The sequence below is a fragment of the Homo sapiens genome, chromosome 5, assembly GCF_000001405.40.
Source record: "Homo sapiens chromosome 5, GRCh38.p14 Primary Assembly".
Taxonomy (NCBI): Eukaryota; Metazoa; Chordata; class Mammalia; order Primates; family Hominidae; genus Homo; species Homo sapiens.
The window spans coordinates 73,207,468-73,351,646 of NC_000005.10; the positions used below are offsets into that span (position 1 = coordinate 73,207,468).

Here is a 144,179-nt window from a genome sequence, read left to right on the forward strand (position 1 = left end):
GTGGAGCCCAGGAGCTTGGCAAAGCTGCTGTAGCCAGACTGCCTCTCTAGATTCCTCCTCTCTGGGCAGGGCATCTCTGAAAGAAAGACAGTAGACCCAGTCAGGGGCTTATAAATCAAACTCCCATCTCCCTGGGACAGAGCACCTGGGGTAAGGGGGCAGCTGTGGGTGCACCTTCAGCAGACTTAAACGTTCCTGCCTGCCAGCTCTGAAGAGAGCAGCAGATCTCCCAGCACAGTACTTGAGCTCTGCTAAGGGACAGACTGCCTCCTCAAGTGGGTCCCTGACCCCTGTGCCTCCTGACTGGGAGATACCTCCCAGCAGGGGTCGACAGACATTTCATAAAGGAGAGCTCCAACTGGCATCTGGCAGGTGCCCCTCTGGGATGAAGCTTCCAGAGGAAGGAACAGGCAGCAGTCTTTGCTGTTCTGCAGCCTCCATGGGTGATACCCAGGCAAACAGAGTCTGGAGTGGACCTCCAGCAAACTCTAGCAGACCTGCAGCAGAGAGGCCTGACTATTAGAAGGAAAACTAACAAACAGAAAGGAATAGCATCAACATCAACAAAAAGGTTGTCCACACAAAAACCCCATCCGAAGCTTACCAACATCAAAGACCAAAGGTAGATAAATCCACGAAGATAAGGAAAAACCACCACAAAAAAAGCTGAAAATTGCAAAACCCAGAATGCCTCTTCTCCTCCAAAGGATCACAACTCCTTGCCAGCAAGGGAACAAAACTGGATGGAGAATGAGTTTGACAAATTGACAGAAGTAGACTTCAGAAGGTGGGTAATAACAAACTCCTATGAGCTAGAGGAGCATGTTCTAACCCAATGCAAGGAAGCTAAGAAACTTGAAAAAGGTTAGAGGAATTGTTAACTAGAATAACCAGTTTAGAGAAGAACATAGATGAACTGATGGAGCTGAAAAACACAGCATGAGAACTTCCTGAAGCATACACAAGTATGAATAGCCAAATCGATCAAGCAGAAGAAAGGATATCAGAGATTGAAGATCAACTTAATGAAATAAAGCATGAAGACAAGATTAGAGAAAAAAGAATGAAAAGGAATGAACAAAGCCTCCAAGAAATATGGGACTATGTGGAAAGACCAAACCTATGTTTGATTAGTGTACCTGAAAGTGATGGGGAGAATGGAACCAACTAGGAAAGCACTCTTCAGGATATCATCCAGGAGAACTTCCCCAGCCTAGCAAGACAGGCCAATATTCAAATTCAGGAAATAAAGAGAACACCACAAAGATACTCCTCGAGAAGAGTAATCCCAAGACACATAATTGTCAGATTCACCAAGGTTGAAATGAAGGAAAAAGAGCAGCCAGAGAGAAAGGTTGGGTTACTCACAAAGGGAAGCCCATCAGACTAACAGCAGATCTCTTGGCAGAAACCCTACAAGCCAGAAGAAAGTGGGGGGCCAATATTCAACATTCCTAAAGAAAGTAATTTTCAACCCAGAATTTCATATCCAGCCAAACTAAGCTTCAAAAACAAAGGAGAAATAAAATCCTTCACAGACAAGCAAATGCTGAGAGATTTTGTCACCACCAGGCCTGCCTTACAAGATCTCCTGAAGGAAGCACTAAATATGGAAAGGAAAAACCTGCACCAGCCACTACAAAAAGATGCCAAATTGTAAAGACCATCTACACCATGAAGAAATTGCATCAACCAATGGGCAAAATAACCAGCTAGCATCATAATGATGGATCAAATTCACACATAAAAATATTAACCTGAAATGTAAATGGGCTAAATGCCCCAATTAAAAGACACTGGTTGGCAAATTGGATAAAGAGTCAAGACCCATTGGTGTGCTGTATTCAAGAGACCCATCTCATGTGCAAAGACACACATAGGTTCAAAATAAAGGGATGGAAGAATATTTACCAAGCAAATGGAAAGCAAAAAAAGCAGAGGTTGCAATCCTAGTCTCTGATAAAACAGACTTTAAACCAACAAAGATAAAAAAAATACAAAGAAAGACATTACATAATGGTCAGGGATCAATGCAACAAGAAGAGCTAACTATCCTAAATATATATGCACCCAATACAGGAGCACCCAGATTCATAAAGCAAGTTCTTAGAGACCTCCAAAGAGACTTAGACTCCCACACAATAATAGTGGGAGATTTTAACACCCCACTGTCAATATTAGACAAATCAACAAGACAGAAAATTAACAAGGATATTCAGGACTAGAACTCAGCTCTGGACCAAGTGGACCTAATAGACATCTATAGAACTCTCCACCTCAAATCAACAGAATATACATTCTTCTTGGCACCACATCACACTTATTATAAAACTGACCACATAATTGGAAGTAAAACACTCCTCAGCAAAAGAACAGAAATCATAACAAACAGTCTATCAGACCACCGTGCAATCAAATTAGAACTCAGGATTAAGAAACCCACTCAAAACTGCACAACTACATGGAAACTGAACAACCTGCTCCTGAATGACTACTGGGTAAATAACGAAAGAAGGCAGAAATAAATAAGTTCTTTGAAACCAATGAGAACAAAGACACAACGTGTGAGAATCTCTGGGACACAGCTAAAGCAGTGTTTAGAGGAAAATTTATAGCACTAAATGCCCACAGGAGAAAGCAGGAAAGATCTAAAATCGACACCCTAACATCCCAATGAAAAGAACTAGAGAAGCAAGAGCAAACTAATTCAAAAGCTAGCAGAAGACAAGAAATAACTAAGATCAGAGCAGAAGTGAAGGAGACAGAGACACGAAAAACCCTTCAAAAATTCAATGAATCCAGGAGCTGTTTTTTTGAAAAGATTAACAAAATAGATAGACTGCCAGCCAGACTGATAAAGAAGAAAACAGAGAAAAATCAAGTAGACACAATAAAAAATGATAAAGGGGATATCACCACTGATCCCACAGATATACAAACTATAATCAGAGACTACTATAAACATCTCTATGCAAATAAACTAGAAAATCTAGAAGAAATGGATAAATTCCTGGACACACACACCCTCCCAAGACTAAACCAGGAAGAAGTCAAATCCCTGAATAGACCAATAACAAGTTCTGAAATTGAGGCAGTAATTAATAGCCTACCAACCAAAAAAAGCTCAGGACCAGATGGATTCATGGCCGAATTCTACCACAGGTACAAAGACAAGCTGGTACCATTCCTTCTGAAACTATTCCAAACAATAGAAAAAGAGGGACTCCTCCCTAACTCATTTTATGAGGCCAGCATCATCCTGATACCAAAACCTGGCAGAGACACAACAAAAAAAGAAAAATTCAGGCCAATATCCCTCATGAACATCGATGCAAAAATCCTCAATAAAATACTGGCAAACTGAATCCAGCAACATATCTAAAAGCATATCCACCACCATCAAGTCAGCTTCATCCCTGGGATGCAAAGCTGGTTCAACATATATAAATCAATACACATAATCCATCACATAAACAGAACCAATGACAAAAACCACATGATTATCTCAATACATGCAGAAAAGGCCTTCAACAAAATTAAACACCCCTCCAAGCTAAAAACTCTCAATAAACTAGGTATTGATGGAACATATCTCTAAATAATAAGAGCTACTTATGACAAACCCACGGCCAATATCATACTGAATGGGCAAAAGCTGGAAGCATTCCCTTTGAAAACCAGCACAAGACAAGAATGCCCTCTCTCACTACTCCTATTCAACATAGCATTGGAAGTTCTGGCCAGGGCAATCAGGCAAGAGAGAGAAATAAAGGGTATTGAGATACGAAGAGAGGAAGTCAAATTGTCTCTGTTTGCAGATGACATGATTGTATATTTAGAAAACCCCATCGTCTCAGCCCAAAATCTCCCAAAGCTGATAAGCAACTTCTGCAAATTCTCAGGATACAAAATCAATGTGCAAAAATCACAAGCATTCCTATATTCCAGTAATAGACAGAGAGCCAAATCATGAGTGAACTCCCATTCACAATTGCTACAAAGAGAATAAAATACCTAGGAATACAACTTATAATGGATGTGAAGGATCTCTTCAAGGAGAACTACAAAACACTGCTCAAAAAAATAAGACAGGACAGAAACAAATGGAAAAACATTCCATGCTCATGGATAGGAAGAATCAATATTGTAAAAATGGCCATACTGCCCAAAGTAATTTATAGATTAAATGTTATCCCCATCAAGCTACCATTGACTTTCTTCACAGAATTAGAAAAAACTACTTTAAATTTCATACGGAACCAAAAGAGCCCATATAGCCAAGACAATCCTAAGCAAAAAGAACAAAGCTGGAGGTATCACGTTACCTGACTTCAAACTGTACTACAAGGCTACAGTAACCAAAACAGCATGGTACTGGTACCAAAATAGATATATAGACCAATGGAACAGAAGAGAGGCCTCAGACATAATGCCACACATTTACAACCATCTGATCTTTGACAAACCTGACAAAAACAAGCAGTGGGGAAAAGATTCCCTATTTAATAAATGGTATTGGGAAAACTGGCTAACCATATGCAGAAAACTGAAATTGGACCCCTTCCTTATACCTTATGCAAAAATTAACTCAAGATGGATTAAAGACTTAAATGTAAAACCCAAAACCATAAAAACCCTAGAAGAAAACCTAGGTAATACCATTCAGGACATAGGCATGGGCAAAGACTTCATGACTAAAACTCTGAAAGCAATTGCAACAAAAGACAAAATTGACAAATGGGATCTAATTAAACTAAAGAGCTTCTGCACAGCAAAAGAAACTACCATCAGAGTGAACAGGCAATCTACAGAATGGGAGAAAATTTTTACAATCTATCCATCTGACAAAGGGCTAGTATCCAGAATCTACAGGGAACTTAAGCAAATTTACAAGAAAAAAATAAACAACCCCATCAAAAAGTGGGTGAAGGATATAAACAGACACTTCTCAAGACATTTATGTGGCCAACAAACATATGAAAAAAAAAAAAGCTCATCATCACTGGTCATTAGAGAAATGCAAATCAAAACCACAGTGAGATACCATCTCACCCCAGTTAGAATGGCGATCATTAAAAAGTCAGGAAACAACAGATGCTGGAGAGAATGTGGAGAAATAGGAATGCTTTTACACTGTTGGTGGGAGCATAAATTAGTTCAACCATTGTGGAAGACAGTGTGGTGATTCCTCAAGGATCTAGAACCAGAAATACCATTTGACTCAGCAATCCCATTACTGGCTGTATACCCAAGGGATCATAAGTCATTCTAATACAAAGACACATACACAGGTATGTTTATTGCAGCACTGTCTACAATAGCAAAGACTTGGAACCAACCCAAATGCACATCAATGATAGACTGGATAAAGAAAATGTGGCACATATACACCATGGAATACTATGCAGCCATAAAAAAGGATGAGTTCATGTCCTGTGCAGGGACATGGATGAAGCTGGAAACCATTATTCTCAGCAAACTAACACAGGAACAGAAAACCAAACACCGCATGTTCCCACTCATAAGCGGGAGCTGAACAATGAGAACACATGGACACAGGGAGGGGAACATCACACACCGGGGCCTGCTGAGGGGTGTGGGCTAGGGGAGGGATAACATTAGGAGAAATATTTAATGTAGATGACGAGTTGATGGGTGCAGCAAACCACCATGCCACTTGTATACCTATGTAACAAACCTGCACGTTCTCCACGTTTCCCGGAACTTAAAGTATAATAATAATAATAATAATAATAATAATAATAAAGAAGAAGAAGAAGAAGAAGGAAGAAGAAGGAGAAGAAGAACAAGAACAAGAAGAAGAAAGAAAGAAAGAAGGAGGAGGAGGAGGAGGAGGAGATTATTGAACAAATTGGCATCGCCAGAACATTCAGAAACTGCCAGTCTGCCAATCGGGGAAGTCAGTAATTTCCTTTGTGCTTGTAATTGTGTGTGAACCTGTTTGCTTGTGGTTGTGATTTTACAGTAGATGACATAACAGGGTCATAGTTTTTGCTTGTAAAATTGTTCCTAGCACATTTGAGGGGACTAATTGGTTACACGGTGCCCTGTAGAGATGACTGTGACTTTGCAGGTACTTGATCTCTGACTAGTCTGAGGATCACCCCTGGGGGCTGCCAGGCTTGAAACTTTACAAGATTCCCCTTCGCCTGAGAGGGGGACCATTGGCCACCTGAGCAGAGAAGAAAAGACTTGAATATGCAGCAAGCTCAGCGTATGTGACTTTTGAATGTTCTTGAAATGAGTCAAGAACTCAAATCTGGAGTTTGAACAGGAAACTGGAACACAGTGGGAGGTCTGCGAGGGTGGAGGATGGGCGTGCTTCCAGGATTTCAAAACACAAAACAGGTGGTTTTCAGTGGTGTTGGCTGGCTGGGGGAAAGATGGAGAGGGGAGGGGTGAATAGAAAGTAGGCAGGCTTCTGGGTGGATGGGGCCCAGCACCCACAGCCTAGGCTGGCTGCCTGAGAGTAGCGAGTGACAGGTAAGGGCTCTGAACCTTCCTGCGTGCTACCCAAGGAGTGCCTAGGGCTACCAGGAGGCCCAGGGAGGAACCTTGAGACCTGAGAAAGGCTTTTCTTCCCCGAGAGGACCACTGCTCAGGCTCAGAGGCCATGGGGTGAAGTGCACAAAAAAGTGGGCGTCCAGCCATGCTCTAAGTCCCCCGAAGATGAAGACCAGGGAGCAGCTTCCTCCAATGAAGCAGCAGCAATCAGAGGACCAGGAGGCTGAAGCCCTGAGCCCAGCCAGAGGCAGGATCAGCCAAGTCTGGGACAGGCTTCAATTATTTTAGGGTAAGAAATCTGTGCTTTGTAAATAGCCAGATGTCTTTGCTTTGGTATATTTTAATTTTTTGTTTGTTTTACTTTTTGTTGTTGTTGGTGTTGTTGGTTTAGAAAAACTCGAAGTAAGAAAAGGGTAATGGGATCCTTGTTCATGTCTGGGAAGTCCCAGTGAGAGAGTCAAGGAATCCTCCAGCTACTGAGGCCCCTGGTGAAGTGAATCATGGAAATGTGACAAATCACAACCCCAGAAGAGGCTGCTCTGGAGCCCCCTGGGGAGTCTTTAATGAACTCTTTAACATATTGCATGAACGAAGAAAACGGTGATTTTAGTGACATTTTAGGTATTAGGGACAGAAAGGGAAGCATCTTCCCGGCAGACATAAAAATGGACAATTTAGACATGCCCCATCCTGTTCATACAGGAGGATGGACAAAAATACTTTCTAAGCAGCTGGGACATAATGCGAAATGCCTCTTGGCTCACCCAAGGGTCTTGGCTGCCCAATTTCCCTTTACCCTCTCTAGCCCTTATGCAAAGAACAAAATAAATAGAAGTCTATAGTCTTCAGTCTTTGCAAACAGACCTGCCTGACATCAATTAGCACTAACCTCTGGCAAGTGGCAATCCTCAAAAAAAGCTCCAGGATGTTTTCAACATGAGGATTTTAATGTGTTCTCTAAATGAGGATTCTAATGACCATTTCCCTGACGAAGCAACCAGGCTTGAGATAGTATATGGTGACACTCGTTAAGTGATTCCCTGTGAGTGAGGGATAAACCTGTGAATGGAATAAGGTCCACGGGCCCCCATTCCCTGCCTATTCCATTAGCCATTGGAAATCTCCAGTCAGCCACGGCTGCAAATGGGTGTCCTGGGGCTGGCAATTGACTGATAAGTCCCAGAGCCCTCATTCCAACCTATTGTTCAGAAAACATCCCCACTGTTCATATTTCAGGAGGGCGGGGGAGTGGCAGCAGAGAGAAGCGGCAGGTAATTTATTCAGGAGCTGGAAGCTGAGAAACGGATTTGGTAAGCAAATACTTCAAAGCTCACTAGAGAACTCCCATAAAACATAGACCTTCTGCAGCAACCAGGGAGTGATTTAAATCCAGTTGGAATTTCTAGGGATAAGGAGTAAGACTTATCAACTCAGTTCAGAGCCTCATGAATAATTTCACCTGACACGGGACACTGAACCAGCAGAAATCTGGGATGTCCAAAGAAAAATAGATTTCAAACTAATCTTTGTTCCTCAAGTTTTATTCCTAAGTGGGGAACCGGGGTGGGAGAGGGGAGCCCAGACAGGAAGCTCGCCATTTTTAGACACGTTATATTTTGTCCTTGTGTGAGAAATGTTGGATGGGAAACACATTTTCTGGCAGCTGAAACCTCGCTGGCTGGGCTGGCTAAGGGAAAGGCCACGAACCCACGTACTACCAGGATGTGGAAGTCATTTGTAACTCCCTCTAGGCTAGTACAGGCAGTGAAAGGGGGAACTTAAAATGAAATAAACACCTAAGCCCGGAGCTGCAAAGCTGGGACTACGTTACTCGTGGTGCCTTAAACCCCAAGCTTTATCCGCCCCATCTCCCACCACCTCACTGCAGACACCCTGCCCTCCGTCCGTGCATAACCACGTTCTCGTTCACGAAGCGGCCAGCCTCGCGGCGCTGGGGAGAAGGCTTCCTCCTTGTCCGCACTTCTGGGTCAACAGCCTTAGATGGGGCGGGGGGGGGGGGTGCGGAGCTGCCGAAACCTTCTCGAAGATCCCAGGGAGTCTCTGTCCCGCAGAATCAGCACCATCCTCCTCGGAGCGCAGCTTTTCCTCCCTGCCCAAGTGCGGTGCACCCGCGCACCACCCAAGCGCCCAGCATCGAGGGCGCGGCGGCGGCGGCCAGGGCGGCCAGGGCCCTTGAGCACCCGCGCGGTTTTCCCCCTATGGCCGCATGGGGGCAGGAGAGAGGAGCTGTGGCGCAGAGCACGCGGAGAGGGACCTGGAGCGCGGGAGCCAGGACGGCGCAGGCAGCTGGGGAGGCCGCGGGGCTGCCCAGCGAGTGGAGTGCCCAAGAATTGGCCGGGGTGGAAAGGTCCGCGGGAGACGATCCCCGACCTCCGGGAACAGGCCTGCGGTCGGCCGCCTTGGCACCCAGGCTCTGCCGCCCCCGGAGACTCGGATCGAGCGCTGGAAGTGGCCGCAAGGGACGCGAGGGAGAGCAGAGCTGTGAATCAGCCGGAAAGTCACTCCAACTCCAGGGAATTCCGCTCCGGGAAGAAAGGTGGCGAGCTTCTCCCTGCGTTCCCCTCCACCCCCAGCCTCCGAACGCACCTTCCCTGCGCTGGCGACCAGCTGTCACCCCCATTTTGCAGCTACTGAGACTTGAGATGTTGGGAGCCTAAAGGACATCATTTAGAACATAAAGTAATTATGGTGATTCTGAGCTCTGTGGCCAGAAAGTTTAACTTCAGGAGATATATATATATATAAAATTGAATGGCCACCTTTTCTTTTTCTATTTTCTCCATGTCAGATCTTTCATCTCTTAGTAGAGACTTCTACACCTTTCTGTTATTCCACCCGAAGAAGTTATGGTCACCTGGTTCTCTTTCCTTCACCAAATCGTCTCCATTTTTCTTCTCCCTGCTTCCAAATTTAATTCTCTCTCTCTCTCTCTCTCTCTCTCTCTCTCTCTCTCTCTCTCTCTCTGTCTCTCTTCCCACCACCCCCGCCCAGCCCAGAGATAGGTTCTCACTTTGTCACCCAGGCTGGCGATCTCAGCTCACCCCAGCCTCGACCTCCTTGGTTTAAGTGATCCTCCTGCCTCAGCCTCCAGAATAGCTGGGACTACAAGCGTGCACCACCACACCCAGCTAATTTTTGTATTTTTAGTAGAGACGGGTTTTCGCCATGTTGTCCAGGCTAGTCTCAAACTCCTAGGCTCAAGCCATCTGCCTGCCTAGGCCTCCCAAAGTGCTGGGACTACAGGCGTGAGGTACTATGCCTGGCCCAAATTTAATTCTTAACTCATTTGAACCAAAACTAGCCAAAAGTTCCAGAGGGCTCCAACCCAAATGAAAATGGCCCAGGAAAAGGAGGAGGGGAAAGAAATACACCTACCAAAGATCAAATAATATCTTGTGGGTCCTTACCAAGAGTAGACATGAAATTGTCTCATCAGATAGTCTCCAGTCTTTTGAAAAATCTTTGCTCCAAAATGACTTGCATTGATTTTTTCACTGATGATATTTATTTGGAAACTTCACATAACTTACAAATCATGTAAAATTTTTGCATTCATTAAATCTAGACCTGGGTTCAAAAGGATTGTGAAACTGCAGTGCTGACGTTAATAAACCATCAAGTTAGAAAAAATGAAAAGCATTAAGAGGGAGCAACACTAAAGCAAAGGCTTGTGGGATTTATAGAGTCATCCCCAAAACAAAGTCTTTGTCTTCCTCTTTCTTTCCTCATCCTATTAGTCAACTGAGGACAGCACTTGGACCATCCCTGGCCTGGTCCTTATCTGGTGCTTTGAGATGGGAGAGGAGGCTCCAGGTTATAGTTCTGTTGCACCACCTTCCAAGAATGAAGCTGGTCAAACTGGACAGAACACGATGGTGTAAGTGTGACAGTACAGAAAGTTGGGACAGTGCTGCGCCTTCTGGAAATGGTAGCCCAGCTGCTCAGGTGTGGGCATGTGCTTTGCTCCTTTATGATAGGAAGCCTGCCTTCCAGTTCCTCAGCATCTGCTTTTCTAGCTGGGTAGTGGCCCAGGCCCCTGAGTTTCCACTTTCTTTTTTTGCTGGCTTTTTTTGTTGTCATTGGAAGTCTGGCAATTCATTAACATCTCCACCAGAGGATGGGCAGGAGAAAGGAAAACTGGGAACTCCAGTCTACCTTGCATTTCTTAGTAGTTAGTACCTCTAGTACTAGCTGGGTTTGGTGGGAAAGAGCTGTACTGCTGGCTAAAATGAGATTTTGTGATTATCTGTGGATTTAATCTGGTCTCCTCACATCTACCATTTCCACAAATAATTAGAGATTATTAGACACATTCAGAAGTTGCATTAGCCTCAAAGAATTTAGAGAAAATCTAAATAGGCTTAAATACCATCTTGGAATCCAGAATGTTAAGCTCTATGCTCCAGATAATTAACATTTTTAGGGCCCCTTTTCTCCCCATGGGGCTAAAATCACTCCTGGGTAACAATTAACTGAACACATTCTAAGTCTAATATATTTTGCAGAAAGGGATGAGCTGAGCAGAAAAACAGATGATGCACTACTGTTGCATTAAAAGAGAACAGGCCATGCAGCATTGGAGGTTTGGCACTTCTCTGTTCTCTTAAGATGTATTCTGATTCTCGAGGTATTGAGAAGAGCCTTTGCTCTTTTCCCACCAAACCCAGCTAGTACTAGAAGTACTAACTACTAAGAAATGCGAGGTGGACTGGAGTTCCCAGCTTTCCTTTCTCCTGCTCACCCTCTGGTGGAGATGTTAATGAATTGCCAAACTTTCAACAACAGAAAACAGCCTTTATATTTTCAAAATAAATCTCATCAGTTGGCACGTGTGGGAGCCTCTCAGGTAGTGGGTGATTCATTGAGAGAGCAATGCCTGCTCCATGAGCACAAGTGTGCTGACCCCTTTTCCTGGAGAACATTCTGGACATAAAGTGTCCATCAGGAGCAGGGGATGAAGTGTAGAGAGGGGCCGCAGCCCTTCCTCAATGCCCAGAGGGCTCCTTCCAGAGAACTTGAGTGGAGTACCACCATGGGGTTCTTTTGATTACTTTCCTCCCAGTGGGAGCCCTACATTAGCACTGACATGCAGTGGCACCCCATTATTGCAGGATGGTTGAGAATATGATGATGAGAGTATCTTGTGCTCCTGCAATATTTAACAGTTTTCAAGGCAATTTTATATATGTTATCTTTTTCGTTTTTTGAGATGGAGTCTCACTCTGTCGCCTAACTGGAGTGCAGTGGCACCATCTTGGCTCACTGCAACCTCTGCCTCTTGGGTTAAAGCGATTCTCCTGCCTCAGCCTCTTGAGTAGCTGGGACTACAGGAAGGCACCACACGCACACCACAGAGCGCACCACCACACCCAGCTGATTTTTGTATTTTTAGTAGGGATGAGGTTTCACCATGTTGGCCAGGCTGGTCTTGAACTCCTGACCTCAAGTGATCCGCCTCCCAAAGTGCTGGGATTACAGGTGTGAACCACCACATCCTGCCTTTCTATATGCTATTTTATTTGATGTTCATAATAGCTGTGAGGTAAGCAGTACAGATATTATCTCCATTGCTTCCTGGTGAAGGACTTAGCCACAGTCAGATAACTAGTAAGAGCAGAGTAGAGTTAGAATTGGAGCCTTCTGGTCCCCCTCCTCTGCATGCCTTTCAGGTTCTGTAATAAAACATCATAGTCTCTTATTTGACTACATTGTCATGTCTGTTATATGTTCTTTAAATGGCCACTGCACTCATGCATGCTAATTTTACAATGTTTTAATTATGAAAGTCTGTTAAAAAATTCAAAGTATCATTTCTAACACTATATTTCCTTTGGAATTACATTATTGCAGTTCTATGTATTTAGTTGCATTTCCCCTCTTTAATAATCAGCAAGGTTTTAATCTAACTGTGTTGGACAATTTCCCAAAGCCACTTAGAAAATATCACCTAGCATTCGCTTTATCCCCCAGATCTTCTTTTTCATTACTAGGCAGGTGGTTACTAGGATATGCCCCAAAGAAATAAGATCACAACTTAAAGCCCAAGCACATAAAATGTTTAGTAGATACAATAACTGTAAATTATTATAACCATAGATATTTTTATAAAGATTGATTAAAAAATACTCTGACATACCCCACATGCTGATAGTTCAATTCATGCGTGAAAAACACATTTTAGCCTTTTCCATCAGCACCATTCACATTTTAGAAGACCGACTTTATAGGGGGCTCCCCAAAGTATCTCCTTAAACCACTGCCAACCCGGGGGGTGGTGGATAGTGGCAATATTACATCAGTATCTGTATTGGGTTCTTGGATAGAGCTGCACAATGGCCATGTATGGTGAAAGGTAGATTTTCCCCTGAGACTTTATTCTTGGAATATGTTAAAATGCACATGTCTCTATTTCTGCTCCCAAGAAGCTGGTGTACAGATGTTAAGTATTCGGGTGGTAGGAGCGCTGCTGTCTACAGTTTACATGATGTCTAATAGGCCTCTAGAATGTGTTTAAAAGGCAGTGTTCAAAATTAGGCCCCTAACCTTCTTTGATGCAATTGTCTTTCTTTGGAGTTACATCTTGAAGGAAAGGATGAAGATTTGGAAAGGGAATTAATTTTCCTGACCTGACTTATTATTTTCCCCCTGTATTTTATAGTAATCCTTTAAACTCAAAAAATTCAGCTAATTATGGATTTCTACCTGAATAATGCTGCCATTTGAGTGGCTGCATGTCACTGTTTCTGGTTTCTGACCCCCTGTCAGGCCAATTCTGCCTGATTTCACTCATGTGCTGCTGCTTTTTATAATCTGAACATTATTTCCACTCAAATGTTTCCAGCTTTGCCCAAAACCTAAGAATCTGAAAAGGGGGAAACTTCCTTCGTAACTAGTATTTGAGTAATTATCACTTTGCATTATTCTGATCTTTTGCAAAACGTATACTCCAAGAAGAACATTTGAAAAAAGTTAGAAGTCTTAGTTGATTTTCTAATTTACATTTAAAAATAGAACGTAGGCAGTCTCTCTTGTCATTAAAATATGATTTTTCCTCTATTTTCTATGCTCCATAAACTCTATTACAATATATTTTGAAATGTAGGACATTGAATTGAGGACATTAAACAAAGAAATTCAATGGCTTTGAGGGGAATTTTAAAGATCCAGTTTCCTAATATGTAGACTGGAAACTGGAAAGACTTCATGATGTCTAATATGTTTTTTCCCTGTCTCCTAGACGCAATAATCTCTAACTGCCACTTGATCATTAGAGATTTATATTCACTATAATTTATGTCAACTTATATCTGGGACTTTTTTTTTTTTAACAACATTTGGCAGCCAATTGCTGGTAGAAATGTAGAATGTTTCACATTAGTCAGCAGCCCTCTTAAATTATTTCTATGAAATAATTTATTGTGGATTACAAATTCTTATATGGCATTTAAATTTAATGATTAGGCAGAGAGATATATCAAAAATATGATTAGTCACATATGTATCTGACTTGCATGGTTCTAGCTCTATGTGTGTTTTATAAGAATTGCTTTTTAAAAAGATATTTTGAGACTTACATGTTTTTACAATGAAAAACAACACATATTTAAAGGAAAGGAGAAATGGATGCACACACTCTTATAAACTCTCTTCTCTAATTAAATGTCCATAAAATTATTTTCTATTTCATGATAGACATTTTTGGCATAGGTACTGGTGTGTGGTCTGAAACTATAAGAACTGACAGTGGTAAAGATCTGTTGCCTCATAATTTGAGGTAAAGATGTAGAAATCCTAACAAAATATGAGATTGTCAGTGAAAAATGTAATGTCCCTTTTTCACAGAAAGGAATTAGTAGTGAAGTGATATACTTCTAGCAGAACAAGAAATGAAATGAAACTGAATTCCTTATTGAAATCTCAGAGTGAGCTACCTCCTAACTAATTTTCATTTCTCTACATAGTTATGGTTAAGACTTTTAGACATTTATCATTCCATTTCACTCATCACTCAGGAAAGAAAGACATAGAAAAACAGCCATGAAAGTTTAATTAAAATTTTATTTGCATGAAAGGGACTCCTAGAGCATCTCTTTTGTATCTTAGACAGATTATGTCTTTTTTATTCCTTTTCTCTCTCTTCCTATTTAACAGTGATTTTCTTAACTCGACTATTTATGATTCATTTCATGAAAGGCTAGGTTTTCTCAGAGGTTACTAAAAAGTCTTAAAGTGGTTTTAGAGACTAGCAGCAACAAGGAACTATTTTCTTTCATGTTGTAAAATAAAGTCATTGTCAATAGCCTACAATCTGCAATAAACTATTAAAAAAGGAATTTATGATGGCTGTTTATTATCCTCCTGAAATAATGTTGTTACAAGTCTGCCGTTGTCAGTCATCCACAGGAATCACATGCTGAACTGCAAACAAAGGGAGGGTCTGGATCCACACAGAGATTCATGGCAGATTACCCAGGGATGGCGGGCCTGATAGTCCCTTGTGCCATTCATCACCTTTTTCAAAGAAACAGAATAATAGCCACACGTGCAGATTGCACTAAAAGGCACCTGTTTGCAAGGTGGAGTTTGAATTGTGAATTAGAAAAATACTTGCATGGCTAGTAACAGCAAATTATGTGGGAGTACCCTGGATGGGTTGGGAAAGTAGCAAGCAGGATGCTTTAGAAAGACAACTAGAAGCATCCTACACACACCTAAAGCCGCATGTCAACTCTTTTCCTTGTTTTTAATGTTATTATAAGTCTTAAGAAGTCCTCCCTCTTTCTCTTCTTGCCCTGTAAGCATGTTCCTTTGCTAAAGCCGGGTCTGTCTGGAAAGCTTCTTGGGGAATTTTCTTTGGGTTCAGCAGAGAAAAGAGGGAGGGAATGCATCCTACCCTTCTGCTGCTTGTGGTGGGTCAGGGAGGAGGAGGGGGAGCCACTGGAGGAAGGCACAGAGTTTTTCACCAGTGGCTGAGGAACCAGAAAGGGTCTGCTGATGCTGGAAGATTACTGAAGTTACAGGATCTGCCTAGAATAGAGAGCTACAGAGAATGGCTTTCAGGGAAGAATAATGAAATTGTGTATGGTTGGGGAAGGATGTAAGATCCACAAAGAGGAAGATGAGAAGAAGGATTAAAAATGAGACAAAGGCCAAAAATGGCTTGATTAGATTCGAAGAGTTGAAGGTATAAAATTTCATGTTCCAAACCTTTACAATATAAATAATCACTTCCTGAAGAAACTAACATAATTTTTCTGCTAGAAAATGGTGTTCTTTATTTTTAAAAAATTATGTTACACCTCCAAATGTAAGAAAAAAGAAAGCTCTCCAAGATATGGGAGATTTGAATGATTATTGCATGGTATTAAATGCTAAAGCGAAGAAAACTGGCTTTAAAATGAGAATAAAAATTAAGAACCTTTACTTCTTGGATATTAATTTAAATAAGCATGCTCTAACATACTGTGCCATTCATTACTAGTTTCAGAAAGTTATCAGAAGCATATGTTGAGCATGTTTAGAAAGCCAGCTTGCTTAGTTCAGTGAAGCAATGTCTGGCGTTAGTGCCTATAGAAAACAGAAGAGCATACACACTACTTTAATTCCATTGTTTTAAAAACTTGGGAAGACTTTTTTTTTTTTTTTTTTTTTTTTGAGACCAAGTCTCTCACTGTTGCCTGGGCTGGAGTGCAATGGCACAATCTCGGCTCACTGCATCCTCTGCCTCCCGGTTCAAGCGATTCTCCTGCCTCAGCCTCCCGAGTAGTTGCGATTACAGGCTCCCCCCACTAATTTTTTGTATTTTTAGTAGAGATGCGGTTTCACTGTGTTGGCCAGACTGGTCTCAAACTCCTGGCCTCGTGATCTGCCTGCCTCGGCCTCCCAAAATGCTGGGATTACAGGCATGAGCCACCACACCTGGCCAAAACTTGAAAAGACTTTAATATCATCTGAAATTATTGATTAACTTATTTTGTGTACTTAGACAAGCACTAAGAGGAGAAAAATGATGTTGATTTAAAATTTGAAACTCAAAATCTAGAATTAAAACAGTCATTTAATACAAAGCTCTGATTTGTAATTGTTTTCTCAAAACAGTTAACATAGCTTTTTCATTCCCTCAGGATTATTTCTACAGTTGAACAAGGGATTTCTAAAGCTCATTTCTAACAGGAAATCTAAAATCTACTAAAATATTGTTACAACAATTTGAAAAATTAAAGGCAATAGAAATAGATGTAACAAAACATTAAGTACTATCTGCTAAAATAATGCTAATTTACATTAACAACATGTCTCACTTTTTTACGCAAAATTTCAGAGCAGCCGCAATCCACTAACAGTTATGGAATGATGGCCTGTGTTAATGTCTGCCCCTCACTAAATCACCCAGTATGTCCAAAGCTGGAATGTCTTCAGCAACATTTTTCAGTGGTCATTTTTAAGTGATTGAAACTGTCAATGATAGTCTTTGAGTAGACGATCCACTTTTGGTCAAAACATACTAGAAAAGTCATCCCTCTTTGAAGTGCCATGTATTGTATCTGCAATCATGTTGTCAAAATAAAATGCATTTAAGATATGTAAGGAAGAGAATTTCTTACTTAAATGCAAAAAAAAAAAAAAAAAAAACCCACACAAGACAAATGTTCATTCTTGTAACACAGTCCTAGTCCATGATTACCTATAAATACCGAGCACTGGAGACTCAAATCAGCTTTCTGGTCAACAATGGAAACTGATATGTTTAGCTATTGAAAACTTAAGAGAATTTGTCACTGTACTAGAAAAATACAATCTGATAGAAAAGATAGCATTCTAAAATATTTTTCTAATGATCACCTTGGCTTTCTGTGGTTCTGCAAATACAAATAAATAGAGAGCTAAGTCTTTCATTTCTTCCCAACTTCAAATTTAGCTACAAACACTCTTAAATGAAAACACAGTTTTCTGGAGTTCTGAGATGTCAGGAGTGGTAACGAACAGAGATGCAAGAACTTCCAGGAAGGTCTGTGGAGAGCTGCAGAAGATTTAGGGAGCCGTTTGGGGTGTGCTGGAGAATGCTCCTTAGTCTTAGATGGTTTCCTCCTCCCCATGACCTTCTCACCACTCTTTGCTAAAAGACTATTTTAGAGAAGTGGAGCTACTAACATTGGGTTCATTATTAAAAGAAAACACCAAACCAGCTATTACCAATTCTGCTGTTACTCCTTGGTTTCAAGTGAATGCTGAAGTAAGCAGTTGTTGGATCACAAAATGTTAACACTGCAAGGGACGCTTAAAAGTTGCCTCTCTGGGTAAAATTTTTAGCTGACTATGGGCTACCCTGGGACTAGGATAACTCTTGACTCTCAGTCCACAACTGTTTAATATGTAAATATCAGAAATTGGTTTAGCCAAGGGATTATAGATTAGAACATATTTTGTTAGATTTATACCTAAATATTTCATGTTTTTAAATAACATACATTTGAGTCCAGCTCCTTAGAATCCCAAATTAAATCTGGATCAGTGTTGTCCCATCTGAGTCACAGAGACAGACCAGTGCTGTCCAGTAGAAATATAATGGGAGCCACACATGTAATCAAAATGTTCCAGTAGCCATATCTTAAAAAGTGTAAAGAAACTGGTGAAATTAATTTTTGTAATAGTGAATTTATTATTTATTGTGCATAACAAATTGTCCCAAAATTGTAGCTTAAAACACACATTTAATATTTTACCATTGTGTTGGGTCAGCAATGCACGATGGCTTTGAGATAGAAAGAGAGATAGAGGTGGCGCAAGCTAATGAGTGAGAGAGGGAGCACCCAAGATAGAAGCCGCAGTCTTTTTGTAATCTCAGCTTGGAAGCTGCAGCCCATCACTTCTGTCATAGTCATTTGTTAGTATTGAAATACTAAGCCTAGCCTAGAGCCTAGGGGAGGGAATTACATATGGGCATGACTACTGGGAGGCTGAGCTCAGCAGGGGCCATCTTAGAGGCTACCTACCACAAATATGTGTGTACATACATTAATGTCTATTTATATACATTTAACAAAATTTTAGACAGAGGTGATACATGTGCAAGCTTGTTACATGGGTATATTGCATAATGCTGAAGTGTTTTGGCTTCTAGTGAACCATCACCAAAATAGTAAACTACCCAATAGGTAGTTCTTCAGCCTTCATCCCCCCACACCTTTAGAGTCCCCAGTGTCTATTACTTCCATTTTTAGATCCATGCATACTCATTGCTTAACTTCCACTTATGAATGAGAACATGTGGTATTTGATTTTCTGATTCTGAGTTGTTTCACTTAGGATAATTGTCTCCAACTCCCTCCATGTTGCTGTGAAGAACATGATTTCATTGTTTTTTATGGCTGCATGGTATTCTGTGGTGTTTAAGTACCACATTTTCTTTATCCGGTCAACTGTTGGTAGACACTTAGGTTGATTCCATGACTTTGCTCTCGTGAATAATGCTGCAATAACATACAAGTGCAGGTGTCACTTTCGTATAACAATTTCTTTTCCTTTGGGTAGATACACAGTAATAAGATTGCTGGGTTGAATGGTAGCTCTACTTTTAGTTCTTTGAGAAGTCTCCACACTATTTTCCATAGAGGTTTTATTGATTTACATGCCCACCAACAGTGTATAAGTGTTCACTTTTCTCTGCAGCCTTGCCAGCCAACATCTGTTAGTTTTTGATTTTTTAATAATAGTCATTCTGACTGATATGAGGTGGTATTTCACTGTGGTTTTAATTTGTATTTCTCTGATGATTAATGATGTTGAGTATTTTTTCATATGTTTGCTGGCTGCTTGTATGTCTTCTTTTGAAAAGTGTCTTTTCATGTCCTTTGCTTATTTTGTAATAGGGTTATTTTTTTCTTGTTGATTCATTTTAGTTCCTTATAGATTCTAGATATTCATCCTTTGTTAGATGCATAATTTGGAAATACATTCTCCCATTCTATAGGTTGTCTGTTGATTGATTCTTTTGCTGTGCAGAAGCTGTTTAGTTTAATTTAGTCCCATTTGTCTATTTTTGTTTCTGTTGCATTTGCTTTTGAGGTCTTACCAATAAAATATTTGCCTAAGCCAATGTCCAGAAGAGTTTTTCCAGGTTTTTAATAGGATTTTTATAGTTTGATGTCTTACATTTAAGTCTCTAATTTATCTTCAGTTAATTTTTGTATATGGTGAGAGATAGGGGTCCAGTTTCATTCTTCAGCATACTCCCAGCCATTATTTATTGAATAGTGTGTCCTTTCCCCCATTGTTTATTTTTTGTTGGCTTCCACAAACATATTTTATCTAACCCAATATACCCAAAGTATCATTCAATATATAACTAATATAAAATTATTAATGAGACTTTTGCATTCCGATTTTATAATCTCCTTGCTGTGGACTGAATGCTTGCACTGCCCCCAAAATTACTATGTTGAAGCCCTAATCCCCAATGTCATGATATTAGAAAGTGAAACCTTTGGATGGTAACTAGGTTTAGATGAAGTCAGAAGGATGGAGTTCCCATAATAGGATTAATGCCCTTACAAGAAAAGGAAGAGACATGATATATCTCTCCCTCCTTGAGCCCACCCCCACACCACCCCTCTTGCAAGCACCAGGGAAAGGCCATGTGGGGATGTAAACAGGAAGAGGGTCCTCAACAAGAACCCAACCATTCTGGCACCCTAATCTTGAACTTTCAGCTTCCAGAACTGTGAGAAATCAATGTTGCTGAAGCAACCCAGTCTGTGGTAATTTGTTATAGCAGCCTAGACTTACTAAGACAACCTACAAAGTCCAGAATGTATTTTACACTTACGGCCTGCATCAATTTGGACTAGATACATTTCAAGCATCAATTGCCACCTGTGGCTAGAGGCCACTGTAGTACAGAACACATCTAGATGGTCTGAAGCCATCTGAAGATCCAAAGACCCTAACTAAGTGGTCTTCTTCACCAGCAACCTAAATGATTGATGTGATTTATCAGACATATCAAGTGCTTACCATGTACCAGACATAGTGCTGAATGTAAGGAACCTCAAGCTAATAAATAATAGTGCCTGCCCTAAAGGAACTCAGACAAGTAAGAGGTTAACTTCGGATTCTAGACCAGCCATGCAGGGCCTACCTCAGAGAGCTCTACACTGTGATGGGTTCTTGCGTAAGGCAAAGCTCAGTCCCTCCATGGTCCGTGGGAAGGTGGGTGACCCAAGTCTGCCTGGCCCAGCCAGAGTCTCTGACAATGACCATACACATCATTTACTCCCAGGCCTAACCTGAGGCCTGGGCCTCGGGCCCTGAACTGGAGCCCATATGTTGGCCTGAAATCTGATTTACCTTGGACGTGGAACAAGTTAAATATTTGTCTAACTCAGTACGTTGTATTTTCCGCTATTCTTCACAAGCATGTCCTGTAAAAGAAGGGAGATGTGGGGGCTACCTTAATATTTCAGGCTCCTTGGGTGCTTTAGAGGGGTTTCTGCAGAAGTATCGGTACATGCCACAGTTGCACAAAGCTTCAAACATATGTGACTAAATTTATGTGGAAAAAAATGTCCTTAATTATCTTACCAGCTATGAATGAATTTAGCACCAAGGAGATATGTTTTTAGTCCATTCTCTGTCCTAACTCTGATCATGCAAATGCCTTTGCTTTTTGTCTCACAACGTATGTCCTGAATTGTATTTGTGGTAAGTTATAAGCATCTTGAGAGTATAACTCTATGTATCGAGTACATCTAGGGTGTAGCAGAGGAGCCCTTCCACCTCTCCCAAAATGTACTTAAACACTATTAATAGTGATACACCTGGCAGTCCAGTTAAATAATTCTAAGTTTCATTTGGGGGAAATATAGTATACTTTTCATTAACAGTAGAGGAAAACAGCTTTCGGAGTGGTCTCTCTACCAGTGTAAATAGCAGTCATTTATTTTAAAGTTAGAGGAAAATCTATGCCTGTCCTAATGGAAAGAAGTTAGCTTCATTCATGTGGTGTCTGGAAAAATGATCTTGAATGGCTTCTTGATTAATTTTTGTCTTCATAAAAATATTATTTAGAAAAAATAAACAACTGTGAAGACAGTTGCAAGTAAAGGACTACAAATAAAACAATATTTCTTTCTGACATGTAAAACCCATCTCCAAATTGCTATTTCATCACATAGACATGCATTGTCTCATTAATGTCCCAGTAGCTGCATCTTTAAAATGCCTTTGTTTCACAATGTGGACACAATAAAAAATATGAGGACATAGATCTCATTTCTGTGCCTAATAATGTGGTGATTCTGGTTGAGCTGCTGTAGGCTGGAACTCAACCACACAACCTGGAAAAACATTCAGGGAGTCTGGAACATAGAAAAGTCCCCAATCCTGTTTGGCTGGAATTTGAAGGGTGAAATGAAAGCTTCTGTTCTGTGTAAATCTGTCCAGATTTAGTGTTTTACAGCATCAGGCAATGCTATTGGTGCCAAGAACTGGCTCTGCCTAGAGGCCCCACCAAGAAGCGAAATCCCTTTGCTCAGAAGTCAGGTTACATTACAGAAAGAAATGAATTTTAAACATTCCATTGTAAATACCATTTATGCATGTCATCTTTCACATGTAGAGTGGTTTCATTTTAAAAGTAAAGCTTGCTCCTGTTTTGGAGGTTCTAAATAAAAATGAAAAGAAAATAGCATTTTAGTTGGCCTTTAAAAGATCATGTGTGACCAAGCTTGGCATTTGTGGTTGTGACATAAAACTGTATTTTTGCAGTTTTAGAATGCAAATTTAAACCTACAGTATACACTCAAGCAAACCAACAAATATCTATCTATAAACATATAAATAGATACACATGCATAGAGACATGTATATGCATACACACATTGTGCACAGCAACACTGGTATAAAGATCTTTACTTCTTTTTTATTATAGCTTTCATTGTCACTTATTGTAACATTTTCCACAAAACACATGTTTCATTGCTGTAGTAGTTCAGGCAGTTGTGAAAGATGGAAGGGGAGGTGAGGGGGATGTGCATATCTTTGGACAAAGAGGGAGACCCGAGGGTGGGCAACATCTTTTAGCTTTTTCCATCTGAACTTTAATTTGCTCCCTAAAAGGAGAAGCTGAGTCCATCAAGCTAAACAGTGAAGCCTGAGATTTGCTTTAAAACTCGAACTCATTCTCTTTGGTTTGGACAGGCTACTGCTAGCCCTCGCCCCAGACTGTCCGGTTCTCAGGAGGGTTTGCGCGGCCTGTTTGCCAAGCCTGGGTAGGCGGGACAGGGGGATTCCCAAGGCCGATCAGATTCTATTTACTGCCCTCTTCCCCAACCCCGGGGCCACCTCTGAGGCATGAACCCAGAGACGCGCGCCCTGGTCTGGGAAAGCAGGACCGCTGCGCCCAGCGCCTCAGGGGTAGAGGCGGGAACAGGCCCGCGGTCGCTTTGCTGGCGGGGAAGGGCGATCTGACGATCAGGGAGTTGCGCCCCTCTCTCTGGGCCTCGTGAAGGAACAGAGCAATTACAGCGCTGGGCCGGCCACGTAGTCCTGGGGCTAGGTGGGCCCAATGCTCCGGGCCGCGGGGCTGGAGCGCGGAGGCTGGAGAGGGAGGAGGACCCTCCGCGGCTCCAGGCCTCCCAGCTGGAGGGGCTCACGCCCGGGACTCCCCATCAGACCTTTGAGGGGGAGCTTCTCAAAAAGCCCTAAACTCCTCGAGGATATTCTCCGAGTGCTTCTCCTTACCCAAGCGCTGCTTCCAGACTCCACGCCTCTAGAACTAGCTGGCGTCCACGGTCGGCCAGAGCAGTTAGGGGGCTGCGCTAGCAGGGACATGTGGGGCAAAAGAGACGTATTTTAAAACCCCCAAACAAATGTGCCCTGAAACTCACGGAGCCTGAGTTTCTGGGTTCCTCGCTTGCACTGCCCCTTCCGAAGCCCTGCGAGGGGCGCTAGTAATCCTGGATTCCGAATTGTGGGTTCTCAGTTTTAAAGGGTTGCCCCCGCCCCAGCCCCCTTCTCAATTGTCTAATCTCAGGCCTGCAACTTCGGCGTCCGCCAAACGCCGGCCTTGCCGCAGGTGCAGGACTCCTGCAATGTACTCTGGGGTTACCAGTCTGTTTGGGGTGCGGCCTGCAGGCGTAACCATGGAGTAACTTCGGGAGCCAAACTGACTTTTGCGGGGCACGGAATCAGACTTCTTGCGTCATTTTCACACCTCCTTTTTTGGTTTGTCTCGCCTATTTTGAGCCCATCAAGGAAACAGGCCCACACAGCAGCTTAAGCAAAAATGTCATAATGCTGGTGAGGTATGGATTCGATGGAAGTTCTCACTTTCCTAAGTATCATTTTTTTCTTGGTATAATAATTTCATCTCTTAGCCAAGGCTCTGAAACGAATGTCAAATTTCATGGCTTTTACGTGTTGTTGAACTCCATGTAGCGTGCTGAAATATATGCAGTACTAAATCTCAAAAACAAAACAAAACCAAAACCCCAAACCAAAGCCCTCTCTTTAGGGCAGGCTGATTAAGCAGCTGGAGAGAGAAGAGGGAGGATTGCAGAATCATGGGAAAGGAGCAGGAAGGTCTCTCTTGCTGTCATCAGAATATTCTCCTTCCCACCTCCTGTCTTCTAGGACAAATAAATAAAGCATTGATTACCTCTAAACCTCAGACCTAATTTGAGAAGTGTGATGCAGGACACATATTCAGATACCATCACCCATTTCTGCACAAAGAAACAGTTCACTACTTCAAAAATCCACATTTTATGATTTCTTGAATTTTATACTCAAAGGAGGGAGGTGGAATAGGTCATCCTTATACAGCAGAGAAACACAATACCTTTCCTCATTTAGAATATTCCCAACTATTCTCTGGTGAAGAAAACTAGTAGGAGTTTACAATTTAAAAAACAAAACAAACCCCAAACAAACAAAAAATCCACCTACAATTATACACTCTATTTTGTATGTTAATCTTTGACAGGCTGAGAGTATTTTAACAACACTGGTCATCAGAAGTCAAATGAAAATAAATAGATGTTCACTAAATAGCATTCTTTCTCTATTTGGTGGCAATGTTGCTGTCATCGGTTTTCCCCAAAATCATGGGGGTGGCAGGAAGGAGAGAAAAACATGGGCATGTTTGAGTTTTGCCTAAGTCTGAAACTTTCGATCTCAAATCTTCCTCTCCATCACAGTCACGTCTGGTGAACTCAAGCTGGCTTTACTTTACTTACTAACCTGGATTCCTGCTGTATAGACTCAGAAACCCGGGAGAGTTTAGGAGACCGCCGAGGCGAGCACTTTCTCTAACAATCGCGTGCTGCAGTCAGGAGAGCCCAGGTGGCTGCGGCCGCCCTTAGGAGACCAGTGATCATCCCAGCCACCTCCCTGCCCAGCCCCGGGCCGAACTGGAAAACTCTTAACTTTGGGCTTTATTTAAAACACTCGGGTTTCGAAAGCCGGGTCCCCTCCGCAGGCCAGGAGGCCTCAGTGAGCATCCTGTGCTGCGTGGGGAGGGCCTGGCAGCTGGCGGATCCGTCTGGGCTGCAGCTGCAGGGTCGGGAGCTCTTCTTGGACTCGGCTCCTTTCAGAAAACTCTTTTCTTGTCGGATGTGGTTTCCCTTTAATTAATCACTCATGCCCGCGTGTCCACCGCGCCGCTTCCCCACTCTTCCTCCAGCCCCGCATGTGATCTCTATTTGGAGGCAGGAGAGCTGGTGGAGCATCTGGGGTTGCCGCGGAGGTGGTTCTGCCTGCCGCTGGGCTTCGGGCCGCCGCCCAGAGACAGAGCGATATCCTCCCAGATAGGCCTTCTGGAAGATTCACTGCCCTTTCCGAACTGTCTGGCCTGTTGGCCATGCTGGCCTCGAGGCTCAGCAGTTCCAGGCCTCAGCCTGGGTGGTCCAGGTGTTCAGGGTGGTCTCGAAGTGCATATTTCCTTCAGGTTTCCTCCCTTCTCTGCCCTCCTCCCCATCCCCGCTTAGGCGCTGGCATCCCGCTGACACCAGCCAACTTTTGCACCCCTATCAAGGATCTCTCAAAGAATATCTTGGCCACCTCAGGCACTGTGACTTCCTGGAGTTCGCATGACACAGGGCAAATAGCCAAGCTCCCAGGCAGTTGGGCCCCCGGAGGTTGGAGGCCTTGGCCTGTGCAGGCTCCTTTCCGGAAAGCCCTGGCCCCAAACCCCAACATCAAGCCACTCTCAGGATTGCGGGGCAGTGGGCAAGACCTGATCCAGAGGGTGTGCATTAAGCCGTTGCCCTCGTTGCGTTTAATTCTCCCGTCACTCCCCAGTCACTAAGGGAGGCCTCCTACTCGCGCCTCAGCTTCAAGGGCGGATGTGGCTGGGACCACCCTGGGACTCGGGTGTCTCCAAATGTGGCTCAGGCCGCCCCACGCCGAACGAGGTGGGATCAGATATTCCCGCTTGTGAGTGTTGGTGGGGCTGAAGAGATCACACGCGGCGGGGTGTGGAACTTCGAGGGGTGTCACGGCCAGGGCTTTGCGGCCCCAGACGTCCCAGCGGCTCGCAGGGGGCGCCAGGTCCGCGCTTCCCCTTGGGTCTTCGAGAGGCGTGTGCGCAGGACGCTGCCCTCTGTTGCCCAAAGCCCGCACCAGGCTCCTGGGCTTCCGCGGGCTTCCGCAGGCCTCAGGCGAGGGGCGGGGACGCCACCCGCACGCTCCCGAGCGCAGGGAGGGCTGTCGCCGAAGCGGTGACCCACGCGTGGACCCCGCCCGCGCTGGGCCGGGCCGGTCCCCTGCCCACCCGCAGCCCTGCTCGGCCGCGTTCCCAGCAGCCGGGAAAGCTTCCTCCCTCGGTCACCGATCCAGGCCGCTGGTCCAGCTGTCAAAACAGGGGGTGTCTCTTTCATTCTGGCTCACAAAGTCCCAAAGGGGAACAGGGGGCCTTAATGCTTGTGTTTGGACACAAGCAATTATCCCTAATTATTCTTTTTCTTTTGAGCCTGCCCGTCCCGCCGGCGAGCCCGCCGCGGAACAGGCCCCGTAATCCTCCCTGGTCGGCGGATCTCAGTGGGCTCTGTGCGGCCCGAGGCTCGGGCGCTTTCATGTCACTGCGGGTTTAGAGCTGATTCAAACTCATTGCGATGGGGGAATTAACCCCGGGGCCCGGGCTTTCAGGGGCCTCTGATAAGAGATTATACGTGTTGATGGCAAGCTTTTCTTGGCAAAATGTTTTCAAAGGGCTTGGAGTTGTTAAATCAAAGCGCCATTGAATTGCTCGGGACCACCCCCTCCCCCGCCTCTTGCCCTTCCCCCACCTCCATCTTTTTCCCTTCATCCCTCCTCCCCCATCACCGCCCAGGACTGCCCAAGGCGAGCGGCCCAGCCTCCGGGAGTGGCGAGTCACCTTCCTTGGTACGATTTTCCCCCGGTGCCTCGCCCGGGAAGGATTGTTTTTGTAGGTGCTCCTGCTGCTGGGCACTTTGGTACCCCTTCCCTTCCCCGCCCCTCCCCGCCCCTTCACACACACTTGCTCTGGTAAAGAAAACATGTCCCAGATGAAAGACGTTTTTTTCAAACGTACATGTGTTTTGCAGAAAACGGAGGTGACAGGGTGGGATAACGAGGAGAAAGGAAGGGTGGCTTTCCTGCCTCCCCCACCCCCGAAAGGTCATCGGAGTCAGAGGGGTAACCATCGGGTTAAAAAGTATTGTGGGCAGAGTTCAGATGTCCGGTGAATCGCACGGTTCTGCCCTGGGGGAGATCTGCCTTCCACCCCCACCCCCGCGGAATGACAGAAAGAGTTGGGAGGACCGTGGGGATGTAGATTCTGCACTGTGGAAAGTCTTTATTCAGGGAACTGGGTTCAATTATAAACTGCAAAGGATTATTGGGTACTGTGCTGGGCCCTGCTTGGGTGCAGTGGGAAATGCAAAATTTGGACAAGGGTTTACAAAGCCTTACAGGGGCTAGGTAAACACCTCCCCTTGAAATAAAACAAGATATTTTAAGTGCCAGATATGTGAAACTGGTAACAATGTTGTGCTTGTCATCTTCCCCACCCCCCACCCCACCCCTCGCCCAATATATATCACATATACCACACTAAACTGGTCAATTTCCACAGCTAGACTTCCTGGCTATCCAGACCTTGATCCCCTCTTCACCTCTCCCCATCCCTGGGATTGGAACCCTGCCCTCTACCCCCATTTGGCTGGTCTGACACCCTGCTTGATTCCTGCCAATCCCTGGAAGTGGCACAGAGGTGGAACAGTATCCTGTTCTTTTTTTTTTTTTTTTTCTTTTTTTTTTTGAGATGGAGTCTCACTCTCACTCTGTTGCCAGGCTGGAGTGCAGTGGCACGATCTTGGCTCACTGCAACCTCTGCCTCCCGGGTTCAAGTGATTCTCCTGCCTCAGCCTCCCGAGTAGCTGGGATTACAGGCTTGGGCCACCACGTCTGGCTAATTTTTCTATTTTTGGTAGAGATGGGGTTTCACCATGTTGGCCAGGATGGTCTCAATCTCTTGACCTCGTGATCTGCCCACCTCGGCCTCCCAAAGTGCTGGGATTACAGGCATGAGCCACTGCACCTGGCCTATCCTGTTCTTTTTACCTTGGCCAGTGGTTGGGTCCCTGCTAGGAATAGATTGGTTATTAGGAGAGCTGACTGCCTAACTCAATACCCACACCCTGTACAGGATTGGACCCCAGGGCACACAACCTGCTGCCCAGGGTCACTAGAATCCTGCACTGCACCAAGCTTCTAGGCTAGGAGCTTCTCACCCCACTTTCTGTTTACCTTTTCCTTCCCACTCCTGCCACTCTAAGGCCCAGCATGCTTGCCCTGTGAACCTGCTCAAGTTATAACAAAATTTGATGCCAAGTTGGTACCCTATTTTGTTTCCTGGCTTCCTGAAGGATAAAGTGGTTCCTTGATTTATTTTCTGCTTCTTTCATAGTTAATGAGATATGATGGGCCCTGTGGGAAGCAAAGTTCAATTATGACTTTTTGTTTTACATATCCATGGAATCCTTGGCCCGGTGTCTCCCAGTAACTGTCTAATATGTAGCTTTGTCTTTGTAAGCTTGTATTATCTCTCCAAGATACAGATGGTTTTTGTGATCTTAATCTATTTCGTTGGTAATATCTTATTTAAATTTTTGAGTCTCATAGCCAATGAAAGAAAAAATAGACAAATGGGACTGCAACAAACTAGAAAACTTCTGCACAGCAAGGGAAACAACAGAATGAAGAGACAACTCACAGATTGGGAGAAAATATTTGCAAATCATACATCAGATAAGGGGCTAATATCCAAAATATATAAGGAAATCAAACTACCCAGAAGAAGAAAACAAATCACCCTATCAAAAAATGGGCAGAGGACCTAAATAGACATTTTTCAAAAGAAGACATACAAATGGCCAACATATATATTTTTAAAATGCTCAACGTCTCTAATGATCAGAAAAATGCAAACGAAAACCACAATGAGATATCACCTCACAACTGTTAGATTGCTATTATCAAAAAGATCAACGATAACAAGTCTTAGTGAGGGTGTGGAGAAATATGGAACCTGTACAGCATTGGTGGTATTGTAAACTAGTACAGCCACTTTGGAAAACAGTATGGAGGTTCATCAAAAAATAAAAAACAGGATTACTATACCATCCAGCAATCCCCACTCTGAGTATATAATACAAAGGAATTAAACTCAGTATGTTGAAGACATGTCTGCACATGTTCATTGCAACATTATTCACAATAGTCAAGATACAGGAACAGCTGGGCATAGTGGCTCATGCCTGTAATCCCAGCACTTAGGGAGGCAGAGGCAGGCAGGTTGCTTGGGCAACATGATGAAACCCTGTCTCTACAAAAAAACCCCACAAAAATTAGCCGGGCATGATGGCGCATACCTGTAGTCCCAGCTACTCGGGAGGCTGAGGTGAGAGGAACCCTTGAGGCCAGGAGGCAGAGGTGGCAGTGAGCCGAGATCACACCACTGCACTGCAGCCTGGGCAAGAGAACCAGACCCTTCTCAAGCAAACAAACAAAAATATGGAAACAACTGAAGTGCTCGTCAATGGACAAATGGGTTTAAAAAAGTGGTATATATACACAATGGAATACTATTCAACTTCTTAAAAACAGGAAATTCTGTAATTTTCAACAACATGGATAAACCTAGAGGACATTATGCTAAGTGCAATAAGCCAGACACAGAGAGACAAATAATATAATCTCACTTATAAGTGGAATCTAAAACATCGAATTCATAGAAGTACAGAGTAGAATGATAGTTCCCAGAGGCTGGGAGCAGGGGAGAGGGGAAGATGGGGAAAGGAGAAACATCGGTTAAAGGTACAAAGTTGCAGTGAGACAGGAGGCATAAGTTCTGGAAATCTACTGCCTAGTATGGCAAATATAGCTAATAGTTATATATACTTCAAAATTTCAAAAAGAGAGGATTTTAAGTGTTCTCACATAAATAAATGATAAATATCTGTGGTAATGGGTATGTTAATTAGCCTGATTTGATTATTCCACAATGTATACATGTATAGAAACATCACATTGTACCATATATATATATATATATATATAATTTGTGAATAAAAACATAACTTAAATAATACAAATATATTTTTGAGGCTGATAAACAGAACTCACTTATACTTCCTTTTCTCATGCTGTTGTCTGGTTTTGGTATCAGTTATGCTAAACTCATTCCATTTCAATCCACAATTTTTTTTTTTTTTTGGAGACCAGGTCTTGCTCTGTCACCCAGGCTGGCAGTAGTGGCGAGGCCTCAAAATCCTGGGCTCAAGGGATCCACCCAGCTCAGCCATCTGAGTAACTGGGCTTATCAATCTACAAATATTTATTGACTGCTTCCAGTGTTCTAGGCACTTTCAAGAGTGAACAAAACAGATTTAAAAAAGCAAAAATTTCTGCCTTCCTTGAATTTACATTGCAGTAGAGAGAGACACAATATTTTAAAAGGTAGGAAATAAAAACATATTATAGCATGTTGGAAAGTAATAAGTGCTATTGTAAATTAAAGCAGGCATCAAAAAGATCAATAACAAGTGTTGGCAGGGATATGAAGGGATTGGAACCTTCATATACTGCAGGTGGAAATGCAAAATGGTATAGCCACTTTGGAAAACAGTCTGGTAGTTCCTAAAAAGGTTAAACATAGAGTTAACCATATGACCTAGTAATTCTACTCCTAGCTATATATGCAAGAAAAATAAAAACATCTGTCCACAAAAAAGCTTGTACACAAATATTTATAGTAGTATTATTCATGATAGTCAGAAAGTGGAAACAACCCAAATGTTTCCATTTCAATTCACCCATTTAAATTATATAATCCAATGGTTTTTAGCCAAATTTCTATTGGTGAATGGAGAAAAAAATGTGGCAAATCCATACAATGAAATGTCATTCAGTCATAAAAAGAAATAAAGTAGTGATTCCTGCTTGTATTCTGCATGTATTCATACTGCTGATACATGTAGATACATGCTACGTTGATAAACTTTGAAAACATAATGTTAAGTGAAAGAAACCAGTCACAAAGGGCCACGTAGTATACGACTTCATTTAGATCAAATGTACAGAACAGGCAAATCCATAGACATGAAAAATAGATTGGTGTTTGCCTAGGGCCCGAGAGGAGGAATTTGGGGAAATGGGGATTGATAACAATGTGGTTTCTTTTAGGGATGACAAAAATGTCCTAAAATTGATTGTGGTGATGGTTGCACAACTCTGTGAATATACTAAATACCCTTGGATTGTATACTTTAAATGGGTGAATTGCATAGTGTGTGAATAAATGGAAGGTTGGGTTTGGTGATTAGGAGTATGGCAGTGGTGGTGCTGGGGTTACTTGAGATTTTTTTCACAGAGAAGGCCTATTTGAGAACATGACATTTAGGTAACAATCTGGATTGAGGGCATTACCCAGGCAGTTGTCTGGAGCAGAGAACTTCAAGCAGAGGAGGCAGCCACAGCAAAGACTCTGGCTATCTAAGACACAGTGGGTAGGCTGGCAAGGCTGGAGCGAAGTGATGGAGGAGGTAACAGATGAGGTCAGAGATGAAATGGAGGGGGTGCTTCGGAGAGGGAATGTGGGTGGTATACACCTTCTGCCTCATGGGCCTGTGAAGGTTTCAGTAGAGGAAAAGCATGACACAACCAGCTTTTTGAAGGACTTCTGATTGCAGAAGGGTAAGAATGGAGACCAGCCAGGAAGGCTACTGCAGAACTGCAGGGAAGAGATAGAAGCCTAGTCCCGGGCGCTAGCGGCAGAAGTGAAGTGGGATGCTTTTTCCCTGAGGCTGTCCTGGAGAGGTGATCCTCTATTCCTGGTTTACAAGACCAGAGAAATAAATTATACTACAAAGCCATCTTCATTTAAGTAGTTTGTTTTCAATTAGGCTGATAAGTGGCATAACTGTGAGGATAAGTGGTCAGATTTTAGACATACCTTGAAGATGAAGCCAACAGAATTTCCTGATGGATTGGATGAGGAGTATAGGAGAAAGAAAGCTTTAGATTATAAGGCTTTGGAGTTGAGCTACTAGAAATACACTGTGATCATTTGGGCTGGGGAGAACTAGGTTGGCATATGTGGGGAAAGATTAGTACTTCAGTTTTGGACAGGTTAAGTTTCAGGTTGCAACTGACTATCCAAGTGGAGATTTCTATCAGGCAGTTGGATACATGAGTATGGGGCACAGCAAAGAGGTACGGGCTGGAAACAGAAATTTGGCAATTGGGCCAGGCACGGTGGTTCATACCTGTAATCCCAGCACTTTGGGAGAATGAGGTGGGCAGATCGCTTGAGCTCAGGAGTTCGAGACCAGCCTGGGCAACATGGTGAAACCCTATCTCTACAAAAAATACAAAAATTAGCTGGACATGGTGGCATGCACCTGTGATTCCAGCTACCCGGGAGACTGAGGTGGGACGATCACTTGAGCCCAGGAGGTTGATGCTGCAGTGAGCCGAGATTGCTGCTCTGCACTCTAGCTTGATGACAGAATGAGATCCTGTCTAAAAAAAAAAGAAAAAGAAAAAGAAAATAATAAAAGAAAGAAATTTGGCAATTGTTGCATATTGGTAAGAGGTAAAGCCATGTGACTAAGTGATAACAACAAAAGAAAGAGTATGGATAGAGAAGAGGATGAAGAGCTGAGTGCTGGTGGCTCCCCAACATTGAGAAGTCAGGGAGGAGATGACGAACTAGCTAAGGAGACTGAGGACTGCATAGTGAGGTAAGAGGAAACCAGGAGAGTGCAGTGTCCTGGCAGCCAAGTGAAGAAAGGGTATCAAGGATAAGGGAATAGTTGACTATGTTTAAATGCTGCTAAGAGAGCAGGTACAAGTTCATGAAATTAGCAATGTGGAAAACTTGAAGAAGAGGGGATTTCAGTGGGGTGTTGTAGAATGAACACCTGATGGGAATCTTTATTTCACAGAGAGTGGGAGGAAAGGATTGAAGTGAGTGCAGACCACACTTTGAAGGATTTTTCACACAAAGGTGAGCAGAGAAATTTGGTAGAGCTGGTGGGAGACATGGGGACAGGAGAAATTTTTTTTTAAGATAGCAGAAACAACCATATGTTTATGTGCTAATGGAAATTTGGAAATTTCCCATCCAGTAGAATGGGAAAGTTAATGATACCAGAGAGAGAGAGAGACAGAGGGACAGAGAGAGAAATTGCTGGAGAGCTGTCCTTTACTAGCCCTGAGATAGGTAAAAGGAAATAATATCTAGTTCCACATAAGTAATAGGAAATAATATCTAGTTCCACCAAAGTGGGGAGATTGAGTTCAGATGGGAGCATGAGTGGCTCATTCACTTGGAGTAGCTGCTAAGAAGACAACATGGAGGCCCATCGGCTAGGAGGAGGGCAGAGGTGGTGGTAGGAATTTATTAAATTCTCTTCTGATTGCTCCAGTTTCCTCAGTGTGATGGGAAGCAAGGTTTTCCATGAGTGAGAATGTGGGGAGCGGTATCAAAAATGTGAAAATAAATAAAAAGTAGGACAGTAGGAGATAAATGGATTAGGAAATACAGTACGTCTGCCAGGGAGCATTAGGGCTCACTTGAGGTTTGTGATCCTGAATTTAAAATGAGCCCGTTAGAGCATTAAGGGCTCACTTGAGGTTTGTGATTCTGAATTTAAGATGAGTCCATTAGATTGATGGCATGTTTTTCTTCTGTAGGCTCAGGTTAGATGGAAAGTTGAATTAAATAGGACCATAGTTTGGCCGAGTAAGTATAACTAAGGGAAAGAGGGGCAGGAGTACTGAGGACTTTCAGCTGGGATCACTGTCAAGATAGAACATCAGGGCATGATGGGTGCTGAAAAGGTGGTAGGAGGAAGGGAATGGAAGGGAATGGTAGGTCAAAGGGTTTATTAAATACAGAGTGCTGAAATAATGAGCTGGAAAGATAAGAGGAGGTGGTGGTCAGTGAGCGGATACATGAAATTGAAGTTGAGGAGGGTGCCAGTTATGGAAGTGAGTGGCTGAGATGGGGTGGAAGATAACATCATTGGAGGAGAGGAGCTTAAGGCACTGAAGGTTTAGGCTACTGGAAGGGTTGCTGAGTGTATGTTGGAATCACCGAGAATTAAGAGAGGAGTAATACTGGAAAGAGTGATAGTGAGGAGGGGGCTAAAATAGCCAAGAAGTGAGAGTGAGCTCAAGAGTCCATAGAGAAAATAACGGGACATTTTCTCTTATTTTTGGAACAGTTTGTGTAATAGTTGGGTTACCGGTTCCTTGAATGATTGGAAGTTTTTAAACCAATGATATTGTTTTTTAATAGTTAATAAGCTATTCAGGTATTTAGTTTCACCTATAGCTTGGAAAATTTATATTTTTCAGGGGTTAATGACCCTTTCCTTGTAGCTTTCAAATTTAGTGGCATAAACTTGTTAAAGATTATCATGCAATTTAAAAATATTTTCTTTACCTTTATGTATACCCCTTTTAATTCACAATTTTTCTGTATTTGTACATTTTCTTCTTCTTAGGTTAATCTTAAGTCTTAAAACTATTTTTTTTCTAAAAACCTATTCTTAGCTTTGATAATTCTTTTTAAGTTTGACTTTCTATTTCTTTCATCTATTTCTCCTCTTGTTTTATTTCCTCCTTTCTGCTTTCTTTGGATTTATTCAGTGAAGGTGAAATAATGATAAATTATCTCCAACTTTGAGAAGATATTTATTTCACCCTGACTTTTGACCTGATGGTTTAGCTGGTGGTAGGGCTCTGGTTGCCAGCACTTTGCATATATGATTCCATTGTCTTTTAGCTTCTATTTTGCTGCTGAGAAGTCTGCTAAACTAATCACCCTTAAAAATAGATTATCTGTCTTTCTTTCTGGTAGCTTTTAAGATCTTTTCTGTATCTCAAGGGTTTTTCTCTTTCACTATGATACACCTAGGGATGACTTCATTTTGATTTATATTGTAATTTCTGAAAAAATCAGTAATTTGCATTACCTCTGAAAAGTTTCTAGCTATTTTTAAAAATCTCTTTATTGAGATGTATTTTACATTCCATAAAATTCAACCATTGAAAGTATTCAACCATTTAAAGTTTTAGTATATTCACAGAGTTGTGCAACCTTCGCCACATTATCTTTAGAATATTGCTTTTCCTTCATCCATTTTATTTTCTCTTTCTGGAAATCCTTTTAAACATGTTAGACTATTGGAGTTTGAACGACTAATATGTAACACCCCTTTTCCTCCACTGAAAGTCAGAGTTAATTAAGAGATAGGCAAGGAAATTAGATAGATGGAAATAAAAAGAACAGCTTTATCAGTAATAAATACTGGATTTGAGGGTGTGGCTTAGATGAGTGACAACCATAGATCTTTCAACACCAAACCCTAGAGTTTGAATTACCCACACCCTCTTCCCAGGCAGCACTGAATCACCATGTGTCTCCACATGGAGGTTGCCCCTGTGAAATGTATGGTGAGAGTTATAGCTCAGAAAGCATGTTCTCTGTGGGCAGGCTGGTTCCCAGGAGGAGGCAAGGAGGCAGGGCCTGTTCTATCCCAAACTCACCAGTAAGATAGGTTACTTCGGCAGAAGGAAGCTGCAGCTGTCACGCTGACTGATGTCCCTCTACACACCTGCAAAGCTACACAGATTATTGTATAAAGCAAACACTATTCTGATACCAAACCCAATCAATATAAATAAACAAGAACTACAGGCATTTCAAAAATGCAAAAATCAGAGAAACAGAATTGAACATTATATATTGAATACAAAGAACAATTACATAAAATATATTGATCTAAAAATTCAGGGGTCTTAAAATTTAGAGAAATGTATTAAATACAGTAACGTAAATGTGTATTAATAAGAGTCACTAAGAGAGAATATGATCATTTTCATAGATGCTCAAATAAAAACATTATAGGATGACAGAAAACAAGGATACTTCCGGCTGGGCGCAGTGGCTCACGCCTGTAATCCCAGCACTTTGGGACACCGAGGCAGGCGGATCACCTGAGGTCAGGAGTTTGAGACCAGCCTGGCCAACATGGTGAAACCCCATTTCTACTAAAAATACAAAAATTAGCCAGGTGTGGTGACACCTGCCTGTAATCCCAGCTACTCAGGAGGCTGAGGCAGGAGAATGGCTTGAACCTGGGAGGCGGAGGTTGCAGGTGAGCCGAGATCATGCCACTGCACTCCAGCCTGGGTGACAGAGCAAGATTCCATCTCAAAACAAAAAAAAAAAAAGAAGGATACTTCCGTAAGCCAGTATCCAAAATTATACAAAGATACGTTTGTCGCATTCATTTGAAAAATCCAGAACAACGTTGGCCTCAATAACATTAATATTATTTTGGAAATTTTGGGTAGTACAAGATAAGAAATAAAAATGAAATGAATAAATATTTCAAATAATCAATCAAAACATCCTTTTTGGTAGATGACTGTATATAAAGAAAAGACAAAGAAGACAACTGGAAACTGTTTTGGCATGAAGGGTAAACAGAGTCAAATGTAAACTCTCCCCAAATTAATGTGTAGTTTTAACACAATCCCAATTGAAAAATTCAACACAATTTTCCCTGAAATGCTATAAAACTTTAATAACATTGATAAGAAATATAAGTGAGTATGAATATCAAATAAAATTTTGAATAAGAGAAATTACGGGGACTATCAGCTCTAAAAATGTTTTCTAAACAACAATAATTAAAATAGGATCCAAATACTGAAGTAACATAGATATCAATGAAACAGAATAGAAAGTCCAAAAATAAATTTATCATATATAACAATGCAAAATGTAATTTGTGATAAAGAAATTATAACCAAGGAATATATAATTGAATAAACCCTGTTAGGATAGCATATGGAGGAAGAGGATTTATGTGTGTGTTTCTACCCAACCCACAATTTTAAGAGTAGCTAAATAATTAAATTAAAAAGTTTAATTCTTTAGAAAGAAAAATCTCAATCACATCTATTAAGTTAATAAAAAAAGTTATAAGAAAAAGCATTGTCCAATATAATCCAGAAATTACTATGACGTTTTAAAATATGTATATGACATATAGAATCTGACATTTTTGGAGTGGAATGTATGACTACCTAGTGTAAAAATTTTCAGTGATGTTTGAAATTTTTCACTTGTCGTTCTCTTTTCTGTTTTTATTTTGAGATGGAGTCTTGCTCTGTTGTCCAGGCTGGAGTGCAATGGCGCGATCTCACCTCACTGCAACCTCCACCTCCCCGGTTCAAGCGATTCTCCTGCCTCAGCCTCCTGAGTAGCTGGGATTACAGTCGTGTGCCACCATGCCCAGCTAAATTTTGTATCTTTAGTAGAGATGGGGTTTCACCATGTTGGTCAGGCTGGTCTTGAACTCCTAACCTAGTGATCCGCCCGCCTCGGCCTCCCAAAGTGCCAACACTCATCACCACTCTTGCATCTCAGAAAAAGTACAAGAAAATATGAATGAATATTTGTTAGCTCTTTGGCGGAGTAAACACATTATATGCTTTGAAGCAACAGAAGAAATCACAGAGAACAATTAACAGACTTAACTCTATAAAAAACTTTACACTTCTGTACAAAAATAAAATAAGAAGACATAGGGAAATATATTTATAGTATGTGTGCACATATACACACACACCAACCAGAAATAGAGTGAATATATGTAATTACATAATGGATTCCCTCAGAGTGGAAAAATAATTTATGTTATATTCATACAGCGGAATTTATTTAGCCATTGAAATGAATAAAATGGATCTTAAAATCTGTCAAAATGAGTTTTTAAAAAGCAAGTTGCAGGATGCTAAGTTTAGCATATTATCAGTCACATAAAGTTTAAAAACTAATGAATGTGTGTGTATGTTTATGAGTGTGTGAGAAAAAGAGAGAGAGAAATATAGAGAGAGATGACCAAGGACTAAAACTATTAAAATGTGGAAGGGAAAGATGTAAAGCAACTGTAAGTGGTAAATTACCTCTGGAGGAGAGGGTAGGAAATGGTAACTGGGAAGGTTACAAAGGGAGCTTTAAATATATCTGTTACTTTTCCATATGTCTGAAATATTCTGCAATTAAAAAAACAGGACTTACAAGTTGCTAAGGAAGAACTCCTAAAATTCCAAAATATGTATGTAAAAACAACATGACTAAACAATTTATAGGAAAGGAAATATAGAAAAATGTATAGCCTCCTTAGTAATCAAAGAAGATTAAAATGAGACACAAATCATATCTATTAAATTAGTTTTAAAAGTTTTTTACAAGAAAAAACATTGTCTCATGTACTCCAGAAATTAGTATGATGTTTTAAATGTATATACAAGATATAGAATCTTATATTTTCAGAGTGGAATATATGACTATCTAGTGTAAAAATTTCAAGCAATGTTTGAGATTTTTCACTTTTTTCTTTCCTTTACAGTTAAGACCACACTCATCACCACCCTTGAATCTCAGGAACAAATATTTCTTTTAAAGAACTTCAAACTTTCTGGAAAGAAAGGAGACTCGTGAAAGTAGCTAAGGACAGAGTCTAGATGTTTACCAGATAACCAACTCAGTACTTAAATGCTCCTCAAATAAAACTTCTAATTCTCAAATATCCACCAAATCCTCAAACTTTTCCCAAAACATTCAAGAAAATTCATAATCCTGCAAATCAAATCCAGACTGTGCCGAGCCCCACCCCCAATTCACCCATTAGCGGGTATCAGCATGCACATGCGCGTGCGCGCGCGCGCACACACACACACACACACACACACACACATCCCAGAGTTTACTTGTGGTTTTGTTTTTAAGGACATGTCAGTCAAGACAAAGCTCGTCTTTTGTGAAACAGCAGGCCTCTTCCACAACAGGGCCTTACTCTAACCCCCCAGTGACTGTCATCAACACTTCACTTTTTCCGTTTGTTTTTCAAAAGAATGGTCGGGCATCAGTGGAATAGAGATGTCGAGGCAGCGGGAGGCATTTTTATTTTTGTTTTTGTGTTTTCACAAGGGAGCCCTAAATACATTAAATTTCTGGCTCTCCTCAGTTCCTGAAGCTGTTTCTTTGGGACTCCATTCTTCTGTGAAGTCCTTTGTCCTCCAGCTCCTCCCAGGTGGCTAAAGAGAGAGAGAGCAAAGAAAAAGTTGCACTTCCTTATAGAATCTAAATATTTGGGTTCCTGAGTAAACGGAGGCATGTTTGTGTGACAGTTCTCACCAGTTCATTCCTAGTGGTGATTTCAAGCTAAAATAAAAGAGAAGTTAGCGGTTTGCAGGTTCAAAGATGTCTAAAAGAGAATGGCCAGAATGTATATATGGATTTAATAGGAGGATTCAGGATACCAGAGGGTGAGTAAGGAAGATCTTAGGTGCGCTGAAGCTGAGCCAAGAACTCAATGCAGTGCTTCACTTGAGAAACCCTTGCAGCTCAAGTGAGGAACAATGGATGGGATAGTAAGAGCCAACTCTCCCAGAGGCTGTGCCATGGGCCAGACACTACACCAATAACTTTATGTGGATTCATTCATTTGGTCTTCCCAAAAACCTGTGATGAAGATAGCATGATCACTCCCATTTTACAGATAAAGGGACTGAGGTCCAGGGAAATTACACAACTAGCACAGGACTGCAGAGCTGGAAAGCAACAAGGCAGGGCTTTCACCAGGCACTAGGCATTTCAGCTAGAAGCCATGCTCTAAGTTCCTATGCTGGAATCTCCTGTATTTGACCAGAAACCAGACGGGAAGAGGAGAAAAGAGAGTTAAGCTGAATGTTCTTGGCGAATTACTCCCCAGTATCTTTTAGTTCAGAGCACGGGTTCAACACTATGGCATTTACTCTGTGCCCGCGTTGTAAGGAGCTTTGGGGATGCACGGGTGAGGAGAGCTTGCACTATGCTCTCCAGGGCCGTGCACCCCAGAGAGATGGACAGATTTATATATATATATATATATATATATATATATTTTTTTTTTTTTTTTTTTTTTTGAGACAGAGTCTCACACTGTCGCCTGGGCTGGAGTCCAATAGCGCGATCTCAGCTCACTGCAACCTCCGCCTCCCGGGTTCACGTGATTCTCCTGCCTCAGCCTCATGAGTAGCTGGGATTACAGGCGCACACCACCACACCCGGCTAATTTTTGGTATTTTTAGTAGAGATGGGGTTTCACTATGTTGGCCAGACTGTTCTCGAACTTCTGACCTCGTGATCCACCTGCCTCAGCCTCCCAAAGTGCTGGGATTACAGGAGTGAGCCACTGTGCCCGGCCATATTCAGAATATTTTTAACATACATTTAAAATTTTAGAACAGTTTTAGATTTACAGAAAAATGGCTGTAGTTCCCATATGCTTTGCATCCAGTTTCCCTTATGATTAATAACTCACATTAGTGTGATATATTTGCTACAATGAATGAACCCACGATACATTATTATTAACATTATTATTAACTAAAGTCCATAGTAAATTTTATTCAGTATACTTTATTTCCTAGTTTTTCCTAGTGCCCTTTTTCTGTTCCAGGACTCCATCCAGGGTAGCACATTACATTTAGTTGTCATTTCTCCTTCGGCTCCTCTTGGCTGTGACTGTTTCTCAGACTTAAATTGTTTTTGATGACCTTGACAGTTTCCAGGCATATTAGTTAGTATTTTGTAGAATTCCCCTCAATTGAGATTTGTATGTTTTTCTCATGGTTAGTGATATGTTTGGTTGTGTCCCCACCCAAATCTCAACTTGAATTATAATCCCCATTATCCCCACATGTTGTGGGAGGGATCCAATAGGAAGTGATTGGATCATGGGGACAGTTCCCCCATGCTCTTCTCACGATAGTGAGCTCTCACAAGATCTGATGGTCTTTTCTTTTCTTCTCTTTTCTTTTCTTTTTTTTGAGACGGAGTCTCACTCTGTCACCTAGGTTGGAGTGCAGTGGTGCGATCTTGGCTCACTATAACCTCTGCCTCCAGGGTTTAAGTGATTCTCCTGCCTCAGCCTCCTGAGTAGCTGGGATTGCAGGCACCTGCTACAGCTAAATTTTGTATTTTTAGTAGAGACGGAGTTTCACCAGGTTGGCCACGCTGGTCTTGAACTCCTGACATCAGGTGATCAATCCGCCTTGGCCTCCCAAAGTGTAGGGATTCCAGGCCTGAGCTGCTGCGCCCAGTGACTTGATGGTTTTATAAGGGGCTCTTCCTCCTTCACTCAGCACTTCTTTCTGCGCCTTATGAAGAAGGTGGCTTGCTTCTCCTTTGCCTTCTGCCATGATTGTGTTTCCTGAGGCTTCTGCAGCCATGCTGAACTGTGAATCAATTAAATTTCTTTCCTTTATAAATTACCCAGTCTCAGGCAGTTCCTTATAGCAGTGTGAAAACAGATTAATACAGTTAGACTAGGGTTATATGTTTCTGGGGAGGAAGACCTCAGAGGTAAAGTGCCATTGTCATCTCATCATGTTAGGATACACACTACCAACATGACTTACCACTGTTGGTGTTAATCTTGATCACCTGGCTGAGGTAGTATCTGTTAGGTTTCCTCACTGTAAATTTACTTTTTATTCCCTGTGTTTCCACACTGTACTCTTTGGAAGGAAGTCATTAAGTGACTTCTCACACTTAGGGAGAATAATCAGGAATTTTGTTAGCCAATTGTTAAATCTTTGGTAGCTTGAAGTCAGCCGTGGTGGGAATATTTACATCATGGCAATCAGCAAACTCTGCAGATCTGGGCTTGTTCTGGGGAGCTGGTTTCCTAGCCCACCACTGCATGTGTGGCTTGGGCTGTGTCTCAGAAGATGATAGGTGGGCAGGTAGAGAGGCATTTGGATCAAGTGGCTCACATGGTATAAATGAACTCTTGGAGGCAAGAGGGAAGGTGCTGTGCTTACAGGACATGGATTGGGATTAGAAGAGGTTTGGCACAGACATATAGCCACCTGGGAACCACACAGAAACCATAATCCAGAGGGTTTTAATGTAAATAGTGTTGGAACCTTAAAGGACCTACCTTTGTTTTTTTCTTTCATAGTAGTAATAACTACCATTTATTGAGTGCCTACTATGTACAGGTGCTTTTTAATATATAAAATTCCTTTCAATCACCACAAACCTACGGGGTGGATATTGTTATCCCATTTTACAAATAAGAAAACTAGAGTTAAGTAGCTTATTCGAGAATACAACCAGCAATCAGCAAAGCTGAGATTCAAACCTCCTGTGTAACTCCAGCCACGCTGTTCTCTCTGCTTAATTTACTTCCTTCTTCCAGGAGCATTGGGTTACTAGTAGGATCTGTTTCAAGATGGTAGAATGGCTATTGATGGTGAGATTCCAGGACTTGATTAGTGATGAGAGTGCCATTTGCTGTTCAGGACATTCCATCACCGTTCATGCTCATGGAAGTGCATGAGAACCGGGTTTCACTTTGGGTCAGGCAAACTATATTAACATTGTAACTTCTAGTCTTCCAGACAAACTATCCACCTCAGTAATGTTTTATTTTTCTTGTGGGTGTATCGTTAAGGGAGCAGAAATTATGATATCCCTAAACTTTGTATCTTAATTGAACTCTGTGGTATCTTTATGATTTAATTTAATAGGTGACTTCAGCCATTCTTTTCCAAGGCAATTTTTAAGAAGCAGACTTATAGAAACTCTGGACTACAATTCATCATTAGAGTTTTGGTTAACTCTACAAAACTGTATGATCTACATGCATACTGAACAAACGCATATAACATGCAATATATTTCACTTAAAAAGCTTAAACATAAGAATCACTTAGAATTCATGTCATATTTAAGGCACATGAAATGCTACTTGATCTGTTCCATTTGAGTCATTCAGGGAGTTTAAAGCTATTTTAGGATAAATAATCTTAAAGAAGCTCTAGAAGGTTTGAATGGGATTTGCTTAAATAACAGAGAATATTATATTGCTTTAGTAAACTTTAGTTACTATTTTTAACTAAGACTTCATTGGTCTTATTAAGGTCTGGGTAATATTAGAAACTGTTGTTAAATGATGGTAATGCTATTTTGACTCTCTCCCTCTCACATCATTGAGGCTCTTTAAACTGTACAACTAGCGGTGGGGTAGTGCAAAAGTTACATTCAAGGGAATTTTGTTTTATTTGGTCTACTTCCCTTAACTTCCCTGTCCCCAGTCCCAGCTGCCTCTTTTACTCAGAGATCTGGCCTGAGATGATTGGACCAAGAACAAACACCTGCCCCAGGGGGGAGCCCATTTATAGACCAGCTGAGCTAATCTTCCTCCCCAGAGCATTTATGTTTGGAGAAAGAGAGACTGAGTCAGCCGGCTGATGGATGGTGATGGACCAAATAAAGGTCATACAGAGTCAGGGTTGGAGTCAGTCCATAAGCAAGTTGAAGTCATGAGGGGTAGACCACGGGAAGCAGGAGAAACTGCTCTGTGCAGAGAAATGGGAGAACAGAGAAAGAGCCCCAGTTCAGGTCCCTGTAGCCAGATGTCACTGGCTTTCTGGCCCTGGATGCCTGTGAGATTGCTTGTTATCCATTGTATTCAGCTCTCTAGGTGGGTTTCTCTCACTTACAACCCAAGTGATTCCAGACTAAGACAACTCCATACACCAAATGGCAAATACAGGCTACCAAATAGTTCCCCACCTCTTCGGTATCACTACCAAGTCACCCAGACTTCAGAGGTCTATGGGGCAACATAGGGATACATGGAGGAATAGGCAGGATGGAGGAAATGAGTATACAGCACACTTTTCCTTATGTTTTATGGTTTATAAATGCCCAACTCGCAATTTGTCATTTTCTGTTAGCATTTTCCATGTGTCTCTTTCACCTGCAATCTTGTGGGCCAATCAGTACGTTCTGCCCAGATCAGGGTTCAACGTCCTCAACATGCCACTGCCAAGTCATGGGCCCAAGTCTTGAATGTCACACTCCAGCAGGGCAGTCTCCTCCTCTGCTTTAGACAAGTGATGCCTGAAATAGAGTTTTATTTATTCGATACATATTTACTGGCTGCCTGCTATGGCTAGATACTGTGCAAGGTGCCAGGGATACGGCAATGAGCTAATGGCATATCTCTTACTTGCATGGACTTATATTGGTGGGAAGGGAGTACACTCACAAATGGACACTATGAAAAGTATAAGCAGGACAGTTTGTGATGGTAGGGGTCAATGAGAATCCTACTTAGATGGGTTGGTCAAGAAAGGCCTCTCGAGGATGAGAAAGAGCCAATCATGAACAAATTTAAAAATAGAAGAAATGACATGCACAAAGACCCTTTCACAGGAAGGAGCTTGGAGACACCAAGAGATTGAGAGAAGTGAGAGAAGGCAGAGTGGTTGGCACATGTGGTCTCTCCGATACACACCCCTTTGGTGCCTGCGGTCCCATACAATTTTCCTCTTTGCCTGAGGTATTAGTCTTATCTGGATATTTGTCCCCATGTCTGTTGGTTGGACCTGCATGATCTCTCTCCTGTTCCACCTCTCCTCTCCTGTCCTGCGGCTGCTGGTCTGCTCAGGCTTCCTACTCACTCACCTGGTCTATTGCAACTGCCTTCTAACTATGTGGGCAGTGACTTTGTCCTGTTCGCTCTTGCAGCTCAGCATCAACTGTCTGTCATTAGTAGGTGCCTAAAAAGTATTTGCTGAATGAATGAATGAATGAAATGTCTGGTCCAGTCTTCACCCCTGTGTCCCGCATCTCCATTCTGCATCCCTGTCTTGCATGCTACTGTCAGGATTATTGCTCTAAGTTAGAGATCCAATTGTCTCACTTACCAACCTTCTGGTGGTTGGCCCCCATTGTCACATGACTAAAACCCTCCATATTGCCTTCATAGGTCTTCAGAATTTGATCCCAATCTGCCTTTAAGGCTCATTTCGCAAACACTAAACACAGCCACTCTGAAATACTGTCTGTTGGTGACACCATGAACTCCCTCTGCTTGCAGTTTGTTCCCCCTACAGGGTTTGTCCACCTGCCATTCTTCAAGCTTCAGCTCAAAAGTCACCTGCCTTTCATGTCCCTAGTTCCACTTTTTCCCACTGGAGACAACTCACCATCTCTACTAAGCTCAGAACAGTTTGTTCCTATTGCTCCTACAGCCTGGATTAGACATGAGTTTGCATTGGTCTTTCTCTCCCGAGAGATGGCAAACTCTCTCAGGGCCCAGGAGCTGCATCTTACTCATCTTCGTGACCCCAGTTCTTAACACAGAGGCATGTGTGAAATTAATAATGACAGCAAAAAATCTACCGAGTGCTCGCAACATGCCAGCCTATTTTACACAATTAGCTCTCTAATCCTCAAAATAATCTTAGGAGGCAGGTCATATTGTGGTTCCTATTTTAGAACTGAGGAAACTGAGGCTTAGAAAAGTTAGAGAAATTGCCTGGAGTTGCACAGGTAGCAAGCAATAGCAGAGCCGGATTTAAACACAGATAGTCTGACTGCAAAGCCCACAAGGGGAACATGACAAAGTGCTGTATGCCACAGTGGCCCCTGACTGCTTCTTAGAATCACCTGAGGAACTCTGAAAACTCATCCATGTCCCAGCTCCATCCCACAACAACAACAACTGAACTACTGGACTATGAAAGCACTAAACTGGGGCATAGACAAGTTTGAACCCTGACCATAAGTATGACCTGGAGCATTTGTTAAAGGTGTAGATCACCACACCTCTCTTCCAGATAATGCTGTTTCAGCGGATTATGGTTGAAGCTTGGCAACTTGTGGTTGACAAGGTACCCCAGGTAATTCATATCTTAAGGGAAGTTAGGGAAATAAAGCTAGAGAGTAGGTTGCAAAGTCATTTAAGTAGGTCTCTAAACATTCATCTGTCTATGATGGTAGAAAGACCCTGTGGAGGATGTTTGACTGTTTCATCATGGGGCTGAGCTGAAGAAGATGAGTAACACAGTAAATTGGCATGGCTCTTTGGGAACACTAAGCTGAAATAGCTAATAGCACTGCACAAGTATACATCTTCAAAACCGTCCACTGATAGTGCTGCAACCAAAAAACAGTATTTTGATGGTACTTCTTTGCCTTGAGCATTCTATATACTTTAGCCAAAAACTGAAAGAGAGGCCTCGTGATCCTTTAAGAAGTGTGGAGGGGGATAACACAGCCCCAGGGAAGTACAGGCTGAGGCCTTTTCCACCTACTTTCCTGGGGCCTCCTGAACTCCACCTGCCAACACACATACACGTGAACACATGTACATACCTACACCTACCCACACACACAGGTGGCAAAGCAGATCACTTCCTTGATTTCCTTAAGTATAGACTTAGTAAGCACCAGGTGGGATACAGCCACATTGCCTGTCCTTGCCTCCCATGGCTGACTCTGTTTTCCCTTTCTGATATTTTTTGGCTCTGTGTCCCCACCCAAATTTCATCTTAAATTGTACTCCTATAATTCCCACATATTGTGGGAGGTACCCAGTGGGAGATAATTTGAATCAAGGGGGCGGTTTCCCCCATACTGTTCTCATGGTAGTGAATAAGTCTCAGGAGATCTGATGGGTTTATCAGGGGTTTCCGCTTTTGCATCTTCCTCATTTTTTCTTGCTGCTGCCATGTAAGAAGTGCCTTTCACCTCCCGCCGTGATTCTGAGGCCTTCCCAGACATGTGGAACTGTAAGTCCAGTTAAACCTCTTTTTCTTCCCAGTCTCAGGTATGTCTTTATCAGCAGGGTGAAAATGTACTAATACACTTTCCATGGTCTCCTGCCTTATCACTGGCTGTCTGAAGTCCTGACCAGCTTGTTTCTAAGCTATTTCATGATCATCATTTTGATCCACTCCATTTTCTGCCTTCTGACTGTTGTGTTTACTGACCTTTACCAAGGTTGAAAAGAAAACGCCTGATCTTTTACATGCAATGCATAGAACTGGACTCCTGAATCCAAGAAAAATATCTTCCTTGCTGCTCTCTTCTCTTTCCTCCATTCTCACCCCAAGAGAAGCCCTGAATCTATTTATGAATAACATTCAGGTTCTACAACTTGCCCTGCCAGAATAATCTTCCTAATGGGAAATACAATGGGGCCTCCCACTGACAAAGAAGACCACCCCATCTGCAGCTAGGGACAAGAGACACTCCCAGCCCAGATGTAAAGAAATGCAGCAGATCGTGGCTTTGTGTCTATTCATTGCTTATTTAATATTTGAGCATCTTTTTCTAAAGATATTTCTATTGAACTCACTTGTGGTGTCACCATCTGGAAAATATCAAGCCTCACCCCACTGAGGCAAACCCCTATTGCGTATTTTTTCCCTTTTATGTGAGCCCAGTGGGCATGGAATGTGTATCTCTATGTTTAGCACAGTTCCTTGCCAAGGCAGCTCTCAAGCACATGACACTCTCTGAATAAATCAGTGTTGTGTAGACCCATTAGCAAGACCTTCCCAATTGATGCTAACAGAACGTTTCAATGAGGCTCTCAGGAGCCTCCATGACTTCTTGATGTGAGGTCCTTTTACATTTTAAAGTGACAGATTAGAGTTTTAAGAGAGAGTAAGCTGCTAAGAACTCAATGATTTCATTAAAACCAGTTTTTAAATTGGGCCAAATCTTATCCCAGGGTCTAAAATCAGACTTCTGTCTAAGCCCACAAATAAAGGGTTTAGTCAGCTCTCAAGGACGCAGGCCAACAGGGCAAGCAGTGTGCCACAGACAGTTCAACTAACGGAAATCTAAATCCAGCCATGTTAGGCAAGAGGGTTGATTAAGATGAAAATTTGTATTCAGGTGGAGAGAATGCTCAGATTTTGTTCAATGTGTTTATTATCCTTGTGTTTTGAAAGGTGTTAATAAAATTAATTTCCATTCTCTCGGTGTTCATAAATGGCTGGTGCAGAGAAGTATCTAGGATGTGGTCTAATTGGCAGAAGGAAGATGAGTCTTCATTGCAGATAAGGCAAAAGTGAATAATATTTAACCATCCAAAAAATTTTACAACTTTGTGCCAGGGCATATGGTTACTAGAGAGAATACAGCACCCCGACCTTCCTCACAGGAACATACTACCCAGCATGTTGAGTTAGCCTCAGGTAGAGATGATATAGGGCAACTTACTATGTCTTATAATAATGTGTTTCTGACTATTGTTTTAAAATTACCCATACATTTGGTGATAAAACTCATTTCCCCACTATGCTTAATAAGGACTACATAGAGGCACTGAAAAAAGTGATTCTAGGTAAAAACGACAAAAGTGAGATTGAGTTAGGAAGGAGGAAAGGAGATGAACCCGCTCCCCTTTTGACCTGAATTATCACAGAGAGGCGATTGTGAAGCTGTTATGGAGTGGCTTACTCTCACAAGAATGATCCTCCTGCAGGCATTCTCTTCCCTCTCTACCAGCACAGCCTTAAATTTCAAAGGCAAAGCCTCATGTGAGTATAATAGACAGGTTTGCCTACTCAGATCCCCCAGCAGGACAGGGGTCAGTGCACAAAGTTGTTAGTAGCGCCTTTACACGTCCATTCTCGTCGTCCCACACCTCCCCACAGACCTCACCGTGGTGCATTTCCAGCTCCCTTTGAGAGCCCCTTCTGTGTTATCACATCCTCATTATTCCTGCCATTTGCAGTGGCATGTTGCTCTTTTTCAGGCCATTTGGCAGTTCATCTGGTATGGAACCTGGCAACAATTTACCATACAGCAGGAGATGATATCAAAAACCATTCTGTTGACATAGGACTGAGACAATGTTAAAATCCAGATATGATATTAAGTCATCTGTTCATCATATATAAATTGAGGGGATGAATTCTGCTGGTTTGCTTGCTGTCCCTAAGATAATTAGATATGTCAATTTTAAAAAGTATTGTCCAGCCTGGGCAACACGGTGAAACCCCATCTCTACAAAAAATACAAAAATTAGCCAAGTGTGGTGGTGGCACCTGTAGTTCCAGCTACTGGGGAGTGGGAAGGGTAGGAGCTGAGGTGGGAAGATTGCTTGAGCCCGGGTGGTTGAGGCTGCAGTGAACCAGGATCATGCCACTGCACTCCAGCCTGGGTGACAAAGCAAGACCCTGTCTCAGAAAGTAAAATAAAATAAAATAAAATAAAATAAAATAAAATAAAATAAAATAAAATAAAATAAAATAAAATAAAATAAAAAGTATTGTCCTAGCACAGATTTTGGACATTCCAGAATATTGAAGTAAAATAACATTTCTCAAAAGGGAAGTGACCCAAGTGAGGATATCATATGCATTTCCTCTTTTCTTTAGCAAAAAGAGCTTTTGTGGGGAAAACAGCAGGTGAAATGAGATTTTTCGCCAGGAGACCTTTAGGAGTAACACACTCTGTTCATAAGCACACACTAAACAAGTACTTCAGGGTTTGTATGTGCTAAGGAAGGTGTTGGGTGCCTGAACAGAGAGAGGTCTGAGCCATGCTTGCTCCTTCTCAAGGATCTGGAAGAACAGTGTAGGTGACTGACAAGCCAGCAAGTCATGACCTCACAGTGTAGACAGTGCTGGAACAGAGGTGTGTGCAAGTACACTGGAGGGCCTGAGGAGGAGTGACTAAGGCTGCCTCACAGGAAGCAGGGAATAATGAAAGATGAGGCATTTAACCTTGTGTCCTGCAACGCTGTTATACTGGCTTATTCCAGAAGTTTTATATTGATTCTATGGAATTTTCTATGTACATAATCATGTCATATGGAAAGACAGTTTTATTTTTTCTTTTCCAATCTGTATACTTATAATTTCTTTTTCTTGTCTTACTGCATTAGCTAGGACTTCTAGTAAAATGTTGAAAAGAGTAATGAGCGGGAACATCCTTGCCTTGTTCCTGATCTTAGGGGGAAAGTTTCTAGTTCCTAACCATTATACATGATGTTAGCCATAGGCTTTTTTTGTAAATGTTCTTTTTCAAGTTGAGGGAGTTACCCTCTATTCCTAGTTTGCTGAGTTTTTATCATGAATAGGCATTGGATTTTGTCAGATGCTTTTTATGCATCTATTAATACAATGTGATATTTTCTCTTTAGCCTCTTGACGTGGTTGTATACATCAATTGATTTTTGTATATCGAATAAGCCTTGTTTACTTAGATTAAATCTCACTTGATCATGATGTATAATCCTTTTCATATATTGTTGGATTTGGATTGCTAATCTTTTGTTGAGAAATTTTACGTCTATGGTCATAAAGATATTCATCTGTTGTTTTCCTTTCTTGTAGTGTCTTTGTCTGATTTTGGTATTAAGATAAGGTGGGCCTCATAGAATTAGTTAGAATGTATTCCCTCTGCTTCTGTCTTCTGGAAGAGATTGTGGAGAACTGATATCATTTCTTTCTTAACTATTTGGTAGGATTCACTGGTGAAACCATCTGGGGCTGGTGCTTTTTTTTGGAATATTATTAATTATTGATTCAATGTCTCTAATAAATTTGGGCCTATTCAGATTATCTATTTCTCCCTATGTGGGCTTTGGTAGTTTGCATCTTTCAAGAATTGATCGATTTCATTTAAGTTACCAAATGTATGGGCCTGGAGTTGTTGCAGTATTCCTTGGTTATCCTCTAAATGCCCACAAGATCAGCATGAGATTAGTAGTAATCACTCCTTTTTTTTTTTTTTTTGGGGGGATGGAGTCTCACTCTGTCGCCCAGGCTAGAGTGCAGTGGCGGATCTTGGTTCGCTGCATCTCCTGGATTCAAGAGATTTTCCTGCCTCAGCCTCCCGAGTATTTGGGACTACAGGCACATGCCACCATCCCAGGCTAATTTTTTGTATTTTTAGTAGAGACGGGGTTTCACCTTGTTAGCCAGGATGGTCTCGATCTCCTGATCTTGTGATCCACCCACCTTGGCCTCCCAAAGTGCTGGAATTACAGGCGTGAACCACCATGCCTGGTCTAATCACTCCTTTTTTATTTCTGATTTCAGTAATTTGTGTCCTCTCTCTTTTTTCCTTGGCTAACCTGCTTTTCTGTTTTAGATTTCACTGATACTACTCTAAGTTTTATTATTTATTTTCTTCTTGCCTTTGGCCTAAATTGCTTTTGTTTCTCTAGTTTCCTAAAGGATGACACTTCAAGACACTTAAGCTCAGTATCTTAGTCTGATACCTTTGAGAAGCTGACACCAATGTGGAATTAAACATCTTTATTAGGGAAATTACGTGTGAGAGAAACCTCAGACCTTCAGACCACTTTGCAAGTCTGCTCCTGAGTAAAGAAGAGAGGAAAGGAAGGTTGGCCTTAGTAGAAGGAAGGTTTAGCAAGGGTTTCAAGGAGTATTCAAGCCAGAGTTGACTGTTAGAAAGTTCTGTGTCTCCTAGGGAAAGTCCTGCCTTCATATTCTGCCAGGCTCTGTTAATAGCTGAGAGCATCCCTTGGGAAGCATGGCCTTAGCCCAGATACAGCAATGGATTTCAGAGCATACCAGTTGGGGCTCTTGGTCAGTTATATACCCTCAGCAGGAGGGTACCTCTGAGACGTACATTTTCACGGCTAACATGCCAGGTCTTGAAAAAGGGAAAGAAGGAGTCAGAGGCCCCTAGAGCCATGAGAGAATTCAGCATGTTTGAAATAAGTAAATCTGTGGGTGGGAGATTGGACTGTGATAGGAGGGACAAGGGATTAGTGTGATGTGGGCCTTTGAGGAGAGCCAGGGCTGGGACCTGGTGAAGGGCCTTGTAGGCCATGGTGAAAATTTTGGATTTTAACATGAAGGAAATGAAGAGCTATTGAAGGCTGTTTCAGCAAGGACGTGACAGCACTGGATTGGATCATGTGTAGGGAGAGGATTCTGACAGCGGTGTGGAAGACTGAGTAGGGGACAGAGGGTGGAGGTGGGGAAGACTGGAGAGGAGAGATGCTGAGGGCCTGAACCAAATAAGTGGCAATGCAGGGGGACCAGACCTGGGAGTTCTTTAGGAGGCAGGAGTGACATGACTCAGGTGTGGGATAGAAAGGTGTAAAATGAATCCCAGACATTTGACTTAGGAGACCTAGGAGAAGGAGAGATTCACTGAGGAAGAGAATTACAAGAGGGGCAGCAGGTATGGAGGAGCAATCAAGAGTTTGGTCAGTTTGGGACACGTGGTTTCTGAGGTTCCTCTGTGCAGCAGGCATTTGTATACATGGTCTGGGACTCAGGTCATTGCCTGGACTAAGCATAGAGGCCTGAGAACCATAGGTATTTAGGTACACTTTAAAGCCATGAGTTTGACTGAGACTACTCAATTACAGGATGTAGCTTTAGAAGAAAAGGTGGCCAAATACTGAACTCCAAGGAACCCAAGAGTGCAGATGGGTGGAAGAAGAGGAGTCGGTTGAGGAGACTGAGGAATGGTTAAGTCAGTGGGAGAACTGAAAGGGTGGTGTTCTAAAAGCCAAGGGAGAAAAGAACTCTGAGGGGATGTCATCAATAGTGTCAAATCCCACTATAGGGAAGCCAGTAAGCTGAGGGTGGGGAAGGGTCTGCCAACTCTCCACTGTAGTATATTATAGGTTTAATTGTGGCCCCCCACCCCCCGCAAATATATATTGTCTTCTTTTTTTTGAGGCAAGGTCTTGCTCTGTCACCCGTATGGAAGTATAGCGGCACAATCACAGCTCATTGCAGCCTTGACCTCTTGGGCTCAAGTGATTCTCCTGCTTCATTTTTTGATTTTTTTTTGTAGAGATGAGGTCTCACTATGTTGCCTAGGCTGGTCTTGAACTCCCAGGTTCAAGCGATCCTCCTGCCATGACCTCCCAAAGTGCTGGGATTACAGGCCCAAAAAGATACATTGTAGTCCTAATCCCTGGAACCTCAGAGAGTGTCCTTACTTGAAAATAGGGTCATTGCAGATGTAATTAAATTAAGATGTACATTAAGACAAGGTCATTCTGGAGTAGGGTGGGGCCTTAATCCAATGCAACTGTTGTCCTTACAAGAAGAGAAGAGTTGGATACAGAGGAAGAATCTCATGTGCAGATGAAGGCAGATATTGAGGTTATGCAGATGCAAGCCAAGGAGAACAAACGATCACTGGCAAACACTGAGGCTAAGAGGAAGGCATGGAACAGATTCTTTTCTAGATTCCTCAGAGACAGCATGACCCTGCTGTTGCCTTAATTTCAGACTAGCCTTCCAAACTGTGAGAGAATCAACATCTGTTAGTTGAAGCCACCCCAGGTTGTGGTGCTTTGTTACAGCAGCCCTAGGAAACTAACACGCAGTAAAGGTGAGGAACCGTCATTTTGTTGCAAAGACAGACAGGTGAGTCCTTTAAGACTGAAGGGAAAGTAAATGTAGGTGTAGGGCTAATAAGTTTGCAGATGGGGAGTGATGGAGTGGGAGCTGGATAGTTCCAGCCTGTTGGCATCTTTTCTCTATGAAGTTGAGGGGTGTGGATCATCTACACCCACAACTTCATAGAGTGAAGGGGTGGAAGGTAATCACACTATAATTGCCACCTGTATTATCTATTACTGTATGACAAATTACCCCAAAACTTAGCTTAAAACAACAAACATTTATTGTCTCACGCAGTCTCTTTCTAAGAGTCAGGGATCTGGGAGTGGCTACAGTGGGTGGTTCTGGCTCAGAATCTCTCATGAGGTTGCAGTCACGATATCAGCCAAGGCTCCAAACATCTGAAGCTTTGATGGGACTAAAGGATTGGCTTCCACTATGGCTCATCCACATGGAACTCTCCAGGAGGTTGCTTGGGTATCCGCACCACATGGCAGCCAGTTTCCTCATAGCAAGCAATCCGAGATAGAGACCAAGGCATACACCACAACATCTTTTATTACCTAACCTTGGCAGTCATATACATCACTTCAGTATTCTATTGATCATACAGACCAACTTTGATTCAATGTAGTGGGGACTACATGAGGGCATGAATACCAGGAGGCAGGGATCCTTAGGAGCCATCTTGGTGGCTGCCCATCATAGGCTATGGACCCGCCTATATGCTGAGGCCCCCCAAACCTTGGTTGCAGTCCTGACATCTCTCTCTGAGCATCAGACACTTAGAGTTAAGGTCTCTTCCGGTCGTTCCCTCTTGGATATCCCAAGAGCACCTCAAAGGCAACATGTTTAAAACTGAATTCTTTATTCTATTCCCAAGCCAGATTCTTTCTTTAATGTTGTCTTAGTAAGAAGCCCAGCAATGGCTCAAACACTCAAACTAGATCTTGGGATTATCTATGACCACTCTCCTTCACCAACTCTCCCATCCAAACCACCACAAGTTCTGTCAATTTTACTTTCTAAATATTTCTGGAATCTGTTGCCTCTTGTCTATACTTACTTTCACAGCCCTAGTTAAGAAATGTACGATCTGTCATTTGAATCATTGCAACAGCCTCTAGACTATTGGACCAATATACAGCTGTCAAGAACTACCAAGACTCTGAGATTTTACCTGACTTGCAAGCCTGGATGCTATCAGCTTTGCAGATGCTGACAGAGGACATAAAACTCCTGGGTCAGAGATAAAGGACTTTGTAATTCCCAGCATAGTATGAGGCACGAATTTCATGTTTATCTCAGTTTCCCTTGATCCCTAAATCCCACAGGGGCAACCATAGCCTCATCGAGTGACCCAGGTGGATGCTACAAGCACCATGAAGTTCTATCTCAGTTGGGAAATGCCCAGGTCAGAGAATGTGAGTCCTTTTTCTTGCGCTGCAAGCAAACTTCCTCCTCTTTGCTCCAAAGGGAGTCACTCTCTTTAACTTCCAAGGACGTTTGCTATACAAACATCTTTGAAAACAATCTAGAACAAAATGACAGCACCTCACTCACAACACGTGCAGAAATGTGAAACACCCAGAGAGAATTGTTTCCCAGCAACAGCCAAAATCTAAATCAGGGCATTTAGTGGCTCCTCACACTTACTGAATAAAGACCCTCACACTAATACCACTGCCTCTATCAGCCTCATTGCTCCTCTCCCTGCTTCACAATGTGAATTTGAAATAACCTGCAGCCCCTCAGTCTGTGTTCATTCTTGCCCACAGGTCTTTGTTTGAGTCATCTTCTTTGACTAAATTTCCTTCTTCCTTCCATAGAAGTCATTCATTTCATGCCTGGGAAGTTACCTTTTGAGGCTCCCATGCATTCTGAGGGTTGCTGGGTTTAGTGCGTATCTACGAGGATGTGGGACTGGCAATTATCACTCGTTATTGGACTAACATTTACCATCTGCAACTGTTTTCTTCTTTCTCTAAATGGAACCACCCTCTATTTGGTGAAGGCACAGCACGTTCTAGTGAAATGAGTCTCCATGATTTTCTTAGCAATTTCTACGGCAGGGTTGGGTAAATACCTGCTTTCTATTCTCACTCTTGGTTTTAGTTTGCCCCCTGTTGCACTGTCTCCCCAGCAGGCATGGAGCAGCTCCATTTGGGGCAGGCCTTGCTCTGAGCCTGGTTGTTTTCACTGTACCAAAGTCAAAGTCAAAGGTGTATTTTCACTTACAAAATAGCCATGCATACCATAGCTTTCTAAATCTCCAACTGGAGGCCTATTGCATGCCTGAAAGGAGTAGAATACAGTTTAGAAGAGTGGCCCAGGGCCTACTTATGCAATACCACAATTTCCACTTCTCTTCCCAAATAGACCTCATTAGAATGTGTCACAAGAATAGTATTGCCTTGGATACAACAGCTTTCAGAAAGGCTGTGAGAAAACCATTGATTCATTCCAGAAATGAACTCTGGTGGCCATTTGACCATATTTTGAGAGGCATCAGTTTTGAAAGGACTCTAAGGAATGGTGCCCAAGCAACATTGACTTCATCCAACTCCTTCTCTTGTATTGTCCTTCTTTTTGTTTTTGTTTCTCTGTGAAATGAAAGTAATAGCATGAGCCACCCTCCTGGCTCTAAGTAATGAGAACAAATTAAGAGCCATAACATTAGGCCTGCAATACACTGGTGGAACTGAGTGGAAAATGCTGTTTGAGACCATGCCAGAATTTTCCCACTTTCCATTTTCTTTTTGTTTGTGTGTCATCTTTTGGGATATTAGCCCAGCTGATGATGACACTTCTTACTGAGGCCTCTGATGAGAACTATGAGGCTGGGCTCCTGGTAACCATGGGTTTATGAAACAGAATTCTGGCCCTTACCTCCCACCCCATAGGGATCTTCTTCATTCCTTTGTGTATCCCAAGCATGTAACAGTGCCTGGAATATACTAGGTGTGCAAGAAATACTTATTAAATTGATGATATCAAGGATTGAGACTAACAGTTTTCTCCTGTGCTTGAGGCTGGAACTCTCACATGTGGACTCTGGAGGTGTGGGCAGCTTCATCCCATCATGGAGCCTGGGGAGCAGGGGAAGCCAGTCTTTGGACACCAAGGAGTCTTGGAGGGAGGGATCTGCAGAGGGAGAGCTTGGGCTGGCTCCCACTGATTCTCTACTTTCTGCTTCCAGGATTTTTCCCAGGCCAAGCTGCAAACTTCTTTATCTTTGAATAAGTTCCTTTCTCTGTGCTTAAACTAGCTTCAGGGGCTTAGTCCAAGGCAACACAGAAAATTTGGGAGTTGACATGGTAGAAGTCTAGGTGTGACTAATAGGAAGGGCCACATACTGCCAGTGGAGCTAAGACAGGTTGTGACCTATGAGAAATCCTCAGTGAACTGGCTACGACCCACCCCTTTCTCTCCCACTCATCTGAACTCACAGGTGTGTTCTGACAGTGATATATGGTCACTGGCTTAACACAGAGGGGGGCATGAGATCTTTAAACCATAAAACTGCAGTTCCACAGAAATGTTTGATAATGTTACACAGGAAATATCATGGAGCCCATGGTAGAGCACTAAAACCATGGTCTGAAATGGGAATTTTTTTTCTCCCATCACAAAATAGCGGCAAGTAAACACCCTTTCTCACCGCCATAGCCTTATGGAGACATGTAAGACAGATTACCACATGTTTGGAGCAGAAAATCAGACAAGAAGCTGCAATACCACACACACAGATTGCGGTCCTGCTAATCAGTCATTGGTGGCAGGTCCCTCTGCAAGGTATACTGGAAGTGGGGCAGGGGGACATTCTAGGTTCAATGTTATTAAGAATTAACTTCCAGAGATACAGCTGATGAGTTAAGTTTTTACATTTCAACTCTGAGCATTTTCAAGACTACTCATAATTTTCTGCAGTTAATATTAAATATGCCATTAAAAGGAAGCACATTCTGATGTGTGGAACAGAAAGAATTCATATGACAAAAGAAAATTCCAGACTGAACCAGGACGAAGACATTTCCCGTAGCGACGCCCAGCCTAGTATTTCACCAGTACTAATGAGAAGCTGTAACAGCCAGCTGGTTTTGCTAAGTTAGGCTGCAGTATCAGACAACCCTACAGTCTCAGGAACTTACAGCAGCAAAGGTTTATTTCTCACCCCAGACTGCTGTAGCTCAACTCCCAACTGCCCCAAGTCTCCCCACTTGGATCAAGACTAAAGGAGCAGTTCCTATCTGGAACGCACTGTTCTCATGGCAGAGGGAGGAGAGAGGGCAGAACCACAGCATGGCCCTTAAAGCTTCTGATCACAGCAGCAGCCCCACTTCCCACTCACATTTCATCGGACAAAACAAGTCACTGGGCTGACCCACCTTCAATGGGCAGGAAGTTCAATCTCCTAGGACAGACTACTAGGGTTGGGGCCAAGCCAGGAGGGGCAGGAATATTTGGACATAATATAATACAGCAGGGATTAGGCTGTATTTCCAGAACCACATCATCTATTAACAGCAGTCTGATGTATATAATTATGCTTACATTAATTGTATAGTGAACAGTTTAGAGTCAAAACGTGAGGTCAGTCATTTCTAATTATTCTTTTTGTGGCTCTCAAAAATTTGGGTATTGGAGATGCCCTCAGGTATTAATATAAACCACAGGATGGACTGGATGAACCCTATCTGGCAGTGGCAGGCAGGATTCTGAAAGTAGGTAAATGATTTCAATGGTATCCCTGGGCAAGGGTGGGGGGGGAGCGTGTTTCTCAAGTTGTAGTCCACATTCTGTCTGTAGCAGAATGACCTGAAAGTCAGATTTAATGTGCAGATTTCTAGGATCCACTCTAGTTATACCGAATCTGAGTTTCTAGGGGGTGGGGACTGGGAATCTGCATCTTTTTTAGCTTTCCAGGCAATTCTGATGTAGATTAACTATTGAGAAGTGCCATCTCAGAAAATCCACCCTTACCAGGGTACACTCCTGTCACAAGGTGTGATGCCAGATGCTTATGCCATCTGTCACTGTCTGCAGCTCTGGCTCCCAGGACTGGCCTTAAGCAGGGACCAGAGTGCACTCATATCCGGGTGCTGCGGGTCCAGCCGGGATTTGGAATTTCCTGGGAAGTCAGGGAGAAGGCATTGCTTTCTTTTTATGGAATGGTTTATAATGAGGGCCTCTATCCCTCCTTCAAATACATTTCAGTTTATATAGTTCACTATTTTTCTTGTAAATCAACATCTGTGAATCATTTTGTTATTTGTCTATTTTTAGAAATAAAATGTGACTACATTGAACAATGTACTCATAAAAAGTCCTCTTAGAATAGTAACAATTGTTTTAAAACTTATATTTTAACTGCTTTGCCTCAACAATGTACATTTGGAAACAAATCTAGGATGAAAATTTAACTGTAAGTTTCCAAACCTGATTTCTGTGAGATTTGCATTTCATTAAATATTTCAATTATTGATTCCTAAAATGAAAAATGAAATTAAAAAGTCTGTGTTCTGACTGGGCTCTGCCTCTGATTTTCCAGGGCTGCTTTTAAAGAAAAAGAGAGCGGTGTTCCAATGGGAGGATTTCATTTTAGAGTTCTGTTGCAGTGACCTCTGCTGCTGCTGCCTGGGTCATTAAATTCAATACACTTATGCTTCCAGCTAAAAGTTTCCTGGGCTGGTTGTGCCTTAACAGGGCCTGGTCTAGCACCCTGGTGATATAAGCTGCCCAGAAGCTGCCAGCTCATTTCAGGACAGTTCCAGCCTCTTTCGGCGCATGCCCTGAGGAGGACCATGTAACGAGAGGAAGGAATGCTTTCCATGGGGTGATACTGACCTTGCCTTCGTAGCCATTTAAACACCCTCAGCTTGCACATTTTTGTTAGGCTGGTGTATTCTGCTTCTGCATGGGTACTAATGCCATCACTGTATTCTAGGGGCTGGAACAATTAGTACAGACTCTTTCAAGGTCTATTCTGTTGTCTAATCCACACCTCATATATGAATTACCTTCTAAATTGGGTTGTGTTCATGATATTAAGCTCTTAAATGTTATTTTCAAGTTCTTTCTGCCTTTTCGAAGTCATGACTACAGCGGAAGTGAGGAGGAGACAATTCACTACAAAGTTCAGTTGCAAGCAAGGCAGGGAGAGAGGAAGAGAAAGAAGGAAGGAAAGAAAAGGACGAAGGAAGGAAAGAAAAGGACAAAGGAAGGAAGGGAGGGAGGGAGGGAGGGAGGGAGAGAGAGAAATAAAACTCTTTTGCTTTGTCTGCTTTGCCTCTGCTTTGTTTCGTTTTGCTGAGCTGACCCGGCCTAGTCGTGCCTCTCAGCTGAATCCAAACATTCACATTGCTGTCCCTCCAGTACTGGGCTTTCTTTCCTGTGGCTCCTAAATTCTGCAAGTTTAGCGCAGCCAGATACATGTCACAAGATGCAAACCATCATGCTCAGGGAACTTCTGGATCTTCAGGAGGCTGGCATAGAAAGGACAGAGGGCAGCGTGAAGTCTAAACTCAGCCATTATTGTCATGAAATTGTCTTGAGGCTCCCTCACTGAAAGGATGTGTTCCCTTTCATACTGACTGCAAGCAACAGCTCGTTAACGTGGCATCACGGCTAACCATGCGAGTAGCAGAGACCCCGTGCCAACACGGCGTGCTGGTTTATATACCGCTAATGCAGACTTCATTTAGTTTCTTGGGATTAGAATGTTTCAATATTGCCTTATAAAAATATTCCATTCTGGTTCTTGGTCAGAGCGTTAGTTCAGAAAAGCTGCAAGGCTTTAGCTGCCAGTTTCTCTTGCATTCCTGTTATTGTCTGTAATTTCTAAAGACTAGTAAGCAGACATGGCACTTTACAAATACACAAAGACAAGGGCCTGGCCTTCGGTCAGAAAAACACAACCGAAATGAAAATAATCCAAGCAGAAGCAGTAACAGAGTTTTTGGGGAGGGCATCAGCTATGGAAAGCGAAGTTTAAAGTATTTCCGTTTTTGTTTTGAAATGGGAGTGATTGGAAGAGAGAGGAGGTGACCGCGTCCTGAGGTTTGCTCTGCGTTTAATCTTACCAGGCTTGTGGGCTCAGAAGGTCACTCAATTCAAAAGCAAAGTTGTTCAGACTGACCCCTTCTCCCCCACCAAAGAAAGTGCTTTCTATGGCAGACAGCTCCTTCTTTCCAACGGCTCTGTGGCTGACCTCAGCTCCCCAGACAAGTGTAGGCTTAAATAAGATAATTGCTTTCTAAGGCATTATGCCTCCTTGTAGGAAAACTTCTTGGACAGAGAGCACAACACCTCTATTGGAAGGAGACCACACCTGAAGTCACATCCCTAATTGGTTGCTTCATTTGCCTTCATCAGAAAGCTCTACTGACGGCATCAAGCAAATGTCAGGCATTTTACTTCTTAGAAACAAGCCAGCTACCCGGCACTGTGGCATAGTCAGTTAATCCAAGACACATTTTTATAAAAACCTCAAGTTATAACCCACATATGGTGGCAGATCATTATCCTAAGACTCTAAATTGAATCAGTTATACAGTTGGAGGCGGATCTATCATAATCTGGAAAACTTTTCTTTTTACTAGTCTATTTTAACAAGTGTAGGGAGGAAATAAAACTCAAAAAGCATAAACTGTTTTACATTTTGAATTGAACTTTGACAAAAATGGAAAAACTCCAAAATAAAGGCATACTGGCAAAGGAGGAAGGAAAGATGCAGACAGAAATAAAGGAGGAAAATGTGGAAATAAAAAGGTTCTGATACTGCTTTTACATTTCCTGGTTTAAGTGAAAAAGGCAGGATATACAATTGCACAGAGATATGATCCCTAATGAGAGACAGCGAGAGAGACAGGGATAGAAAGACAGACAGAGGTAAAGGACTAAAATGAAATGGATCCAAATAGGTCATTTCTGGGAATTGGGCTTGCACATCACAGTTATTTTCTTTTGGGGCCTTTTTGTATTCTCCAAATTCCCTACAATGAGGATGTTTTTCTTTGACAATAAAAATCAATAAAATATTTTAAAAATGATTTCTCATTCAAAATGCAACTATCTTTACCTCTGAGTCTGAGCACATAAGCTGATAGAGTTCAGGGTGGTTAAAGGTAGAGTTTCTATGTGTATTACTGAACTTCCAGGCCCAAGGGAACAGGAAGTACACACATACAGTCTCACACATTTTGCATAAGCTCATAGATAGGTATAAAGACTTTAGTCTAAACATGTTTTAACAGTTCCAGTGCCCCAGGCTATAGTAACAGATGATAAAATAAAGTGTTCTGACCTATTGCAAATTGTTACCATCACCATCGGTAGACACCATCTGCAAGATCCATTCCAGTTGTGGATGATGCATTGCTTTACACCTTGTGTGTTACACCACGTGAGTTAACACAGTGGAGGCTAGTGTGCTATGGAGGAGGCCAGGCTGACCCTGGCTGTGAGCTTTAACTGTATTGGTTGTTCCAGGAGCCACAATCTCTAGATGATGGGCCATTCCAGGTCCTGGAGCAGCTGGAGCTGGGAGAGCATGCAGAACTTTGCTCTCAGATCTCGTTCTATCTAGATAATGAAGCTGGCTGCAAAGTGCCTTCCCTGCACCTGAAGGTCTGCAGACCTTCCTGTTTTATTTGCATTTGTCTTTTAGATCACTGTGTGGATAAAAGGTACCCCCAAAGGAAGACTCCAGATAGTTATCCTGGCCACTGCCCAGAACTATTCACTCCATCTGTTCCTCTGTTGAAACTCTTGAATTAGAGGTTTATTTAGGTTAACATGATTGTTTCCACAGAAATACAAATGCCTCAATAGGGTTATGAGACATTGGTCTAACTTCCCTTCTGACACCCAGGCAGCCAGGTTGAAATATGGAAATGTTGATGATACAGAAAGGGAGATAGGTGGTAGGTGGGGACCAAAGGGCACAGCTTGAAGATTAAGGCAGCCGGGGAGCACTTTGACCCTAGGGGGCTGAAGAAAGCTGCACACAGAGATGTTTGAAGAGAGAGCAGTCCTCTTTGCCCCTCAGGTCTCGGATCCTCCCTCTCCCCCTCACTCTTAAAGGACACTTTGCCTTCCTTCACACAGAGAAAACCCATAAGAACTTCCTCAGTTTCCTGTTCCCAACTCCACCAACTCTCCAAAACAACCTGCAAGCACCCATCTTTCCACCGTCCTTCCATCTGGGCTGAGTCCTCCTCCCATACTGGATCCCACCTGCTACTGCTCTCTCGGTGACCTTACTTTAGTTCTTTCCTGTTTGCCTCCAATATCTTCAGTTGCTTTATCTTTACTGCCTCCCTCCGTCTGTTCTGCCATCTAAGCAAACAAGCAAAAATGTCCTCTCCCTAAACTCCCGCTCCACTCTGGCATTGCCCCCTCTCTCAGCAAGGGTTTTGGAAGAGTCGTTTGCCTTGTGTGCTCTCCAGGTCCTCACCTTCCACTCTAGCTCCAACCCCCTTCATCTGCCTTCTGCCTGTTTTCCTGCTATGAAACTGCTCTTGCTCAAATCACCAGTGACGTTATGACGAAATGCAATGAAAACTTCCATTCTTGGCTTACGTGACCTCCCCAAAGCCCTGATCCTGGTGACTTCTGCCTACTTCTTGACTTTCTATTTTCTTGGCTTCTTGGGTCCCATCCCCATCCACTCCCACTGTCTTCATACTGATGACTCCCATGTCTGTACTCTCCACCCAGACTTCCCTCCTGAGCTGCACATCCCTGTACCCAACTGTCTACAGGACAATCTACACCTCACAGACACATCAATCAACACCTCCAAAATGGAACCCATCACAGTGTTTCCCTACCCCACCAGCCCAATGCCTCATGTCCTGGGTACTTTGTGCAGGCTGCTTTCCAGCCTGAAAAGCATTCCTTTTCCCCTTGCCCCTCTGACCCCTTCATTGGGCTATTATCTCTTAAGCCTTAGGTTAGATGTTGCTTCTTCTAGGGAGCCTTTCTTGATTCACCAAATATAAGTCAGATGCTTCTGTAATCTCATAAGCTTTTGCTTGTAATTCTTTTTGTTGTTGTTGTTGAGACGGAGTCTCACTCTGTCACCCAGGCTGGAGTGCAGTGACGCCATCTCAGCTCACTGCAACCTCCACCTCCCAGGTTCAAGCAATTCTCGTGCCTCAGCCTCTCAAGTAGCTGGGATTACAGGTGTGTGCCACCACACCTGGCTACTTTTTTATTGTATTTTTAGTAGAGATGGGGTTTCACCATGTTGGACAGACTGGTCTTGAATTCCCGATCTCTGGTGATCTGCCCACCTTGGCCTCCCAAAGTACTAGGATTACAGGCATGAGCTACCGTGCCTGGCCATAATTCTTTCTCTTTTAATTTTTTTTTGTTTCTTGTAATTCTTTATTAAATTGTCTCTTTCCCACTTAAATTATTTGCTCCTTAAGGGGAAGGATCTTTCAGTCTTTCTCATTACATCCTGTGGCCCAGCATAATATGTGGCACATAGGATACTCAATAAAAATGTGCTTATTTGGCCCTGGGCAACATAGTGAGACCTCATCCCTACAAAAAATTAAAAAATTAGCCAAGCATGGTCAGCATGCACCTGTAGTCCCAGCTACTTGGGAGGCTGAGGCAGGATTGCTTGAACCCACGAGTTTGAGGCTGCCGTGAGCTATGACCTCATCACTGCTCTACAGCCTGGGCAAGAGAGTGAGACTCTGTCTCTAAAATAAATTTAAAAAATTGAAGAAATATTTTAAAATGTATTTATCTGAAAAATAAATAAATAAAACAACCTATTTTCAACACTCAGACATCCAGGAAAGGATGGGGGAAGACTGGGAAAGAGGTTTCGTTCCCCTTCCTAGTCTTCCTTCCCACTGCAGATTCCTGTTCATGAGACACTGGCTTCATTCACTCAGGTGAACACCCTTTGCTCCACTATCCAACTTAATCACAGGCTGTGGAGCCTGTGTGTGTCCATCCTGGCACTTTTCTACCACGTTCAATGACTTTTTAAATGAGAAAACGTATTCTTAGTTCTTAACGCCAACTTGAAAATGGGCTTTTGTAATTATTTTTAAGTTGAGGACCATCTCTACCATATGTAAATATGGAGCACTCACTACAAATACATTCTAGGCTGGTTCTTCAAAGTAAAACAATTTTGCCACAGGATCATTCTTTTTTTTGTTTTGTTTTTGTTTTTGTTTTGAGATGGAGTTTCACTCTTGTTGCCCAGGCTGGAGTGCAATGGTGTAATCTCGGCTCACCGCAACCTCTGCCTCCCGGGTTCAAGCAATTCTCCTGCCTCAGCCTCTTGAGCAGCTGGGATTACAGGCATGCGCCACCACGCCCAGCTAATTTTGTATTTTTAGTACAGATGGGGTTTCTCCATGTTGGTCAGGCTGGTCATGAACTCCCGACCTCAGGTGATCCGCCCTCCTCGGCCTCCCAAAGTGCTAGGATTACAGGTGTGAGCCACCGTGCCTGGCCACCACAGGATCATTCTTAAAAGCAATTTGCTTTACGTCTTAGTTGCTATTTTCCTTTTTGGAGTTTAGTTTTGCTAAAGAAAATGTTCAACTCCAATATGGCCATTTCAAAAATGCATTTTTAAAGTTCCAAGTGTTCAATAGCTTTTCCTTTTGCTTTGGCTGGTTATGAAGATTTTATAGGTCCAAATACACATTTGATGCTTTAATTAACACTTGTGGCTAAATTATGGAAGAAAGAAAGTATTTCAACACATTTATAGGAGTGAGTCATATGATTTTCCCAACTGAAGCCACAACACCCTGCCCTGTATGACATCTGTTTGTCTCTTTCAAAAGGTTTAGAACAGAATTTTAACAGCAAATTTGAAAACAACATGGCTACATTTACCACCATGTTGGCAAAGAGACACTACATCAAAAGATGATAGCTGTTTTTGAGATCCTGTCAAGCTGTACATACTTTTTAAACCAATGATGTGGGAAGGGGAATATTCCGGCATCTCTTTTGCCAAAGAAAGGTATTCATTGTGAAAATAAGAGCAGTATAAAGAAAATAGGGTGAGTGGTCTGTGACTAGACAAATTATTGAATCTGTAACCATGGGCAAGATTCGCTCTTGACATCAAATGGACATTCTTCCCACAACAGAACTTTCAAGAACATGCCTCATCCCACTGCTCAGATAACCATGGACTGCTAGCCCCAAGATTGAGGATGCTGTATGAGCATGTTTGGACTCTCTCTCATTTTTCATGCTCATTTTGCTAGGGCTTCCTCTTGACCTGAACTTGCTTTTCATCTTCACGTTGTTCTCTGACAACTATATGGAAGCTGGGTCAGAGATGGGTACCCTGCCCTATTGCTCCATGTTCATGGGACTTCCCTCCTCCATCTGTGGATTCAGATCTGAGATTTCTCTTTAATCCATGCCACCCATCAATTGTGAAAAAGGACACCCTGTCCTGGTTATTCTATTGAGGAGCTTTTCCCCATCTTCTGTAGCCCCCCTGCACCATGACCAAGATATATTAAGTGTCCTATCAATATTTAAGATAGTGCTCAATGTTGTTCAGGGACTAGCAGTATTAGTCTCAGTTGAGAGCTTGTTAGAAATGAAAATTTTCAGGCCTCATGCTAAACCCACTGAATCAGGATTTCTGAGAGTTAAGGTCCAGAAGTCTGTGTTTTAACAAGTTCTCCAGGTGATTCCTATCTAGCATGAGACTTGCTGTCTCAACTTACCACTGTAGGAATGAAGTGGCAGTGATGGGAGAGTATCATGCTCCTTCCAGTTCTATGAAACCAAACACCCTGGCAGCAGGTTACAAGGTTCTCCTGGCCAATAGGCAGCAATTCTGCCTGTGGTCCTAAACAGAACATTTTCTGAAATCAGCAGCAAGGATTAAGAGCTGCTTACCAGCTGAGAGGTCACTCTCGAAAGTCCAAAGTTTGCATTCTCTTCTCCCACTGTACCCACTCTCCCATAAACACTTTGAGGCAGCCAGTCTGATCTCCTCGTTGCTTGCCAATGCTACACCCTCGTCTTTGCCCTGCTCCTTTACGAATTCCTGGATGTGCAGGAATCTAGAACAGAACCACACCCCTTCCAAGGGTTGGCTCTATTTGTTGACAATGAACAAACAGCTATTGAGTGCTTGCTATGTGGAAGGTATCTTGAACTGTCCCCTCCCCATGAAATCTGCTTGCTCACTGCTTCCCGTTTTCATGTGGCATTCCTGTCTCGGTGATTGCCTGACCCACAGCATGTGCCTGGTCCCAGAACCTTCATGATAGCTGAGGCCCCTTTGCAGTCTCTGCTCTAGTGATTTTCAAATATTTTAGTAATATAACCATATTAGAACAGTTATACAGATAATTAGACAAAGCAGTATTTTATTAGTGCTAATACATTTTGAAGTTAAAATGAAGGTAAATTGTAGGCTAGTCACTGAGGTAATAAGGCTATTTTGTTGACCCCCAAAAAGTGAAGTTAGATGGATAAGAGGAGTCAGGTCTGCTTATTTCTGGAATGCTTCGTTGTGCAATACGGAGAAAATCCTTATTCAGATAACTAGTTGCACATGGTAACTGTTTTTTTCTTTCTATTTTTCAAAGATAGCTTTCCTTGCAACCTCAGATACTCTTCTATTAAACAGATGGCAGGACAACTTCATTCCAAGGTTTACCCACAAGTAGGTGTTTACACGGCATTATAATGAACACATTGGCAGTCTTCAGTGGGTTAAAATTTGGCCCATGTCATTTTTGATTATCTCCTATTTTTTTAACATTGTTGAAAAATTTTAAATCAAATTTAATCAAATAATGTCTGTGGAAACTCTAAAAAACCTTTGCAGCCCTTCGGGGATCCACAAAGCCCAGCATCACTTTACCGAGAGACCAAAACAGAGAGGCGAAGTCACTTACTCAGGTCCCATGGCTCTTTGGGGTCAGAGCCGGCTGCATCTCATGTCTCCTGCCTCCTTATGTTTATGTTTCACAGGGACATTCGAGCCCCCCATGTCGATTCCAAGTGCCTTTTGCTCAGGGCTGGATCTTCCAGAGCAGGAGCTCTGTTTATCCTGCTTAAATGAATTATGGAATGGAATTTCCCCAGAGCCATCTCCCGTCCTCAGTGGGAGGGTGCCAGGCCGGGAGAGCAGGGCAAGAATGAAGATCCTGCTAAGCGACTCTGCCTCTTCCTGGTGTCTCACCACCGCCTGGCACACCCCATCCTCTGAAAATAATACTGCCTTCCTTTCAGCAGCCAGGGCTTGGCGGGCTTACAGAGCTCTCCTCGGATTCTCTTTCATCAGGCCTATTCCCAGAAAGCACTTGCTCATTTAGATGAACAGCTTCTGGCATGTGCTCACATTTAGCTAACAAAGATATCATTCTAGCAATGTGGAGGGCAGGGAGATGGGGGCAGAGAGATGGCGGGGGCTTGGCAGAAAAGCAAATCTATCGTGGCATCTGCAGATGGCCTCAGCTATCGTGGGCTGCAGCTCACAGACCCTTTCCCCTAGTAGCATGCTGTTTCGAGACCAGCCCCCTAGGGAGAAAACTTTAACAGGATGAGGGCAGAGGAGCCTTGGAGAAAATGGAACAGCTGTAGCTGGGTTACTGCTTGATGAAGGAAGGTTGGGAAACGTTTTCTCTACTTCAGCAGTTTGGCTTCTCTTTCTACCTCAGAGAACTGGCGGCAGCTCTTCCCTGAAGAAGTTGCTGCGGCCTGGTGATGGGGAATCTCCCTGTGTTTGCTCAGAGCTGAAATTCCACCCACTTCCAACCAACTTTGGAGACCGAACAGGTTTCAGGCGCATCTGTCATCAGGAAAGAGAAATTCAGGCCCCAGATGGCTCACCCAGTGAGGTCCCTCAGGTCTCCTAGCAACTTGCTGAGCTTGGATCTTTCCAACTATTTTTGCAAGGTGAAATTTACTTTTAAAATATAAGGGGCCTGTCATTAAAACTGAAAGGACTGGAATACAGAGGTTTAGCTGACACTGATCCCTCTAACTGACCTACTTTATGAGGAAAACCAGCCTGGGACTGATTGTGATTTATTCTTTACTTCCTGTTAGAATTAAATGGATTGCTTTAATATTTTTGCCTTTTACAAAGAGATGTATTAAATCTCAGAAGCCTGCCTGCCATTATGCTCAGGCCTAATCTTTCTCATATAATCACCCCGTAGAAGATACCACTGGTTGCTTCCCTATGGTCTGTTTCCTTCTTCCCTGTCAGAAGAAATGGTTGGCAATGTGCTCAGGAGAAAATATTCCCATCTCCAGATATTCTGACACATGACAGCAGCCATGCCACCCAGTTGTGGCCAATGATGTGTAAGCAAAGTCTAGGGGGTAGAGTTTCTTATGGAAATGGAAAAAATCAGATAATATGAACATTTTGCACATCCTCCTTTGATCTGTCTTCCTGACTGGAATGTAAACATGATGGTTGGTGGCAGAGCAGCCACCTTGCAACCGCAAGGAGGAAATCTTCAAAGAATGGTGGATCCGCAGCTTAAAGGGGTGTGAGTCCTTGCTGACTACCTTGATCAGTTGTAACAACCCTTTGACTGCCAGCCTCAACATTTCTTCTCAGCTGAGCAAAATAAAATCCATTTGGTTAAGTCTTTTGTATTGGGGTTTCTCTTAAATGCAGCTAAATGTGATCCTAACCAATACCTTTCCAAAACACAAAGTTCACATCACTTTAAGCCAAAGAATGCTCCTGCCCCGGAGGTAAACAGACAAGAATCTCCTTTCTCATTTCACAGCATGAGGAAGTTGAGACAGTGGAAAGTGGAAAGCATAACATACTCACCTCTTGCTGAATTAATTATACCTCTCAGCCCTTGACTTATCAAACTCCTCAGCAGCATTTGGGCAAGTGGCTACTTTCTCCTCCTTGAAACTTCTTCCTTCCTTACTTCTGTGTTACTACTTCTCCATGCTTCTCCCTCATCTTTTTGGCCCATTTTTGAGTCTCTCATGGGTCTCTCTTCTTCTGCCTGCCCCTTAAATGCAGATGTCGCCAGTGTTCTCCCATAGTCCTTTGGGTAGTGATCTTATGTCTACCCACAACATTTACTGTCACTTAGAACTAGACATCAAATGGTATCTATCGACATTGGGAAAAGATGTCTGAAGTGTACTGCTAAGAGAAAAACAGCTCATAAGAAAAGATGTGCTGTTTGATCCCATTAATGCAAAATGGGAGAAAGAAAAAAATATGTATATAAAAAGAAATCTAAAAGGATCTACAAACAAGATGTTAACAGTGGATGGATAATGAAGTTAAGGATTTAAAATCTTTCATTCAAATGTCAGATTAACCTTTTAATCCACAAGGATGGAGAGGAAGTAGAAATTGCTTCAGTGGGTTTTCATGCATTTCCAAATTATTTTCTCATTTTTATTCTTGGTACTTTCTCGTCCTACAGACATTCATTTACTCAAGGAGTTCTTGTATGACTCTTATGTGCCAGGGGCTGTGTGAGACTCTGGAGACACAGCATTGTAAAAGCAAAGTCACTAACCCTAAGAATAAGGTGCTTTCATTTGAAATAACTGGGTATAGGTGGTTTCATTTTTAAATTGACAGAGAGAGGGTGTAATTTAAATGCTCACATTTAAGAGATTTTCCAGGTAGAACAACAATAGGTGTCATGCAGCAGCTCCGCTGTCATCTTTCCTGGCTGAGCACCAGACAGCACACCCAGACCTGGGCTGAAATTGCTCCTCCATGGCCCCTAAAGACTTTGCTGAACCAAGGGCTCTGCCTCCGGGATCTGCTAGACCTGTCATCTCTGGGCACTGCATGAGTAACATCTCCAGGGTGTCTTCCAGCTTCTCTGATTAACTCTAAGCACTCCAAAGTGAAAAGTTTGGAAAAATATCAAAAACATCATACAAATACAAGAGACTCCTGTCATACAGCCTTGCTCCATTCAGGATCCTGACTACTCACCATTGTTCTCTTTCCCCTTGTTCAGCTCCAATTCTGAAAGACTGAGTGCTTGCAAAAATACTTAGGTGATATGTGCCAGCTCTTGCCTACACACAAAATTTGAACAGTGAGCAGCTGTGGGTGAGCACCTCAGACTCCAAACCTATAAGCCCAATTGCAGCCGGGTCCTACCCTCCCATGACAGGGAAAGAGGCTGCTTCCTCTGTTCATGACCAACCCCTCCACTTGTTCTCTGGATTCTTGCTTCTTGCCTCTTTCCCAATCTCTCTTCCTTTCCCATATCTTCTACCTCTCTCTGTATATACTAGTTCTTTCTCTTTGGCATTTAAATACACTAAAAGCCTCTTCCAATTGGGGAAACAGATGCCATGGATTGATTGTGTTATAAATTTTGCATGAGGATGGAGCTCCATGCTGCATCCTGTGCATCTAACAAAGTGCTGGGCCTTCCGGGGGTTGTAGGCCCATTAGGAGATGGCATCTTCACTGAAACCTGATAGACATTCTGCAACATTTCTTTCAATTCTGACCTCTCCCTTCAGTTACTGGGCCCCAGGCCCCTCCCTCGGTGGACAGGCATTGTTTCTCCAGAAAGACCTCGGATTCCTTGTGTGTAGAATGTTGTTGGTCTTCTGCCACTGAGCAGTTGCTGGCTGGGTAGAATGATGGTGGGGAAGGCCACAGCAAGGCACTGGGCCCAGCACACTGTTTAGCTACCTGGGTGTCTCCTGGAGCATGAATCTTCAAGACACACTGTCTCCATGCACCACCAGTCCTTCAATGGTGAGGTTCTGTGTACCTCGTTCCTTTATATGGGGGCTACCTAAATGTGTGCTTTATGTTGAAAGAACTAGAACACATCCTCGGTGCGTCAGTGGGAAGTATTTGGAAAACTGACTGGAATTTTATAAAAGTTGTTTCCATTTTCCTAATATAAATGTCCATTAGCATTTTTCAACCATCCTTCAGAATTAAAGGACTAATTCTTCCACTTGAGTCAGTGTAAGGGAAATTTGATTCATTTCCCTAAAACTTCCCTCACTTACCTAGAAAGGTAGTTGCAACAGTGTTGAAATTCATCAGCTGTTGAACAGTGTAAAACCCCACATCTGAGGAGTGCCTCACTCAGGTGACCTTGGAACGTCCAAGTGAACAGGTAGGTTGGAAGGTGGCCAAACCGCAGGGTTTTTAAGAATCTAGTATGATGTCAGTTTGCCAGGGGCTGTTGTCAATTCTCATCTGAAAGCCAGAAACTCTCCTAACTGTTGAGCCTCCCATCTGCCATCATCACGGGCTGTCCCACAAACAGCTTGCCTCGGCACGAGGCCGCCACCTTCCACTGAGACTTTTTGTGAATTTGATTCCTGAGGTTGGCCGTAAGCTTTTTTTGAGGCACAGATGTTTTCTAAGGTGCTGGTGCTCATGCCCCAATTCCCTCATCGCCACAGGCCCACCCCTGTCTCTTCACCCACCCTATGCACCTCTTCTGGGCACCACTTCCCTTCCTCCCCCACCCCATGGTCTTGGCATATCCTGGCTAAGCTGAGCTGTTAATGTGTTGAATTGTGTTGAAAGTAAAAACAGAGGTCTGAGAAAACAATTAGCCCTGAAACACACCAGGAGAGGCCCAAGAGAAGACCCCTGCAGTCTGTTACAGAGAGAGGTGACAGCTCCAGGCAGCATGCTTGTTTATCCGTGTCTTGGGTGAGTGTGTGCGTGTGTGTGTGTCTGTGTGTGATCTCGTCCCCTTCCCTTCACCTTTGCCCAGATGTGAGCATGGGCTTTGTTAATAACAAGTGATTTTGACTTTTAAGGGTGTCATGTGTGCCTAACCTCTGGTGTATGTGTGTCTATGTTAAAAGGACACATGTCTGTGTCTGGTCACATACGTTATCTGGGCCCTCCCCTGTGCAGCTCTGTTGGTTAGGAAGGGAGAAAACCTCCCTGAATGATGTGTTGTGTGTGACTTTTCCTGTGAGCTCTTCTGACGCCTCCTCAGCCCTCTCCCGCTTGCCATCTCTGGGCCATCCACTCCCTTCAGGATTTTTCTCTTCTGGATCAAACTGCCAAAGTCCACTTTAATTTTGACTCCAACTTTGAGATTGACTTAAGTTTTAACAGTAAGAAACCCTTTTGGTGCTAGTACTCCCTAGCTCTTGTTTCCCAGATGAACATTTCTTGGGGCAGAAGGAAAAAAAAAAAAAAAGAATTAGACTCCTTTTGCTACATAAATAGATGTGACATTCAAATCCAGAGTTAAATGGAATTTCTCGAACATTAGCAGGCTTGTGCAATGACCTATGAAGTCAAAGTCACTAAAGTTTTCTGATTAATTAGTTGCATGTAGTAACTTTAGTGCTCTAAAAGAAATGAAAGAAAGAAATAAATAAAACACTTTGCAATACTGGCTACCTACTAAGATTTACTAAGATTCTAGAGAGGTTTACTTTCCTCTGATGATATTGAGGGCTTTTCTTTGTAGGGAGCTGCTGGCAACTGAGGATTTTGCAAACAGAATTCAGAAGGGAGGGAAATACTTCATGATGGCGTGACTCTGAGCCAAGCATAGCATTCACTAAAAGGCTGCCCAGCCAGGTCAGCATCAAGACAGAGGGGTGGCATTTATGAAATCTGAAAACAGGGCCAGAGGGTTCCAACGTGATGGAGACAGACACTATTGCCAGTCTTTGCAAGTGACAGCCACCCTGCAAATATTAGGTGGCAAGTGGGATGCTCTAGAGCTGAAGTAGTAAGGATGTGAGGGAACATAAGAGTGGCCGAGAGTGTGGGACATTCCAGGAGAGGGTTAGGCAGGGTTTTTGGCAGAACCACAGGTCCTAACCCAGTCCTGCTGGTTTAGACAACAAGTGGAGTTTCTGTATAGGCTGGCCATCTGGGCTGGGAGAAAACAGAGAACAGAAACCTTAGCACAAAAGGGTTTCTGACCTAGATGCCTTCAGTCCAGAAGAGCTACAGAGCTGGGGTGGGGGGGTGGGGCATGTGGGGGCCCTGAAAGGAGACACTGCCCAGTGGTCACAGCCTGGGTGGAACTGAAGAAGTCAGTTGGCCCGTGAATGGTTTTTCTTCCTGCCTGTCACACCAAGGGGATTCTCTTCCTATGTAACGTAATAAATTCCCCTATAATCTCAAGATGCAGGTAACAGCTTGGCCCTGGTGAGAAATGGCTGGCTTCATGTTTCCCCCAGTATGATTTCCTGTACATACAGCGAGGGGCCCTGCCCACTCTCCTGCAGAGCTCGGGAGCCGAGCCTAGAAGGGAAAAACAAGGCTGATTCATGTTTGTGATTAACTTCTCACCTAACGCTGTAATCCCATACATGGAACTGGCCTGGCTTGTCACTGCTTGGCTGGGACCTCGGTTGTTGGAAGAAGGGTAGGTGGCCGCAGATTCTGCACCAACACTGCCAATGCCACCCTTGCCACCCTCTGTGGGCGGTGCCTCCAATCCCCTTGCTTTGGGACGCCTTTTTCTGTCTTTCCCCCTGTGTGGCCCCATGGCATTTTATTTGCACCTCTTTCATGGCGTTTGCCTTTTCTTCACTTGCAGTTATTGATGAACTCCCTGAGGCGATGGAGCGGGGGCGGGGGTGCGGCGCAACCATGTTCTCCTTCTCTTTAAACCTTCTCAAGTGCCAAGCCCAATGCCAGGCCCAGGTTTAGTGCTCAGCAAATCACAGTGAAATGAACTGAACGGCAGAGGATGACCTCCCTGGAACAACTGCCCTGGATAAAAAAGAAGCCCAAATCAAATTCCAGCCCCTGGCCGGCAGGGCAGATGCGACCTCCCTCTGCTTTTCTCGACAATAATCCTGGCCCCTTGTTATGATAAACTACTTGCTCCTTGCTTGGCAGTACATTCAGGAACTGGACTGCTGCCAATGAAAACACAGGAGTGATGGTAGGACTATTGAAATAAATTAATGGCCTATGACAAATACAGGAAAAACAGTGCTGGTTAATAAGCTCAAACGCCAACAAAATCACATGTTATTTAAGAGGAGGAGGAGTTTTTACATAAATGTGTGTGATTTTAAGTAATAAGAATGATTTTTAAAAACCCAAGTAATTCATAACCTTTTTAGCCGAGTAAATGCTAGCCCTTTAAAGTTGATATCAATACTTTGGGAAGCTGCAATTGCCTAAAACAACTATACTACTCTTTTTGGCAGCCTTCAGGGCTGGTTCAGGAGGAAAATTAAATCTATTACTTGATAATTACGCTTTTTGGTTTAAGTCCCAAATGGTATCACCCAATATGATTACTGCCCTGACCCACCAGATTTGGCTCTAAATTATTTTTGATAGTTTCCAAAAATCAGATGCACCCTCAATTAAACCAAATCTTTGCTATTCCTCAGGCATGCAAAAGAAGGTACTGTAAATTCTGGAGTTCCAAAGAGAGATTCCAAAACTGTTTCATGACCAAGAAAAATGTCAGTGTCGACCTCGCAGGTGACCACCGCAAATATGCAAGTTCGGATTTCTTTGTTTGAAGATCTGTCATGTCATCTTAGAATCAGTGTTCATAGTTGCTCATTCTGGGCAGACTGTCATCAGGTTCGGTTTGCACAAAACAGTTGACCCGAATCAAGGAATTTAAACTTTGAATACTAGACCAGCTATGACATTTGGATCAGTGGGAGCCTTTGCAAATCAATATGAAAACTCGAGCAGCCCACACGGGTGTTTCACCAGCTGGCCACCCTGCAGGAGGCACATGCAGTGAAATAACTAAAAGCAGCCTCCTTTACTTCTAACCTGGCATAAATCACTCTGGTTCGATTTCAAGGGGGTGGGATGTGCAGGAGTGCCGGCGTCAAGCCCCAGCGCTAAGTGGCTAATCGAGTCCCTTGGTCTTCTCAATGTGTTATTTAGGGCTGGTTTACTTTCCTGATGGTGGAATGCTGTGATCCACTTACAGAAGAGAGTAAACACACTCCAAGCACTAACTTCATGCTTCATGCAAATTGAGCCCCAAAGAGGCCTGGGTGGTAGAGGAAAAGCTCTGCTATGCTGCACCTTGGGAAAAATGAGCTGGTCAGAAATCTGTTATCCAAGATCTAATTCATGTTATCCCAGTAGGTCTATCCCCTTTTTCTCTCTCTTCCTCACCCTTCTAGGAACTATAAGTGAATGCAAGAGCAGTAATTGACTGTGTAAATTAACCCATTTGTTTGTGAAGCTAAAGATCTACTTCCTCCACCCCCACCTAAGACAGTGGGAATAGTAACTCCCAGTTCCCCCACAACCCTAGGGCACCTCCAACCTGTAAAACTCACCTGCTCTGTCACTGTCAGCTTCTGGTGTCTACTTCCTAGACTGAAGGCAATACTGGAAAGGTCAGATTCAAGGGCTTTCAGGTTAGTAAAACTCCAGCTGGCATGGCTTCCACCATCTCATTAATGAAGAACAAACACACACTAACACTCCTTGGGAAAAGTGCCTGCTGGCTTTCTTCCCTTATTACTGGGAATAAATCAGCAGAGATCCACAGAAAGGGGAAGGCTAGGAGGAGAAGATCTCCAAGACATGATCTACACCCAAAGGCATCCTTGACCATAATACCATAAAGGGATATCAAAAAGAGCTAACACTTTTTGAAACCCAGGTGGCCCCTGACCTAAGCTATAACAACCCCAGGTATAGGCAGGTCTGGGTCAGCTATCCTATTGCCCACTGTTCTTCAAAAGATGTTGCTGAGATTCTTACTCAGTGTGCGGGGGTCCACAGATTGGTGGGAAGTGGGTGAAAGTGTGACTTTCCAGGGGCTTCCATTCCACTTGGGATGATTAAGAACATAGATTCTGAAGCCAGACTACCTGAGTTTGATTCTGGGCCCTACCACTTACTAACTGTGTGACTTTGGGCAACCTACTTAACACTTCTGTCTCTCAATTTATATTTCTGTAGAAAGGTTATAATAATAGTACCTTCCATGTAGGGTCACTGTGAAGATTAATGAGATCAAATATATATCTAGGCCTAGAACAGTGTTGGACAGATAGACTGTGCTATATGAGGGTTAGCTGTAAGGATTTGGAGAAATACATTATACGTCAAAAGTCATGTCCAGTTAGAACAAAGCCATATACAAGAATGCACAGGAAGAATACTTTGGAATTAGACAAAAAAGAGAAATCCATGGGATTGAAGTAGGCAGAATGGACTTCTCAGGAGAGGTGGGGCCTGAATCCAGGACTTTCAGGGATGGGATGGGCATAGTCTACTCTGACCCTTTTTCTCTAACCTAGATTGACCACCCATGAATATGGGGCTGCCACCCCTAAGGAGGACCTCAGGCATCTTTTCCCTAGCAAATGTTCTGGATCTGCCCACTCTGTGGCTCCCTCCCCAGCTGGCCTTTTGGCTTCATCTTTGATTCCTGGCTCTTACCCATGTGCTATTGGATCAGGTGAGAGATTTCAGTTCAGGTTAACATACTTTAGGATGGGTCTATGCTGAGTGAGGAACTGGGGCTAAAAAGGTGAGCACCTAACAATATCAAATATCCTCTCAAGAAGTTCCTAGTCAGTGTTGACAGAGGTGGGAACAGTTTTATAATTCACTATGTTGGGAGTGGTTGCTATGGGAGCAGAGAAGGGGAGGGCTTGGCCCAAGGGCAGACAGAGAGATCAGTGACTCTTCAAGGGCGACAGGGACAAGCCAGGGCCAGGGGCCATGATGAGCATACAGGGCGAATGGCAGTCCAGACAGGAGGAAGTGCTTGAAGTTTAGTTTGGATTCCAACACTCTCTGGGAACACTGGGTGGTGCTTTCCTTTTATCTCTCACTGCCTGCAGCCCCTCCGAAAGCTCCAGTTGGCCAGGGTTGATGAGCATCTGTGCTGGGCTGGCCACAGGCCTCCTAATGAGCCAGCTCCAGACTGGGCAGGGTGAAGGGCTGGCGGGGGTGGTGAAGACTCTCCAGGCAGGAGGTACACCATAAGGAAAGGCTGCAACAGGAAGGTCCAGTGGAGCTGTGGGCACAATACCAACGTTAAAACCCGATCTCTACCATCAGTTAGCTCCGTTATCTGGAGCAAGTTACTTTGCTTCTCTGGAATCTTCATTATAAAATAGGTGAAATAATACTTGGAGAAGTGGTTCTGGGGCTTGAGTGAGATACATGAGGAACACCCAATAAGCACCTACTACTATGTGCTGGGCTGGAAGGGGTTGGCCAGGTCCCAGTCCCACTCTGTCATTCTGCTGTCTGCATTCACAATACTAAATGGCACTTAGATCATTAGCTGTCAAAACAAATCAGGGAACTCAGGACACTTCTCTTTGAAATAGCTTTTAAACAGCTAGTGTTTGATAAAGATTAGGCAGTGAGAGTGTTGGTCTTTACCCCAGGAAGAGCCCAGTCAGGTTGCAACTGTGTTAGACTCTCCCAGAGAGCCCTACTGAGCTGGGAGGGCTGGCGCCTGGCCTGGAGGAAGAGTCTGCGGGCTGCAGAGTTGCACATCCTGCTCAGCCTGAGGAGGTGGCTAATTAGGGCTGATTGTGAAGAGGGTTTGATGACGTGGACACCTACATGGGAAACTTTGTATGCAGACCACCACTTCATTTCAGGCAGGTCATGAAACAGCTATTGGACAAGAGCATTCACTCACTCACTTTAGATGGCCTAGGTGAAATGCTCCCTATCCCAGCACCAAACCTAAGCTATCTATTTTCCCTATTCCTGCAACTTGAATCAGCCTAGTCAAAAATGCAGAAGTCTGGCCTGAAAATTGCCCAAGGAGAAGAGCGAAAAAGAAGGAAGAAGAATGCTCTTTTCATAGGGCCGTGGCATCGTTTACGGTGTTCCCAACATTTGAACTACTTGAGATTAAATAGTAAATAGTTCAACATATAAACAAACGTGTGAAGAAGCAACCTCTTACATTGCTGGTAGGGGTAAAAATTGATGTAAGTCAGTTTGGCAATATCTATCACAATCTCACATTTTGACAAATGAACACTTTATGAAGTAGTTCCACTTCAAAGAATTTATTCTACAAGTGTTCTCACTTGTGTAAAATGACAAATGTACCATGTTACTTTTCAATTGTAGAATTATTTGCAAAAGATTGTGAACAATTTAAATATCAATAGAGAACTTGACAAATAAATTACAGAGTAGAATATTATGCAGTTATGTAGATGGTGTATGTATGCATGTGATGGTTAATTTTTCTTTTTTTGATATGGATTCTAGCTCTTTCGTCCAGGCTGGAGTGCAGTGGCACTATCTCAGCTCACTGCAACCTCTGCCTCCCGGGTTCAAGCGATTCTCCTGCCTCAGCCTCCTGAGTAGCTGGGACTACAGGCACATGCCACCATGCCAAGCTAACTTTTTGTATTTTTAGTACAGACGGGGTTTCACTGTGTTAGCCAAGATTGTCTTGATCTCCTGACCTCGTGATCCGCCCGCCTTGGCCTCCCAAAGTGCTGGGATTACAGGTGTCAGCCACCGCGCCCAGCTGTGATGGTTAATTTTATAGGTCAACTTGACTGGGCTAAGCAATACCTGGATGACTGGTAAAACATTATGTCTGGGTGTGTCTGTGAGAGTGTTTCCAGAAGAGACTAGCATTTGAGAAGGTAGGCTGAGTAAAGAAAATCCACCCTCCCTAATGTGGGTGGGCATAATCCAATCTGTTGAGGGACTGACTCAAACATAAAGGCTAAACAAGGGCAAATTTGTTCTGTCTGCTTGAGCAGGGACATCCACCTTCTGTCTTCAAACAGCAGAGCTTCTGGTTCCTGGGCCTTCAGACTTGGACTAGAACTTCACTACCAGCTTTCCTGGGTCTCCAGCTTGCAGAGAGCAGATCGCAGAACTTCTTAGCCTCCATAATCACGTGAGCCAATCCCTCATAATAAATCTCCTTGTGTGTGTGTGTGTGTGTGTGTGTGTGTGTGTGTTTGTGTGTCTGTACAGATAGATTCTGTATCTTATTGGTTCTGTTTCTCTGGAGAACCCTAATACAATATACATGTATGTCTACATTCTATGAATGTATATATCGCCAAGAAATGTTAAGTCAAAAAAGCAAGTTGCAAAACAGCATGTATAGTATGCTACCATTTGTACATGTGTGTAAACAACTCTGGAAGGATCTTCAGGAAACAAATTACATTGATGGCTTATGAAGAAAGAAGCTAGGTGGCTGTTGGGGCAGAAGAGAGACTCAACATTTACTTTTTTATACTCTTTGAATTTTGAACCATGTGAATGTGTAACCCATATAAAACATTAAATTTTAAAAAGTCACCTTAAAAATAAATGAATACTGTCCACTGACAGATAAATGGATAAGCAAGTGTAGTATATGAATACAATGGGATATTGTTCAGCCTTTAAAAGGAAGGAAATTCTGACTCATGCTACAACATGGATGAACTTTGAAGATATTATACTAAGTGAAATAAGCCAGTCACAAAGGGATAAATATTGTATGATTCTAGTTATATGTGGTACCTAGAATAGTCAAATTCATAAAGACAGAAAGTAGAATGGCGGTTGCCAAGAGTTTGGTGAGGGGGTAGGAATGGGGAGTTATTGTTTAATGGGTACAGTTTCAGCTTTGCAAGATCAAAAGAATTTTGGAGATTGCGTGCACAACAAGTGAATGTACTAAAACTACTTGATATGGTTTGGCTGTGTCCCCACCCAAATCTCATCTTGAATTGCAATTCCCATAATCCCCACATGTCGTTGGGGGTACTGGTGGGAGGTAATTGAATCATGGGAGCAGTTACCCTCATGCTGTTTTCATGATAGTGAGTGAGTTCTCACAAGATCCAATGGTTTTATAAGGGGCTTTTCCCCTACCCTTCATTCTCATTCTTCTCTCTCCTACCTCCATGTGAAGAAGAACGTGTTTGCTTCCCCTTCCACCATGATTGTAAGTTTCCTGAGGCCTCCCCAGTCCTGCAGAACTGTGAGTCAATTAAACCTCTTTCCTTTCAAAATTACCCAGTCTCAGATATTTCTTCATAGCAGTGTGAGAATGAACTAATACACTACTGAACTGCACATCTTGACTGTACATGGTTAAGATGGAGGCCAGGCACAGTGGCTCACGCCTGTGATCCCAACACTTTGGGAGTCTGAGGCAGGAGGATTGCTTAAGCCCAGGAGTTTGAGACCAGCCTGGGCAACAAAGCGAGACCCTGTCTTTACCAAAAAAAAAAAAAAAATACATATATATATATATATATATATATATATAATTAAATTAAATTAAAAAATTGCCAGGCATGGTGGTGTGCACCTATAGTTCCAGCTCCTTGGGGAGCTAAGGTGGGAGGATGGCTTGAGCCCTGGAGGTTGAGGCTGCAGTGAGCTCTAATTGCACCATTGCACTCCAGCCTGGGCAAGAAGTGAGACGCTTTTTTTCTCTCAAAATAATAATAATAATAAAAATGGTTAAGATGGTAAATTTTATGTTATATGTATTTTACTACAGTTAAAAATAAGAAAACTATCTATAAAATAAATTTTTAACAAAGAACACTTGGTTACATTAATTTAGTCATCCCACCAATGAATGTTCTGATTGCAGCCACCTAGTGTGATGTGTTAGAGGACTTTCGGGGCCTAATTCTCTGCCTAGCCTTTCCCTCAGCTTTAGCAAGGCCAGATTATCTGATTGCTCTCTGCTTTTGTTTTTTCATCTGAAAAGTAGGAACACGATTTTCCTACCCTGATACTTTAACTGGATTATTGCATACTGATGTTTTTCTACTCAGGTTCCTAGCCATTATGGTAACATCAACCTGCAGGAATTGTCTAACCTTATTTTGTGACTTTCCCCTTATCCAGGCTTTGAAGAAGACCACTGCGTCGGTATTTGTGAAATGTTTTGAGCCTCTGGATTTAAATAAGGTGAAATATAAAGGATCCTTTTCACTACTGGGCACGCCTAACTGCATGTCTTCTAAACACTGCTTGTGATGGTCATTCATACCAAAGGACGGAAACAGAAAGCACAGATCACAAAATCCTCTGGCCAAATGGGGAATCTGACCCTGAAACGAAGGAGCAGTGTCAATGTCCTGAGCCCCACTGCCAGCCTCAGCTCTATGAGAAAGGTGGCAGAGAGGTGGCAAGGAGGCACACACAAAAGACTGGTGTTTGTCCTCTCCATGCTTCTGCCAAATCTTATAACCTCCCGTCCCCGACTGGCAAGCCAAATAGTAGCACCATCCCTACAGGTTACATTATACCCTGAAATTAACATTACAAATCAAACCACTTAGTTTTAAAGTGCTTTTCACAAGCCTACTAACTTAATCCATGACTAGTGCTATGGGGGTTGTTAATAGGTTCTCACATCTCCCCAAAACAGCCCTATTTAAGACCCCTCCTCCATTACCCACACACCAGCCTGCCTTCCTCACTCAGGGTGAGGACCCACAGTGAACGACAGTAGTATTCTCCTCTCTCTTCTGTTGACCTAGATTGACCTGAGTGGGGGTTTTAAGACTGATCTCTCTTCCCTCTTCTCATACCAAGTCTAAATTCCACTGCTGGGCTTTCCCTGCCTGCTGTGATTTGACTCTACCTTTCTATACAGCCAACTTCTTACCACCCACACGCTCACCTCTGCCTCAGTCCTCAGGCCTGGAAAGGCCCTTTGAATCTTCCTTTATGCCTCTCCTGCAGATCCAGGCACAAGTCCAACCCTCCACCAGCCTGAATCCGTCTTTTCCTCCTCTGAATTCCTATGGCATTTATAGTTAGCACCCTACAATTTACTGAACCACTTAATTATATGCTCTCTGGCATTGCTCAGTGATTATGTCTTGCTTTTAGTCTGGCCTCCTGAGTAGATATTGAATCTCAGTGGGGCAGAAACTATACTTTATACATGTTTATTGTATCCTCAAGAGCACCTACTATTACTAATGGCAGTCAGCACTTAGTGTATACGACACACAGTACTTTATGTATGCTATCTATTTAATACCACAATATCTCTAACAAGGCATTATCATGCCTATTTTTCAGATGGAAAACCAAAGCTCAGGGAGTTTTACATGGGCAGGCAGCTGGTGAGGGCTGAGACTGGAGCCAGGCCAGTGGTCTTCAAAGGCTTTAGTCAAACTTTTTGACAGATATAAGAAAACCGAACTAAGGAAAATACTTTCCTGGGATCATCCCTATATGAAGTGGCAGACCTGGAATTGCTCCCTGTTTCAAAACATGTAAGCTCCTCAAGAACAGGAACTTTTGTCTGTTTGTTCATTGTTGTATCTCCAATCCTTAGAACTATGCCTGGCTCAAAGTAGGTGCTCAATAAAATATCTGCTGAATGAACAAATGCAATCTAATCACCAAACTTACTCTGAACGCTCACCAAGTGTGAGGCACTGCTCTTATGAGAAAAGTAATGTAAGAGACATTCTAGTTTGTTTGACTAAACCTCACTCACCACAGAATACTCACAAAGGGCTGTCCAGAAACAGAAATGTGATAAAAGCCTGCATCCCGAACTTGGTGCCAAATTTGTACTTTTAGACTTGAGAGGGTATGGAGCTTCCTATTCCCTGCCTGTTCCTCTCCTTCAGTCCTCCCTCCATGGAAATAATCAGCCACCACAGCCCAGGAAGAAAGGGAAGCAGTCCCATACCCCAGGAGCAGGCTGGCCTGCGATATCACATCAGACTCCTGGGATTCCAGAGAGAAAGGAGTCCCTGAGGCCCTGCAAGTCCACCTACGGGGGCTGTAGAGCTGGAGACCTGGGGCCTGGATATTAAAATAACACATGCATATCCACAGGCAGGGGGCGTGGGCCCTGCTCCTTCTGTAGGTTCTTTTAAACATTTATCTTCAGAAGTCTTTATTTGTGCTAAGTCACTTAGATCAAAACAAAAACACTTATTTTTGTGTTTGCTTAAACAACGTAGATCGTTTCTTCAGTTATCTCCTGGCTATATATGTGGACACATCTTAGATCTAGAGACTAAGAAAAGTATTTTCTTGCTGTCCTGTACTTTCTACACATTTGTAACCTGTGTTCATAACAAAGGTAATCAATTTCCCGACAAGTAGTTATTCAAGCTAGGTGAGACAAATAAAGGAGATAAAGAAGTTGCACGATTTAAACAAACAAAAGGAACAGTCAGCCACCAAACAAAGCCCACAGTTCCAATGTAATGATTTGAAATAGTTTTGATCTTTTTTGGTAGGGGATGGGGCCAGGTCATAACCATGTAAAAGTAATGAAAACAAACCAAGACTGCGGGGCCCTAATTACTGTCAAGTTGTCATTTTCTCCAATTGCCTTGAAGGTTTGTTTCTTTTTAAAATTCAGTGTAACCTTACAGGAGGCAATAAGGGCTGGCGAAACGCGGTGGCAGTGGAAACTAGCTGGGCGGATGCAGCAACTTTGGGAATAGTGGGATGCAGGGGTGGAAGACAGGCTGAGGGCAAAGGGGCTGCCAGGGCTTCTGAGGAGGCTCCCAGGAGACTGATAAGATCCCGAGGGGATCGGAGAAGTGCGAGGGTCCAGTTACATGTGCAGGAAAGGTGATGAACCCCAGGTTTTTATACTTGTTCATGAGGCGCCAGCCTCATGCTTAGTTTGTTTCTGAAGCATATCACCCTCACTCTAACTCCTATCTAGAATATTCTTCTCCCAGATCTTCCCGTAGCTGGCTCAGCTTTCACGTCACCTCTTCAGAAAGGCCTCCCTGACCACCAACCTGAAGTCACAACCTAGTTAGTCTCTCGCCCCTTTTCCATGCTTTTTTTTTTTTTTTTGCCTTCATGGCTGTTGGCACTACCTGAACGTTTCTTGTTTGTCAGTATATGTCCTCTGCGCCCCCATACCATGGTGTAAGCCCCAGGAGAGCAGAAACTTCCTTTGTCTACCCGACAGGGCTGAAGCCTCAGAGTCTGGATCAGTGTCAGGTACGGAGAAGGTGCTCTGGTGGAAACCTCAGTGGCAACGTTCAGCTCACAGTGGGAAACTCGGGCCTTCAGACCAGGGAAGGGGGCCGTTTGAAGATATGAGTCTGGAGTGTGACTGATGAAGCCAAAAGCAGGCACAAACTCTCTTTTTATGACCAACTTTGGATAATGAGCTCAAGCCATGTATAAAAACATTCCCCAAAAGTGCTTTTCTAGATGAAAGGGAGAAAAATAGCTAAAGTGATCCATCTTCCTTTCTTTGAGGAAGGTTGGCACCGCTTCTGTTGCTTCCAGGAAGATTGCATACACATGTAAAACCGGAAAAACGTTAATGAAGAGAAAAACTAAAAGGTAGGAGGGTGTACTCAAATATCAAGTTCTCCTCCATGTAGTAGCTGCCCCTGCCTTCATTAATAGAACCATTAAGATCCTTGTTGCTCCCTGTGCAACAATAGGAAGGGAGCTCAGGATATAGACTTAAAACGGAGGACACAGAACAGTGGACGCCAGCGGTGTCCAACTTTTTGGCTTCCCTGGGCCACCTTGGAAGAAGAAAAATAGTCTTGGGCCACACATAAAATACACTAACGATAGCTGACAAGCTAAAAAGCATCACTAAAAAAACTCATAATATTTTAAGAAAGTTTATGGATTTGTGTTGGGACTCATTCAAAACCATCCTGGGGTGCATGCGGTCCGTGGGTCATGGGTTGGACAAGCTAAGTATAAGCCATATGTTACCTTTTGCATTAAAAAGGTGGGGTAGAATAAAAAATACACTTACATTTACATGAACACTGGGGCTATATAGAAGAAGCGAATATAACTGGCTATACACTTCAAGGCCAGTGAAGTGGAGAGCAGGCACCAGTATAGGAACGAGATGTCTTGATTCATACTTTCCATGTTGTCTTGATTCTTCAACCATGTGAATGTATTAATTGTTTTTTAAATAAAAAAAAAGTAATGATTCTTGTATATAATTAATAGTAATTGGAGCCTTGTAGCTCAATGATTATCTTGCCAAAGTTTGGTGCAGGTAATATTGACAATTCAGGCTGAGAGAGCTACTGTCAGCGCCTTAGAGTAAAGAATATGAATGAAAGAGGGCACATTATTACACTCATGTCTTCACAAACAGAATCAGAGACTGAGGTGTTTCCAATTCTGGAGGTGGACTCCTGATTCCGTTTGCTTCTTAGTAATCACACTAAAATTGTATGTTTTATACAATTTCATACTAAAATTGTGTGAAAAATACGGCACCACGCTGGGTGCAGTGGCGTGTGCCTGTAATTCCAGTACTTTGGGAGGCCAAGGCAGGCAGATTGCCTGAGGCCAGAAGTTGGAGAAGGGGGCAAGACAAGCTTCTGGAATGCTGGAAATGTCCTGTTTCTTGATCTGGCTGCTGGTAACGTAGGTGTGTTCACTTTGTGAAAATTCATTGCACCACACATGTGTGATTTGTGCACTTTCCTATGTGTACGTTTGACACCAAATAAGAAAAAAGAAAAGGAAAAATATAATGCAACTCTATATGCGTTGTCATGGAAAGATGTGCAGGCCCTGTCATGTAGAGGAGCCCATGTTATACAGCCCTTTCATGTGATGCTATAGATATCAAGCTATAAGTACCTGCATGCCTAGAGAGTTATTCTGGAAAGTGGTTCTCATAAATGTTAGTCATGCTTACTTCTGGGTAAGATTTTGAGTTGTTTGGGGTTTTTTTTACACTTTCTTCTTTGTGCTTTTTTGTATTTGCACTTTTTTTGCACAGTGCATGTGTCTTTTATATTCAGAAAGTGGGCTTTTATTTTTTTAAACCCCTCATTAATTAAAAAGAAAATTTTAAACCTGCTTTTTACTTTCTATAGAGGCAAACCAGTAAATACCCAGTGCCTATCAGCCACGGACATGATGTATGTTGTGTGCATCAAATACACTTTGCAGTTGTCCCTGTTTCTAAGTATTTCCAAGGCTGGTTCTGAACAGAGTAGCCACCATCTTTCCCATCAACAGATAACACACCCCTGTCGTAAAATCTGAGGGTGGATCAAGGGAAGAGGTCTGAGTCCCCAAAAAGAGTTCAGGGTAAATGCTGTAGACACCGTAGGCTGGCTGTTCTTCCTGTCTTTGAAGCAGAGAGCAGACCGGTCCATTCATTAAACCAAGGTAAGCCGGGCGTGGTGGCTCACGCCTGTAATCCCAGGACTTTGGGAGGCTGAGGCAGGTGGATCACCTGAGATCAGGAGTTCGAGACCAGCCTGGCCAAGATGGTGAAACCCCATCTCTACAAAAAATACAAAATTAGTCAGGCAAGGTGGAACGCACCTGTAATCCCAGCTACTCGGGAGGCTGAGGCAGGAGAATCACTTGAACCTGGGAAGCGGAGGCTGCAATGAGCCGAGGTCGTGCCATTGCACTCCAGCCTGGGCAAAAAGAGCAAAACTCCATCTGAATAAATAAATAAAATAATAAACCAAGGTACTCTCCTTACCGTTTCTCTTTGTTCCATCTCTAGTCCACTGTGCTACCTCTCTTTGGCTCTGGCAGAGGGGATTTCACCAGTTTATTCCCAGCCCTGCACTATCTAACTTAGAGAGTTTCCTATTTCTCTTTCAAATCCTTTTCCACCAAAAGCCTCCTCATGTTCACATACTGGAAAATATTTAAATAGGGATAAATTACTTTCTTTTACCATCAAAGCCCAAGCTTAAAAGATAAATAACCCTGAGTGAGTTAACATAGGACCTTAAAATTCACACTAAGGTGTAAATGTCTAATAGGTATGATTTCTAAAGAGCACAATTTGGTTGGGGGATGGGAAGGGGAAAGGGAGGCATGGATCTTGCACAGAGTTGGCCAGCTTGCTGGTGTTACCTGCTTTTCCTCCACCGCAGCTCCCGCCCCCACCCAGGCCTGCTCAGAAGAACCCAAGCCACTCAGAAGCAGGAGGCAGCCTTCACCCCAACCAGACCAATATCCGTTCCAGACTCAGGATTACAACAATCTGGGAGAGGGTCAACCAAGTCAGAGTCCCACATGGCAGAAGAGCTGCTTTAGCTTAAGACTCTTAACTCTTTTTCTTCGGGGCAGGAAAGGTTTGAGCCAATGAAGGATGAGGCTTTCCAGGCCCAGGACACAACCTTGATCCAAGGCCTAGTTGTGGCTTTAATTTTTGTAAATCAAGCCTCAAGTTTTTCTTCACTCTTTTAGCCAAAGATATGTTTCCCAGGATGCATGAAATAAATAAATAAAATGTACCAAATTAGAGATTGTGAGACATGTATGTCACTTAAATCCTTTGTAGGCAAGCAGGAATCACTGATTCACTAAATTCTGTCCTAAGTTTTTTTTTCTCCTAACCATTGTCTTCATAAGATCATCCCATACTTGGAAAACATTTATCTAATTATCATCACACACAATGGGCCCGCTGCCAGCTGTTTTTTATTTTAACTTCAGATTCTTTCCAGGGTGTTTGTTTGTTTTTTTCTTGGGGGTGGGGAGTAGGAGAGAGGAGTGTGTGTGTCTGTTTTTGCTATTACACAGAACTGATCAGATTTCCTTTTATAATCACAATTAAACTTCCAGACCCAATCATCTGAATATTTCATGTTTAGAAGATCTCGGTGCACATTGACTTAGTCTCAGAAACCTTCCAAGAAAGGAGGTGAGAAACTGATGGGTGAGGTCAAGTAAATCATTCTAGAAACATAAAGAGCATTGATGGACTAGAGGAGCTCAAGGCTGACTCTGAGCTCAGTGTTCTCTCCATCAGCTGAGACTGGGTACCATGAGGTTAAGCCTAAAATACATTACTGTAGTCCCTCTAACAGGAAGGGTAGTCCTAAGAAAGCAGGGCCTTTGTACATCTTGTCCACAGCAGCCCCCACACAGCAGTGGACAAGATGCCTCATCCCCAGCACCTGCTTGGTGTTTGATGTTGTAGTTGGTGAGCAGCAAGTACTAGTAGAAAATGAATTACCTTTGTCACTCTGCCCCCTACAGTAGCGCAAGTGGAGATTCATAAAATCTCTCTACAAAACAGGACTGTCAAAGGACTGTCAGGCATTTAAAACCTGGTCAGACCAGTGGCAGCTCTCAAAGGGGCTTAAGGACAGCAATGTGGCTGACGGGAAATATGTTGGGCTTATGGATGCACTGGCACAGCCAACACAGTTTTACTTCCATTACATTTTATTTCAGGTTTCCTGATGGAGTCTATGGGGAGGGGCTCAAACTTCTTCTCCACTTCTTGGCACCACAGTGGCTCAGATCAATAGGCTAGGGATGTGAAGCTGTGCTCATGAAAATTGGAGGACCAAAAAAAAAAAAGACCGAAAGATGCAGGGGTCTTGGGAGAGGTTTCCCTCTGCTGCAGAGTCGGCCTCCCTACCCCTGAAGAGCAGGGAGTATGAGGAGGAATGTTTATGAAATGAAATCTGGATAGTCGCCCAGACCTTCAGCTATAGATAATATGTAGAACATTCTAAAGGGACAGCATTTTCATCAGGCATCTAAAACCTGTCAGAAATGGAGCCCTAAGTTACCATTCACTCTTCCACTGCGTGAACAACAGCCCATGTGGCCCACCCTCACCCCACCTCCCTGAGTAAAGTGGAGATGGCTTAAAATAACCAGTTCTCTTTAAATGCATATGTATTCTAAAGGGGCTAATCCTGTAAATAAGGCATGCCTCTGTGAGATTTACTTTTGTGAGAATCTAACAACTAATATTAACGAGTATTTAGATTTAGGAAAGAGAAAGGTACTTCAGTATTTATTGGACTTTTCTTGCTTTCTTTTTTTGGAGGGGTGGAGAAAAGAGGATTAGTGAGGGGGATGTTATTAAGTTAAGGAAAACATTATTGCTTGTTTTGTATGCGCGAGGAATTAAGTTTATAATCTAGGAGAGGAAACAGGGCAAACACCGGAATGACTCTGAAACACATCTGCGTCAATGGTAGCAAACAAATTACTGTGAGAGTCAGGGGACGGAAGCGTTTTGCAAAGCCTTGGAGGATTTTGACCAGCGGAGATGGGAAAAGGGGATGCCAGGCATGAGAAGGTTCAAGAGAAGGTCTGGGGGCAGGCGAGCCAGAGGAATCAGACTGCTGGAGAAGGTGAGACAGACAAGTGCTCACAGGAGAGGTGGGCAAGAGAACTGGCATGGGAGCCAAGGTCATCCCAGGGAGGTCCGAGTCAGACAGGCTCGGGGCCATGACCAAACTTCTGCAGTGGATCTGGTGGGATCTTGTTCAATCAGCAGTCTGCAGCCTGGTGACTCAGAGGCAGGGAAAACCACAGAGGCTTTTGGTGAGATAAGGGACATCAAGTTGGCCTTAGACAATCGCTGTGGTGGTGAGTGTTGGGTGGGCTGGAGGGAAGGGAATGGAAGAACGGGAGGCTGGCTGGCAGGCTGTCCCAGTGATCCAAATGAGGAGGAATTGAGGACTGGCCTACAGAAGGGACATAGGACATGGAGGAAAAAAGACAGGAGAGGCAAAGCATGGACTTGGAAAATAAGCAGGGAGAGGCGACTGGCCTGCGCCTTTACCCGGAGGAGTCCTTTTGAGCTATGCTGAGTTTGACAAGCTAGCAGGCCTCAAGAGCACTACTAGGAAAAGGGGGACACACACATGTCAGCCTCTAAGGAGGTGGAGGCCCTCTTGGAGGCTTTGAAGAGTCAAATGAACAGGGGGTACCAGAGGGTGGAAGCAGAGCAAGGAAAGAAGCGGGGTAAGCCTTTTGCAAAAGCTTTCAATTTTCTCTAGAACAATTTACAAGAACCCACTAGGGAGGGGAAGTGGGAGCCTGAGGGGAACCCACTAGGGAGGGGAATTGGGAGCCTCTGTTACATAGTTTTATATCTTTCAAATTTTGAACTTCTTGCATATACAGTTCTACCTGCTGTAATTCAATTTTAAACGGTTGGGCTCCAGAGCCCTGGTGGCTGCTTGTTGTAGCAGACACCCTGCTTTTCACCCACATGAAGCTCTGGTGGCCAGCCCGGGGTAGGTGTTCAGAAACCTCAATGTTTCACTCCTTTCTACCCTCTATCTCCCAGATAGTTGAAGGTTTTTTTTCTGTTTGGGATTCCACTTCATTACCTACACCGAAAAAACATAACAAAGTTCTCGGTTTCATCCCAGACGCCTACAGGTCAAGGACGTTTTGGCTAGGTCCTCTCTCAGCTGGCATCAGTGCCAAAATCCTGCGGAAAAGAAGAGAGTCTGAGAGAGTAGGGAAAGAGGTTGGTGGTGGCTGATTAGGAAACTGTGGAGAAAAGTCCTTGTCATTGCCCCAGGTAGAGCCGACCTGGGAAGCAGCATCGTCATTGGATTATCTCGGTCGTTCCCGCTCACTTAGGCCAAGCAGGCGATGGGTGTCTCGGTTCTGCCTGGAACTGCCGTTTTTCGGAGGGTGGGCCGCACCCCGCAGTGCGTCCAACTCTCCCAGCTGCCTAGATGTTCCTTGGGCTTGGGACAAAGCCCCCACAGCTTCCAGGTGGGCCCGGGGCGCACCCTAGCCCAGGATGGGGTGGCCAGCTTGCTCCCTGCCCCTCTCAAAGGCTGCCCATTCGTCCTTAATCTTTCTGGCAGATTCCACCAGGACTCCTTTACCATGAATTGTCCCACCGGGGGCCCCTGTGCCTTTCCGTCGCTGGCACCGAACTGCGTGGCGAGAGCTGGGACAAAACGCCGGAGCGGCCCGGCGGGGGACGCACAGGCGAGTCTCAGGGCCCCGCCCTCTCCCGTGTCCCCCTGTTCTGCGCGGGCGGGCTGTGCGGGCCTGGCCAGGAGCCGGGTCGGAACTCCGTGCAGCGATGGCAGCTCGGGCGCGCGCCTTGAGGAGCCGGTGGGGTGCTGGGGGACGGAGAAGGTCCCAAGGTCCGGGGCGCGCGCTTTGCTGCCGCTGGAAGCGCGCCCCAATTGTCGCGCCGCGTGGTTCGCTCGGTTAAAGCCCCGACCCGAGGGTTATCGAGCTGCTTCCGCCCAGTGGATACGAACCCGGACTGTCCTGAGTGCATTTTTTTCCTCCCTTATAGTCTGTTAAATTGACTAATAAACCCAACGCAGCGTTCTCTGTGCAGCTTCAAAAAACTCAGTAATTTCGTTAGAAAACGTTGAAATCCGACCCCAAAGTATTCAGCCCAAATGTTTAGTTAAAGTAACCCCGTGGGTTAATAAACTAAACAAAGGCAACCCATGCAAAACCGGAGCAATGAAAACCAGGCTACATAAACGAAGGGAAGTTTATAAGAACTCTTTGGGAGGAAAAAAAGAGAAAAGGCACCGGGCACGGAGGTTTAATGTGAAGCATGTGAGCGGGGCTCAGTTTACAGGTACGCGGGCCGATGGCGAAGAGCGCTGTCAAGCGGCCTCGAGGATTTCGGGGGGTTTGCGCCGCCGAGGAAACCCTACCCGGACGAGGCGAGCAGCCTGGTGGCCCTGGCGGCCGCGAGCTCCCGGCTGCCACCGCTAGGCGCCCCCGCCCGGCCCGCCGGCGCTCCGAGGGCAAACCCGGGCGGCACAGCCGTGCGCCCTGGGCTCCGCGCGCCCAAGGAAAGGGCTTCCCAGTCACCCTGCGGCGACGCTTCTCCCTCCCGGGAATGACACCTTCGCTCGCTTTCACACAGCCAAGCCGTTGGAGAGGCAGAAACAGTGGGTCCCGAGCCCGCAGGAGAAGTTCCCATCCCGCCCCTCTAGCCCTCGGGCGTTGGCAGTGGAGTAACAAAGACGCTGCCGCGCCGTTGACCCCGAAGAAGCTCTGATGAAAAGGAGGGCGGGCCGCGGGATAGGAGTTTCTACAATTAGTTTTTTCTGCCTTTACGTTCCCAAGAAGAAGCCGAGGAAGTAGAAAGGAGAGAGATCTGGGAAAGGCAAGATCCAGAAATCAGGAGCCATTATGTTTCTCATTTTGGAGAAAAACTGTAAAACAGCTCGGCCTCTTGTCCACCTTGCCCCGAAGGCAAGTCTGGATATGAAAAGAAAAAGGCGGGCAACGGAGGAGATTTATTTTTCATTTTAACTTTCCTCTCCCAGGCTTCCTCACCCCCTGCCCCCTTCGATTCCTAGGAGGGGCGGCCCCAGCCCTCGGAGCCGATTCTCGGCGCTGCGCTAGGACATCAGAGGCGATACAGGTTCGATGTTAAATGAACCTTCAGGCCGCCGGACAATGGCGCAGACCTCACACGGGGGCACCGCGCCTTCCCCCAGCCGTGCTCGGCTCCCGCCGCTTCTTTATTTCACGTGGTGGAATCCTCCGCGTCTCCTACAGCCGCCGAACCAATGGGCAGACCGGGGAGAGCGGGACGCGCAGGAGAGGGTTTGAAAGGAGGTGTGGGTTTTAATTTTTAAAGAGCATAATTGGGCTGAGGAGGGTTATTTTTTCCTTGGCCACGGGAAAAAAAAGAGGAAGAAGGGGAAAAAAAAGTCAGGCGAAACACAACACATTTATCTATCAACCGCTAGACAAGACAAAGAGGTTTTAACAACAGTTTGAAAAGAGCGGCCTGTGAATGGTTACTATTCAATTTGTATTTTATTCCCCGCTGGTCATGGAATTGAGATCAGAAGAAAAAGTGAAAACACATGGCTGAGGTCAGGGGATCAGAGAACCACCACATACAGCAAAGGGAAGGGAAAGCAATGGGAACTCGTGTGAAGAAATGGATTATATAAACAGAGCTTACCATCGCCTGCGCCCCATTATCCTATAATTTACCCTGCATGGGAGCATAGAAATATATTAAACTAGTGATAGGTTTTACCATTTCTTTACAACCCAGCCTCGTGCCAATCAAGCCTACTATATACTTTGAGACATGTTTAGAATTCTTGGACTAATGTGTTTATTTTAAATATCACAGGGAAATTATTACATCACTAGAAAATAATGCCAGAGCGGGGGTCTGCCGCCCTTTTGAAGTCCTGCTGCAACGAAACATGATTTTAATTACATAATCACTTTGAAACTATAATTATACAATAAACGATGAGGATTAAGCGGGAAGTATAGAGTACATTAAAAATTGCTTAGGTCTTGAAAAAACAAACTGAACATGCAGGGGGAAAAGAAAGAGATGAAATCCGAGGTCCTGGGAGGGGGGTTGATAAATCCTGCAATCGCTTTGCTCTGAGCTGCGGCGGGAATCGGAGCCTAGGGCTCTCTTTGCCTGGGCCAAGGGAGCGGGGGCGATGGCTGGAGTCGTGTAGCCGAGGAGAAGCCCGTAAATCTGAGACGGAATCAAAGAGAAGCGCGAAGGATGGCTTCGGGTTCGTTAGCTAACCTTTCTACACGGAAACAAGTAAACAGGGTTGTTGCCTTGGCGTTTACTAAATTCATTTACACTGAAAACCACATGTATGACACAGAGAGGTTGAGCGTTGCCAAGGACTGCTTTGTTTGCTCTTCCCTTCCAGGAGGAAGGGAACGAACGACACGAACGGCGTCGTGGGTACCCTGATGCCCACAATGAGTTTATAAATAACTGCGCATAGGTGGCGCGGGCATCCATCCCACCGCCACTGCGAACACCCCTGGGCACGCCTTGTTCCCCGGGTGCACACGCCTAGCGCGCACTCGGTTTCGCACCAGCTTTCTCTCCCTAAGCTCCTTTCCAGAAAGTTGCTCCGCTGCTTAATTTTGCTCCTGTGTTTGTCTTCAGGTGAGGCCAAGGGCAGGTACATGGTTCTCCCTTCAAAATATAGAAACTTGGCTAGGCCCAGAGTTCGCCGACGTGCGTCTCCCTCCCCTCAGCTTCCATGAGAACTTCTTCCCAGAACTTCTACAGAGCCTGGGGGCGCAGAAACCGGGTCCTGGACGCTGGTCCTCCTTGCCTTCAGATCCTGATGGGGGTTGGAGGGGGTTGCACTGGAGCCCCGTGGATGAAGAGTTCTAGTCCTGAACACAGAGTCCCGAAAGATTTTGGAAGCACCCTGGAGACAGAAGTCCCACAGGTAGAGGCTAGTGACTCTTTTCAGTAGCACCTACTTTCCCAAGTGGGCTTTGCCAGGCCAGAGCGCACTGGAGAGGGAGAGGGCGTGCAATTCCTGATTAGGGACTCATTTTTAAAAGGCTGGTTTTTATGAGCCTGGCATCACCAGCATTCCCTCCAAGGATAGCCTCTGCTCGCCTTCAATATTTTATAGCAAGTGCCCTGGGTGAGGGGGTTGGAATGCCAGTGTCTGGCCCATAAACGTCTCACATATAAAGAGTTACACGCTCCCATTTCAACCGCGGCAGAGGGGAATCCAGGTGCAAGAGGACACTCCAGCTTTTGGCTCAAGCAGAAAATTATGATTGAAAGAAGAAGCTGCGATGTTTAAATTCACCCGCAATCTGGAAGATGTTTTGTCCAGGAACTCAGACATGAGGTGTTGGGAGAAAGGAGAGAAAGTGACACTAAGAATCTTTCCTTGCCTTCACTTGGGCCTCATGATCGCTCCCAACCCTGCCCAGTCGCCCCACCAGCACGAGGCAAATGACTGTCTTCAGCTCCGAACATTAATATTAAGACATCAGCATTGCATTAGTCTGCAATGGACCATCAACGATCAAGAAAAAAATACAAAGGAGAAATGAAATAGCTCATCCGAAAAGTCCTACTGTCATCGTGTTTATTTTTTGCTTTGCTAAGCCCAAGATATAATTTACTCACTGCTCTCTTGCAAACAAAAGGGCCGTGATAGCCTGGCAACGTTGAAGAGCCCCTCTCAAAATCCCCAAGGAAATTACAACTGGGCAGGAATTCAGGAGCCGTTTTTATACCAAGCCCGAAGCGCCAACTTGCACAGTTCCTTCCCAGGATGAACACTGAAGAGGCCAAAATTTAAAAAAAGGAAGGAAGGAAGGAGACTCTTGAGGAGTAATAATAATAAGCATTATTTATCTGCCTCCTACTTAATACAAGCAATTTACCTACCTTACCTCTTTCATACTTACAGCAAAGCTATAGGGTTGGCTGGGCATGGTGGCTCAAGCCTGTAATTCCAGCACTTTGGGAGGCCGAGGCGGATCATTTGAGGTCAGGAGCTTCAGACCAGCTTAACCAATATGGTGAAACCCCGTCTCTACTATTAAAAAAAATAAAATAAAAAGCTGTAAGGTAAACATTGTAATACCTACTTTATTGATAATATAAAATACTTATACGATATTTATTATATGCCTAGCACTATGGTGTTTTACATTCATTTATGCCTTACAACATCGCCATATAGGGAGGAATATTATCCCCATTTTACAGAAGAGGAACTGAAGCACACAGAGATGATCTAATCTGTCTTAGGTCACGTGGCCATAACTGGCCAGGGATGGATTGGAATCCAGACTTGTGATATCTTGACACACTATACCACCAAAGGAAGTGACGGGCTGGGAGAAGTTGGGGCTTATCCGAGGTTCCAGGGAGGACTCCAAGGAGCCGGGACTGGAGCCCATATCTTGAGAGTAGGGATTGTGGTGCGCCGCCGGTACTCAAGGAGCCACCCGCGCGCAATGTGGAAGGGCGGCGAGTCGCCCTCGGGGCCCACAGCGCCGTCGGGCAAAGAACCAGAGGCGTGGAGCGAATGCAGCGCCCGGGAGTCAGGGCTGTTAGTGGCGTGGCCCGCCGGGCATTGAGCTGTTTCCTCCAACGCCCGGTCCCCCGCGGCCTAGGCCCAGTGTTTGCTTTTGCAGATACGTCAGAGGGAACATTCAGGAGGGGCGGGCTCCCAGGCTCCCAGGAGACCGCCCGGAGCCTCCGGAGCGCGACGAGGCGCGGGGCCTCGGAGATCTGGCCTGCCAGATTGAGGGGGAGGGGAGGGGGCCTGGCCCAGCAGCTGGACAGGCGCGCAGTGCCCGCAGCCCGCGAGTGGGCGCCCAGCTGGCTTCGCACGGGTGAGGGGCTCAGCCTGCACTTCCCTCCTCCACCCCGACCGCCGAACGCGTCCCGGCTGGCTTCAGAGTGCGCTTCTCGTGGACGTGCTGCGCGCACCCTAGGGAGATGCGCGGCGTCCGCGCGGGTCAGCGCCCCAGTACCACTCCCCAGTGTACTCCCCAGGTACACGCTTCCCTTGCGCGGCGAGTTTCAACTCAGGTCAGAACGGAGCTGAGCGGTGGGCGGAGTGGAGAAAGGTCCCGGAAATTGGCCAAGAGGGGGCGGTTTCGAGGTAGTGCCTTCGAAGTGTTGTCCAGACCAGCAGGGAGGGTCGCCTCCACCTGCGGGGCCTCCTCCAGCTCCACAAGGTAGCCCCGTAGGGACTTGCAGATCTGCCAGACCTAGCAGTGAGACCACTGCTCCCACTGAATGGCGCCGCCTGCGGGCTGGCCCAAGCTCTATGCACCGGCTTTATCTCATTTTCTCCTCACCGTTAATAACTGGCAAGGCAGTGTGATCACCCTACTTGGAGAAGACATCCTGTTCTAATGGCTTAGCATAGCGCCCATTACTTCTAGGGGAGTAACACATGCCAGTTCCTCCCATTTTATAGGAGGAAGGCACCAAGAGGGTAAACAGTCTCAATAGACACAACCAGTAGGTGCCTGAGTGTCCACTGGAATGGGTCTGCGGGCAGTCACCTGATGTCTGGACCCCTTTTACTTCTTCCACTGACCTTTGGGAGGCCAGTGTTTCAGAAAAACTCGGGGTGGGAGCTGTGGGTAGAACTGGGAAGATGGAGGGGGAGGAAGGTCCTTCGCAGAAAATCGGAAAGGCAGAAGGCCCATTAGAAGGCTAAGTTCTAGTTGGGCAGGGAGCTTTGAATCATTACTATACTCAAATGAGAAGCACTTGAGTGCCAACCACTTGTCCAGTGCTGTGCTGGGCCCTTCACAGATGAGCTGTGTTTTCCATCTTGGCTGCACATGGGGATTGTTTGGGGAATTTTAAAAATCTGATGCCCAGAGCAATTAAATCATCATTTCTAGGAGTAGGACCAAAGCATCATTTTTTTTAAAGCTTCCCAAGGAATTCCAATGTGCAACCATGCTTGAGGACTTCTGCCTTGGGGAAATTATCTTAATCCTCACAACTCCTCCACATAGCAGATACCATTACGATGCCTATTTCATCAGTAAGAAAAGCCAAGGCTTAGAGAGGACCTGTATTTGGTCCGAGTCAGCCCAGAGACTAGCACAGGTTAATCTGGCGTGACACAGCAGACATCCAGCCTGTCTGGGCTGAGTCCCCTTCTAACTTTCACCCCCAGGAGTTTACTGTGCTGGAGAGACAACCTAAGGTCACAGCAGGAAGAGGTAGGAAGGCTTCTGAAGTTTCACAGCTTCAGGCAGAGAGCTATATTCAGGGTCTTGAGTACAGAGGGAGGCAGGATGGGAAGAAAGGGAAAGTAATAGCTTTGGTTTTCTTTGGGAAAAAGTAGGTTAGGTTCCCAGATGACCCTGCACTCCAGAGTGCCCTGTCTGGGTGTCTATTACTTGAAAAGGTGGCATGTGATGACTCAAGCCCAGCCACATGGATGAAGAATCACCCCTTAGGAAGCCTGGAGTGGTGAAATGAGCACTGGACTAGGAGTCAGGAAATCGAAAACCTATCCTAGCTGAGCCATTGGCTGGCAGCATCACCTTGAGCAAGTCATAATCTCTGAGCCTGTTTTCTCTCCTGTAAAATAAAGTGGTTGGATAGTATTATCTCTAAGGTTACTTGCTGCTCATACATTTATGGTTATTTCTGGCCCTGGTGTGAATAAACTTAAGTCTGGATTCAAGTTGGAAATACAAATGACAATAGTTTAGCATCTTCATGATTTCAATTGCTTTTCAGATCTTCTCTAAAAGAAGGACTTGCTAGTTCCATTTTGACAATTAGGGAAACTTAGGCTCCAAGTTATTCAAATTCCCCTAGTAGATTCTACTTCTACTCCTGGTAACGTGTCTCCTCTCAACCCATCTGTTCAGGTCTTATAGGTCATTCTGTGGTTGGAGAACCTCGGGGCATTCAGAGAAGTAGGGCACTGGACAGAACAGGGCAGGCAGCTTAAAGCCTTAAAAACACCCTAAATAAGCTGCAGAATTTAAGCAAGGTCAGGGCAAATTTTGTCTGTGGGAAGGGAGTTGGCGGATGGAGAACTAGTCTTCTGAATCAGAGACTTTTCTCAAAGTCTTGTGTTTTTTTGTTTGTTTGTTTGTTTTTCATCCATCCTGATTCCTAGGTAATGCCTCCAAAGGGCTTTAAAAGTATAAGGGCTAGAGTCATGATTCATTATCCTGAAGAAGGGCCCAGTGTGGGCTTGTAAAGGCATTCTTGTCCAAAGCACTTTAGCTCTCTACATATATGTGTCTTGTGCCTCAGTGTCCTAATTTCCAGCTGTTCATTAGAATTAGCCAGGGAGATTTCAAAATAACCATGTCCAGGTCCTATCCAGATCAATTAAATCAACAGCTCTGGTGGTAAAGCCCACACATGGATTTTTTTTAAGCTGCCATGATTCTAATATGCAGCTGGGGTTGAGAGAAATTGCTTTAAATGCTATAGAAAGGCCATGGAGAGGCCAGTGGCCAGGCTAGAGCTCTAAGAAGACAAGTCTGGCTGTGGTTCCAGCTGTGAGGCTGAAGCCATCAGTGTGCATGTGATTGCCTAGGGAAAGGGTAGAGTCAGAGAGAGCTGAGGACTGAACCTTAGGAAAGCCCAATACTAGTGAGGCAAGAAGAAGTGGGAGGGATTCTGAAAGAGACTGAAGTGGACGAACTTGAGATGCCAGAGAAAAGCCTGGGCTGCTCTCCTGGCAGCCAAGAGAGAAGCCATGGTGGTCAGAGAGGTCAACAGTGCTAATGCCACCAAGAGGCTGATTTAAGATTACGACTGAAAAGTCTTCATTGGACTTGACGTCCAGGAAGTCTTGGGTGGCCTTAGAGGAGCATGGTGGGGCCAGGGAAGCTGAAATGCAGTGGGTTGAGAAGTAAATGGAGGTGAGCCAAGAGAGACAATGAAACTCCTTTCAGCAAGCCAAGGATGCAGTTATAACTGGGCCGGATCATCTCCCCTGAGACAGTAAGCATCTCTTCACCACCCCCACAGAAAACATAAAAAGAATTTGGCTGTTATTTTTGATGCCCAAAGTGGGATTCTCCCCTATAGGTACAGACATCTACCAGCACTATATACCAGAGAGAAGCCATGTCCAAACTCTGAGCCAGAATATGCAGCCTATTTAAAACCTGCTTGATTATTCTCAGAAACAGTGGCTAACTCGAGGGTAAAATAGGCCACTGCAGCCAGGTGGCAAACTGAGCAATACCAGCCACGACTCGTGGCCACAAAAATCAGTGTCGAAGCTGCCAAGCCTTCGAGGCCTGACTTTGTTGCCTAACAGGAAACCCATGGAGCAAAACAACCTATACTCCTCCCCCAGAATGGTTGACCACTATAAGGAAACTCAGAGAGCCTACAATGAGAGAAAACCCACAAAAACACCAAAAAAGAAACAGAAGAACCCTATGTGAACAGCCCAACGCTGTCAACTATGACCAACAACCTTGACACTACGAGGGGACTTTGCTGTCTTATCTCTGCTAGCCTTCTTCAGGGCAGAAACCAGCTCTGCAGCAGGACAGGAGGGGGACAGAGCCAGTGCATGGTGTTGTGTCTTTCTCCCCTCCTCCTCTCTTCAAGGGGCTGCCCACTCCTCCTCTCCCAATCTGACCCTGTCAAGATCCACTTGCACCAGAGGAGCTACCGAGCTAGGTAGGACCCAGCAGGCCACCGGGCCCAGGCTTCAGCAACTGACCTATGGGGATAACCTGGATAAACTTCAAAACTTTGTCTCCTCCTTGGTTGCCACTTGGCTTACATCAAAAAGACAAGGACGCATCAGAATAGCTATTCCCCCTGGGCTGGGGGTGACAGGAAGGGGACACAAAGGGGTACTCTCTTTCTTGATCTGGGCGTAGGGTAATGGATATGTTCCAATAAAAGTTCCTTGAGCCTTTATGATTTGTGTACTTTTCTGTTTGTGTACCGTACTGCAAAAAAAAGTTGTTGCTGCTGTTTTTTTTTAAGGCAATGATGAACATGTCCAGTGGCTCACTGTCTCCAGGCCCCAAAATACCACTCTGCTATTTCTCTCTCTCTTCAGGCAATGGCCTGCAATTTTCCTTTTGCCCTGCAGCCACCACCATGTAATTTGCACCTCACTAATTTCCTGGCTGAGTCTTAATGGTGTCTGGTCACTGCTCCACCCTCCTGGAAAACATTGACCTGTTGCAGGTCCTGCCCAGCAGTTTGTTGTGTGGGCTGTAGAGGCTGCATCTGACTGGCCACCTTGGACTTGGAATACTTATTAGAAATTCAGCTTTGAAAAAAATCACTCAGAAGGGCAGATGGTCTGGTGACACAAAATCACTGTATTGCAGCTTCCTCAAAACCTGTGGTATGAATGGAGCTGAGATGGTTTTAGAGTTGTTCTGAGCAAGCAAAGTATTACATTTTGCTAGGTTTGAGGGGGTGTTGCTTGGCAGGGCTGACTGATTGTCGTTTTTGCTCTCCAATTTTCTGCTCGCTGAAGCATTAAAGTGGCAACCCTGAAGTCATTATAAAGCCAAAGGCCTGGGCACAGAGCACTTAATTCCAATCTGCAAATAAAAAGCTTTTATTAGATCTTCTTTCCTTCTCATTTTGCCTTAGATCTCAAATTGTCTTTCACAGGGTCTCGCCACAAATGTAACTGTAGTGGATCACGAAGTACTTTTGCAGGTGGCAATTAAAACAGTTGAGTTCTTCTCCCTCCATAATGAAGGGTTAGGAAGACTATATATGTGCTGAGTAAACACCTCCAATTCTTTATTTAAGCTTCCCGATTCTTAAGGGAGAGTGGTTTAGTGGAAAATTTCACTTGGGTTAGATGTCAGAAGAGCTGGGTTCTGGTACAGATTAGCTATGTGACCTCAAATAACTTATTTAGACTCTTTGAGCCTCAGTTTTCTAATCTATCAAATGAGAGGGTTGGACCAGATAATAGCCAAGGGTTACTTTGTTGTCTAATGTTCTATGAATCCATGATATTCTTGCATAGCTAAATATATGTTCATCCTCCTTAATTAGATGTGTTATAGTTAGTAAGAAAAAATCCTGTCTACTCGTGAATGAGTATTCATTAAATAAGCAAATATTTATTTAACAAAGTCTATGCTGGTCACACTGGCATCTCTGTGAAAGACACAAATATTTCTGTGAAGACACAAAGATGAATACAACTAAATTTTTATTAAGTATCTGAGAATATCCAGATATTAGAGGTAGCATGTATCTCCTTGGAAAGACAGTGATAGTAATGAACATGTAAACTCTCTGATCAGATCATGGACAAGGCATAAACTCCTGCCCAAGTGACCATCCTGACTCAGAGGTATGCCCTGATTCTCCATCATATTCTGTTTAAAAGTCACCTCTGTAAAGTTTTCAAAGTTGGAATATCTTATTAGGGTCTTCCAATGAATTGATTTAGGAAATTTGCTCAGTTTTGAAACATATGTAAGTTGACATTTAGTTCACTCTTTATTTTTAGAGACAGTTATGCTCTGTCACCCAGGCTAGAGTGTAGTGGCATGATTATAGCTCACTGCAACCTTGAACTCCTGGGCTCAAGGGATCCTTCTGCCTCAGCCTCCCAAGTAGATAGGACTATAGTTGTGCACCACCATGTCCAGCTAATTTTTAAAAATTTTTTGTGGAGATGGGGGTCTTGCTGTGTTGCCCAAGCTGGTCTTGAACTCCCAGCCTCAAGTAATCCTTCCATCTCAGCTCCCAAAGCACCAAGATTACAGGTGAGAGCTACCACACCCAGCCTTGGTTCACTATTGATCTTAAATTGCTCAAAGTCTCTGGCCATTTTAAGGTTTTTTGTGTGCATCTGTGTGTGTGTGTGTGTGTGTGTGTGTGTGTGTGTGTGTGTTTGGGTTCACATACACATGTGCGCCGGCCCACATTTGATATATGTATTTTGTGCTTTTTGTTAAGAAAAAGTTCCCTACCTAAGAGTTACCAGTATATTTTCACTATTAAATGCTTGCACGTCCATACATTTAGCCACGTCCACACACCCCATGGATCTCTTGCCTTGCAGTCTGGGGAGCTAGAATCTGTGGCACTGTACCCTTGCCAGATCTGTCCCCACTAGCTCCTGATCCAAGTAGCTGGCAAGGCCCCCTGCTGGGACTGACTATATAATTTGCAGGGCCCAGTGCAAAATGCAAATGCAGGGCCCCTTGTTAAAAAGGTTTTTTAAAATTTCAAGACAGCAACAGTGGAACATTAAACCAAGTATGGGGCCCTTCCAAGATCACACTTCCATGAAGCCAGCCCTCCCATCTGATTTGCCTGTCTGTGCTGCTGGAAAAGGGCATGCATCAGAGCGAAGGACTGCCAGCGTCCGAGATCCCCCAGCACTGCTGTGCTTCTAGGCGGTTCTACTAGAGGCATCAGCTCACCATCACTTCTCACCAACCCTGCCTCTACAGCTTGACAAAAGATGGAAAAACAGGAGAGATTGGCAGAACAGGGTGCACGAAGGATAGCTCACACTTATCAGAGAATGTCTTCAAAGTCTGTCAGAGAGCATCTCATCCAGCCTTTTGCTTTACAGATGTGGAAACTAAGACATTGAGAGGAGCCATGGTTCTACCAAGGCTACAGAGCTAGTTACAGCCAAATCTGAGGCCAAATCCCTGGCTTGCCTGCTAGCCAATACTAACTGCTAACACATACATAATCACACCTGGATTAAACAGTCCTCTGGGGATGCAGCCCATCTGTAAAGAAGGGCCAGTTTTTAGAATGTTCTTAAGTTTTGGGAAAAGCTTCTATTTTTTCTCTTTTGGTGGAAGGTGAGGAAGGAGGACCCAGGTGTGATACTGCAAAGTCTTCTAAGCTGTCTTCAGCATGCCCAGACCCCTTGTCACCATGGTGGCAGCACCTTCCCTCCCCAGCATTGAGAATCCTCAAGCTCACCAAGCTCCACACCTCTATATTCGTCCAGTTTGAGGGGTTAGGTTATGGCTTTGGGTTTGAGTGGGTTTCAGTCAAAGAACAGGGTGATTTCCCAGCTGGCCGAAACCTCAGAGATCTCTGAAAAGCAGTGGGGAGAATGAGATAACCAGAGGGAAGGAAGGGTCTGTGAGGAAACCCCCTTCTCTGGACCCAGGAGGCCTGTGCTCACAGAATCTCGGAAGGCCAGATCCAGAAGGGATGGCAGATGCTGGGCTCAACCCATTCACTGTAACTGGTGTCAAAACCAAAGCTGACAGGTGACTTATCCAGAGTCAGAGACTAAAATCCATGGCTCCTGCCTTGCATCCCAGGCTCTTTCTACTTTGTCAGTCTGTTAATGGTCTAGCCACTCTTTTATTTTTAAAACCTTTAATTTGGGGATTTTTATCCTTTCAAGACATTTTTTAAACTGAGACAGAGTCTTGCTGTATCGCCCAGGATAGGGTACAGTGGCACAATCATAGCTCACTGTAACCTCAACCTCCTGACTCAAGCAATCCTCCTGCCTCAGCCTCCCCAGTAGCTAGGACTACAGGCGGGCACCGCCATCACACTCAACTAATTTTCTTATTTTTTGTAGCCTGACCCTCTCTCTACAAAAACTAAGAAAATTAGCTGAGTGGCCCAGGCTGGTCTCAAACTCCTGGCCTCAAGCCATCCTCCTGCAGCCCTGGCCTCCGAAAGTGCTGGGATTACAGGCATGAGTCACCCCGCCAACCTCAAGGGATCTTTATTAAGCAAATGGCTGCCCTAGACAGCCTCAGCCCCCAGGGTGAGCGGCTGCCTGCACTTTGGCTGGAGGAGATCCTTCTGAGTGGCTCCGTTTGGCCTGCAGCCACTAAAATCTCCTAGGACCTGTCTCACTCCTGAAGGCAGGGTCTCTGTCCTCAGCTGCAGCTGAGCTGGGATGATTCCCCTTCCCCCGCTCCCCTCCTTTTCTTACCCCGCCCTCCGCCCATGGACCCAGCACTCCCAGACACATCATTCATGTTTTCTGGCGGGTTTGCTGTTAGCTGCATTCCTGTTTCATGATGTGCAGTGTCATCTCCTTGCAGCGTGAGCCCTCGCTGCAGCACGCAGGACGAAGGCCGCCTGCCACTGGAACGCGGTCTCGCGGGTGTCGGGGTGCAGCGCAGGCCAGGCGGACAGGAGGTGCGGCTGTGAGCCGTCCCACAAGGACAATGGAACTTTTATTTCTGGCCTGTCTTGGTTGGCAGTCTCTCTCCCACTCTCTTTCTTGGTTGGGCTTTGGTTTAAAGTTACCCTTTCAGGATTAGGTTGGTGTTTTCTTTCCCATGCCACCTGGGAAGTTTCTGTTTCCGAAGTGGCTGAACACAGACGGGTCAGTCAGTCCCAGGCCTTTACCCGGCAGAGGCGCGCGGCCGGGGCTTCTCCAAATCACCCGACAGACAGAGGCCCGCCAGACTTGCTTCTTGCCATGTGGGAAGGCATGCTGCCCTACAAGCTAATCTTTAAATTACTGTTTTATATTGGGCACATGTAATTTTAACCAAGCGTCCCTACCCTAACCTCCACCCCCGCGCCCCGTTTTTCACAGAAAATCTTGGGAACAAGAACTGCTTGGGAGTGGGATGGGGGTGGGGGTCTGTGAAAGCAGCCTTGGCTCCTTGCTCCTCATTTTTATGCCTTCAGTCACCACGAAGGCTGGCCACCAAAGACAATCTCCTATTCTCTGAAATTCAATGCCAAAACAAATGAGACAACCAAAAAAAGTTCTGGGTTCCCCTTAACCCAGCTGAGATGAGACAGCTTTTTAAAAGGAAACGCTAAAATCCACAGAAGAGAAGGGGTGGTCGGTCAGTGAAGCTCCTTAGGGACCCACCAGCCCTTATCCTAAGATTGTCACTTCCTGGAGGGTTACATGGCGCTGCCACAGCCTTCCCCCAGCCATTCTCAGGGCTAAATTGTTGGCTGCCTGTTACTTTCCACTTGGGGAAGCTGTGCCTCCGCAAACACAGCCCAGCTCAGATTAGGAGACCACAGCCTCCACACGGGGGAGTCTTCTAGAAGCTTGCCCCTTCCAAGCCCGAAGCATGATGTTAATTTAACCACATAACCACACGCAGCTAAACCCATACCATAAGTGTGAGCACACTAAGAACCAGGGAGACTTCTTTCAACTTCTCTCAGTGTATCATTATCTTATCTGGGACTATGCTGCCGCTGCCTCCTCCTCCTCTGCCTCCTCCTCCCCCTCCTCCTCTGCCTCCTGCCTCCTCCTCCTCCCCCTCCTTCTCCTCTTCTTCTCCTCCTCCTCCTTCTTCCTCCTTCTCCTCCTCTTCTTCTCCTTCCTCCTCCTCCTCCTTCTTCCTTCTCCTCCTCCTCTTATTCTTCCCTCTCCTCCTCCTCTTCTTCTTCCCTCTCCTCCTCTTCTTCCTCCTCCTCCTCTTCTTCCTCCTCCTCCTCTTCCTCCTTCCTCCTCTTCCTCCTCCTTTTTCTTCCTCCTCGTCTTCCTCCTCCTCCTTTCCTTCTTCCTCCTCCTTCTTCTTCTTTCTTCTTCTTCTTACAAAGGCAATACTTATTTATGAGAAAGGCATACAGTAAACAAAACAAAACAAAACAAAACACGTTCCTCTCATCCCTCCCCTACAAATTCTATTCCCTTGGAGTAACCATGACTAAACCATTTGGTGCATATTTTTTTAAATCTGACACTTGCCAAGACTCAAATACATACTCCATGGTCATGTTTTAGTTGTTGCTGTTTTTAGCTCTTGTTTTAAAATCAACGTTATTGAGAGAAATTTACACACAATAAAATATGCCCATTTTAAGTGTGCAGCTGGGTGAATTTTGATAAATGTGTGCACCCTCAGGACCACTTCCACAATCATGATATAGAACATTCTCATCAATCAGAAATTCCCTTGTGCCCCTTTGCTGGCAATTCCCCACCCTGGCCCCAAGCAACCCCAATCTGCCCTCTGTCATTATAGGTTGGTTTTGCCTACTCTAGGATCTCATATAAATGGAATCATGCAGTATGTACTCTTTTGTATCTGTTTTTTTTTAATAAATCAGCATGTTTTTGAGATTCACTTGTGTTGCTATGTGTATCAGTAGTTAGTTCTTTTCTATTGCCGAGTAGTATTCCATTATATGAATGTACCGTAATTTGCTCATCCACTCTTCTCTGGCTGGACATTAGAGTTGTTTCCAGTTTAGGGGTGATATGAATTGCCTGAAAAGCTGTTATGTTGTTTTTAATCATTAAAAAAGTAGAGAGAGTAAATTCAAATGTATCTCAGACCTATAATTCAGAGCTTAGTAATTAGCAGGCATATTTCTAAAGCAAACATCTTTATGTGAACAAGAAGTCCAGATAAGCCACCTTAATCTTGATTATAATGAAGATAATTATTAACATTGAATGCTCACGTGACACTTCCAATTTGCAAACTCTATTTTCAGACATAATCTCTGGCATTTTACTAATTCTATAAATGCCAGGCTCTTAATAAGCTCTTTCTCAAACCCCACCTCCTCCTCCACATCCACACAGTTGGGACAAGGCTGGCTCCACTGGCATTCAGAAGACATGAGGAATTCTACTGATAGTTTTATGCACAAAGCCCTGACCCATGTGCCTGTTCATGCAGATCATTTAAGTCCTGATTTAAATCGAGTTCTAGAGAATTTAATTAGAAATATTCCAAAAGGAGTGCTATATACGCATCCATTAATTTAAAAGAATCCATTAGAAAGAACCTTGAAAAAAATTAAAGTAGATAGCACCACAACATGATTTGACTTATTTTGCTGACTACATAAGGTAATTTTGATGATGGAAGACATGCCACCCAAAAAGCAAAATCATCTAGCAAAGTGGTAGAGTAAACCTATACATCCAAGCCATGACTTCCATGCTTCTGGTCAGGAATGCAATTTTCCCCTCACTGGAATTATTCATTTCCTTTTTAATAGGTCATGTCTCATTTACCTTGATTTAGCTGTGGGCCAAATACAGTTATGCAGTTGGTGTGGGAAGAGAAGGAGAGAGACCAAGAGAGAACTTTATGGGAAATATGGTAGCTCTGTTCTTAAGATCCAAGTACATGCATGTCAGGAATTGTACCACATCTTCGGTTCTTTTTCTATTATGAAGAGAGTAAAGGGTTTTTCTATGTTTATGTACTTGAAAGAATAACGAGAAGTATGCTTGAAAATACTGTTTGATGAATAGCGCTTTTACGTGTGTCACTATGAGGAAGTATCATATTGCGCATTTCACCGCAAGGCCAAGGAGAATATTTAAAAAGAAAACTCCACTGTAATGTGAAAAATAGACCGATACCTACATCTGTCTACAGGAAGAATAAATCACTAAACAAATATTTTAATGGCCTTAAAATACAATCAGAAAGAGCAATTCTCGAAGGTGGTTAGTTTGAGCCCTCATTGGAAAGTTTATTTTCATTGAGTGTATGGATTGTTGTGTATCTACAGTTGCAGTTATGATAAGTTTACAGGAGAAACATCATATGACCACATCCTGTTACATGGACATTCTACCCATGAGATGGAATGGAAATAAAGTACTGAGATGAACAATAAGCTGTAACAATCAGCCTTGACAAGGAAATGCCACAGTCTGAGATTCCAATTCTGACAGGAATTGACTTTAAAAAAATCCACATAGAACCCCGACTTCTTTCCACCATATTACACTTTGTACTACAATCCCTGTTTTACAGAAAAGCCCATAAGGTAAGCATAGCACTCAATAAATATTGATTGAATAAATAAATATTGAACCTAATGAAGTTCTTAACATTCTACTAGCTTTTTAAAATAGCATTTTAGAAAATAACTTACCACTGGCCTGGTGGATAGAGATCCATTTGATCAGAAGTTAGGAGATTATCTTGACCTTCAGAAATGATGAACTGTTCTAAACTTTGATTTCTCTTTTAATAAAAAGTTAACATTCTTTTCCATCAAATCACATATTAGAGAGTATTATTTAAGTGAGGTCTGAAAAAAAATCTTGATTTTCTAACCAATGAAAGTAATACAAACTTATTTTACCAGGTTAAACAATGCAGAAATGCATAAATTATGCAAAATGTGGTAGGACTCTTACCTAAGTCAGTGCCAGTCTTCAGAGGTAGCCGTGGTTAACAGTGCAAAGTATAACCTTTCAGTAGCACTTTTTTCTGTGCACTTCTAAATGTACAGAGTTGGGGTTTTTTTTTTTTGTTGTTGTTGTTGTTTTGGAAACAGGGTCTTACTCTGCAGCCCATGCTTGAGTCCAGTGGTGAGATCACAGCTCACTGAAGCCTCAAATTCTGTGGGCTCAAGTGATCCTCCCACCTCAGCCTCCCGAGTAGCTAGGACCACAGGTGTGTGCCACCGTGCCTGGCTATTGTTTAAACTTTTTGTGGAGATGGGGTTTCGTCATGTTGCCCAGGCTGATCTCAAACTCCTGGCCTCAAGAGATCCACCCACCTTAGCGTCCCGAAGTCCTGGGATTACAGGCATGATCCACTGTGCCAGGTGAGATTTTTTTCATTAAGCAAAACATGTATCATATGATAAATATTATTTTTCAATTTGCTATTTTTCTTAGTGAGATTTTTACATTCATGTGCTAGAACAGTGTCTAGGCCAGCCTTCAAAGAAGAGGATGTCTTTTGCTCATTAATCCATTCAACAAACATTTACTGAGTCTTTACTGTATACCTGGCACTGTTCTGGGTGTTAGGAGGCAGCAGAAAAGGAGTCCCTGCCTACACGGCTGACTTCCCTGCCTCGGTACTCAGTGTCTCATTGTGAGTGTCTGTCGCCTACCTCTTGAACCTTTGGGGAATGCACATTTTAGTTACTGGCTGAAACATCTGATTGCAAATCTTCCATGGGAGTAGTTTACACTAAATTCTAAAATTTAGTTAAATAAATATATTACCTAATAGGGCTTTACTACATATGTTTTTGAAACCAAAAGATGTTCTTATCTTTGAGTTTAGACTAGAATATATCTTGTTTCCTGTTGCTTTGTTTGAATATCATTGATATGTGAATACAATATAGATGTAGTTCTTTAATGTCTAGTGAAGGGATTTGTAATCTCCATTGTACCACCAAGTTATCCCTAAATCATACCACCAACCACCAGAAAAATCATGCCTTGGCAGGAAGGGAGCCTGTTCTCAAACACTGCGGAGAAACTGTTGTCCTGGCTTGGATAGTATTCTGGAATAAGGGTCATCTTCAAATGGACTGTCTTAGAGTAAAATAAGAAATGCCTCTGGATCTTCTTTTTTCATATTTTTTCCATGCCAAGGGTTTATACACACATGCACACACTTAAGTCCTTTATTGCCTAGAATCTTAGCTCCCAGAGCCCTGGAATCAATGGCAATCACTGCTCAGGCCCCAGTAGCTTCCTCTTAGGAGTAAATTCAAATTCTGTACTAAAAGAAATATCCGGGAGGCTATTTCTTAATGCTATCTTCCTCCCTCACACCTGATTGGTTATGACAAAGAGGCTGAGCCTCAGTCCCTCCCCTGAGGCTGCTGGCCTGGTTAATCTGTCCTCCAGGTCTCCCATGGGCACCTAGAGTTAAGCGACCAGCTGTACTGTACAAAGATTCTATTGAGGCTCAGCTCCAGTAACTTGCTGGCTTTGTCAGGGTAGCATTTACAACTGCGTGCTGACCTTGCTTGGCCCACAGTAGACTGTGTGGGCATTTGTACAGCCCCATGTGGGAACATCTCTGTCTAATTCTCAACCTTGGGCAAGAACTTTTCAGGTTCTGGCAGCCAAAATGAACTGCTTGGAAGACAAAGAAGCATTTGCTGGGGTCTGAAAATGAACCTCTCCTAGGTGAATCAAGGCAGTTTCTAGAGCCTGGTAGGGCTAGGCTGAGGTTGGGAGAGCTGCCTGTGGGAAGAAGCAGCCCCATATGAGCCCCAAGCATCCCTGCACGCCCCTGCTGAGAGTGCCAAACTGCAAGACCTAGCAGCCTTCTCACCCTGAGCCTTTATTGCAATTAGTCATGTGGACCATTAAGCAGGTCAAGGTGACCATAGCAAGACTGCTGTGCTGAACACTCACTCCCCGGTGGAGGGCAATTGAGTTGTTCACTGCATGATGTAAAAGGTGCTGAGTTCTTGGCCCTGGATTCCTTAGCTGTGGCATAATCCACTGTGTGCATGGTTGCCCTCTGTGCCTATCATGTCTCCTGTGGAACTTGGGGATAGGGAATCACCTCTATTACTGATGTTCCTCCAGTTTGCTGTGTTGTGGATAATAAACTGACTTGAGTCTCACTATCTACTTTGGATACCTATGGAATCGTAGCAAGCCAACCTGCTGGCTTGCTGTACTAGTAGTACCCTATTGCTTCTGTAACAAATTACCACGAACTTAGTGGCTTAAACAACACAAATTTATTTTATAGTTCTGGAGGACAGAAGTCTGAAATGAATCTAAAATGCAGGTGTTTCAAAGAAATGGTAAGCGTTTATTACCAGGAGATGTGTTTATTGCTAGGAGACATGTTGATTACTCTGATTTGATCATTACACATGGTATATATACATGGATAGAAATATCCCTCTGTATTCAGTAAATATGCACAATTATTACATGTCAACTGAAAATAAAAGAAAAAGAAGAAAAATAAATAAATAAATAAAATCAAGGTTTTGGTTGGCAGGCCTATATTCTCCAGAGAAGAATCTGGAATTTTTCAGCTTCTAGAAGCTGTCAGCATTCCTTGGCTCATGGCCCTTTCCTCCATCTTCAAAGTGCATAACCACAACCTCTTCTTTCATCATCCCATCTCATCTTTCTTTGTTTAATCTTGCCTTCCTCTGCCTTGTGCTTACATTGAATTCACCTCATCATCTCAAGATCCTTAATCACAGCTACAAAGCCCCGTTTGAGTACATAATCACAAACTCTGGGATTAGGACAAGAACATCTTTCAGGGGTCATTATGCAGCCTGCCACACTTGCTTAGTCACATTCTTTGGGCTCTTGTCACTTCTTGCCATCCTCTATGATGTCACTTTTTGCCTGATACTCCAGAACCCAGTGCTAATAGCAGAACACCCTTTAGCTCATAGTAGGACAGAGCAGAGCAATCTGTCTCTTTTGATTTGACCTGATGGTCTGGTAAGAGGGTACAATTTGCTACTCCTAGGCCAAACTCAGAGGTCTAGCACCTCTAGAATGAAGCTCCATGAAGCCAGAGACTCTTGCCTGATTTATTTATCAGTAAGCTCCAATGCCTAAAACTGTGCCTTCTGGAACATAATAGGTGCTTAATAAATATTTGTTGAATGAACACATTTATTCAGCTTGCTTGTTGCTGGCTGCCCACTTCTACTCAGACATGAATTTTTTAAATTACTCGTGATAGGAAACCCTTTATCTACGTAATAGATTTACTTTCTCCATCTTGAGTCTCAAAATTAGATGCCTGATGGTGCCTTTATCAAAATAAGGAGTATGGGAGAAGGAGCGGTTTTCAGAGGGAAGATACTTTCTGTTCTGTACATACTAAGTTTGAAGTGCTGACGAGTCAACCAGGCTGCGATGTCATGCAGGAAGTTGGAAATGTGGTAGCGAAAAAATGGCAAGGTTGGAAATACAAATTTAGGATTCAACCACACGAAAAATATAGATGAAGTCACAAGATTGATTAAAATGTCAAGGGAGAGGATGTGGAGAGAAAAGAGAAGAGCTCATTTGGTTAATTCTGCAGCATCTAAAATTAGCATGGGTGCCAACAACATATTTTGGTAATAGTCATACATATTAATGATCATGCCCACTGACACATATATTTTTAGATTCAAAGGTTCTAGTAAGAACATATTTCTTACCTGTGACACCCTATTTCCTGTCCTCTCCTAGCCTCAAGCCCCTCTTCCAGGATTGAGGTTTCTTGTATTTACTCACCCACTTTTATTTAAAAAAAAAAGCAAACCTCTCCTAAGGTTTCTGTCCCACCTGTGGGGCCCCTGAGCCATGGTCCAGCAGTTTTCTTCTCCCTGTACACCCTCCACATTTGCCACCAGACCTTTCATACCACAGAGCTTGAAGCACCTGAACATGGGATTGATGGGCTCAGGCAGCTTCTGCATGGTAGTGCCTGCTTGAATTTATTGCCACCACCACCAGTCCCAACCAGACACCAGGATCTGAACTGCGTTGGACACCCAGTCCAGATTTCTATCTGAAAATCTTTTGCTATGGTCTTTTAATTGCAGGTTTTATGGAGACAAAAAGAAATGGCTGACTTTAGCCTCATGATGAGAATGGTGTTATGTATGGTTAACTTGAGCATATTGTAAGCAGTGATAGAGTTTCTGCTATCTGCTCATAATTCCCTCTTCTCCTCAAAAAAAAAGTAGTGAAAACTCATAGCCAGTGTGGGAGCCAGCTTTCAAGATGGCCTCTGGTGGTGTTCACCTGCTGGTCTTCACAACTGTTGTATGCTTCCCTTCCATGTTATAATAGATTGATTCTGTACGGCCAATAGAATATGGCAGAAGTGTTGGTATGTCACTTTCAAGATTTAATTATAAAAGGTACAGATATATTAACCTATTAACCTATAAGTAGAGCAATCTATCTCTCTAATCACTCATTCTGGGAGAAGCCATCAGCCATATTGTGAGCTGCTCTGTGGAGAGGCCCAGATGGTAAGGAACTGAGGCCTCCTGCCAACAGCCATGTGAGTTCGTCATCTAAGAAGTGGCTCCTCCAAGCCTCAGCCAAGCCTTCAGATGACTGCAGCCCCAGCCAATATCTTCACTGAAACCTTCCAAGAGACCCCAAGACAGAAGCACTAGCTAAACTGCTCCTGAATTTCTGACCTACAGAAACTGTGAGATAATAAATGTTTGTTATTTGAAACCATTCAGTTTTAATGGTAGTTTGTTATGCAGCAAGATAACCAATATAACCAGGAATGGGGATCACCCCACACTTATTCCTCCTCTGGATGTCCTAGCTCAGCTAAGCTTCTTCTTGGCCCTTTACCACTCTTGTCATCAGATGGTCTGCCCTGAGATGAGAACATCTTTGCACATGAACTTGCATAATCAGCCTTAACCTCAGTTCATAGGCTAAATTAAAAATTGTTAATAAAGATGTGGAAAAATAATTATTTTAACTGGTATCTAAAGAAAAGCAAATTAATACAAATATAAAATTCTATTTTTTATTTATCAAAATAGTAAGGTTTTAGAAAACATTGATACTTAATGGTGAAAAGGTGGTTCAATCCTTCTGAAATGTATTAAGAACATTCAAAAATTTTGATCTTTGATGCAGAGTTGATTATACTTCTAGGAATAGATCTGATGAAAGTAATGAGAAATGCAGATAGAAATTTATAGCTAAAGATATTCACTACAGCATTTACAGTAGCCAAACATTAGACACAACCTTTGGTCCAACAATAAGGGATTTGTTTTTAAAAAAAGTTATGGGCCGAGCACGGTGGCTCATGCCTGTAATCCCAGCACTTTGGGAGGCCAAGGCAGTTGGATCATGAGGTCAAGGGATCGAAACCATCATGGCCAACATGGTGAAATCCCGTCTGTTCCAAAAATACAAAAATTAGCCAGGCGTGGTGGTGCATGCCTGTAGTCCCAGCTACTCAGGAGGCTGAGGCAGAAGAATCACTTCAACCGTGAGGTGGAGGTTGCAGTGAGCTGAGATCACGCCACTGCACTCCAGCCTGGTGACAGAGTAAGACGCTGTCTAAAAAAAAAAAAAAAAAAAAAAAAGGTACATTTATTTTATTTGAAATTATGTAGCTACTGAAAACTAAGGTTATAAAGTTTTTTACTATGTGGAAAATGTTTCAGTAAAAATATAGGACACAATTATAAACGCAATATAGCCTTAGTTCTAGAAATGTAAATATGCATGAATCGAAAACTGGGGAAAAATGTGCTAAAATATTAGCATCAATTATTGTTTGAATAATCCTCCCCAGCAACGATTTGGAACAATTATTTTCTTCTCCATAGTCCTCAGAATTTTTAGAATTTTCACATTGGAGAGGTATTACTTTTAAATCAGAAAATAAAATGTTTAAAAATTGCATAGATGTAGGCAGTATAGCTTCTTAAAGTATCCAGTATTTGCCTTTGCCTTTTATCCATGAACCACAATGTTTTGGGTGATTCATGAATGATTCACATCAAAAGCCCTGGCCTATCTAAAATTTCATATTTCTTCTTGCTCTTTCAGGTAGGAGATTAATGAACATTCCAGAATGAGACTATGGCGTGGGAAGGAAGTGTGTAATGAACCCAGGAGGATGCCTAGGAGATGTGTCCATTGTAGCATTCTAGGTGTGACCACAAAGTGCCCAGCATGTGGCATTCTGAAGAAGGCCCTATGAGCTCAGCATTCTATTTCCTTTACTCAGAATGGAAGCAGGAAGATAGAATTCAATTGCAAAATGTTGGTCACTGACTCTGAAAAGGATTCAAATTACTGACAGCTTAAAGTAATCAATGCTATGAAAGCCATAATTATCCCAATACTGCAAAGATTTGGAGGTTTAACAACAACAACAACAACAAAAACCAGTTCTCCCAATCTGTGTCTTTCTGTCTGCATCTCTGTGGTTACATAACTAGAAAAGGGCCGGTTCAGGAATGAATCCCAGATGGCTCCGCTCAGTGTTTGCTTTGAAGTCGGTTCAATTCGATTTATCTGGTCTGTGGTTTGAGGATAGGGTGGAAGGATCCAACTACACAACAGTGCCCAGACCCCAGAGTAGGGACAGAACATCTGCTTCCTGGGCACAAGTGCATGAGGAAAGGATTTACCCTTCAAGGGTGTTGATTCTGATCCTGGCTACATGGGGGAGAGGGGTGTGGGGTGTTGCTTCCTGGCCTGCTCAGCCTGGGGTCTCGGGGGCTGCTTCTCACCCTGCTGTGTGAAAGCCATGGCTGTAAGTCCCAGCCAAGCTTGGCCCCACGGGTCTCCTACACCCAGGAAGGTGTCAGACCATCTCAGCTGGGTAAGGTCAAGTGGGGCCCCGGGGTTCCGCCCTTCATTGTGGGTCTTGGTATTTATAGCTTCTCGCTCTGTTCATTTTCTCTCAGGTGGTTAATTATATCATTTCTCTCTCCAGTTTTCTGAAAGGAATAATTGACTCAAGAGGCTGGCCTGTCAAATATTTGTGTAGGGCAGTGTGCAGTGACTGAGGAAGGCATGGAAAGTGAGACAGTGCCATTGAGAATGGCGGGACCACAGAAGGCCAGTGCCAGGAAGGCACTAATGTCATCTAGTTCCCAGGCTGCAGACCCAGATGGCTACAGGGACAGAGCAGGTTCCCTAAAGGCGGGAACTGGGCTGGTATTGAGCAGAGGGACTGTAGGTCGGAGAGTGCGCACCCTTCCTAAAGATATGCAAATAAAAATGTTAATAATAATTTGTAGCCCAAAGAAAACACAATTGCAGGTTGGATTTGGCCCAAGGGTCAGCATTTGGACATTCTTGGGTGGTCCTGCACCTTCAATGTACAGACAATAAACAGGTCCAGGGACCTATCCAGTTGATGACTAGCCGAGCCTAGAACACTAGTCTTCCAGCTCCCTGGCCAGGGGACCTTCTGGTCTAGATCTCTGCTGACAAACTGACGCTGTGACAGCCCCTCCACCCTGCACCCCATAATGACAGTTTGACAGAAAAAGAAAAAGCACTCTGTCAACCCCTACTTATTTCAGGAAATGGCCAGCTACAGAAAAATGTCCACCCCTAACATGAAATGTCCCATACTGCTCGCTTGCCCACTTGCCAAAGGTCTGCCCAGCATCCTCGAAGACCGATCAGAAAGTCTCCCTGCTTCCAAAATTCCCACCCTAATAGAATGATTGCTGATCAGAGACCGTCTCTATATTTCTCTTTCTACTCCATGAAACACGTTGTCCTTTCTAACACTTTTCAACCCCTGCTGAAACCAAAGGGACCTGCAGATGCTTCCCTTGCCACAAGCTTATCAAGAGACACTGCACTCCCATATTTATTGCACAATAGCCAAGATTTGGAAGCAACCTAAGTGTCCACAACAGACGAATGATAAAGAAAATGTGGTACATACACACAATTCAGCCATAAAAAGAATAAGATCTTGTCATCTGCAACATGGAAGAAACTGGAGGACATTATGTTTGTTAAGTGAAATAAGCCAGGCATGGAAAGACAAACTTTGCATTTTCTCACTCATTTGTGGGAGCTAAACATTAAAACAATTGAACTCATGGAGATAGAGAGTGGAATGATGGTTACCAGAGGCTGGGAAGGGTAGTGGGGTGGGGGTAGGGAGGTGTGGAAGGGGCAGATGGTTAATGGGTACAAAAATACAGTGGCATAGAATGAATAAGATTTAGCATTTGATAGCATAACAGGGTGATTACAGTCAACAAAAACTTATTGTACATTTTTAAATAAGTAAAAGAGTGTAATTGGAATGTATGTAACACAAAGAAATAATAAATGCTTGATGTGATGGATACCCCATTTACCCTGATGTGATTATTACACATTGCAAGCCTGTATCAAAATATCTCATGCACCCCATAAATATATACACCTACTGTGTACCCACAAAAATTAAAAATTAAAAAAGAGAAACAGCCGTGTTCATTTTGTCCTGGACATAGGTTTGGACACTGGCATGTGTCAGAAGACTGCAGCTCTCAGGGATTTTGCCCCGTATCTGCCCGTTCCTGGCAGAGTAGATACTCTGTCCCCAGTCACCTGCAAACTGTAACTATCACTCTAAAGCAGCCTGCATTCCTAGGATGCCCCCTGGGAATTTCTGCTCCCCCTGCCCTGGAGCTGCAGGAGAGGTGCATGAGCCCACAAGGATGGGCAACCCATCAGTCCACCTCTGGGCTGTGCACAGTAATTTCGGTGCAGGGTGTTCTCCAGAGTCCAACCATCCTTTGTCCTTGGCGTCCCCCAGTCCCAGCCCCACCTCCTGGCCTCCCAGTCCTAACTTGGGAATTCTGTTCCAGCAGTACCCGTAACCTCTGCACTGCTGTTTTTCTCAACAGTTTTTTCTGTCCTGAAGGAGACCTCATCCAGTCAACATCTACTCACTCAACATTTTCTATGTGGCTCAAGTTCCAAAAGAAGCCTCAGTGAGCAAAAGCCCTTCCTCTCCCTCCCCTGTGAGAGTCTGCCTAATGCCATGATTACAATAGCTAGTATTTGTTGAACACTTACTATTTCCCAGGCACAGAGCTCCCTCTCCTTCACCTTACATTCTTCCTCTCTTTAATCCTCAGGAAAATGCTATGAAGTAGGCATTCTTATCCCCTTTTGTGCCAGTGACAAAATTCAGAGAGATTAAGCAAGTTGCCCAGGGTCACACAGGAGCAGAATTTAGATTTGCACCCAGGTTTAAGCTGGACTCAATCCCCTCCCTCTGTGGCATATTTGCTTTCACTGGGAGCCCCCATTTCTCCCCCACCCCCATTCTGCAGCACTGACTCTGCCCCATGTCACTGTTCCTTGCTAAACTCACTGGTGTGAGTTTCTGGAGGATGAATAGAGAGCAGCACCAGCTGAAGTTCTTCTCAGGTCCTAAGCCATCTAACTTTTACAACCACCACCCACATGATGTCAATTGTATTAACATGCTCCAGCATCTGATTTTAACTATAAATGTTGAAAACATTTTGAAAAGCGTTTTATAACTTTGTTTTTGAAATTATTTTTTATTTCATTTTGACCATTTTGTTTTCTTATTTTGAAATCCATTTAATTTGTCATTCTGAAACATTTTGTAGGCCCTTGAAAAGCCATAGACACTGGGCTTATAGTGCTTAAGTGATGGAAAAACAAAACAAATTGTGGCGATGGGGAAGAGTTATCTGCATGTTGTCCACACCTCATCAATATGCAAACCTTTGATTCAATTTCCGTAAGTATCATTTTTGCCTCCTGCAGAAGATAGCACTATATCCTTCATGTGAGTACTTTCTAGGAGTTTCTGATCCCAAGTCTGATGTTTTGGTGCTAACATTTCCAGCTTGTTGGTGCCGTGAGATGCTAATGATTAAAAACAGAAGGGTGGCTTATGCTGTGCGTCACAAATTCTCAATTACTGAAGCCAGTGGGAACCCTCCTCCCAAGTGAGGGTCAAGGATGGGCAATGATGCACTTGGGAAGCATTAATGGTACCTTATCTCTGGGATGGTTGGTTTGCTAGGGCTGCCATGACAAAATACCATACACTGGGTGGCTTAAACAACAGACATTTATTTTCTCACATTTCAGGAGGCTGAAAGTCCAAGATCAAAGTGTTGGCAGGGTTGGTTTCCTCAGAGGGCTGTGAGAAAAACCTGTTCCAGGCCTCTCTTCTTGGTTTCCAGATGGCCACCCTCTTGCTGCCTCTCCACAGGGTCGTCATCCTTCTGTGCACGTGTACCCCTGCTGTCTCTTTGTGTCCTAATCTCTCCTTCTTATAAGGACACCAATTAGATAGAGTTAGACCCACCCTAACAGCCTGATTTTAATTTCATCACCTCTCTAAAGGTCCGATCTTCAAATACAGTGACATTCTCAAGGACTGAGGGTTAGGGCTTCAACATATGAATGGTGTGGGGAACACAAGTCAGCCCACAAAAGATGGGTTTTTCTTGAGATGCCTCCATAATGCTCAGAAACCCTTCCTCCATTTTGCCTGAACTTCAGGAGAGAGCTTTGCCACATTCAGAGCGGAACTGGGATGAGGCATAATGAGTCCTCCTAGTGCTTCTGCTCTATGGGTGCTTGTTAAACACCGCGCTAAATGCTTAACCAGCCTTAACTCAATATCCTGTGATATAGCTATTCCCCAGTTTATGCATCAGAAAACAGAGAGGCCAAACAATTTGCTTAAGGTTAGTCAGCTAATGAATGGCAGAGCTGAGACATGAATTGAAGCAGTCTGTGCTCTTCACCACCAGCATACACTGGTTTGCAAAAGGGTAGAAAGAGTAGCCTTTCAATTTCCAAAGGGAGGACGGGTAGCCTTTCAGTTTCCAAAGGTGTTAGCCTTGGTTGCTTACGGGGTCTGTGTGTGTGTGTGTGTGTGCGTGTGTGTGTGTTGGGGAGGATGGTAAACAACTCCTTTGTGTTTTGTTTTGTGTAGGGGGGCTCAGAGAATGCCTGGGAGATATCCCATAGTTAGGCCTTTGGTTCCAAAGATAAAGGCCCAGGGAGGGAAGCTGGCTGATGGATAGGGGATATGAGCTTGAGGTTAAGATTAGAGAGCTGTCCTTAGCCTTGGAGAGATGGTCCCCCAAGTCTTGGAAGGTCTGGGCAAACAGCATTCCAGGAGTAGCTGAGGACTGAGCCCACGTACACAGGGACTCCAAGGTGGCAGAATCAGGATGCCTGCCCCCGTGACTCTAGGACCCTGAATGACAGCCTCCAAGACCAAGCCTGGCACAGAGGGAAGAAGATGCTAAGGGACCCACCTTCTTTCAAATGGACAGTAGTGACAGGTAGATGAGAACAGAGGCCTGGTGCCCAGCACATCCAAGGTTCCTTACATAAGGGGGGATGCAGACCCCAGTGACTGATCCTGGAATTCCTAATACCTACAAAAGTGGGTGGATGTACCAGCTTTATTTTTATGTAAAATATAAATGTGACATTTCTTGCAATTTGAGTGTCTTGGAGCAATTCATATCATATATTTATTCTGTCTCCTTTCCCATTTTTTCAAGTTGTGGGATCCCAAATTGGGCATGACAGATTAGTCAAAAGTATATAGAAAAGGGCTCAGAATTCACCCCAACCAACCCAGTCATTTCCTGGTCCCCTCACAGGCTATAGCTTGTATATAAGTGTCATGCATGTATTTAGCAACCTCATCTGCATGTAGTCCATTTTTCCAAACTATGTATTAGGATCCTCCTAAGTAGGAAACAAGTTTGTTGTTCTCTAATCCCCATATTGTAATGGTCAGCACAGAGCCCAACACCTGGAGAATGCTCATCAATGTGAAGAGAAATGTGTGTAAGATTGTAATGATCTTTGTTTACAGACTTATTTACTGGATCTGTCCCTCCAATGACAGATTTGCCTCTACAATGGGCATTGATTGTGATTTGAGCACAAAGCTGGGATATTATGCTAGAAGCACTGTAATCAGAGATTGCCTGGCACTTCTCAGCAGGTGCTAGACAAGCAGTGCCCTAGAAGTTGTTGGCAACTTTCTACCTTCTCCTTACCTCATCAGATCCTCTATTGGCTCAGTGGAAAAAGGATTGCTTTAGAGTCCAAGAGACTTGGGTTTTGAATACTTAACACTTAGGTAAACTCTGTGGGCAAATATCTTAGCCTCTCTTAACTTTATTTCTTGGTCTTTAAAAGGAGAAAAAGGGCATTTCTATTAAGAAATTTCTAAGAGGATTAAATGATATAACTTAAGCAAAGCCCCTAGCACAGAGAAAATGCCTAGTCATCGCTGGCAACCCTACCTCATTTACCCCTTTCTCTGTCTATCCTCAGAGATAAAACCATCTAGAAATGTACCTGAGCAAAGGAAAGGAAGGACTAGAAAGCATTTCTTGAGTCACATAGCCTGGTGACTCTGATCTAGGCTGACTCACAGATTCACAAACCACATGCCAGAAAAGGAACACAAAGACTTGGGACATGGAATGCAGCCCTTTTGGGGGACTATAAATTGTGTCCTCTTGGACCTTCCACTAAGAGCCCTGGATCCTGCTTTCTTCCACTAGGGAGCCATCTATCTCTAGCAGAATGGCGAAGGCCTCAAATCTGAGTTTAAATTCTTGCTTTGCCACTTAGTACCTTATGACCTAGGACAAGTCATGTAACTTATATGAGCATGTTTTATGATCTATAAAATAAATTGTATTAAAAACCTTGCATGGTGCCTGGCACATAGTACTCAGAAGTATTATGTCATTATAATGTGGTGGTTAAAAGCATGGGCTTAGGAGCCTGGCTCTGCCACTTACTAACTCCTACTAACTTTTTCTAACTAACCATCATCAAGTAAGCAGTCTGTCAATGCCACAGTTTCTTCATCTGCAAAATGGAACAGTAATATTTCCTACTGCTCTTGGTGTGGATGCCTGCAGAAGTTGTGAGACAAGGACTTGCAAGCAAAGAGTTTGTTTGGAAATTGCTCCTAGGAAACACTGGTAGGAGAATAGGGAAGTGAAACAGTGAAAGGAAGGAAGCCAGTAAAGAGCAAGTGGAGGTTCTTTACACTGCGGAACTCCATCTGGGAGGGTGTGTGGAACATACCCCAGGTATGCCAACTAAGGGGCAAGGAAGCTGGGGTACTTATCCTTCTAATCCCCACATGTCATTGGTGGAGAGCTGTTTCTGAAGATCCTAACCCTCAACACCCCCAGGGTCTCTTAGTAGACTAAATATATCCTAAGTTAAAAAACAAACAAACAAACAAAAAACAACCAACACACTACATTTGTGTGAACTTTAGCTAAAATAACATATGTGGTAGTGGGCTGAACACAGTCAACAAAGGGATAGCACTTTCCTCTTCCAGGAATTAAGAGCACGTCATCTACTTTACATACATGACAACCCTATGAGGTAGAGTGTCATGATTAATGTGCCCAAATCTCGCAGCTAATGGCATACCAAGTTTTCAACTCAGGTGTAGGCTCTTTCTATAAGGGCAAAATGATGCCCAAGTTTCGTTAACTTCATGTTTCATAGATCACTCTGCATTTTAGCATGTAAGTACTATAGTTCATGGTATCCCCTTATTCTCCTTTTGATGTCTACAGGGTCCATAGTGATATCCTCATCTGGAGTGAAGCTTCCTTAATATTGGTAATTTGGTTTTCTCTTTGTGAATCTTGTTAGAGTTTTGTCAATTTCATTGATCTTTTCAATACCACATCTCTTTGTTTCAACAATTTCCTTTATTTTTTATATTTCTAATTCCATTGATTTCTGTTCTATCTTTAATATTTTTGCTCTTCTGTTTACTTTGGGTTTATTTTGTTTTTCTTTTTCTAGGTTGTTGAGGTGGGAACTTAGATTATTTTTTAGTTATCCTCTTTTTTATGGATGTATGTAATGCTATAAATTTTCTTCTCAGTATTGCTTTACTGTGTCCCACAGATTTTGCTATGTATTTTAATGTTCATTCAGTTCCACATTTTTTATTTTCAAGATTTCCTCTTTGAGCAATAGGTTATTTAGTTTATTTAGTTGTCTATTTCCCAAGTATTTGAAGGTTTCCTGTTATCTTTCTGTTATGGATTTCTAGTTTGGTTCCCTTGTGGTTGGAAAACACATTCTGTAAGACTTAAATTCATATAAGTTGTTGGGGTTTGTCTTACGGCTCAAATATGCTCTAGCTTGCTATGTGTGCTGTGGGCACTTGAAAGGAATGTGTATTCTGCTGTTGTTGGGTGGATTGTTCTATGAACGTCAATTAGAGCTTGTTGGTTGATAGCATTGTTTAGTTCTTCTATATTTTTGCTAATTTTCTTTTTTTCTTTTTTTTTTTTTTTTTTTTTGAGACGGAGTCTCGCTCTGTTGCCCAGACTGGAGTGCAGTGGCGTGATCTCGGCTCACTGCAAGCTCCACCTCCCAGGTTCATACCATTCTCTTGCCTCAGCCTCCCGAGTAGCTGGGACTACAGGTGCCTGCCACCACGCCTGGCTAATTTTTTGTATTTTTAGTAGAGACGGGGTTTCACCACGTTAGCCAGGAAGGTCTTGATCTCCTGACTTCGTGATCCTCCCACCTCGGCCTCCCAAAGTGCTGAGTATTTTTGCTAATTTTCTGTATAGTGTTCTACCAATTGTTACAGAGTGTTGAAGTCTCCAACTATATTGTGGATTTGTCTATTTCTCCTTTCATTTCTATCAATGTTTGTGTCATATAGTTTGCAACTCTGTTTTTTGGAACATATATATTTAAGATTTCTATGTCTTATTCATGGATTGACCCTTTTGTCATCATATGATGTCACTCTCTGGTAATTTTCTTTGTTCTGTAGTCTACTTTATCTGAAATTAACATAGTTACTCCTGCTTTCCTTTGCTTAATATTTGCATGATATATTTTTTCCATCTTTTTATTTTCAGCCTGCCTATATTATAATATTTGAAATGAATTTCTTATAGACAGAATGTAGCTGGGTCAAGATTTTTAAATCTACTCTGTCAATCTTTATCCTTTAATTGGTTTATTTGAACCATTTACATTTAATATAATTATTTTTCGTGTTTGGACTCAACTCTACTGTTTTATTTTTGTTTTCTGTTTGTGCTTTTGCTTTTGCTTACTTTTTCCATCCTTCCTATAGATTGCAGAAACCTTTTATAGAATTCCACTTTGATTAATCTATAATGTTTTTGAGCATATCTCTTTGTATAAGTTTATTAGCGGTTGCTATAGATAGTATATCATATATACATAGTATATCACTGTCTACTTGTGTCATCATTTTACTGGTTTATTATTATAGAAACCTTATGCTATGGGTTGTGAAGTTTTTGGGGTTTTTTTTGAATCCTGGTTTTGCCTTTTTTTTTTTTTTACTTAATTTTCAAAATTTCTTAGGGTTTTAATGTTTCTCCCCTCCAAAACTCATGTTGAAATCTAATTGCCACTGTAACAGTATTAAGAGATGGGACTTTAAAGAGGTGTTATCCATGCCATTGTCACAGGAATGGACTAATATCATTATCATGGGAGTGGGTTCATTATCACAAGTGTGGTACTTTATTTGTCTCTCTCTTTGCCTACCTTTTTCACTTTCTTTGTCTCTCTCTTTGCCCTTGCACCATGTGATGCTTTCTGCCATGTTATGATGCAGCAAGAAGGCCCTCGTCAGATGCTGGCACCTTGATATTTGACTTCTTGACTTCCAGAACTAAAAGCAAATACATTTCTATTTATTATAAATTGCCTAGTCTGTGGCATTCTGTTATAGCAGCACAAACAGACTAAGACACTTTGCCTTGCTTTATGTCCCCTTACCCTCCCTATTTATAATGGAATTATCTCAAATATTCCTGCTACATAATTTAGAACCATATTAGACAATGTTGTAATTTTTGCTCCAACTACCAAACATAATTCAAAAAACTTACGAGAGAAAGAAAGACTATTGTATTTACCCATATGCTTACTTATCATGTTTTCTATTCCTTCCTATGTTCTAAGGTTCCTTCTTTTATTTTTGCTTTGTGTTTAGAGAACTTCCTTTAGTCATTCTTTTAGGGTAGGTCTACTGGTGACAAATTCTCTTAGTTTTTCTTCATCTGAGAATGTCTGGAATTCTCCTTCATTCCTGAAGGATATTTTCACTGGTTATAAGATTCTGGGTTGGCAGTTCTTTCTTTTCAGCACTTGAAAATTATGCCATTTCATTCTAGCCTTGATGGTTTCTCATGAGACATCCACTGACACTATTTTCCCACTATAGGTAAGGTGTCATTTTTCAATATTGTTGTGTGTCTTCAGCTTTCAGAAGTTTAATTATTATGTGTCTTAGCATGGATTTCCTTGGGTTTTCCCTTTTCAGGTTTGCTCAGCCTCTTGAACCTGTAAACTTATTTCTCCTGTCAAATTTGGGAAGTTTTCAGTTGTTATTTCTTCAAGTACTTTTTCAGCCCTTTTTATTCCTCTCCTTCTGGCATTCTGATGACATGAATGTTAGATTCTTTGTTATGGTCCCACAAGTCTCTGAGGCTGTATTCTTTCTTTTTTCAGTCTATTTTATCTCCGTTGTTCAGAGTCAGCAACCTCTATTTTTCTATTTTCCAGTTCACTGATTTTTTCCTCTGTCCTCTATTCTATTGATAAGCCTATGAACTGAGCCTTTTATTTTGGTTATTGTATTTTTTCCATTCTAAAATTCCCATTTGGTTTTCTTTAGATCTTCCATTTCTTTGCTGGGTCTTTTTATTTTCTGTTTTTAATTTATTCCAAGGGTTTTATTAAATTGCTTATTGGAGCATTTTTATCATGACCACTTTGAAATTATTGTCAGATTAATTTAACATCTTTGTCATCTCAGTGTTACCATCTATTGCTTGTCTTTCTTTGTCTCTCTCTTTGCCTACCTTTCTGGTTCTTGTGTGACAAATGATTTTGAATTGAAACCTCATTTTTGTACTGAATTATGAGACTGTGGGGGCCTTATTTTAACCTTCTGTTTTAGCTGGCTTTTATTTTTATACCACTCCAGAAGGAAAAGGACGTGGTGTCACCTTGTTACTAATAGGTAGAGGTAGAAGCCCAGGTTCCCCTCTTGTCCTCAGTCAATATCTGGGTGGGGACAGGAGGACTTTGTTTCTGTTGGGTGGGATGGGGATTCTGGGTCCCCATGTGGTTTCCACTGATACTGAGGTGAAGGTGGCCTTGTTATCATTATGCAATTGTGAAAATCCTAACTCTCCACTAGACCTTCTCTGACACTGTCCCAATGGGGAAGAGGAGGGTTGCCTTGTTACTGCTGAGTGACAGTAAAAGCTTAGGCTCCTCATATGGTTTCCACTGACATTACAGGGATAGGGAGGATCTCATTATCAATGAGGTGGAGATAAAAGTCTTGGCTCCTTATGTGACTCTCTCTGATTCCATCATGGCAGAGGCTTAGGCTGCCTCATCACAACATTGTGATGGTGGGAGTCTAGGCTTTGCTGGCATGTAGGGTAAGGTCACAGTTTTTCTGTGGTGTTTACTTGGAATAGAATTACTTATTATGTAAGTTTTCTGTTTTGCCAAGCTGCACCTTTCCTTGTCCTTTGGCTAGAGACAGCAAGCTTCCTTGGGGCTTTTAATGTCTGCACCCACAGGCATTTCTGGGTTGCTAGCTTCCTTAGCTCCAAATCTAGCATACATGAGGCAAAAAGAAAATCCAGGGAACTCATCTCCATGTCATTCCTTAGGTCATCATGTCCCTAGCTGGTCTGCCTACGTTTCTCCATCTTTTAGAGTTTTCTTCTGCTAGTTTCATATATAATATCCAGGGTTTTTAGTTGTATTTAGTGGCAGGAATAGCGAGCGAAAAGTATGTCAACTACATCTTCCTGGAAGACAAAGTTACTCATTCCACATTTTAAATACAAGTATAACTAAGAATTTCATTGCAAGGCTTGGAAAATCCTACTGCTAAGAAATAGCCATGACTTTATAAGAACCCATAAAAGCTGATGTTCAGGAGCCAAAACTAACTTTTCTAATAGAGAAAGACTTTATATAAGTTTTCACTCGATGTTACTGTTTGGTTTGGGGAACTCCTTTTGACCTGTAATAGATACGATGTGTCATAAAAAGGATATTAAAAGTCATTCCTGAGCTTGAAGTGATTTGATGATAAGTAAAGAAGGCTTTATTATGTTAGCAGAACTTTGAGGTTTTAGGAGAACTCTGTCACCTGGTTGCTTTGAACCAGAAGGTAAGTTATTCTAAGCCAGGCACTACATCTGCATGATCTGCTCAGTATCCCAAATCGATTACATCATTTATATATGTACATGTCAGGAATACACACTGCAAGTCTCAAAAAGTGGGCAGAAAAATGTTCCTTAGGGCATCTCCCCATGGAATGGCTTAGATTTGGTTCAGGCTAGAAATTGACAGATAATGAGCCCGCAAGATACAGTCTAAGTTTTCTAAAGTGAAAGTGAAGATTGGGAGTGTCAGTTTATGTTCTGGGATTCAAAACAGAATCCTTTTTCAGAAAGGATCCTGTTACTTTTTGTAAATTGCAAAACAAAACCTTCTATTTTGGAAAACCCCTCTCTCTTTTACAAAAGACACCCAGAGACTGCTTGGGTGAGACTCACACTTGGGTGATGAAGACAAATCACACTGGAGCAGTCCAGAAAATACTTTGCTGGTGTTGGTTTGGTCCAAGCACACTGTGTACTTGAGCAATGGGCGTGAGTTTTGGGATAGGGTAGGGGTAAGGGAATAAAAAAGCAACTCAAAGTGTTCTCTGCCAGAGCTGAAAGCAACTCTCCTTGACACTCTTCAATTTTCTTTCCCACACAGTCCTGACATGGCCTTTCAGTATCAACTAGATATTCCCAGAGAGTGCCTATAACCCGTCAGAGATCTTTGTTTTCTTATGTCAATGTGTTTATTATCAGCAAAAATCTCACTATTCAGAAAGAATAATGTTAAATGGTGTTCGGCCTCAGAGTATTTGGCTCTGATTTTATTTCATAAAACTGTGTTTTCCAAATCTTATATGTTAGACCTGGGAAATGCATGAAACATAAGCACCTGGATTTTAAATTCCCCTTAGGAATCTATGCAATGGTCTATACAATGGGCTTAAAGATATATGCACTAAGCAGGTAGTCTTGCTAGCAAGAGATTTTCCTTCAAGATCTAACAATTAGCTCCCTGGCAAGGACTAAGAAGTCAAGCCAAATGAGAACACTGACATTCTAAGATTTAAAGAGGCGGCTCCTTTAGCTGCCCTCTTCTCCCTGCATAATGGGTCTCTAGTAAAGCAACTGAAGCACATCTTGAGGGAACATCTGCAAAACCTAACTTTATTCTTTGCCTTAGCTTCTAAAAAGGGAGACCAGAGTTCTTCACATTTCTTTTTTTCTTTTTCTTTTTTTTTTTTGTTTTTGTTTTTGTTTTGTTTTGTTTTTTTTAGATAGAGTCTCTCTCTGTGGCCCAGGGTGGAGTGCAATGGTGTGATCTCAGCTCACTGCAAACTCCACCTCCCAGGTTCAAGCGATTCTCCTGCCTCAGCCTCCTGAGTAGCTGGACTACAGGTGCATGCCACCACGCCCAGCTAATTTTTGCATTTTTAGTAGAGACGAATTTTATCGTGTTGGCCAGGCTGGTCTCGAACTTCTGACCTCAAGTGATCTGCCCACCTCAGCCTCCCAAAGTGCTGGGATTACAAGTGTGAGCCACTGTGCTCAGCCCAGAGTTCTTCACATTTCCGAAAAGAATGTAAAAATATCTCTTGCAGTGCTGAAAACAACATACTCTCCACTCTAAAGGATCCAGAGCCCCAGTGCAAGTGATGATATAAGGAAGATGTGTCCAGTGCTTAGAGGAGGACAGCCAACCAGCAAAAACACAACAGTAAATGCTGTCTTCATAGCAAAATGCCAGGACTGTAGAAAGAGGAAACAATGGACCCAAAGGTAGTCCGTGCACGATGAATTGGATTTTCACCACATCCATAATAACTGAACAGTCCATCCAAAGCCTGAAGCATGTACACAGTTTACCAAGGGTGCAGCAGTGGGAAAAGCACAATTCTAGAGCCAGGCAGACTGGGTTTGAATCCCAATTCCAGTACTTACTAGCTATGTAACCTGGTACTGGTTGCCTAAGTTCTCAGACCTCAATTTTCTTATCTGTGAAATGAGAATTCATTCATTAGTTCAGCATTTATTCAATGCTTATTATGCGGCAAACATTCCACTAGGTCCAAAGTAATACAATGATGAATAAAACAGGCTTCTTGTGAGTTCCAATTTAAATGAAATAATGCATGTAAAGCACCTACTACAGAGACAGGTACATGGGAGATGATTAATAATTTTTATTTCCTTTCTCGTTTTTTATCCTTTCACAGATGTAGAAGTAGCTAAATCCCAAACAACCATTTGTTCATCAAAAGATAAATACTGTCATCTCTACCTCCAGCACAAAGAAAGCATTAATCCATGGACTGACTCCTCTCAGGAGAATTTAGCGTCTCAAGTGTGAAGTCTTTTCACTGGAGCTTGAGATGAAGAAGAAGAGGGAATTCTAAAGGTTCCCCATCATCCACCTACCCTGACCATCCCCCCTATTCTGGACCTACCCTTGACTAACAGTCACATAGTGTAGGGAGTAGAGTACAGAAAGCAGAGGATGTACTGGTTCATTTTCCTGAGCCACTTACTAATCACCTGACAGAAGGCGAGTCATTTCAGCCAAAAATAATAACAGCCGTCATCTACTGAATCCCTTAAAAGTGCCCCCACTAGACTGAAAATTCCTTGAGATAAGGATGGACTTACTTATGCCCTCCCTTAAGTGACTACCAAAGTGCAAATAGTTGGCACTCAAAATACATTCATTGAATATAAAATTGAGATAATTCTTTTTTCCTTTATTTTTTGCCTGCTTCATTTTTCCTTTATATAAAACTGGGATCATTCTGCCTTGCCCATGCTGTAGGGTTTTTATGAAGATTAAATGAGTGCATTTCTATAAAAACTTTTTGAGGTTATAAAATATGCAAATGTAAGGAATCTGTCTGTTTTGGGTCTAGGAAAAAAGTAGAAAAAAGAAGAAATGAAAAAGATAAAAGAGAGCTGGGAGTGAGGTAGGCAGCTACATTTGAAAGCAATCTGAAGCCACTCAGAGGTGGAGGAAAGAGATTTAAATTGCTGCAAGAATTTGAAGGCCACCTCCCACCCAGCCCATCAGTCTTTCAGGGACTGTTCTTCAAGACTTACTCAAAGACATTCTGTCCTATGACCAACTTTAGGGTAACGGGGAAAAGAATTATGACAGTCACATCATATGATGAAATGCCAAGTAGCATTTCAAAGGTCACACTTCAGAAAGTCTGTTAATGATATGGAAAGTGATTAAGCACAAATTATGTAATTTTAAAAATAAAGCAGTTGAGATCTTAATTTTGTAAATATATATATATAATAAAAACATATAGAAGCAATGAGAAAAGACTGAGCAGAGATCTATCAATAAGTTACCAGAAATATATTATTATAAGTCATTTTAATTGTCTTTTAAATATATATGCATTTTTATACACTCTTCAATGAATAAGTGAATAATTGGAAATATAACTCTGTGTGTGTGTGTGTAAACATATTCTGTTCTTCACTGTTCTAGCCAGGAACTGATTTAGATCTGAATCAATTATTCCAAGAACCAAAATCACCAAGAACTGAATCACATCCAATCACCTTGAACCAAGTCCCAGTTGGAAAAAATGAGACCCATAATTCAGCTTTTTCGTTTTGTCAGCTGTAAGGCTAGATTAGGCCCTTTCCCCTTCAACCCTGGAGGTTAGATGCCTGGTTCCAGCAATGGCTCTTCTTCTAATAGCTCTGTGCTCTCAGACATATCACTGCCCCTCTCTGGGCCTCCCTCCTGTGCTGTAAAATGATGGAGCTGCAATCGGGGCCGCCTGGGCAATTGTTACGCCACTCATGACCTTCTCTTGGTTCTTTTCCTCTGTGTTCTGCTTGTTCCGTTTCACTGCCCCTTACAATTCTTCCCAAGGAAAAGAAGTGAAATGCAAATGAGTTTTTTGAGTTTTTGTTGACACCTCTAACTGCAGGTTGGAAAGCTTGGGGGCTTTGGCCCTGGTTGGGTAGGTTCTGCTCGCTGGGGAATCAGGCCTGAGCTGGCTCTGATCCCTCTCCCTTCTCCTAATCACTGCCCTGGCTGCAGAACTCTGGGCTGGCACCAGAATAGCAGCCAACATTTGGCTGACACAGGACATAATTTTTAATCATGGGAAGGCAGACATAAGTACAAAAGGCCTATTTTCTTCACGCAGGTTCAAGTATCTGCTTTTGGGTTATGTCTGTCTGTATTTGGCAGGGCTGGTCTTGGGGAAGTTCCGGGATTCGTGAACAAAAGGTCAGTCTCCTTCCTTTTCCAGGATGGAAGCGGCACAAATTGTTCTGATCAGGGAGCAATAACATGCAACGATCCCCAGGGCTCCCAGGCAGGCGGAGGGGGCACCCAGTCTCAGCAGCCCGCGATCTGCTTGGCCCCTGCGAGCTGCATGCCTCACATTTCCCCAGCTCCAGCCTCCTTTCAAAGGCCCTTTATTAAACCACCAACTATTTGCTGTCGAGACATTTAGGATGAAATCATTGTGTTAAACAAATAAACGCAGCTTCGTCCAGATTTCTGCTCTGGGAGCAGAGTAAGAAAATAATTTCTGTCTGCTCGCCACAAAAGCGGCTGGAAAGGTCCAAAGAAAAATATTATTTTTACTCCATTGTGTGAAATATTGTCCTGGAGGATCTGACGGGCTGAGCGTTTGAAGAGTTTGTGCTGGCAGGTTTCAAGGGTCCCCTGGGTCGGCCCCCTGGGATTGTTTTCTGCATTAATAAACTGAGCATGATGTGTGTTAAAAGGAACATTCTGTTTGCTTTGTAAATAAGGGATGTCAAACAAGAAGCAGAAGCCTTACAGACACTAGGTGATGTGTTCTCAGAGCGGGGAGAGGGAGGAGGGTGGGAGAGGCACCCTGGAAAAATGGGCATCACTGGGGCTCCCTGAACTGAGCGGAGGCCTTGTTGAGAAAACAAATCAGTCTGTTTGAGTCCAAACCAGGCCACTTCCTCACTGATCCTGGTGGGAAAGCTGAACACTTTGCCCTGAACCAGCAGGATACGGGCTTGGGAAGGAAAGTTCTCAAGTGTCTGTCAGCTGTGTGGTGGAGGAGAGATGATGGCGCCTGGCAGAGGCCCTCCCCCTACCCGCACCCCCCTCCCCTCCCTTTTGGAGAAGGTTCTTGGCTTGCCGGGGTCTCCCAGAGCTGGAGGGCAGGAGGGGGCAGAGGTTAAAGCCATATCTTTGGGAATGATGATGTGGCTCTCGCCCCCTCTATCCCTCTCATACTCCTTCCTCAGATGTCACTGCAGCCCCAAGCGGGTTCCCCTGTCAAATTCCTGACCGGTCCTTGGGGACGCTGACATCGTGGGAGACACATCACCCTGGCCCTGTGATCCTTGCCTCTGCGGGAAACCTGCAGGAGCCAGGGCAGGATGTGTACCGTCTCTGGCTCAAGTATTTGCTATTTTCACAGGTGCCTCCCCTGGCCCCGCAGCCCTCTCCGTTGTCCGCTGTCCGCTCCAATGTTATTGAAGGCTCCCCAGACCTCCCAGGCATTCTCATTTCCACCCGCTGCCCTGCTGCTGTCTTCCCTCTCTCCCTAAATTCTCCCTTCCCCTCTGTGGTCCTCGGAGGAATCCCTTGTCATCCATTTCTATTCTGGAAAGTCCTGGCTCTCTCCTTGCCCAAAAGTTCAAACTGTTTCTTGAAGCTTTGGAAGAAGGGGACAACAGGGAATCCTGAGTTCTGTTTAGTGAGCATCATAGACTCTCAGAGCTTCAAGGGTCTAGACACAGAAATCAGGGGCCTGCCCCCAGGTACCATTAGAATCACCTGGAGAGCCTTTACAGGTTCTGTTTTCTGAGCCCACACCTGAGTAGTTCTGCTTCAGTTACCTTGCGGTGATCCTCAAACCTCAAAACTTTGTAAAGTTTTGGTGACTCCAGCGGTGGCTAATTTCAAGCACAGCAACCAAGCGCCCAAGCCAAAACTATTGTTCTTACCCACATGTTTATTTCATGGAGGAGTAAGTGTGAGTTTCCTGTGACTGCTGCAACTAAATGCCACAAACTGGGGGGCTTAAACAACAGATATTTCTTCTCTCACAGCGCTGGAGGCTGGAAGGCCAAAATCAAGGTGATTTTGGCAGAGCCAGGCTACCTCTGGAGGCTCTAGGGAAGGGTCCTTCCTCGCCTCTCCCAGCCTCCCTTGGCTGCAGACATTCCTTGGCTTGTGGCTGCATCTCTCTCTCTCTCTTCACTTTGCCTTTTCCTCTCTTCTGTCTATGTTATTTCCCTCTTATTGTTACAGAACAGGGACAGGGAAGTGCTGGGTAGAGAAGGGTGTGGTCCCAGGCGAGGGCTCTGTGCCCACAGACTAAGGTGAGGTCAGGCATTTCTGTTTTCTTGCCTAAATGTTGCATTTCCCAAGACCACCGTGGCCTGCCATGCCCCCATCCTGTGCCTATGAAAACCCCAAGACCCTAGCAGGCAGAGACACAAGCGGCTGGACATTGAGAGGACGTGGAGAGCACACCAAAAAGCACCAGCAGGCCAGCAGGCCATCGACTGGTGGAATGACAGAGTTTGGCTGGGGCGGTTGGAGGAGAGCCTGGGCTGCTGAGTGGCCCGACTCCAGTGGAAAACCATCCCCCTTCTGCCTCCCCCATCTGCTAAGAGCTACTTCCACTCAATAAAACATTTCACTCATTCTCCAAACCCCCGTGTGATCCAATTCTTCTGATACATCAAGGTATCGGAGCACTGAAGAAGCAAGCCACATTCCCCATCACACGCCCTGCAAGGGGAACAAGGGGACTTTTCCCATTTCATTATGACACTGGTGATGGCATTTTGATCCTAGCTGGATAAACCAAGATAAGTTCCTCCCCTCAAAATCTTAACTACATCTTTTGCCATAAAAGGTGATATCCACTCTTTTACCATAGGAGGTGATAATCACAGGTTCTAGCAATTAGGACATGAACATAGTTTTTAGGGGGCCGCTGTTCAGTCTACTACAGTCCCTCAGTCAGTGGCTGAGTCAGGGCTGGAATCTGGATCTTTTTATTTCCTCTAGAGTGTATCTGCTGCTCTAGTCCATTTTTAGCAAGCAACAAATCTTCCTGAAAGATCTATTTTAAAAGGTGACCCCCTATCTGAGAGCATCTGGGGCCACACACTTCCTTTTGAAGCAGTGTAGTGTTAATTTATGTGCAGGGTTTTATAGTCAGAAGACTTGAGTTCAAACCTCAGCACTTACTTATTTTGCCAATTTCCTTGTCTGTACATTGGGGGTAATCACATAGACTTGTTTAAACGGTTAACTGATATAATGCATGTAACGCACTTAGCAGAATCAAGCACACAATATAGGCTTGATTCGTTTGCTAGGGCTGCCATAACAAAGTACCGCAGTCTGGGTGGATTAGACAACAGAAATTTCTTCTCTCCATTCTGGAAGCTGAAAGTCAGCAGGTTTGGTTTCTTCTGAGTTCTCTCTCCCTGGCTTAAAGTTGACCAACTTCTTTGCATCCTCACATGACCTTCTCTCTGTACTTAGGCACTCCTGGCATCCCTTCCTCTCCTTATGAGGACATAAGTGCTGTTATATTAGGACCCCACCATTTTGACTTCATTTAGTGTTTATTATCCCTTTAAAGCCCTGTCTCCAAATACAGTCACAGTGTGGGTTGAGGTTTCAACATATAAATTTTAAGGGAAAACAATTCAGTCTATAACAAAGTTTAATGTTAGTTATTAGCATTATTATTAGTCAGGCAGGGGTTAAATATTTTATCATTAAAAACTATTAAATGGTGGCTAACACCTGTAATCTCAGCACTTGGGGAGGCCCAAGTGGGAAGATTGCTTGAGCCAGGAGTTCAACCAGCCTGAGTAACATAGTGAGACCCCTGTCTCTACAAAAATCTTAAAAAAAAAAAACTAACCAGTCGTGATGGCACACACCTGTAGTTGCAGCTACTTGGGAGGCTGAGATGGGAGGATTGCTTGAGCCCAGGAAGTCGAGGCTGCAGTGAGTGGTGATCATGCCGCTGTACTATAGCCTGGGTGACAGAGCAAGACCCTGTCTCCAAAAAAAAAAAAAAAAAAACCAACAAACAACAACAACAACAAAAACAATTAACACCCAAACACACATGTTCTTTCTGTCAAAAATAAGGAATAAATAAAATATGCAATAGGTATATTGCTAATGCAACATTAGCAACCAATGAGCTGAATTAAAATTGAACAGTGAATGGAGGTACTGGAAGCCCTCACTTGGGAGGCAGGGGGCAAGTGGGCCACACTGGGAAAGGGGCCAAGACTGCAGAGGGTGACAGATTGAGTGGGAGCAATTTCAGGGAGTTGCACAGAGCTCTTCTTCTTGCACTCATAGCTAAGTGGTCTCCAAGGAATTGCCACCTGCTTGGCATCCTGGCAAGCTTTAGCAGTAGCCACCCGCAGCCTGCTACTTCCTTGCTAGTCTGTTTTAAGAGTAATATGAGCAAAAAGAGTCAGGGAAACTTAAAGGTACCTGAGAACTGTCAGAAATGAGAGGCTGTCATTTAGAGCCTTTGAAAGATTTCATGTTGCTTTTGTAAAATCCCTGACTTTCCCCAGCCAGTATTAAAGGGAAAATTCTGGCCGGGCACGGTGCCTCATGACTGTAATCCCAGCATTTTGGGAGGCCGAGGCAGGCAGATCACAAGGTCAGGAGATCAAGACCATCCTGGCTAACACGGTGAAACCCTGTCTCTACTAAAAATACAAAAAGTTAGCCGGGCATGGTGGCAGGCGCCTGTAATCCCAGCTACTCAAGAGGCTGAGGCAGGAGAATCACTTGAACCCAGGAGGTGGAGGTTGCAGTGAGCTGAGGTCGTGCTACTGCACTCCAGCCTGGGTGACAGAGGGAGACTCCAAAAAAAAAAACAGGAAGGAAGGAAGGAGGGAGGGAGGGAGGCAGGGAGGGAGGGAGGGAGGGAGGGAGGGACGGATGGAGGGAAGAAGAGAGAGAGAGAAAAAGATAGAAAGAAAGAAAGAAAGAAAGAAAGAAAGAAAGAAAGAAAGAAAGAAAGAAAGAAAGAAAGAAAGAAAAAATTCCTCATGGTCAGGCTCAGATCACATCTCCCAGCATCATGGAGTTGCTGAGTTTCCCCATCATGTTGCCATTTTTAGCAGGCAACACAATTGCACTGGAAGATCTACTTTAAAAGGTGACTTCCCCAGGGCCTTATCTTCTCCCCTCTGACACTCCCATGGTGCAGCTCCATCTCCATCACTGTCTCCCAGGGATTTCTTTTCCTCATCTTGCCCCATGAGCAGTGGGTGACCAGAAATCCTAATCTTGCTCCTGGAGGAAAGTTCAAGACAGTAAGATATGGGTGAAGCCTGACTGTTAAGGTCACTTCACAGTGAGGGGAAGCCAGGCTGGCCCGAGCATCTTCCCAGAGCTTCATGCTAGAAGGCAACCCAGGCCAAACCCCACAAGAAAGCATGCCCTGTCTCCACAGTGTATAATCAGAGCAGAATGATAACATTCTTCTCTAGTATGTTTAATATGTATCTGTTTCCTCTGCTGGTTAGTGCCACTTGTTTTCCTTCTCCTGACTTCTCTTTAGCTGGTTGTTTTTTCACATAAACTTCAAAGTTGTAGCCAACCAAGTATTTACACTATACCAGGAAGGGCTCTTTAAAGACTGTGGGAAAAAACATGAAAACTCAGTAGTTTCTGTACTATCTCCTACACATCTTCATGCAGCTACTTTTAATGGTGCTTCTGGCCTGTCCTCCTTGCATTGTGGGGTCTGCCTATAGGATAATCAAAGCTCGGCCAACGAGGGAGTAATAACAGCTTAAATTAGCTCCAGCTATGGATAGAATCAGAATCATGGTGTGATGACAATATTTCCAAGGAAGTTTTAAATAATGCTAGAGGATCACTCAACATTTTACAACTGCTGCAGTCTTCTCTGGCGTTCTTGCTTCCAACATACATTAGAAGATGGGACTGTAAGTCAAAAAATGTACTGCACAAAGCCATGAGTTAAACTGAACCAGTTTTAAGTCCCTTTAAGCTGAGATAGCTGAGAGTCTACAAGTCTTCAGTGAAACAAAGAGAAGGCTGAGGATTAGTCCCAAGCAGCCTCCTGCAGGGAGGGAACAGCGCAAGGGAAAACCAGGACCTCAGAGTTCAAGATTTCTTGTTTTCAGAGAGCAATAGAACTTCTTTTTTTCCCTCTGTACCTCCTTTAGCTTTACTTGTTTATTTTTTTAAGTTAGGGTATAAATTACATACAACAAAATTTATCCTTTTAATTATAGAGTTCTGCATGTTTTGACAAACACATACAATCATGAAACCACTTCCACAATAAGATATTAAACAGTTGTATCAATCCCCCTACCACATATTTCTATACTCCTTTGTAGTCAATCTCTTTTCCCACCCCCAGCCCCTGGAAACCACTGTTTTTCCCAGAACAGCATGCAAATAAAATCATACAATATGCAGTCTTTTGGGTCTGGCTCCTTTCACTTAGCATAATGCATTGAGGGTCATCCACGTTTCCATGTTATTGAAATATCATAATTTGTTCTTTTTCTGTTTTTGAATATAATTCCATTGTATGGATGTACTATATTTTGTTTATCTGTTCACCAGCTGAAGGACTTTTTTTCTAGGTTTTGTTGGTATGAATAAAGCCACTATAAATATTCACATACAGATTTTGGCATGGACATAAATTTTAATATCCCTTGAGTAAATAGTTGGGAATGAGACTGCTATATCATGTTAAGTGTTTGTTTGGCATTATCAAAAACTTCAACTGTTTTCCAATGTGGCTGTGCCATTTTGCATTCCCACCAGCAGCGGATGAGAGTTCCAGTTACTCCACATTCTTGCCAGCATTTGGCATTGTCAATTGTAGTTTCTTTTGGAATGCACAACAGCCTTGTTTTTTAGAAAAAGAGGCTAAACCAGTAAGAATGTGTGACTTATTCAGCTGACTAAATAGTCAGGCCAGAATTTAAACTCAGAACCCTGGACAGTTCTAGACTAATTTTAGTCCAGTGTTTTAACTTTCCTAATCTCATCCCCCTCTACACAGCTCCGCCACAGTCGTAAAAACCAACGGTTTAGCAACTATAACAACTGTGACAGCCAGCAGTCTAGTAGCTACTGGAGGAGCAGATAGGTTGGGAGCTCCCCCAAATCCTATCCCCAGAGAATCGGCACTATTTGATTTGGCTGGCAACTTGCTGCAAAGCTCCATTCTCAGGGTTTCTCTTTCTTTGATGTGACTCAAAGCTTTCTATGTGCAAGCAGCCTGTCCACAGGGTGCTTGTTGAAAGCAATCAGCTGCAATTGTCTAATTGCATCTGAGGCAGCATTAGCAGTCACAGCTAACAAGAGGCTGACCAAAAATCTTAAAAGGAAAAACTAGTAAATGAGATGTTCATAGGGAAATTTGCAAAGCTCAAACATATTTCTGGGAATCTAATAAGCCATGCACATGCACAGGACTGTGTGCATGCCCAGAGCTGTCTATATGTCAAGAAAATACCTGAGAAGATCCAAAATTCTCACCTCTTACTTTGAGGCTCTGCACTAGCAGAGAATGAAGGCTTAGATAGAGTTATAATCTACTTGCTAGAACATTAAGGACATGCTCCAACACAGAGAGAGCCACTTGGAAAAGGCTGGGAGACTCATTCGTTAAGGAGTTTAATAAAATCTCTGTCTAATCATTAGACTACTAAGCTAACCAACCAGAGACTTAAAGGCCACACATGACAAAAAGTACTAAGTCCAAGAGGGTCACTAAACAAACAAACAGCAGAGGCAGTAACAATTGCCTGAAAAGTATGGCCCATACACAGGAGGAAAAAAGCAGTCAGTAACAACTTTTCCTAAAGAAGCTCAAATATTAGACAAAAACACTAATTCAGCTATTATAGATATGTTCAAATAACTAAAGGAAATCATGGGTGAGGAATTAAAGGGAAGTATGAAAACAACATCTTACCAAACAGAATATCAATAATGAGATAGACATTATTAAAAGAACCAAATAAAAATGTGGGGTTTGAAAAGGATAATAACTAAAATGAAAAATTTACTGGAGGCTTGTATTAGGGCTCAACAGAGAAAGAGAATCAATAGGAATATCTATATCTATAGCTACAGAAAGAGAGAGAGAAGAGAAGATTTATTAGGAAAACTGTCTCACACAATTATGGAGGCTGAAAAGTCCCATGATATTCTATGTGCGAGCTGGAGAACCACGGAAGCAAGTAGCATGACTCAGTCCAAGTCTGAAGATCTGACAACTAGGAGAGCTACTGGTAAAAATCTTGAAGTCCAAAAGCTGGAAATCGTAGAGTTCTGATGTCTGATGGCAGGAGTAGATGTGTGTTCCAGCTCCAGAAGAGAGAGAGGGAAAAAAATTTACCTTTTCTCTGTCTTCTTGTGCTTTCCATGCCCTCAGTAGATTGAATGGTGCCCACCCACATTGGGTAAAGGGGTAGAGCGGTTCTTCCTTACTCAGTCCAAGGATTTAAATGCCAATCATTTATGGAAACACCCTCACAGACATCGAAATAATGCTGTACCAGCTATCTGAGGTATCCCTTAATCTAGTCAAGTTGACACTTAAAACTAACCAACATAGGACTCAACAATAAATTTTATTTTTTATTTTTTATTTTTTTTTAATTTTTGAGACAGTATCTCACCATGTTGTCCAGGCTGGTCTCAAACTCCTGGGGTCAAGGTATCTGCCCACCTTGGCCTCCCAAAGTGCTGGGACTGTAGGTGTGAGCCACTGCACCTGGCCTCAACAGCAGATTTTTAAATAGTAAAAGAAAGAATCAGCAAACTCAAAGACACAGCAGTTGAGATAATCCAATCTGAGAGACAAGAATAAAACAGAATAAAAATACCTGAAAGAAACTTTGAGACCTGTAGGATACCATCAAGTATATCACCATATGCATAATGGGAGCCCTAAATGCAGAGAAGAGAGGGAAATAAAACAAAGAATATTTGAACAGATAATGGCTGAAACTGTTGATGAAAAACATTAATCTACATATCCAAGAAGCTTAACTAACTCCAAGTATAAACTCAAAGAATTCCACACCTAGATACATCAATCAAAACATCAAAACAAAAAACAAAAAGAAAATCTTGAGGGCAACAAGAGAAAAGCAACTCATTCATACAATGGTGCTCAGTAAGATTAACAGCTGACTTCTCATCAGAAACCATGGAGGCCAGAAGGCAGTAGGATAACATACTTAAAGTGCTAAAAAAAGACTGTCGGTCAAGAATTTTATATCCTGCAAAACTACTATTAAAAACTAAAGGAGAAATTAAGACATTCTAAGATCAACAGAAAAGGAGAGAACTCATTGCTAGCAGACCTGCCCTTTAGGTAGAAATTAAAGGACCCCAGGGAGTAACTCAAATCCACAAGAAGAAATAAGGACCACCAGTAAAGGTAAATACATTGGTAAATACAAAAACAGCTTAAATGTATCAATCTCCTTGGTAAATACAAAAACAGCATAAATGTATCAATCTCCTCAAAAGCCACAGTGGGTCACCATGGCATATGTAGTTGCCCAAAGAGCCAAAATCTTGAGAAATTTTATCTTTCACAAATGCAGATGTACAAAAAGGACATCTCTTCATTTATTGAGGAAGTTTCAACATTTTTATTGACATACACAATGCTTACACACAAAGTCAACTTTGTGACAATGCATTTTCATGGAGTCAAATCTGCAAAAGAAAAATACATAAAACAAATTAGAACTCTCTAAAGTTTTAAACAATTTATGCCTCCAGTACTGGAAATGATGTGAAGATGAAATACATAGCATAGCAAATTAATGCTATGTGTGAAGGGGCAGATTTCATACATGATTGAATAATTTTTCAGGAGAGATTTCCTGTAATTTTTACTTGCATTTTTACTTCTTCTATAATCTTTGAAACACTCAATACAGCTCTATTTGGAGAGTGGTTGTGGTCTACAAATTTCACAACCATCTGCTGTTCATTTGAAAGTCTAGTTATTGCTTGGCTGTTGCAATTAAGCAATTTTGTGCTTTTGCAACACCAATAATAATTAGCTTTTAAATGTTTATCTTTCACCATTAAGTAGCCTTGTACACTGATCACAGCCTTTTTGCAAAGGAAAAATTTCATGGACCTCTTCTATTGAGCTGGAAGAAAAACAGTAAGAAGGAATAATATTTGGCTTCCCTGACATCAAATCTGTATTAGTCAGGGTTCTCCAGAGAAACTGAACCAATAGAATATGTACATAGATATATAGAGGGGATTTATTAGGAAAATTGCCTCACATAATTATGGTGGCTGAGAAGTTCAACAATAAGCCATCTGAAAGCTAGAGACCCAGGGATGCTGGTAGTGTGGCTCAGTCCAAGTCCAAAGGCTTCAGACCCAGGAAAGCTCATGGTATATCTGTCAGGCAGTGTAAGTTCTGAAGTCAAGGCCAGCAAGCCTGGAATTCTGATGTCCAAGACAGCCGATATGGTTTAATCTGTATGTCCCCACCCAAATCTCATGTCAAATTGTAATCCCCGTGTTTTGGAGGAGTGGCCTGGTGGGAGGTAATTGAATCATGGGGGCAGACTTCACCCTTGCTGTTCTCATGATGGAGTTCTCATGAGATCTGGTTGTTTAAAAGTGTGTAGCACTTCTGCCTTTGATCTCTCTCTCCTGCCACCATGTAAAAAAGGTACTTGCTTCCCCTTCACCCTTCCGCCATGATTATAAGTTTCCTGAGGCTTCCCAGCCATGCTTCCTATACAGCCTGTGGAACTGTGAGTCAATGACACCTCTTTACTTCATAAATTACCCAGTTTCAGGTAGTTCTTTATAGTAGCGTGAGAACAGACTAATACAGCAGCAGAAGAAAAGTCTGTCTCAGCTCCCAAAGAGAGAGATGAAGTGGCCTTTTGTATTTGTCCTCTCAAGGTCCCAGCCAATTGTATGGTGCCCTTCAACACTGAGGGCAGATCTTCTGCACCTAATCCACTCAGACTCACACTAATCTCCTCCAGAAACAGCCTCACGGACACGCCCAAAATAATGCCTTACCAGGTTTCTAGATATTCCTTAATCCAGTCAAGTTGACATCTAAAATTAAGTCCACGAATGTGGCCCTTGTCAACCTGGCACCTGTAGGCAGCTCCTTAAACCTTGGTTAATCTCCAAACAGACAATAATAAGGTAATAGTTCCACTTAATATGATGCAACTATCATGCATACAACCAAAAATATACTAATATCATCCCCAGGATTCAGCTTTCAGGATTTCAACATTCAGAATTTTAATCTTTTAGGATTATGATTTTCAGAATATTAGACATTAGAAATTTTAGACTTTAGGAATTTTAGAGTTCAGGGATTTTGATCTTAGGGATTTCAACATTTAGGATTATGGTGTTAGGGATTGTCTTTTGAGATTATGATCAACACTGCTGAGAAAGACACAACTATTCAAAGTGACTCAAGAAGAAATAGAAAATCAGTATAGACCTATGAGAAGTAAACAGACTGAATTAGTAATTGAAGAACTTTCTGCAAAAGAAGCCTAGACCCAGAGAGCTTCAAGGGTGAATCCTACTAACTGTTCAAAAAAGAAGACCAATCCTTCACAAATTCTTCCAAAAAACAGAAAAGAGAACTCTTCCCAACTCATTTTATAAGGACAGTATTACACTGACACCAAAACCAAAAACATCACAAGAAAACTAAAGACCAATATCTCTTATGAATATAGATGCAAAAATTCTCAAAAAATACTATCAAACTGACTCCAGAAACATATATAAAGGACTACACCCCATAGCCAAGTGAGATTTATCTCAGGAATGCAAAGTTACCTCAACATTAAAAAATCAATCAATGTAATATACCATATTAATAGTGTAAAGGACAAATACCCCATGATTAGTTCAGTGTGTGCAGAGATAGCATTTGACAAAATTTAATACCTTTTCATGAGAAAGACACTCAACGAACTTTAGCTAGGAGCAACAGGGAGCTTTCTCATCCTGATACATGCCATTTATGAATATCATACTTAATGGTCAAAGACTAAATGCTTTCCTTCTAAGATCAGGAATAAAACAAGGATGTCTGTTCTTGCCACTTTTATTCAACAGTATACCAGAAGCACTAGACAGGGCAATTAGACAAGGAAACGAAATAAAAGGCATACATCTGTATTCACAGACACAATCTTGTATGTAGAAAATCCTAAGGAGCTCACACAAAAAACTTCTAGAGATAAGTGGGTTCATCAAAGTTTTAGGATACAAGATTAGTATTCAACAATATTACACATTAACAATGAACAATCTAAAATGAAATTAAGAAAACAATTCAATTTATAATAACATCAAAAAGAATAAAATATTTAGAAATAAATTTACCAAAAGAAGAGTAAGGGGTTTGAAAACTGCAAAACATTGTTGACAGACATTAAAGAAGACCCAAATAAATGAAAAGACATCTTGTGTCCATGGATGGGAAGATTTAATAATGTTGAGACAATAATACTTCCCAAATTGATCTACAGGTTCAGTCAATCTCTATAAAAATCAAGGCTGCCTTTTTTTGCAGAATCTGACAAACTGATTCTAAAATTCATATGAAAATGATAAGGGACCTAGAATAGCTAAAACAACCTTGGAAAAGAACAAAGTTAGAGGACTCATACTTCCTTATTTTAAAACTTTCTATTTCATTTTTTATCTTAGGGATTTCAACATTTAGGATTATGCTGTTAGGGTTGTGTCTTTTGGGATTATGATCAACACTCTTGAGAAAGACACAACTATTCAAGTGACTCAAGAAGAAATAGAAAATCAGTATAGACCTATGACAAGTAGACAGACTGAATTAGTAATCAAAGAACTTTCTGCAAAGAAAAGCCTAGGCCCAGACAGCTTCGAGCTACAGTAATCAAGATAGTGTGGTAATGGATAAGTATATGCAAATAGATCAATAGAATAAAGAGTCCAGAAATAAATCCATACATTTATGATCAACTAATTTTTGACAAGAGTGCCAAGGCTATTCAGTGGAGGAATGAATAGTCTTCAATAAATGGTGCTGACACAATTGTATATCCACATGACCCTACTTCACACCATACACAAAATTAACTCAAAGTGGATCATACACTTAAATGTAAGAACTAAAACTATAAAACTCTTAGAGGAAAACATCGGAGTACATCTTATTACCTCAAATTATGCAATAATTTCTTAATTATGATACAAAAAGCACAAGGGATGAAAAAAATAGATGAATTGGACTTCATCAAAATTAAAATTTTCATGTTTCAAGCACACTGGGAAGAAAGTGAAAAGACAATCTATGGAATGAGATGAATTATTTGGAAATCAGATATCTTATAAGGGACTTGTATCGAGAATATGTAAAGAGCTCTCACAATTCAATAAGAAAAAAAAATGACCCAGTTAAAAAATGGGCACAGGATTTGAACAGATGTTCATATAAGCATTATTCATAACAGCCAAAAAGAGGAAACAACCCAAATATTCATCAACTGATAAAGGGATAAATGAATGTGGTATATCCATACAATGAAATATTGTTCTGCAATT

General features: G+C 43.1%; 3 long non-coding RNA genes across 3 annotated transcripts, besides 8 other annotated features; 2 read left to right on the forward strand and 1 right to left on the reverse strand.

The window, feature by feature from the left end:
* The first annotated feature begins 6,468 nt into the window (after positions 1-6,468).
* LOC124901002 (uncharacterized) lies at positions 6,469-82,596 on the forward strand. Its single transcript, XR_007058818.1, has 3 exons — positions 6,469-6,814; positions 79,020-80,215; positions 81,100-82,596. It is a non-coding gene; the product is annotated as an uncharacterized LOC124901002 (long non-coding RNA).
* Positions 8,660-8,839: a silencer, noted in NCBI's record as "silent region_16087". NCBI's record gives its function as "represses an Ori minimal core promoter by ATAC-STARR-seq in GM12878 lymphoblastoid cells {active_cell/tissue: GM12878}" and the evidence as "EXISTENCE:reporter gene assay evidence [ECO:0000049][PMID:35858748]".
* Positions 22,539-23,164: an enhancer, noted in NCBI's record as "H3K4me1 hESC enhancer chr5:72525833-72526458 (GRCh37/hg19 assembly coordinates)". NCBI's record gives its function as "activates a minimal SCP1, AML or CMV promoter by ChIP-STARR-seq in naive H9 embryonic stem cells {active_cell/tissue: H9 hESC(naive)}" and the evidence as "EXISTENCE:reporter gene assay evidence [ECO:0000049][PMID:30033119]".
* Positions 25,421-26,369: an enhancer, noted in NCBI's record as "H3K4me1 hESC enhancer chr5:72528715-72529663 (GRCh37/hg19 assembly coordinates)". NCBI's record gives its function as "activates a minimal SCP1, AML or CMV promoter by ChIP-STARR-seq in primed H9 embryonic stem cells {active_cell/tissue: H9 hESC(primed)}" and the evidence as "EXISTENCE:reporter gene assay evidence [ECO:0000049][PMID:30033119]".
* Positions 38,813-39,313: an enhancer, noted in NCBI's record as "OCT4-NANOG-H3K4me1 hESC enhancer chr5:72542107-72542607 (GRCh37/hg19 assembly coordinates)". NCBI's record gives its function as "activates a minimal SCP1, AML or CMV promoter by ChIP-STARR-seq in naive and primed H9 embryonic stem cells {active_cell/tissue: H9 hESC(naive and primed)}" and the evidence as "EXISTENCE:reporter gene assay evidence [ECO:0000049][PMID:30033119]".
* On the reverse strand, positions 39,027-67,461 carry LOC105379031 (uncharacterized). Its single transcript, XR_948470.3, has 2 exons — positions 67,217-67,461; positions 39,027-39,189 (listed from the first exon to the last, which is right to left on the reverse strand). It is a non-coding gene; the product is annotated as an uncharacterized LOC105379031 (long non-coding RNA).
* Positions 81,119-81,963: an enhancer, noted in NCBI's record as "OCT4-NANOG hESC enhancer chr5:72584413-72585257 (GRCh37/hg19 assembly coordinates)". NCBI's record gives its function as "activates a minimal SCP1, AML or CMV promoter by ChIP-STARR-seq in primed H9 embryonic stem cells {active_cell/tissue: H9 hESC(primed)}" and the evidence as "EXISTENCE:reporter gene assay evidence [ECO:0000049][PMID:30033119]".
* Positions 83,207-83,708: an enhancer, noted in NCBI's record as "NANOG hESC enhancer chr5:72586501-72587002 (GRCh37/hg19 assembly coordinates)". NCBI's record gives its function as "activates a minimal SCP1, AML or CMV promoter by ChIP-STARR-seq in naive H9 embryonic stem cells {active_cell/tissue: H9 hESC(naive)}" and the evidence as "EXISTENCE:reporter gene assay evidence [ECO:0000049][PMID:30033119]".
* Positions 113,941-115,140: an enhancer, noted in NCBI's record as "CDK7 strongly-dependent group 2 enhancer chr5:72617235-72618434 (GRCh37/hg19 assembly coordinates)". NCBI's record gives its function as "activates an origin of replication core promoter dependent on BRD2, BRD4, P300/CBP, MED14 and CDK7 cofactors, with strong dependence on CDK7, by STARR-seq in HCT116 cells {active_cell/tissue: HCT116}" and the evidence as "EXISTENCE:reporter gene assay evidence [ECO:0000049][PMID:35650434]".
* Positions 114,421-115,028: an enhancer, noted in NCBI's record as "OCT4-NANOG-H3K4me1 hESC enhancer chr5:72617715-72618322 (GRCh37/hg19 assembly coordinates)". NCBI's record gives its function as "activates a minimal SCP1, AML or CMV promoter by ChIP-STARR-seq in naive H9 embryonic stem cells {active_cell/tissue: H9 hESC(naive)}" and the evidence as "EXISTENCE:reporter gene assay evidence [ECO:0000049][PMID:30033119]".
* On the forward strand, positions 130,439-131,298 carry LINC02230 (long intergenic non-protein coding RNA 2230). Its single transcript, NR_146627.1, has 2 exons — positions 130,439-130,488; positions 130,816-131,298. It is a non-coding gene; the product is annotated as a long intergenic non-protein coding RNA 2230 (long non-coding RNA).
* Positions 131,299-144,179: the final 12,881 nt, after the last annotated feature.